This window comes from Sciurus carolinensis, unplaced genomic scaffold (assembly GCF_902686445.1).
Source record: "Sciurus carolinensis unplaced genomic scaffold, mSciCar1.2, whole genome shotgun sequence".
Lineage (NCBI taxonomy): Eukaryota > Metazoa > Chordata > Mammalia > Rodentia > Sciuridae > Sciurus > Sciurus carolinensis.
The window spans coordinates 881,421-1,025,599 of NW_025920136.1; the positions used below are offsets into that span (position 1 = coordinate 881,421).

General features: G+C 42.0%; 1 pseudogene; it reads right to left on the reverse strand.

The window, feature by feature from the left end:
- Positions 1-19,832: 19,832 nt before the first annotated feature.
- LOC124974175 (phosphatidylinositol 3,4,5-trisphosphate-dependent Rac exchanger 1 protein-like) lies at positions 19,833-108,228 on the reverse strand (annotated as a pseudogene).
- Positions 108,229-144,179: the final 35,951 nt, after the last annotated feature.

A 144,179-nucleotide genomic window follows, 5' to 3' on the forward strand; every position in this document is an offset into this window, starting at 1 on the left:
TGACTGTGGCAGAGTCCCAAGTCTTACAGAAGGTGGACCTCTACCAGATCCATAAGCTGCTACCTCCTGGAGACAAAAGAAGACTCCAGGTCCAGTGACAATAGCTTGCTGCTCTGCCAGAGATGAACCCACATGTCAATGTGGTCTCATCCCTGGTTCCTGGGATGAGCAGTCATGGGAGACTGTTGTGCCCAAAGGCTTGAGACTCCACAAAGACCACCAGAGACCACGATCAATGCAAGCAACAAAGAGTCATTTATTAGCAAGCTCGAGCCTGGTCCTCTTAACCGGTGACACTAAGAGAGGCCCTGAGCCCTCGTTAGCAGGGTTTTTATAATGAAAGGCAAGCAGTTTGACAGTGTTCTTTTAATTGGTTAACATTTGAACAGCTAAGCATTAGTCCTCCTCTGGTTGGGTCCGGCCAATCTATTTGATTCTCATTGGGTCCTGCCAGAACTGAACGGTCCTAGTGGAAGAAGGGAGGAGGGAAGGGGTGAACTATGCAGGAGATGAGTCGGGGCTAAGCCCCGCTCCCGTCCTTGACAGATAAGGTCTCCATGCAACCGCACATTCCTCAGACAAATATCTCTTAACAACCTTGGTAAGCACAGGGACCCAGCAGTCCTGTTTGTCCTTGAGACAGTTAGCAGCACAGATACCACCCTGCTCTCAACAAGACCTCAAAGGACCTAGAACTCTGGAACAGAAAAGAACAGGTTCCTTGGTGCCCAAGGAGTTTCATATACAGCATTCTCAGTTTCCTTCTTCACTTGAGAAGGCTCAGGGTGTGATTAAAGCAAGTCACTTACGTGTGGATCTAGATGGAAAGCATTTGACACTGACTCCCAAAAACAGGCCACAATGAGGACATCTTATGCTTCACCCAACAAGGTGAGAATGGTGAGTGTGGTGACCTTTTCTCTCTCAAGGCCATTGGTGGCTCCAGCAAACTTCCAGGCAACCAAGGCAACTTTTCTCCCAGCTCTGAGGTTCACCCATACCTGGGGTTCTAGAAATCATCTGTAACTGAGGTCATAATAGCTTTCTTGCCACCTCAAAAGACTGTTTTTTTTTAAAGACCTGGCCACCAAAAAGGATGAACCTACAATAGAAGAATTTCATACTGTTTTGCCCAAAGGCTTGAGACCCCACAAGGACCACCAGAGACCACGATCAATGCAAGCAGCAAAGAGTCATTTATTAGCGAGTTCGAACCGGGTCCTCTGCGTCCTTAATCAACGACGCAAGGAGAGAGGCCCCGAGCCCTCGTCAGCAGGGTTTTTATAAGGAAAAGCAAGCAGTTTTACAGTGTTCTTCTAATTGGCTAACATTCGAACAGCTAAACCTCCCCTGGTTGGGTCCGGTCAATCTATTTGATTTTCATTGGGTCCGGCCAGAACTGGACGGTCCTAGAGGAAGAAGGGAGGAGGGAAGGGGTGAACTATTCAGGAGCTGAGTCGGGGCTAGGCCCTGCTCTCGTCCTTGACGGATAAGGTCTCCAGGCAACTGCACATTCCTTGGACAAATATCTCTTAACAACCTTGGTAAGCACAGGGGCCCAGCAGTCCTGTTTGTCCTTGAGACAGTTAGCAGCACAGATACCACCCTGCTCTCAATATTCCCCCTTTCCAAGAACATTTAGAGAGCCAATCTTGGGTCTCTACTGTTCTAATTCTTGCTGCTTAATGGGCTGATATTGGGCCTTTAGCACCATTAGCTGTACTGTATTTATTTTATCTTTAACAAAAGCAATTAACTTATTGATGATACAAGGTCCTATAGTTAAAGCTAGTAACAACAATATTAGGGGTCCCACTGTAGTGGACACCAGAGTAGTTAACCAAGGGGAAAAATTGAACCAGGATTCAAACCAGTTCTGACTAGCTTCCCATTTTTTCTTTCTGTTTGTTAGTCCTTCTCTGACTTTTGCCATGGATTCCCTCACTACTCCAGAATGATTAGCGTAAAACCAACATTTTTCTCCCAGAGCTGCACATAGACCTCCTTGCTTACAGTCTTTAAAGTCAGGTAAATTTGGTAATTAATGAGCTCCGGAGATCCTTGACATTTTATTCTTCCAGGGGCAGTCTCCAACTTCCAAAGGCAGATGGCTTCATGGCTTCATTTTCTCAAATTGACCCGATTCCCTATTTCTACACTAACTACCTGTCCTTATTCTGACTTCATTTACCCCTCTAATACTAGGAACTCCTTCACTGCTGTAGGGAAAATGGGCGATGACCAATCTGACTTCTTCGAGCTGGAAGTGGGCAGCGTGGGGCAAGCAGTTTGGAGTTCCCTTTTTAAAATCGGGTCAACTGAGGGGTCCAAGGTAGAAGTCTGGTTGGGGAAGAGCAGGCTGTAAACTCATCTGGGGGTGGGTGCTTCTATGATAGAAGAACAAAAAGACATGAGTACTGAAATGAGATTAGTACAAAGTAAATGTTGCAGCATCTGAAACTTGCCACTGAGTATCATGAAAATGACAGAAGTCAATCTCTCACCAGGAGGTGGAAGAACTGAGAAATTGTTCCCATAACTAGGCCTAGCAAAGGCTGGAGAGGACAAGGCCTTTATTTGGGGACTTTAACATTGTACAAGTTATCAGGAATGTAAACACAATATTTAACTCTTAATGTCATTGAGGTCCCCAGAAAATATAGTTAAGCTACTTAATGTCATCTGATTTTTGTAAAATATCCCTTATTGGTATAACCTGTGTTTAGTAGAGATCTCTATACTTCTGTTACTTAGGGATAGATAATCATACGAGCAAACATAGATAAAGCCTACCTGTGACTGTAGGCCTTAAACTGACTAAAAACTTCTGACTCTGGCAGTTTCTCTTGATAGTTATCAGGCACATTTGCTGAAGAATCTTTCTTTCATTTGTAGCTTCCAGTTTTTATTCTAGTGGATTAACACAAGTGTACATCTTAAGTTACATTTAACTGTTATTTCTCTTAAATGCCCAAGAATGGTTATATTTTGGTTTTAACTGTTTTGCTGGGTGTCCAAGACCAAGCTGGTCAAATTGACCTGGTTCCTGTCTTATTAAAGAGTCAGCTGAGTTTCCACAGGGGCCACTCATAGAGAACTTAAGAGCAACTTCTTAGCTCCATTAGTGCCATTGGTTAGGCAGGGTCTTGTCGATGAGGTGGCTTTCCTTGAAAGCATTAGGGGTGTCTCCTTTTTTTCCATGACCCTCCTCTGCAGCAGATGCACTGAGCGATTTTCATCCTCTAGTCTCAACAATCTCCTTGATCAGGAGGTTGTGTGACACAGAGTTGCAAAGCTCCTTAGAGAAGTTCTCTTGTTCGTGGGTTCAGGCTGACTGAGGACAAAAGATCCAAATACTGGCCTATCTTGCCTTCTGTATTTAATTCCAATCTCTAAGTTTGATCTTAATCATCCAGCAAGCCACTTTCACCAGTCATAAAGTAAGAGTACTGGGCTTTAAATTCAATGTCCATAACTTTGCAGTTATTTACCCTTTTATCTAACTGGAGTCTGCATTAGTACTGGAAGTTACTACTATCTGTTCTGGTATTTGTTACCACTATCTGTTAGGGGATGGCTTATTATCACAAGTTACCTAGGTTGCGTGTTCTGGAAGCAGCTACTTCTGCAAAATAGTAACAGGCAACAGTTTTACAAAATGAAATTAGCAAGAGTAAAAACATATTTAGCTTGTATAATAGTTATCTTGAATTTTGGCTGAGTTCTACATTATATACCCTGTTTGAGATCACAGTAATCTTTACAACAAACATCAAATTTTTGAGCACAACTTTAAATGAGTTAAAGTCTGGCTTACTTTGGAATCATTCTAATATGTAGCAGGGTGAGGCAGAGCCTTATCTCAGATAAGGCAGGGCTCTTCACAAGCCTTAAGTAAAATGTTCTAATCCTAAAACTAATTTTTGCCCCTTTTGTCATGACCAGCATGACCAAATTTTCAAGTTCAGTGAGGGTCAAAGGAGTATTAGAAAATAAAGGTTTATAAACACAGATTTTGAAGATTAAGCTGAGATCAGATGGAGCTCTGTTCTCTGATGGAAATGCAGATCTAAAGAGTTATGTTAGCAACATTTATACATGTCTTATTATTAAGTTAAAGACTATGTAAGCATTATTCTTTGTTTTCAGGAGAGTTACAGAGACTAGACCATCTACATAACTTTTTACCACAACTGCAAAGTGCAATGTTAGGAACTCTGTGTAGCTCTCAAAGAAGTCCACTGTCCAAAGTTACTGTAAGGTGGGCAGGAACTAGAGAAGGGAACTGATGAAACACTGGTTATCTAACAAAACAATTTCTTTCTGCCCAAGAACTGTGTGCCTGATATCAATGTAAGAGCTGATAGGACTCCTGTACAGAGCCTCCCCAGGGAGGCTACTGCCACAGCAGTTAGGCATCTTGTGCTCCTACACAGGAACACTCCCAGGCACCAGGCATGCTACAGTCATGAAGTCAGGGACCCCAATCTCAGTCATTGTTGTCCCATTTTTGCTATTGTGCATTATACTCTTTCTTAAATGTCATTTTAAGAAGTTTACATATATTGATTTCTGAGTCCCTATGAATATTAGTTAACACAGTCTAACATTATATCCAGAACAGGAATCAATCAAAGAAAGGCTGAGAGAGCTTTTAACTTTTCTTTTGTGTAGCAAAGTGCTTTCACCTTCTACAATATGAAACTTTAAACAAATCAGGCTGTCACTAACTCTTAGATATACATTTACATTTAAATTTTTATCTCAGTGAAATAAGTAACCAATTTTACATATACCTTACTGATAATATGTCCCATAATAGAACATTAAATGATAGAAATAAATCCCCAATAAAATTTACTTTTTAAGTTTAATATTACCAGTACAGACAAGTTTATTCTGGAGAATAGCAGCTTGACAAATTTCCTGCTTTAAAAACTTGTATACCTGGAAAATATGAATACATTTAATATACAAGGAGTGACCATTTCACAGTTACCTTGACACTTTAATCTTACTAAATTTAGTTTTTAAAGAAAAATTTAGACTCTGTAACATAGTACAATACTTTTAACAGTTGTTTAACCATAATTGTATAAACTCCAATTTTTAAGACCAATTGTTTTAAAAAAATAAAACTTAATAGACACAAAGTTAAGAGTAAATTAGTGTTTTTAAGAAATCCTTGTTATTTTACCATATATTTTAAACTTTGGCTTATATCAGAACATTAGTATTTCACCTTAGGAAAAATCTTAAATAGCTTTAGCTGTCTCACATACACACAACCAACTTAGTTACACACAGACTTGTTGAAACTTGCCCTTTACTTACACACAGACTTTCTTAGCACTTACTTAGACCCTCATGTATTCCATCACATAGGCACTTTCTTACCCAGAAACATTTTTTTAATTAAATATCTTTCCAAACCCAGAACCTTTTATTCTTTCTTTCCTACCTGTTGACCCCTTTCTGTTCACATTCTGAAACAACTCTAACTGAAACACAGTGAAAGGGGAGATGGTAGCTCTAAATCCAAGTCTAAGAGCTCCTTGGAGCTTTGCAGAACTGGAGGGGGAGCAGGGGGAAGTGGTAAGGGAGCAGATGGAACACTCACTCTCCGAGTTGAGGTTTTATCTGTTAGAACATAACTCTTAATAACCTTGTTTTTAGTAATGACACAAAGCAATTTTAAACTCTTTTTAATTTACCAACCTATGAAAACACCAATAATGTTTAAGTATGATACCCCATGGAATTTGAGGAGTTAAGAGTACCTGATGTTATTTAACAATGAGCATTTTAATTTTGCAAATTAATCAAATGTCACCAACAAACACATTTGAGTAATCCCATACATGTTAACTCTAATTTACTTATTCTGTAAAAACCAAGAAAGCATTCAAGTGTCCTGAACAGTATTTGCTGTCTCTTTCCTGTTGAAGAAAAGTCCTAGAAACAAATGATATTAGACATTGTTTAACATCAACATTTCATTAGTTTGACCACCTGGAGACTTGCAAGTTATTTCTAAAGATATTTTACTTTTATTAGTTTACCCAATTTAAATTGAACCTTTTTAAATCACGTGAATAAAAGTATTTGGATCCATTTTTAAATTTTAATTTTAGGAGCGCTCAGTTTTGATGCAGATAAGACGTGACACCAGACAGTACGACATACAAATTACACAAAATCAAAGGCCTTGTAACTTTATAGGTGAATCTCCATTGCAATGTAACAGATGTTCAAAAACTTTAGTTGAATAAAAAATAGAACTGATCAAAAAGAAAAAAAAATCATTAACCTAGGTATGCAAGATCAAAATTATGAGCTCAAAAATACAGCATTAAAGAAAAACAAAACAAAACAAGAATCCTGGAAAATGAATTAGTTCTGTGTAGCAACCCAGAAGTTTAAAACAGACACCCTTTTGTTTTCTTTTTCTTATCTTCAGGTTACCCCCCTTTCCCGCTGAGACTGCTGCAGTCTACATTCCAATGCAGGCTTCAGCAAGGCCAGGCAGTGGTGAGGGAGGATCACCCAGGACTTTTTTAACCCTTTTTTTTTTTTCTGGTTGAGAAATCAGGTTAGGTTTGAATGCAGAAAATCACAAAACATTATTTCTTACTACTTTTGAGGAATGGAGCTGCTGAGCTCTATGCCTAGGGGGATTGGAGTAAATAAATCTCTCAGGAACAAGGAGAAGGACTGCAAAGTACCCTGCAATGAGTATCCCTAAGCCTAAGATTGGATTAACAATAGAAGGCAAGAGTAAAGACCATATAGTACAATACACAAACAGACAGACACATAGCATGCTAAATCAAAAACTGGCTAACTGGTATTTTGTAGTTTCCCAGGTGCCACACAAAGCCCAAATGGGACAAAGAGTTAACCAGATGTGGCCAGTCGTCCGAATGCAATACTGATGCTGCTCAGAAGCAGCGCAGACTCTGCTCAGAAGTGACAAATTCACCCAGAATGCAGCACAAACTGCTCAGAATGCAGCACAAGCTGCTCAGAAGTGACAAATTCACCCAGAATGCAGCACAAACTGCTCAGAATGCAGCACAAGCTGCTCAGAAGTGACAAATTCACCCAGAATGCAGCACAAACTGCTCAGAATGCAGCACAAGCTGCTCAGAGGTGACAAATTCACCCAGAATGCAGCACAAACTGCTCAGAATGCAGCACAAGCTGCTCAGAGGTGACAAATTCACCCAGAATGCAGCACAAACTGCTCAGAATGCAGCACAAGCTGCTCAGAGGTGACAAATTCACCCAGAATGCAGCACAAACTGCTCAGAATGCAGCACAAGCTGCTCAGAGGTGACAAATTCACCCAGATTGCAGCACAAACTGCTCAGAATGCAGCACAAGCTGCTCAGAGGTGACAAATTCACCCAGATTGCAGCACAAACTGCTCAGAATGCAGCACAAGCTGCTCAGAAGTGACAAATTCACCCAGATTGCAGCACAAACTGCTCAGAATGCAGCACAAGCTGCTCAGAAGTGACAAATTCACCCAGATTGCAGCACAAACTGCTCAGAATGCAGCACAAGCTGCTCAGATGTGACAAGAATGTCACCAGATGCGACGAATCGCCAGAATGCAGCACCAGCTGCTCAGATGTGACAAATGTCACCAGATGGGTCGAGGGGACATCTCCCGAGACCCTGCTGGGGTCCTATAGCGCGTCCGCCAGGACTGTGCCAGCCCAGAACCAGAGCCTGCAGGCAATTCAGACCAGAAAACACACAGCAATGCCTTACTCACCGGTGGAAGATGTCACTTATGACTCTATGATCAGGTGTCTGGGTGGGCTTGGGGATCCCGGACGAGCCCCCATATGTTGTGCCCAAAGGCTTGAGACCCCACAAGGACCACCAGAGACCACGATCAATGCAAGCAGCAAAGAGTCATTTATTAGCGAGTTCGAACCGGGTCCTCTGCGTCCTTAATCAACGACGCTAGGAGAGAGGCCCCGAGCCCTCGTCAGCAGGGTTTTTATAAGGAAAAGCAAGCAGTTTTACAGTGTTCTTCTAATTGGCTAACATTCAAACAGCTAAACCTCCCCTGGTTGGGTCCGGTCAATCTATTTGATTTTCATTGGGTCCGGCCAGAACTGGACGGTCCTAGAGGAAGAAGGGAGGAGGGAAGGGGTGAACTATTCAGGAGCTGAGTCGGGGCTAGGCCCTGCTCTCGTCCTTGACGGATAAGGTCTCCAGGCAACTGCACATTCCTCGGACAAATATCTCTTAACAACCTTGGTAAGCACAGGGGCCCAGCAGTCCTGTTTGTCCTTGAGACAGTTAGCAGCACAGATACCACCCTGCTCTCAACAATACCCTCTGGTCTCTGGATTCCCAGGAGGCTAGAGTTCTACCCAGGCTCCTCCTGCTGGATCTGCACCTGGCACAAATCCTTCAACTGCTTCCACATCCACATCTAGGGTATAATGGAAGTCCTGTTCCATCTTGGAGGATGAACCTTCTCCCTGCTCTATCTTCTGCATCCCCTCACCTGCATCTCCAGTCTCTGACATTACTCCAGGGTAGGATGTTGCAGTCAAGTTTAAAGTAAAGCTTTGGAGTACAGATAACCTGGGATCTATCATCAAGTCTTGGAGTCCCAGACAAGATGGAAAAGGAAATTTATAGAAGGATCAGGGATTACCTAGTCACTGGTGCATCCCATGGTGGAGCCAACACCCTGGAGATGACAGACCACAGAGACATCTCAAAGACCTGGGGCAACAGAGATAGTGTGCCTTGGCCCAGTGGGGAGATGGAAGCTTCCCCTGAAGCACAAGGCACAGGGTGATGAAACAGTTGCTGTTCTGGCTTTACCCTCTGTTGTGAGTCATCTGTGCCATTAACACAGAGGTACATGCTTGTGTCTTTTTGGGATGTCAGAAGTTGGTGTGTAACAATAAATTCACAAGCTACATCAATTCCCTTGGCTTTAATTTACTGAGTTCTCAGGGTTCACAAGGGGTCATGATGCAACAATCACATTTTTTTACTCTATTCCAATCTTAATTACTAATAACACACAAGGCACACACCACACATCACACAAAGATAGAGATACCATGAAATGGCTGAGGAAGTGTTAACAGTGGTCACAAGTTTAAAGAGTTCACAATTCACAGTGAGATCAAAGTTGGAGCAGTTACAAATGCAGGTTACTCAGGGGCACAGAGCAAAGGAGTCCATGACACAGGGTCAAGGCCAGGGTCCTGATGGCAGGCAGCTTCACAAGGATGGGTTAAGCAGAAAGTGTGAATTAGCTGAAGTTCCAGGGACCCTCAATGGTTCACCTGTTGACCTCCCAAGTTCCTGGTCTATTGACCCCTGATGCATCCATGGGGTGTATAAGATGGCAGGTCAGTATGCAACTCTCTACCACTATCTCAGTAGGCTCTCCTAGTGTTCAGGTGAGGGGGCTGCATGGTTAGGTGGTCTGCAGTGTCTGGTAAGCTCACAGTCCTGGTTTCCAGATGTGGGTCTGATACACCCATGTGTCCATGTGTATCTGATAACTTAATAAATTCACAGGTGGTGATTTTTATGATCATGATTAATTTATCCATGGATTTGTGTCTTAGGCTTGTGCTTCACAGCAGGGTTTATTCTTTTCTTTCTTATTTCTCAGTGTATGGTACTGGGGTTGAACCCCATAGCCGGCACCTTTCCACTGAGAGGCACCTCAGATCTATATTTTCCATTTTGAGACAGGACACACTAATTTGCTGGCCTAGAACCTGTGATTCTTCCACCTCAGCCTCCCATGCTTGGGATCAGAGGCAGGACTGCAAGCATCTTAGGTAGAGAACCAATGAGCAATACCTCAGCTCCTAATATTAACTATTAAAAGACTTTGTGCATTTGAATTAATGTTGTTTTATGCATCACTTGTAGTTTCCAGTATGTGTTTTAAGACTTTAATATTATGCCACTTCAAAAAATGTGTGTTTATTAGCAACAGTGTAATTGAAACAACTTACACTCTCAAGCACCAAACACAGAAGAAATGGAGATTACAAGGGCAGACTTGAAGAATTCATTCTTAAATCAGCTTTAGTATTAATTGTACATAATAAGATTATTTGCTTAATGCTCTAACATTTAAAATGTTAGAAAAAGTGGTTTGAGAGACATCTAGACTAACAGTGTAACAACAGTGTTCTTGTTTCTTTCCACTTTATGGAGCTTGTTGTTAGTTTAATTCTGGGAGTGAGTGAACTGTCACTGAACACAGAGACCCCTTTAACCCACTCAGCTCAAAACATACGTCATTCCTGAGGGTCTTGTCCTGCTGGGTGAAAGATGGTGGTCCTTCACTTAAGGTGTGTGGTTCAGAATTCTGTGGCCATGATTGTGGGGTTACCTTTGATGTGTACCCCAAAATAGGTACACACATGCCTATCTCCTTCACCTGTGCAGCTGAGAACCTTGCTCTGACAGGATGGTCAAAAGGTGTCCAGGTGGGTTATTGGGTCTGACCTTGGTGACTAAGGGGAAGAACTTGGTACAGCTTGAGGACTGCCTTCATGGCAGGTCCCTTCCTCAGAGCCCAGTGGGTACTGTAACTCACCTTGATTCAACAAACTGGATTTGCTGATGATTTGGTTCAACCCAAACCCCCTCCCTCCCCACAGTCATCACTGCCTTCCCCAAAGTTGGTTTTTGTGGGAGGCAGCCTGGGTTGGCGAGGACAGCCGGATCTCTGCATGTTCTGCTTCCCATGTTTCTGGGTGTGAGGAGGAAGCAAGGAGCTGGTGCAGCTGTGGAATGACCTCCACTACTGCATGGCTGCCAGGAGGCTGGGTGTGGCAACACTCATCATCAGCCTGTAGAACTTCTGCTGTAGGAAGAGGTAGTGCAGGCTTGTGTCTGTAGAGGTTCCACCAGGGTGCTGAGGGGTGGATATACCACCAGGGCCCCAGAGGGGCTGGCGGTAGGTACAGAAGTTCACAACCAGGACAGCATCAGTAATATGGCATCAGAGTTTCTTGATGACTCTGAGTCAGGCCCTGAACACACTTCCCCTGCCTCCTCAGTGCTGGGTGACTGAGGCAATGCCAACTGTGGACACCATGACCATCTCTTCCCATCTGCTTCCTGAGCCTGGCAGGATGACAGAATCCATGAATGGGGACAGTGGACATGAAGGAAATGGGGGCTGCTGGGCCTGTGTCCCATGTCTAGGCCCCAGGGGGCTTCTCAGGGCCATAGAAATAAACATGTTACAAGGACTAGAATGAGTAGTGTGTGATGGGGTTGGAAGGGCACCTTGCACAGGGCAGATGCCAAATAATTGCAAAGGCATCTTTTCGATGTGATCTTCAGTAAATGAAATTCTATTGTAATGAGCATTCCCTACCTTCATGACCATTCACTAATGAGACAGAGAATGGTGCAGTCAGCTGCTGTGGATTCATATGAGAGAAGTGCACAAGTTTCCAGCTACACTTACAGCTTGAAGCTTTTGTTCTGCATTCCAGGGTCAATGTTTCTTGGGGTTGTGCTGCATGTCTCACTCCAAGGTTGCTGAGTCCTAGGGCTTCAAGTTGCAGGAAGAACATATGGATGCTGTTTTGAATCACAGAGATTTTCTTGTGTGATTCCCACCAGCTAGTGGAAGCAGAAGACATGTCCTCAGAAGTCCACATTTCATGGACTCAGTTCTCAGATGCCAGTAGGTCCTCTTGATGCTCACTGCCTGCCAGGGTCTGGTTCAACAGTCAGAGAACTGGGCACCAGCGCCTCTGGACTTCTCTGTGTGTTTTGAGGTGTGATTTATCTTCTGCCTATGGCATTGGGAGTTCCTGGGTGTGGACAGCCCATCTTCCCTGGTCTGACCTTGGACCATGGGCAGTGGATGATAGACAGAATTTGCAAGAACAGTTTCAGGAGAGGATCAGGACAGAGTGGGTCTTTATTGTGGGATAAGGAGCTATTGAGAATGGTGTCTGGTGCAGACCTATCCAAGCCTTGGAAGTGTCCTGAAAAGGATGGAGTAGGTGACCACATGAGCAAGTGCCCAGACAGAAGGTCAAGGTTACAGACAATGGGTCAAGAGGTACTTGATGACCTGAAATTCATGGAAAAAATCTGGAGGACATGAGAGTGTAGCAACCCTGGACAAGGATAGAAACAGGCAGTGATTGGGTTCCCTTACCCTTCCATCAGGGTACCCCAAGAGGATGAATGACAGTTGGGGATATGGGTGGTGGACATGAGAACCTGGCCTCTGTCCTCATTGTGCTGCTGTCCCTGAGGGTGGTGTAGAAAGGATGCATGGCAGCAAGTTGTGTCCCAGGACCCCAGCTGGTTGGAGAGAAGTAATGTGATGGCCAAACATGGCAGTTTTGCAAATTGGTTGATGTGAGATAACAGGATACCATACTAAATGTGAACACCCAGGAGCATGCTGCTTTCCTCTCCAGGGTGCACAGGGCTGCATAGCAGTCAGAATCCTGCAAGGGTTATTGGAGTGTGTGAGCTGTGATCAGAGTGTGAATGTGGATTCTTCCACAGGCAGTTGGCTCTTCTGTGTGACATATTTCCTTTAAAATAAAATCAGTCACACCAGAGATAAAACCAACTGTCTAGATACCCCTTGTCCAGCCTTAGCAGTTCCAGTACTGTGCCCCTTGGTCATTTTGTGAGTTGTCATGAAACCCCTCAGGGTACATAGAGGAGAGACTGAGTGACCACCTCATCCCTCCTGGGTCAGAGGATAGAGCTCTGAGGCTTTGAGACCAAAGGCAGGGAGAGATGCAGTAAGATGTGAGGAGAAGGTTCCAGAAGCACACAGGGAAGAAGTAGGCTGGGAGGTGACTATGGTTTTGACCAGATGATGGGCATAGGTGAGCTGGTTTCAGCAGGGACCAATCTTGCTGCAAAGGAAACAAGTCACCCAAGGCAGCAGTGGGAGGGAAGGGAAGGTAAGACAGGTTGCAATGTTCACCTTCACCTTCTCACAGGTCTGACTCATGGAGACAGTGGGGAGTAGAGAGTGAGACTCAGGGAGGAAAGGTGTTGGGGACCAATGTGTCTCACAAGGCTATACATGAGGAGTCCTCCTGGGTTTGAGGTGTATGGTGGAACAGATGTGCCATCTCAGCAAAATGAAGAGCAGTCATCACAGGTGAGGTCCTTGATGGGAGGTGCTAGAGGGGCAGCAATGGGAGGTATGGGAGAGAGAGAGGGCTTCTGCTCAGGAGGCCCCTACCTGGACAAGAGTGCACAAGGCACAGCACAGAAAGTGTGTGTGGGGTGAGGATCAATCTCTGAGGAGGCCTGTGCTGAGCAGTGCAGGAGGGATGCCTTCAGAGGAGGTGAATAGGCTGAGATGCCCCACAGAGCTTGTTCCAGGGGGCTTCCTCAGCCAGACTCCTTGCAGTGCAGAGTGTTCATTCCTGTGGGAGAAGACTGTCCACAGGAGAGCTGTCTCCTAGGAGGAGACCGATGGATGGGGGTTCAGGGAGACAAGCATGGACTTCCTCAGAGGGCTGGGTCCTGAGAAGGGAGCATGTGGAAGGTCCTGTTCTGTATCCACCCTCCTCACTCTCCTCATCCATGCCTTCTCCAGCCCTTCTATCTTATGTCTATGTCCACTCCAAGCTGATGAAGCCATGATTATTTGTCTTTAGGAGAGAAGCAAATTCTGAGATATTCTCAGAAACATGTTACATGGAGAGACAGAAAAAATGGTAGGGTGAAGTATTGATAAGTTTCACCTCAGGAAGACCAAAGGCAAGTGGAGAAAATGGAATCCTAGTTGGCTGGTGGCTGGGGTTTGTACACCTGCTAAAAGGAGGCCTGCACATCTTCACAGAGCTGGAAGGGAGCACAGCAGAGTCTGACTCAGGATCTGGCCCTTGGTGGAGTGAGGTTAGATGGCAAAATTCAGATACAAGTCAGTACAGACTACTTCACTTGTTCTATGGAAGTTTGATGAGGCTGCTGGGATCAATGTTGGCACAAATCCTTTCAGAGTTGGAGGCAGAAGCCAGGGGTACTGAACCTGTTCAGGGGCCACAGAATGGTGACCTGGATGCTTGTCTGCCTCCACACTTTAGACTGTGTTATTCTACACAAGGACAGCAATCCTACTATCACCAGTGGGCTGTGGGTTTTCTTTATTTGCAGGATTGACCAACTCACCCAGCAGCAGTCACCAGCACATGTATCCAAATGAGGGTCCAGGCTCAAGTGTTGGGTCAGCAGAGGTGGACAGCTTCTTGATGACACAGCCCCTACCACAGGCTATTGATCTCTTCCTCCTGGAGAGGTAACCCTGATGCTACTGTCTTGTGTGCTCCTCTCTGTGCAGCCTGAGGTAGGGCAGTGCCTGCTTTATAGTATTGCCACCTCAGAATCTACAGATACAGACCACTATTTATGGGTTTCTGAAAACTTAACAGTCCCTCCAGCATGCATCTTCATAAACAGCAGTATTTTTGTTCTTTTGTGGTTTTCTTTTGGTACTGGGGTTTGAGTATTAATTCCCAGGAGTACTATAGGTCCAATCTACCTGCCCAACCCATTTTATTTGTGATTTTCTGTCAGTGTCAGTGAGACTGACATCAAACTTTCCATCCTCCTACCCAGCCTCTCATGCTACATGGATTACAGGTGGGTATTAGTGTATCTGGCCTAAAATCTGCAGCTTTCCACTCAAACAAAAGAACATTCCAAGAACCAGAGTAGATGTGGACATCCTGTTCTTTGATCCTGATTCTTGGTTCAGGGCTCACCCTTGCCTGTGATTAGGCCAGGGCCCAGAAGCCTCTTCCTGTCTTTTATTTCCCAGAGAGATGTGGTTGTGTTTTTGAGCAGCATCATATCCAAGCTGTGCATTTGTTTGTTGTAGTTTTGCTTTTATTTATTTCTGTTTTGTTTGTGGTACCAGGGATTGAACTCCAGGGCTCTCAACCACTGAGCCATATCCCCTGCCCTCTTTAAAATTTTCTTTAGGGACAGGGTCTCACTGATTTACTCAACACTTACTTTTTCTTAGACTGTCCTATAACTCTTGAGTCTCCTTCCTCAGCTTCCTGAGCCACAGTGATTACAGGCATGTGCCACCCCACTCAGCCACATTTTGCTTTTGAAGGGGCTGTAAGCATCCTGATGAGAGGGTGAGATGTTATGGTTGATGGCATCTATGCTGTGGATTGTCAGAGATGGAGAGAAGATGACCGAGGCCTCCAGGCTGGTGAACAAGCTGGGGGACTGCAGAGAGAGAGGGGGGTTGACAAATTGTGAGGGGGTGGTCTAGGGTTCACTGGAGGGGAAGGGCTCACCAGCACTCATCCTATTCCAGTGGACATCTGACTTACCCACAGCAGGGGAGATGAGGACCAGGTCCCTAATCTTGGAGCTGAATTTCAGGGGACACAAGGCAGGTGCTCAGTGAGGTCAGAAATGCATGGGACACATGAGAAACAGGGAGTACAACTTGCTTTACATGATCTGCTGGCAAAAACACCCAGAGTTTAAATCCTAGGTCATAGAAATGCAGTCAACATCTCTTCATGGTTTGCTCAGCCTCCATGGGGCAGTCTTGATCCTTGCTCCTCTGACTTCAGTGCCCTAGCTGCTACCCTAGCTGGGACCTGAGGACCTGGACTCTTTTAGTGCAGTGTGACTGGCACAATGACCTGCAGGTGTTTGAATGGAGTATCCAACAGTTTCTCAGGGTAGCTTCTGTGTCCTCCATGAAGCCACCACACTGATGAAGATCACAAATGTACCCTTTCCCATAACCCCCACCCCAGAACCGTGGATCAGCTTGTCACTAGCTGTTTATAGAATATGATGCACACCCAGTATAAACTCTGGTTTTATTTTCCATGTTTTCTCTGACTCCATTTACTCTGCATAAACACTGCACCAGGAGTTCATTGGTCTTGCTGAGCTGTGTTGTGTGGTGTGGGTGGGTGGCCTTCTGTGGAGGACACTTGGGTATTGTGGTTGGGCAGTTATGAAGAAGGCTGCTGGGAACTTGCCTGCATATGCATGCTCTGTAGCCTTGCCTCAGCTCCCCTGGTGCACAGGAGGATTGCAAATGGCCAGGTTATGTGATGTGTAGGTGGACCTGTTGTCCTCAGTGACTGTACATTCCCAGCATGTGGGTCCCTTCTACTTCCTGACTTGGTCATTATGACAGCCCATTTCCCTTCACACTTCAGATGAGTACTTAAGATATCTACTCTTTCACATTTGTGATCATTGTCTCCATCCTGATGCACATTACTCCTTCAACATGTGTGTAACACATACATTATTCATGAGTCTGAAATCTAACCGCTGTTTTACTTTCTTGGGTTTAGGTTGACCCCAGCGCAACCTAACTGTATTCTCTACCTGCTTGACAGTGCTGGTCTGGACAGCTTGGTGTTCTCTTTTCTGGGTAGTATAGACTGAGATTGCTCCCTACCAGTCTCAAAGATATCCTACCTGTGAATAAAAGCATGACCAGCCTCTTGCCCAGATGGGAGGACCTAGATGGCAGAGCTGAATATCAGGGAGGACAGAGTCAAGGTGCATGCTATGAGGGAGGAAGGGGGAAGGGTCTAAGGTCAAGACAGGCCTATTTCACACTGTGTATGCTTTCCTGCAAGGTGGAGACTGTCAGGCCCTGAGAACTATGGGCTGTCCAGAATACCCATTGCCAATATCTAATTACTTCTTTCTCTGTGAGATCTTGGAGAACTGGAGGGTGGGTGGCGACCTCCACTGGGCTGGACGTGGGCACAGGCCAGTGGCTGGCTGGGAAGACAGCTCCCTGTGGCTCTGGGTGCTGCAATTCACTCCTCCCTTTAGCACCACCCCATCCTTGGAGCTGTAGAGGAAGTCCAGGAGACCCTGGAACAACACTGACTACAAGCCTGGCCATCAAATATGGGGCAGCAGAGCAATGGGAAGCAGGGACAGAGGGGGCACCAGTCAGACATGAGGGGCTAATTTTCCTGCTATGGGTGGAACTGTGTTTTGGCTCTAATGCAACCATCCCTAGAAATGTCAGAGGACTCCCTTCTGCTATGTCAAGAGACCTGAACTGGCAGACACTAGTGTACTTCCATTTAACGGACCAGAGAAACAAACTCTGAAATAGAATACTTATTCTTGCTCCCAGCCAAGAAGAGTACCTGACTCCTGTTAGCATGACTTCAGCCTGGCATGGCATACTTGCCTTCCTGGGATCATCTGGGAGAAGACTCTGAGGTGACACCCTGTTTAGAATGCATGAGCCACATATGGCACCATCACCACTAAGCCTCACCCACAGTGGGAACCAGTGAGTGTGGATGCCACTTTCAGTCCCTCTGTTAAGGTAGGCAGAACTTTCTGGATAGCATTTGTAAGGTCTACAATTCCCTGCATTCTGCTGACCAATGTGATATATCACCAGGAAAACAACCCACTTGATTCTGTTCAGGACCTGAGAACAGTTTCCTTGCCCTCCTGACATGCTGAGAACAAGTGGATATTCAAGGCACCATGGGATGAGGGGCATCAATGGGGGATAGAGGGTTCAGTATCTGGACACATCTGCAGCATGCTGGTCAGGAACTCAGTGAGATATGAGAAGATTCCCTCATAAATTAAGAGGAAGAGCCTCAGATGAGGCCTGAACTAGGATGACCTTGCAAGCAGAAGAGGTGGACCAAGTCCAGCATGACACCTAGAATGCTGGAGGTGAGATGAGCTGAGAAGCACTGGTCCACACCCTGGGGTAAATCTAATCCCTGACCACAATTGTGTCTGATCTGGTCCCACTGCCACACACACATGGCTCCCTGTACTTGTCACTCCTTCCCTCTGCTCCACCCTGCACCATACTCAGCTTCCACCAGCCCTGTGGCAGTGTGCCTGCATCTGCTGTGTGGCCTCATCTGTCTCACAGTCCACCAGTAGGCCTTCTCTGCACTGCCTGCCCAACCTGCTCTGCTTTCCCTTGTCCCAGTCCTGCATCAGCTCCATCCACATGCTCCCTCCCATAGCCCATGATGCTGGTACTTTATGCTGCAGGTGGGTTGGGGCCCCAAAGGGCTGGGAAAGGAACAGCACCCCAGGGGCATAAAATAGGCAATTTCAAAGGTCTGGATCAACCTAGTTCTGGAGCCTTGCTCTGAGCTATGTGCCATGGCTGCTCCTACCTCCTGACTCTCCTCCTGCTGCCTTGTGTTCGTACACAGCCTTGAATTGAAAGGACTTGGTGGGTGTCAGCTGCTCCTGCTCTTCTGGGATCCAGTCCTTCATTATCTGACTTCCTCCTTAACTCTTATATTCATAGGTGGCCCTGCTCGTCCTAACAACTGGGTTGAAATGTTCATAGTGACCTGGTCTGCAGGTTCTTGCTTCCCATCCAGAGGGCCAACTGATCCTATTGTGGAACTGAATGCTGAGGAAAGAGTGTTGAGTCAGAGGGAATTTGGTGTGAATCCTGGACCAGAGCCCAGGACCAAGTTGGAATTATCCATGGTCCTGGGCACCACAGGAAACAAAAATAACACTTGGAGACAAATTGACTCTGCCAGTAGGGCAAGAAGTTTATTCTACATGCCAAATGGGGCACACAGCAATAAACACTGAAAGCAAGGACACCAAGAAGGCCATCTTCTTGTTTCTTTATCCCTGAAAAAAGTGGCACTTGATCTTGACCACACATCTTGGGCATGAACAGATACTGATGTAGTGAGGGCTGAGGAAGTGCAGAAGTAGAAGGGCAGCCAGTGTAGGGAAAGGGCAGTCAGGAAGTAAGAGGTTAACATGGAGATTCTCTGGTTTGACATAAAGGACTAATAGGCTTTTCCTTTCTCAATATTCAGGTCTGAAGGATGGTGTACTGAGTGGTGGTACAGGTCTGGCTTTGCTCACAGAAATCACAGCTATCTTGAGTGGCCAAGGAAGTTCCTGGGTGAGCCCTGATCTCCCTGGCAAGGGCTCAAGTCCCCAAAGTTAAAGCTGAGTGGGCAGGAGGTGTGTGGAGGGCAAAGACCAGGCACAGCTTCCTGCCCTTGGCAGGGCTGGGTACTGTCACATGGCTGCCCACTCTTTCATGGTGTGCTGCAGGGCCTGGGTCTTACCTTAGTACATCTCAATGTAATTGTCTTCCTCAGAAGCAGCAGATGACCTGGATGTCTGAGGAGATAGTGGCTGAGTCACCAGTTAGAGATGGGATGAGCAGGATGGTCCAGGATGAAGGGGAGAGGAGGTTCCCCTACCTGTGTCAGGAGCCCTCTTATACTGAGCATGGGCTTCAGTCTGACCTCAAAGCACACTGTCCCTATCTTTGAGGTGACAGGTCCTGTGAGTAACCTAAGGTCCTTCCTGAAGGTACTAGGTCCTTCCATGGTTTGGATAATACCATGCCACCTCTATCCACAAACTCTGGATGAGGTTTAGGGTGCAGGATCTGTCTGTGCTCCCTGGTTGTGGAAATGAGCCCAAGCCCATCCCTCCAGCACTCATCCTTGGAGAGAAAGCATGAGGTGTGGGCCACAGGGCCTTTTGTGTGTTTCCTGGAGATCCCTCAACTTTGAAAGAGAGAGCTCCATCCTCCTGTACTAACTGCCTGGTCCATTCTCTAGGTGCTGTGCCCCAAAACCTGCCCCACAGTGAGTGCTCCTCAGACAACAACTCAAGTAAGAAAGCAGGGGTCCTGAGTTTCAACTGTCACTGACTCCATAACCCTGAGATAGCTGGGGTTCTGTATGCATTTGAGAAGCAGTGAAGAAGGAAGGACCCTGTGCCTTGATGGAGAGACCAGCTAAGGTAGGATGAAGTGTGTATAAGGAGAGAGATCAAGGGCTGACTTCCCCGAAGCCCTGATCTCCCAGGGATCTTGTGGCTGCTACTTGGGTCACTTGGCTGGATGTCCAGAGCCTCTCAATAGACACTGACAAGGCTCTTCTCAGGGACTGGGCTACTGGGTCACAGGGAAAGGAGCTGCTGCCCCTGGGTTCTTCTATCCCAAGAAGGAAAAGGCAGTCAGTGAACACAGTGGTACAACACTGCCCTCCACAAGTCCCTCAGTGTGCCTTTGCAGCAGACACTGCTGCTGCTCATATTGGTCAGAATATGGAGAGTCTGGTTCAGAGAGGTCCAGTGACCTACCCATGGTGACACAGCTGTGTGATAATGGCCCCATGTCTGCTTCTCTCCTGCTATTTTAAAACAGGATGACAGCAGGTTGCTACTGTGTGAGCTTAGTAGAGTTTCTAAATCATTTTGTTGGACACTCCTACCTGTGGCCTACAGTGCTTGGTCATACTGCAGCAGTCTTGACTCATCCAAGAATCCCTGGACATATATCTAGTATTCTCCTGCAGATCCTTGCAATGACACAGGTGGAGCCTGTATTCTGTAACCAGGTGCTAGGTAGCTGTGCTCTGTAAGCCAGTATTTCAGGGAGGACCCCCATGCTATGCCCATGCTCACCACATACTGTGGACTGCATCCTGTGCCTCTCTGCTTCCAGCACCACCATGTGAAGGCAGTGGTTCTGCCACCTGCATGACATTCAGGAGTCTGAGACTTCTCCACAGCTAGTAATGGGACCCTGTGCTCAGGAAGGACTTTCAGTCAGACTGTACCCCAAGGACCTTAGGGAGCCTGGACAAAGGCAGGTGAGCAGAGTTACAAGGATCAGGGAATGGGCCTTGGGGAGCTCATGGCAAGGACAAGCATCCCCTCACTTGGTCCCAGGTTCAGGCTGTTGGTGCTCTGTGTGGGGGTGCACAGGTCCTGAGAGGAGCTGGAGACCTCAGTGTAGATGCTGTGGAAGGATGAGGAGGAGTCTCAGGTACATGCTCTGACCTCCAGCTGGCCTGAACTTTATGTCATCCCCAAAGTAATACCTGGCTGGAATACCACTGTCCCCATTCATGAACAAAGGTACCCAGTCTCAGGAGACTTATGAGTCAAAGGCAGTCATGGTTCATGTCCAGCCCTCCTGACCCTCAGGTCAAAAACAGTTCATTCATCTCACATTCTCCCCAACCTTTGAAACAGATGCTCACATGGGCCTGGGTGACTGGGAAGACAGCTGGCCAAGGACACTGTCACATGAATAAGGGGCTGCTGGCTTTGCTAGAACAGGATCAAGAACTCAGTGACCAGACAAAGCAAAAAAACACAAGTACAGATACACAGCATGTTCATGGAGGAAATTTATGGCCACTCCAGCTTCACACATGAAAACTGAGGCAGAGCTTCACATTGTTCTTCATGTGCCCAAATCTGTTTTTCCTACTTTATCTATGGTAATGGTATGTCCAGGATCAAAAGTGGTACAAATGGTCTAGCCATAAGTTTTTTTACCCAGGCTTATGATTTTATAATATACATCAAGAAACCGCATCTGACTTGGAGTTGGTCACTGGTACCACTCCCCAGTGATCCTATGCAGGCTGAGTAGGACACTGTAGACGGATATGGCTATACAGGCCCTACAGCTTGAGTTTAAACACTGGGACTGAGTCCCTGTTAGCCATCCCCTGTGAGCCTACTGGTGCTCTTGCTTCTGTTCCTCCCCTGCAGCCCTGTCACTAGGCCTTGGCCTACAGAACCAGGCAGTGTAGACCTGGGTCTTGGATCCCTTCCTCTTGGTCCATGAAGGGGCCAGAACTGACTATAGTGAACACCTGCAGTGCTTCAGTTTCTGCCCTGAGGCTCTCCTTCCACAACCAAAAGGGAGGCACTTCCTCCATTTAACAGAATTTAAACATTTAACATTTTAATCCAAAAAAGAGGATTGAGTTTCAATGATTTACCCAGTGACTTAACCCCAAGTCCAAGATCCATCTGATACATGATAAAGCAAACAGAGCCTAGATATTGTCTAGAGATGGGACAGGGAAAGAGTGTACTTACCTTTATGGCCTGGCTTGATGCTGCATTTGACAGCAGGAGACTGGATCTCACTTCCTCTGACAAGGTCTTCATGTGAAGGAAGGGTTGCAGGTGAGCAGCTAGGAGGGACAAAGTGAGGGTTCCCTAGGATCCTGGGGTTATGACTTTTCTGGACATTTCCACCTGCTCTCTCCATGTCCAGCAGGATGGAGAATAGTGTGCTTATGGACACATATTCATCTCCAGATGTTGGGGGCTATGCCATGCGAACTCGCTGAAGATGGCACCTGGCAGCCAGCCAGAAGCTGTTTTGATCACATTGGAGGTACGCGTGCACAGGTGTTCTCGAGTGCTCCTGCTTGCGCCTGCTCGTGATTGGACAGCTGGCTCCTCGCCTGATCTCAACTGACGTGGCTCCGTCCTCCGCCTCTTGGAGGGAATACAAGCGGACAGTAGGTAGACAGTAAGGAGCAGCAGCAGGCAGAGAAAAGTGGCAAGAAGTAAGGCGCGACAGTAAGAACAGCAGTTAGCAGAAAGAAGCAGAGAAGCCATTAGCAGAAAGGAAGAAGAAGTGGCAAGCAGATAGAAGCAGTGAGTAGGGGCAGCAGCGGAAGGCAGATCGCAGAGTGGAGAACTGAGAACACATCTTTAGGTTGCAGATCACAGATCGCAGTACGCGGGACACATCACTAAAGCACCTCAAATAGACGCACCCTTAGTTCACAGGATGCAGGACGCACCTTTAAGAAGAAGCAGCAAAACTAAAAAGATATGGAATCTCTGAAAGTGTAGTCTCTCTCTCTTAAGCAAAGTCTCTTTCTCTCTGATAAGCAAAGCCTCTCTCTCTCTCTCCTCTCAAAGCAAGCAAACCTCATTTCTTCTATCCTCTATAAACAAGCAAGCAAGTATGGAAGTAGCTCAGAGATAGAGGTAGCTCAGTTTCCAGTCCACCACCCATAAAGACCCATGCAAAGTGTTGCTGCAGGCAGTGACAAATACCTGTGGATTTGGCACCGCAGAGAGCCAGTGACATCCAGAACCAGCTTCATCCACAAGGATAGTATCTCTTCTGCCTAAAGAGAGGAGGATGAAGGAAACAGCCATCACTGACCAGAAGAAACAAGAAGGGTTTGAAAATCTATATTCATGTCAAGTTAGGTACCACTGTGTTGGACACATTGTTACTGTGGAGCCTGCAGAGACCAAGAAGAAAGGCAAAGTCTGAATGGAAAGAGGGATGTATGTGTGCCTCATCCAGGTTTCTTTGAATTCACCATCATCTGGGGAAAGTCTTATTTAAAACACTCCTGGTCTCTGGGTGGACACACTCCAGATGCCTGATGGGAAGGGACAACCCTGACTGCACACTGCATGGGCTGGTTGTGCCTCCAGCCTCACCATACCAGTTCACCCTATCAGAGCTGATCAGGGAAAGTATCATGTGGGCAGTCCTGGGCCTGGAATATGAGCCTAGTGCCATGGTGCATACTCAGAAGCTTTCAACTTGGGTCACAAGCTGCAGTGGAGGTAAACAGCTCAGCTGCCTGCTCAGCCCTGGGCCCACTGCCAGGCACACAGCTGAGAAATTTCTCAGCTGCATTTCACAGTCCTCAGAGCACCAATCTTATCACTGATAATTTGGTAGCCCTCAGAGCCTTCCACACACACCAGGCTCTTGCATTTGAGTGCCCATCCTTTTGTACATGACTCAGCACTTGCTTCACCATTCCTCTTCTAGGAGAGACTGTGGGTGAGGCTGCTGGAAGGAAGACAACCACCCAGCCTTTCCCACTCTGTCCATCAGCTAATTTAAGAAACTGTGCCCAAGGCCATCTCACCACATTTGTTTCTTCCATACTAGGGACACTGCAGTGACACAAGCCACTGAACTGATGTAATAGCCCAGGCTGAATGCTTCCAGGGAACTGCCATCACTGGGGATGTGCTAATAGCTCATGGGGTGGTGCTGTGCACCTGTCCAAATTGTCTAGAGAGCCACTTAAAATCCACTCACCTGGTGAAAGTTGTCTCCATTGGCCCTGGAGTCAGCAGAAGGTCCTGCACTCTTTGTGCCCCATAGGTAGTGCTTGCAGGCCTCAGGGAAGAAAGCTATGACAAAGGATATCAAACCCACATGGCCTAAACTGATCCTGCATGGACATTCTTCATGTCCTCCACAGTCACTCTGGGTCTTATTAGTGTTCCAGAGGACACAAACCCTGATCCTTCAGCACAGGGTTCCTTCTGACACATCCACCCCAGCACTGAGAGCTTAGAAATCCACCCTAGGCACAGGCATTGTCCTGGATGGTGTCATGGTTTCTACTATCTCTCATTCTCCTCTCCTTTCACCCTACCCTCCTGCTCACCCAGTCTGACCAGCACAGTGGACAATGCCATCTTCAACCCTGTGCAGCCCCAACAAGCCACAATAAAAATATGGGCAATGGTTTTTATATGTGTGTTTTATCTTCCCAACTGGAGGTGAGCTCTGGAGGGCAGGAGCATGTTTTCAAACAACTCTGCCTCAGTTCCAGGCCAGGTGGATGAGCACAGAGTTCCAATGCAGATGCCAGGACCCTGGGGCTGAGTCATCTCTGCCACTGAGAATTCTGAGTAAGTCTCCTAACATCAGGCATCACATGACAGGGAGATGAGATCTAAATTGTTTTACATTCCTCTTTAAAACATATTTAGTATTTTCTTTTTAATAATATCTATATTTTGGAGAATAATCACACTATCCCCATACACATGTATGACTATACCAAACTAAATTCCAAATTTATATATATCCATATTACACTAATTAAAAAATAATAATAGGGGAAAGGTAAATAAAGATCAAGGAAAGGAAAGGGGAGGGGTGGGAAAGGGGAAGTAATCTGGAGCAAATTATATTCTGTACTTGTATGATTGTGTAGAAATGAACCCCAATATTTCATCTATAATAAATGATAGAAAAGAAAAATAAGACCTAAATTTCAAACTTGTTTTCAAATTTAGGTTGTTGTGCAGGTATTTTAAGTTTTATTTTTTCATATCCTACTTTATTTTTTTCTTTTATTGGTGCATTATTGTTTCACCTAATAGTTGGGATCATTTTGACATGGTCATACATGCAGGAATTTTATTTACTCCACTTAAGTCCCTAGTGACCCCTTCTTTCTACCTCTTCCCTATTCCCCTTTTTCTACTCTACAGATCTCCATAACCCATTTTGTTAACACACCCAGTTTTTAATAAACCTCTTTGTCTTAGCATTTTAGATATTGTATGTATTACTGAATTTTTATGCAAATACCAAAGTAACATCTAGCAAAACTGAGATGCAGGATATTTCTGGCATTCTTACTCCCTATCCTAGTTAATATCTATCTTAAATTCATCTCTATTTTGACGTCTACCTCTGTGAAAAAGATTGACCTACTTTGACCCTACATAGATGGAGTATTCATATAGTACAAAATTTTGTTTGGCTTTTAAAAAATATCATAAGATTTGCCCATTTTTATATGTAGACAGTTTGCTTTGTTTTATCACTATGCAGTATTCCATTGTGTATATGTTGTTATTTATCCATTCTACTGCTGAAGAATGTTTTGGTGATTAGAAATTTTGGGCTACTGATAAGCTCACTATGAACACTCTTGTTCATGTTTTTTTGTAGGTGTGTGCAACTCATTTTTCTAGGGTATATATTTAGGAGTAGTACTGCTGGGTCATCAGGAAAATGTGTAAAATTTAGTAGATACCACAAGTTTCCAAGGTGACTTTCACTAATTTACAGTTTAACTATCAATGTGTGACTTTTATTCTATATCCTTACTACCGTATCTCCCTGGATTTTAATTTACATTTCTCTGTGATTAATGCTGCCAACCACGTGTTGGGCCCATATGTTTGAGGTTGTTGTCTTTTGTCTAATATCATTTAGTCACTCTTCAGTCTTCCCCAATTCTTCCTGTCTCCCGTCCTATGAATGTCGGTGCCCTCGATCTCAGTTCTCAGTCTACATCACTTCCTTGGTATCTAATTCAGACATATTTTTGAAGTTATAAATTTCTAATTTTTTATATTCTGCTCTCTCTCCTGAATTTCTAATATATTCTACTATTTATTCAGATCTTTTCCTTCTCCACCCTTGTAATTGCTCTGCCATTGTCTCAGAGACTTCCTTATCTTAGTAAGTGGCAATTTTATCCTTCTGGTTATTTAAACCAAAAAATTATCTTAGGCTATTGGTTTTTGTTTGTAAGTAAATCCTGTTGGTTCTTTAAAAGCCTGTGATGGGCACAGTTAATTCCACTGTTTGCATTTCTAACTCACTATAGCAGCCTCCTAGAGAGTCCCACAGCTTCCACACTGTATCCCTAGTGTGTTTTAAAGTAGCAGGAGAGGTGCTTTTAAAATATACATTAGATCTGTTCTCTATGCAAAATGTGCCAAAGGTTTTTAAGTTCACTTAATTTAAAGCTAAGAGGTTCAAATAATACAGGATCCTCATTTCTGAGTTAGTATTTGCTTTGGTAACTCACTGATTGTAGACCTTTGGGTTTCCTTGCAGTTTCTGTAGCATTTCAGCATTGTAGTGATATTTTTGCCTGTTTTTGTTCTTGCATAGATTTATCCAGATGTCTGCATGGTTTGCTCTGTAATCTTTTTGTCAATGGGCCTTTATTTCATTTTATTTATTTACTTACTTACTTATACGTGGTGCTGAGAATCAAACCCAGTGCCTCACATGTCAGGCAAGTACTCCACCACTGAGTTACAACCCCAGCCCATGCACTGTAATCTTTTGTTTCTCACAAAAGACCTGAAGTTTGTGAAGTCTTTCCTCACTGCTCTCTAATATAAGTTCTACATTAAGGGCAGAGATCACTGATTTCCTAAAATGGGGGGCACATGGGAAGTTCTCAGCATTTGAATGAATAAATGAATGCTGGAAAGAGCATGGGATTTGAATTTAAACCGTGAAAACTAAACAAACTCCCAGCTGGTATTTTTAGTGATGTGAATTTCAACAATTTACTTCAACAGTGTCTGTAAGATTCAATTTCTGTAAAATAGAATATATTCCTCATGATACCATCCTATGATGTAAATAAAAGTTTATGAAGGGCTTATCAAAGACATTCAGAAATTGATCTGTCCATCTATTCCCTTCCCAAGAAAAAACCCTGAGAGTTTTTTACTGTATGATCAGTTTACTTTTGAGCACTATGAGTTCCACATTTTTCAACAAAGTTACAGAAATACGAGTTTAAAGATCATCATGGATCTTTTCAAGATTTCTTTCCCTTCACATGATGGATACTTCTCAAGAAATTTTAAGTAACTGCATCAGCTTTAAGTATGCAAGATTTAAATACCATTTTGCCTGCTAAATTAGGACTCTTCTTTTATTCACTTCATTTTAAAAATCTGAATATCAATATTTTGATTATGATAAAATAAATTTTATTTTAGATGTGAGAAAATATATGTCAAATTCCACTTTCAGAATATTCCTCAGAATGTTATACCTATGTTCAGTCATATTTCAGAAATACTTTACATGGAAAATTCTAATGTACTTTGTGCTTTTCACACTATTCTGATTTTCTGCTTTTGTATTTTACATCTGGAATATTTTTCCTATGTACTTAATCCACAATTAAAAACTTTTACATCCTACCTTCATCCTTTGCATTTTCTGAAATGTTTTCAAAATCAATAATTTTCTAAAAATATAACTAAAAATGCAGCAAAAAGTCCTTATTTTGTAGTAGTAGAAGGGGTAAATAAGAACTAAAGTAAAACTATTGACTTATGAACTCTTTACAAAGTCTCTAAGATTATTTATGATGAACACACTTTAAAATAAAAGAATATTAGATGAAATTTTTATTTTGAATGTGATTTAATTGTATGTTCAAACTAAATGATTGGGTATAATTTACTGCTTGATCAAAATTAACAAAATATAATAAACCATATTTACAACTCAAATTGAAAAATCACTTTCTAAAGAAAAGCTCCCTTCTTTATATTAATCATAATTTTTCTATGCAGTATAGGCAAAGAATGAAGTGATATTGTAGCACAGATGGTTATTAAAAGCAATATAAGGATAATTTGAATAAGATGTACATACTTAATTTTAAAACAAATATTAGGGTTATTTTCTCTGAAATATTAGCTTGCAAATGAGAATAATCAACCCAAATTCACATATTTTAATAACTATCCTCTTCAAAATTCTACTCTTCCATGTAGATACTTCTTTCATTAATGGTATATGAGTTGGATCATTTTCCTGTTCATTTTGCAGCTAATATTTAGAATGGAAAAAAGGAAAGGGTTCATATACAAAAAAATAAATAAATAAAAATAAGACATCTTTCTAAGATCTGAGAAATAGATCCATATTAACTCACTTGATATAGAGGGAGGAAACTCAAGATTTTAATGAAGATTTAAAGTGAACACATCTTGAAAGACAGTTCTTCACCATCATCCCATTACTGTAAATTATTAGTTTTACATTAAAAATAAATGCTTTCAGGGGCTGGGGAGATAACTCAGTTGGTAGAGTGCTTGCCTTGTAAGCACAAGACCCTGGGTTTGATCTCCAGCACCCAAAAAAATAATAATAATAAATAAATGCTTTCATAGATTATCACATTTAAAATGGTGTTTTTAAGTCTTGAGATAAAGTTTCTTTAATTATAACTTAAATTTTGTATTTTACCTGTAAGGAGTAACAATTGATACTTATTTCCTTTCATATTAAGTATCAACTCATGTCTTAAAAAAGAGTGAACCATTCTTCTAACAAATCTACAATAGATAAAACTGAACAAAAACTGGAAGAAAAGATGCTTATGCTAGAAATGAAATACTTTATTTAAATATAATTTCAGAAACGTGTCAACAAAAACTGAAGTGGTTCTTTTACAAATAATGTGTGAAAGAAGCCTTATTCAGTGTGGGAGTGGGGAAATATGGAGATAGGGAGGGAGTCAGAGAGGAAGGAGGGCAGAAAGAGGAGAGAGAAAGGATAGGAGGAATGCTGCTGGGTGGATCAGCACAAAGAGAATAAGCAGAAGCCAAAAGATCCTGGAGAAAAAAAGAATCAGGTGAATTTATAGAGCAATATTTATTAGAAATATCCTGTGTGGGAGTATTGATATAAATACTTTCAAAACAGCAGAAGTAATAACTTCTAAATTCTATAGTAAAATATTTAACTTAAAAAACCTGCAAAATTAATTTTAAACTTATAGCAGAAAAACAGACTGCAATGCCAACCTCATTAAGACTGTCATCTTGGTTTAACTTCCAAACACCTTCACTCAGCAAGATTCCTTTTTGACACTAATGCTCCATTTACTGAATTCTGAGACAGTCATTTTTTTTAACCAATTACATAGAAAGACCCTTTCTGACAGGAACTGTCACTCTGCTGGTTTGAAAGAGGGTGATGTAGTGTTAAAGTCTAGCCTTGACCTCTCCCACCACTCTCTTTGTTACCTCCACAGATTTATCTGTGATAACTTATGTTTCCTTTTTAAAAATCTTCTTCAGTTATTATTGGTAAACACTGAAACATTACATATTTAACAAGCATAATAATATATTCCAAACCCAGAAGTCATAACAATTCCTAAGTTACTTCCCATTATGATATTTACTACTTGAAAACTAATCAAAAGAAAAAAATTTAATAGCTTGCTCAAAATTTTTTTCCTGCCTAAAGAACTGTATCTGATATTATTATAAAATAGTAAATGTGTTCTCAGGGCTAGTCCTGAGAACTGAAATCTGTAAATTCTAGATACACAAGGTCACTGAAAAAGAAGGCCTTCTATGCAGCTAAAGAAAGATGAAAATTATCTTGCCAGGTGCAGTGGTGCATGTAATTCCAGAAGCTTGGAGGCTGAGGCAGGAGGATTGAGAGTTCAAAGTCAGCCTCAGCATGGTGAAATTCTAAGCAACTCAGTGAGGCTCTGTCTCTAAATAAAATACAAAATAAGGTTGGGGATGTGGCTCAGTGCTCCAGTACCCCTGAGTTTGATCTCCAGTACCAAAAAAAAGATAATTTTCTTTACAGGTACACATTATCAAAATAAAATTTATGGTAACTGATTGCACTATCTATGCTTTAAAGTCAACAAGTCTCTAAAGCAATGCTTCTTAATTTTCTACATTTCAGAAAACTCTGGTTCTCTCTCCACAATTTTATCTCAAGGACTCCATATGCTCTCCCCACTTATCCACCCCATCTTTGTTAACTTTGAACTGGAGAAACCAAATTAATAACCAGCCTTGAGAAAAATATGTCTTAGGGAATTCCCTACATTAAAAGCTGATGCTTTTGGCAAAGGTGGTGGCTCAGTGGCAGAGTGCTCATTTGGCACACATGAGGCCCTGGGTTTGATCCTCAGCACCACATAGAAATAAATCAATAAAATAATGGTATTGTGTCCATCTACACTGAAAAAATATTTTTAAAAAACTGATGCTTTGTAGGAAATTTCTGTACACAAATCCTTTCAGATTTTCCTTGGATCCCCCTGAAAAATATCACATCAAGTTAAAATAAATTCTTCTAGATAAGTTAGAGGTAGTGAAAATGAATGGAGCTATATTTTTTTGTCCTCAGCCAGTTCAGGCTCTATCTAGCTTATCTGTTTATCAGAAGAGGGGCCTGACTTACAGCATGCAGTCTTATGTTAGGTGAATGAATAAAGTCAGAACACCACTTCCAAGATGCCTCTTTCACTGACAAGGAGTTACTTTCTCAGAGAATTACAAAATTTATTGCTCATTTCCCCATTTACAATATATTTTCCCCACTATTACTTTGTAGAATTTACTTCATGACTTTTTTTATTCTCACTTTAAGGACTCCTTCTGATTAAATATTATGTTACAGTCAGAATGACAAATTACCTGGGACATGCATAAGTTTATTTTGAGGAAAATACCTTTTTTGATAAAATATTAGTGAATACATTGAATTACAGGGTGAAGCTGTAAAATGTAATATGTAACCTAATTTTCACATAACATATATCACAAAATCTTTATAGAAATATTTTTTTTCATTAAATACACATGAAGAACTCAGAAGTGAGTTCCATAGATGCCTCTAAATGTTTTCCTCTACACTCTTCTCCTTCAACAAAGGTTTTGATTTCAGCAGTTTAGATCATGGTATAGCCAATTTTCTTTAAATCAACTGTCCATAAACCAAATATACACTTCTATGTGAATACAAAAGCAGAACCAGAAAGCACCACACTCTTTAAAAAACACAAGTTAAATTACAAATGAATATAGTCTGGTCAATAGAAGAAATATTTCATTCACAATTGTATTAACAGAGATATATTTCATTTTGGCCTTGTAGAACTACATAGTTACACATAAATAATATATAAATAGAAATTCCTATCTTTAACAATCTAATAATTTGACCTTCACTAATTTTTCAACTGACTGAACATCATTTTCTCTGTGTTTGGTGCAGAGGATTGAACCAAGAACCTTGTGCATGCACACGGGCTCTACAACCGTAAGCTACCTACCTGGTACCTGACTGTGCACATTACAACAAACAAGTATACCATGATTTATCAAATTATTGTCCCAGTATATGACACTTATGGTACAAACAATTTTGGAATAAGCTACTACTGAAGACAGAAATTTTTTTGTAGTCCTTGGCACATTTTGCTGCAATGATTCTGAAAGATTTGCCACCAGTTTCACTGAGAATATTAGCCTAGTGAACTCCAACTAGAAAGAATATCACTGGGGTAACACCTTCTCCCTTGCTAACCAAAAACATGAAAAGGGCGTGCTTCTGTAGTACGCATTTGTTTAATGACCAGCAAAGCTTGTTTGCTGTGTGAATTCCTTCCTTTGGAAACTGTCCTTTCCCACTTGTCTCCGTGTTCCACTTGCTGCTCTCATCAGAACTGCTCCACTGTCTAGCATGTTTTGTTGTGAAACATTTCCCATAATTACCCTCCCCCCTTTTAATGTGAAACATGTACCTTCTGAATTAAGTCTTTTAGTTTACAAACTTCTTCACTCAGTTCTTCAATATTACTAACAAGTTCTTCACAAACTAAAGTAAAATTCTGGGGAGAAGCCCATTCCAGTACTATCTGTTAATATTTTAAAAAGTCACATTGTAAATAACAGAAACAACTTTTTTCAGCTTTATATACACAATGGTTACACAAAATTTCTATACACTAAATTACATAATTGAGAAGGTTTTTTTTTTTTCCAGGATAAATCCTGACACCAAAATAAGTAATTACATATATATGTAGTAATTTTTCATAAATAATTCAGTAATTTTATATAAATAGTTGAATTACCTTGCTAAATGGATTTCCTAAATATGGGTACATATAACACTGAAATTAATATAATAATTGAATAAATGATTCCCATATTAACATTACATAAGATCATAGGAAAACAAATCCATTTAAAAATTTTTATTATGACAACAGCTAAAAAAATCATAAAAAATTAAACAATGTTTGTTTTTGCAGGTCACTTATTTTCTTACTAAAACTTCCTTCACTAAAACAATTTTATATTGATAAATGTTTCTTAATAACACTCAAAACACTTTTTGTTTCACTGTTCATTTGGGTCTCCTGTCACTTTACATTTTAAACAATTAAATTACTTTTGAGAACAAATGGGAAGTTCATTACAGGTATTGGTTTAATTTTTGCTTTATTCATTTTCCTTTACTTGTGGATGAGAACACAGTATTTTTCAATTAATTGGTATTCAAAGGAATAATATGAATTAATTTACTTAATATGATATTACATTGAACAACTGATATTTTACCAGATCAGTACTTTTTACTGAATTATAATGAACTCATTTGGAGTGATCTCCAGTGTTCAGACTTTTTTCACTTAATAATTTTGGTAGAATACCTTATGAGGATTTACAGGTAATTCAGTAATGATATTCTGTACAGCTGTTATTAAATAGCCACACTGTTTAATTTCAGAAGAAAGTTGAGGAACTCATCATCATATCAAATAAATAGAAATCACTTGAGAGCAATTTACTTCCTTCTACTAGTCTAGATACAAAATCTAGTTATAAAATTAATAGATCCTTTGAAAATGTTTAAAGATTAGGTAATATGTGTTAGGAACTGAATTAGTTCATGAATTATACCAATTAATAAAAGGGAAAATAAGTTTTGAATCTTAAGGATCTTATATTTCAAGATAAATGTGGACACACAACTATAACATTTTTACCTGAAGAGACTCGTGAAGAAAAAAGATAAAATAACCAATATTTGAATATCTCCTATATGAAGAGACTACTAGTTATTTTTATATATATTATTTCTTCCAATCTTCACCAACAACTACTAATGTTAATACTAGTTCATACATGAGATCTATAAGTGAGTTATTAAAGGAATTTAATCAAGAAAGTATAAAATCAGTCTTTTGTAGAAGAAAATTTATTGGGAGAGTGATGTGGCTTAGAGGAACACAAAAACAAAAGTAGAAACACGGGAAGACTAATAGATGCATCAGAGATAATGAAGAAAAGCTTAAACTAAGGACCTGACAGTCTCAATGGAATGAGAAGGTTGAGTGGTAGTTAAGAAACTTCTAGGATAATAAATTTAAAAATCTCATGATAGACTGCATGCAAAATAATAGTAAGAATCTGGAATGTTTCTCATTACTTGCTTTCCATAAAAGTTGATGCCAAGCAGAGAACTCAGTTTGAGGATGGGTGACAAGGAGAATAGTGGATGGAGAGAAATCACCATGGCATAATAATTAAGAGCACAGACTCTTGCATCAAGACTCAAGCTGAGTTTAGAATCAGCTTCCACACTTACTAGCTCTATGATCCTGCAAAAGCATAATATCCAGCCAAATGTTTCCATATTTCTAGAATAGTTACAACACAACTTTCAGAAGGACTGCAGGAGGCAACGTAAAGCATTTTGTCTTCCAAACAGCTGGCATTCAAGCAGACTTAATTATGGTAATGACTGCAATTAGGATGAGAGGTGGGTGGCAACCACTAGTAAGCAGTAGATAATGCAGGTCTTACAAGGGTATTTCTTCTGAGGTCTACAGACTTGTGAGGTTACATACAATTCAGAGGTTGAGTGATCTCCATGAGAAAAAAATTACATTTTTATTTTCACTAACCATTAACTGGAATTTCTTGTGAACATAACAAGAAATCACAAGAGTAATTAGAAATGTGTGTGATATGGTCAACATTAGAAATCAAAATTATGGTCACAAAAAAGATCACAGAGGAAAGGGACATGCTGTGAAGAGAGGGGAATTGATCCAGGCAGAACATAAAATATATTAAAGGAAATGGAACTTTGGAAGTAGAAGAGAATAAGGAGTTTAAAGTTGCTATGAATTACAATACTTGGGATACTTTCAAGAGGAAAAGGTTAAGCACATTTCATAAGGTATCTCTACTAATTTTGGCTAAGAGAAGATGCTTTTGACTAGATTAGTTTCAGTAACACAAACAAATTTACAGTGAAAAGTACCAAGAAGAACAACTCAATAAATTAGCAAAGGATGTGAACAGCTAATACAGAGATAAAGAAATGAAAATTGAAAAGATAATATGGAAATACAAAATGCTATATTTAAGCAAAATGACAAGAATTAAGTAGATCATTAACATCAAGTGTTGACAAGTTCATAAGCTTACCTTTGTGGAGAATGCTTTAATATTATCTACTAAAATAAAAATATACAAAAAATATATTACTAAAGAAACAAAGAATACTCTTAAATCCAAACATAAATTTTTAGATAAAGAATTATTTCATTATAAAGCATATAAAGTTTCTTTTACACCACTTCTAGGAGGAAAGTTTATCAAAAGCAAGCAAGGTCAGCCTTAAGTAAAATTAATAGGAGACTTCTTTAAGACCCCTTACAAGAATGTATATAACATTTTCATTTAAGAAAAGTCTTATCTCTTAGCTAGAAAAAATTAGGTTGGAAACATTGTTTTATGAAATATAAACTTTATGAACATAATATGTATATATATGTCACTGACAATGAAAAAGACCTCATGGTTGCTTTTGATAAGCAAATTGAAAATAAAAAAATTATACTACTTAGGAAAAGAAAGAATTATAAAAACATTTGCAAAATGCATATAATTTTTATTCCATTTTCTTTCTGATCTTTACTATAGAAAGGACAGATATTAAAGAATATAAGACATTATTTCTACCCAAGCAATAGCACTAATTACTTTTATTTTTGTTTCCATGTGATATTTATATAAACTTACAATTCAGATATTAGTGTTCTTTAAATATGCAAATTTTGTTTATTACCAATTAAAATAACTACTCAACAATTCATTAATATGAAATATATTTCATGAACTCAAGGAAATTATATCCATTCAGAATTGCTATTGGAAATATCAAATGATATCAGTTATGTAATTCTAGTAGATGATTCACAGATATACATGTAGAATATTAATTTATCAGCTCTTCTTCTAAAACCAGGAAGGAACTCAATTAGGAACTCAGTTCAAATAAATAATTTTATTAGCAAAATCACAGTTTTAATCAATATAAAGAAAATGTAAACCTATATTTTGACATTATTTTCAGAGTCACTGAGTATAGACAGCCAAATCATACAAAATGAACTCTTTAGAGTACCATTTTTATCATATACATGTGAATAGTGCCTCCCCATCAGACCCACACATTATATAACCTACACAACTTTGTATCATAGGCCTAAAAATTTTGCACCTATTTAAAGAATTTAAAATAAGCAAATATGACACAGGTATGGTTTATTTAATCAAATTAACTGTGTGTCTGTGTGTGTGTGTATGTGTGTTTGAACTAAGCTAATTATAACCAGGCCCATCCCTGTCAGGATTATACTTTAGGGCCCGGTAACATGAGGCCTGGTAATGTGACTTGCTTTGTCAAATAAAATATGATTGAAGTCACTGTGTGACTTTTGGACACAAGCTTAAAAAGTCACCAACTAGTCTACTGGTTATGCTGTTGAACTAGTTTCTTTTTTTTCCTTTGCCATAGAAAGAACTTATCACAGACTGGGACTGTTCCTGTAGCCTCTTCTCAGAATAACAATGTGGAGAGCTACCACAGCTGATCAATAATAACCAAGACATAAACTTCACTGTTAGAACTGACAGAGATTTAAAAGTTCTTTGTTATAACACTATACAAGCAGACTAATATAATACTCCATATTTAAAATTTGAAGTCAAGCATTATGATAAAATTTAAAATCTATAATAAAAGCATTATATTTAGGTACTGTGTATTCATTGTAGAATATCTAAAAATAATTCAAGCATTGATATTTTTACCACCCAAAGATAATAACTGGTATTAATAACTGATAATAACTGGAAAATATTCTACTGTAATATTTTATTATACCATACATTTTATTCTAGTATTTTTGTTAGAAATGTACACAAATGACATTATACTTCACATTATTTTACATTGTACTTTTTATGCTTATACTGAGTAAGTTTCCATGAGAACAAGGTTCAAAATAATCTTGATGAAAAAAAATTATAATGATGTAATCTAATTCAACCATTTTTCTGGATGTTACATATTTAGTTTTAATATTTTTATTTGTTCTAATTAGTATACATGACAGTAGAATGCATTTTGACAAATCATACATAAATGGAGTATAACTTCTCATTCTTCTGGTTGTATATGATGTAGAATTGCACTGGATGTGTAATCATGTATACAAATAGGGTCATAATATCTGATTCATTCTATCATCCTTCCTACCCCTGTACTACCTCCCTACCCTTCACTCCTTAGAATGTTAATAAACAATAGAGGTGAATAATAGGTTACATGTAACATTTTGTATCTATGTAGATTTTTCTTTTTTTGAGAAGGACTGTTTCCTCCATAACCATAATTGTGAGACACTTGACACATTCAAGTAGATTTCAGGTAGCTCAGAGCTAAGAGAAAATATCTGGGCAGAAAATGTTAAAAATTTCAGACATGAATCAAAATTCATTGTTTCTGTTCATAATATCTCAAAGTTGCTGTGGAATGGCAACATTTAAAAACTGACCTTTTTATTCTACAAGTCTACTAAAGCAGGAAAAAATGTAAATGAAGTAAGCATATACATTCTTGGAACAGAAATTACTGTAAAAATTTTTACACATACAAGGAAAGCATCTTAAAATAAATCAATAGCTAAATTGTTGAAGTTATAATACCAAGAGATTATAATTAATCCATTCAACTTTTCCTGCCCTTAGTTTTCTTATGACTTAATGACTAATTTTTCCTTTTAAAAATGACTTTGAACAAATGGGAAGTGCAACATTTTTTCATAACAGCATGTAAACCAAGTCTTTGATTTAATAATAAGGTCAAATTTCTAGAATATATGTCTGTCAGTTTTAGTTTTTTTAAAATTCAGCAGTTTTAGTAAGTGACCCATTCAGAATTCTGCATACTCTTTAAATCTATTAAATCCCACAAAGAAAATTCATACTGGCAACCCTGACAGTAAACAAATAATATCAAAAAATTTAATTTCCAAGTCAGTTTGTAGAACTTGGCATATTCCTTCACAGAAAAAATAATAAAAAAATAAAAAATGTAAACAAAATGAACAAATATATTCAAGGTTTACTGATTTTAAAGTCTTCTCAAATGATATTCTTCACAGTGTATTTAAGAGAAGGGGAAGTGCCTCTAAGGTAACTTCATAATAAAGCTTTAAAAAATCTAAACAAGATACATTATTTCCTGGAAGATTTCTCTAAATTTTAAAATGGAATGGAAACTGATTTGTTTATAATAGTTACAATGTTAGCTTTAGAAAAGCTGCCCTAGTGATGATACTATTACATTTTACAGAATACTGCAATTCATTGACTATTTATTCAATAAAATTTGTCTGTACAGTTATATCCCTGGCAATGAAGAACATGACTAACCTATACATCAAGTCCTTCTGGTCATTCTAATGTGACCAGGTATGGAATCACTACTGTAAATCATGGTTACTAATTTCCCACATGTTTTCAAAGACCATATGTAGAAACTGTAATGTATAAAGTTGCTCCCCCTCCCATCAGGTACAGCCATTTTGCCCGCCTCCCAACCACTTGTCAATCTGTGAACATCCTAGCTAGCTATTGGTTCATCAGTCAGCTTGCAAGTATCCTTCTCCAATATTGGTTCCCTGTTAGCCTGGCAGAATTCAACTGTTTCACTAGCTCCCCCGCCATCTTTTTCCCCTCTTCTGTCTGTCCTACACACTTTTCTCTATCCTCCTGGCTTTCCACTTTCTCTAGCATGTTCCCTTTTCTTTTCCTTTCTCTTTTTCTCTCATTTTCTCTCTTACCCTGCAGGGAGACACTGTTTGCTTAATAAATTCCCTTATGTGATTTCCCGTGTCCAGCATGGTTCCATGGAAATTCCTTACAGAAACCACATATCCACTCATATTTCTGGTACTTTAACCTTAAATATACAATCCTCATTTAAAACATTACTTCTGGGGAGAAAAGAAAAATGGAATATGTTGAAATAATAAAGAGTACTTGGCAGTGGAAAAAAATGTTACTATGTTAAAGACTCAAATGAAATTCTTCACAATGCATTTAAGAGAAAAGAAAATGTCATAATAATTATATTTCTAATTTTAATTTTTATTTGCTATAATTAGTTGTACATGACAGAAGAATGCATTTATGCATTTTGATACCTCATACATAAATGGAGTGTAATTTCTCATCTTTCTGATTATACATGTTGCAGGATCACATCAGCCATGCAGTCATATTTGTACATGAGGTAATAATGTCTGTTTCACTCTACTATCCTTTCTACTTCCATACTCCTTCCCCTCCCCCTCCCTTCAATACCCTCTACATAATATACAGTAAATCAATTCTTCCCTATCATCCCCCACATTGTGAATTTGCATCCGAATATCAGAGAAAACTTTTGGTCTTCAGTTTTTTGGGTTTGGTTTATTTTGTTAGCATGATATTGAAGCCAGAATTAAGGACAGGTAGTTAGTGTAGAAATAGGGGATCAGGTCAATTCGAGGAAATGAAGCCATGAAGCCATCTGCCTCTGGAAGTTGGAGACTGTTCCTGGAAGAATGGAATGTCAAGGATCTCCGGAGTCCATTGATTACCAAATTTACCTGCCTTTATCAAGGACTGCAAGCATGGAGCTTCTAATTAATGCCCCCTGGGCCCTTACCTGCCTGAATCACCTTGGCCCTCCCCCTGCCCATGGCTTCCCATTTAATGCAAAACCAGGCCTAGTCATGTAGGCAGGAAGGGAGAGATAAGGGGGAAGAGAACTGGAGAACAAAAGAGACTTTAACCTATAAAAGTTGTAGGGTGCGCTCACTTCTTGGGACTTTAGAACATCAGTCCTGGCCCCCTTCTTCCTCCTGAGAGAAGTCTGTAGTATTACCTTTAAATAAAACCTGCTTAATAGCTTGCCTTGGCGTTTTCAACCTTGGTGTGTTCTCTAGTGTTCAATCTTCAACATTAGAAGGAACAGAACTTGTCACCAGTAAACAGCGGTATCAGATTTGAAGGTTCCACCGAGATTTACGCAGAGGTAAGTAAGCTTCTCTCTCCATGCACCCAACATCTGTCTGAGGTGCATCTTTCTGTCTCTTTCTTTCTGGAGGGCAAAATGGGCACCCGTTGGCTACTTAAATGCAGTTAGTGCAGCCAGCAATCTTAAGACTCAGGTAAGAGGTTTCCCGGCCCAGGCAAGTTTCCAATCACCGGCTCTGTAGGCATGTTGGAATCTGCCAAAGTCATTTCCTACTTTTCTGTCCAGGCCCGGAGCGCAATTGGCGCCAGTACACAGTGTACTTAGTCCTGATCTGCCCAGGATGCGTGGAGGTGGAGGAGAGGTTGGATCAATTGCAGGGTTCCCTGGCCCAGGCTACTCTCAGGAAGACCCCAGGACTCTCCCTCCTGACCACCCTGAGGGGTATCCAGGGTGATCAGTAGATGAATGGCACTGAGGGAAAGCACCAATTACCTTTGCCTCTGTATGGGTGGCACAGTGCACAACACTCCTGCATATCCACTCCCTCCTGGATGCTCCCCTTCCCTTGCAGGTCAGACATTAGGAACTCAGACTGTAGGATTAAGGTCTGGGATGATTAGTATGAAAATGCCCAGGTTCCCTTTGTTTGCATAGTTAGCCCTCACTAGTCTAGATATCTAGAGTCTCCCCATTACTGTTCCTGTGCTTAAATATGCTCACTGTGTTCTCTTTAAGCTGCAAGAGGGAGGCATTTAAAAACCCCACCCATGAGACCCTCCAAGCAAAGGGCGTTATACCCTAACAACCAACAGATGTTCCCTTGCCCTCCAGAGATTCCTTTAGTCTACAGGGCAAAAAGATAGGCAAAAGGGACACTTTTTACTTTTGTCATCATTTTCATAATTAGGAGTTTATAATGGCAGGGAGGAAAGCAGTAATGCCCTTAAATATAAATCCTCCCAGGGTCTGTAGCACAGGGCAAACTAGGACCCTAGCACTTTACCAAAGAAAGCCAGAAATAACTTTGGCAAAGTCAGGTAGTGAAAGATGGGTTTTTCTGGACTGTAAGGAAGCTCAAAGTTAGGGAGACGTCCCTAATACTTCTAACTCAGAAGAGAGCTTCTCTCTCAACAGTATTGCCAGATTCACCACTAGCCTGCATAATGCTAAATTCCAAATGAAAAGTGTCTTTCATATGTTACCATGTTTGACATCAATAATCTCTACCATGAGAGGTGAAAGCCTTGAGGAATTGCCTACTAAGGGAGGAAGACCAAGGGGACCCTCCCAACTTAAGACAGACAAAAATAAATTTAGGGAGGTTTTTGGAAGATCCTAATCAATATTGAGATGTTTCAAACTTATGCCAGGTATTTGACTTCACCTGGAAAATTATTCTATTAACCATCTAGAGCATAGGCAGTTCCCAGAAGCCATCCTAACTGGGATTCAGAAACCATCCTAACTGGGATTCAAATAATGAGTAGGATGCCTAGAAAACTATTATGTGGCCTTCAGGAAAATCCTGCTATTTTCATTGAGAGACTTAAGAAAACTAAAAGAAACACAACACACTGAATCCTGACCATAAAGGGCCACCTACTTTTAAGGTACAAATTTATTATTTAGTCAGCCCCAAATATTTAGAGGAAATTACAAAAATTGGCACATGGCCCTGATCAATCCTTAGATGATCTTCTCCAGCTTGCACATTCCATTTTTAATAGAGATCAAAAGGAAAGAAAAGGGATCATAAAGACAAGAAAAAGGACTTAATAAAGATCATTCAAACTGATAGAAACTTTTAATGCCTTGCAATAGTCCATGCAATTCACCCATTTTAGGATTTAAAAAGCAAACTGCCTAGTCCAAAACCTTAGAATAATGTAGCAGTAATTTCTCCCACCCTGTAGTTCTTAATCCATACACTTTTATCTTGGATTCCAAATGCTGCTTGGTTTACTAAGTTAGATTTAAAAGATGACTTTTACTGTTTATGCTAGACTCTGAATAGCAATTTGTTTGCCTTTGAGGAACCAGATACTGTATCTCAACTAACCTAGACAGTGCAGCCTCAGGATTTAGATGGCCCTCACCTGTTCCAGACAAACCTTAGCTAAGGACTTAACAAAATTCAGAGATAAAACATCTGTGATTGTTCTCCAGTAAGTAAATGACATCCTTTATGTGCCTCCACACAGGAGGAATATCAAAAGGCCATTATGGAGCTCCTAAACTTCTTAGCTAATAGGAATTATAAGATCTCAAAAAAATAAAGCTTAATTATGTCATCAACAGGTTCAATACTACAGGAAGTAGCCACCATAGGACAATATTCTGCTCCAGAAATATCAAAAAGGGGCCTTATTTCAAGCTCCTGTCTTCAACTTACCTATGAAGCAAGATTTAACCTGTTTGTCACAAAGGGGAAAATAAATCCCGGATAGGCAGCTATAGGCAGCTCAATAACCAATGGCATATCTCAGTGAGGAGCTTAGTAGAGTAGCTTCATTCTCAAAAGTAATGGAAAATAAGGTCTCATAATTTTCTTTGACATTCAAGCCTGTCCTGATAGAGATGACTAAAATGCCCTAGGCACAAGGTTTCTGTTAAAACCTGTTAGATGCTTCCAGATCTCAGTCAAGGCTTACATTGAAATGTAAATAGAGGAAACCTGAAGGCTCAGTAGGAGACCTGTCTGAAACCCAAAGGAAAAAAATGCAAAAAGATTCTTACCTACACTCCAGCAAAAGTAAATTTTATGGTGCTTTAATAAAGTAATTAATGGCCGTATCATTTTTCCAGGACTCTTGTTTTTTTAAATTCTATATTTTTTTGCACTCATGATTTTTTTGATCAGTTCTCCTTTTTATTCAACTAAAGCTTTTGAACATCTGTTACATTGTAATGGAGATTCAACTATAAAGTTACAAGGCCTTTAATTTTGTGTTATTTGTATGTTGTGCTGTCTGATGTCATGTTTTGTCTGTATCAAAACTGAGCACTCCTAAAATTAAAATTTAAAAATGGATCTAGATACTTTTAATTCACATGATTTAAAAAGGTTCAATTCAAATTGGGTAAACTAATAAAAGTAAAATATGTTTGAAAAAAACTCACAAGTCTAGGTGGTCAAGCTAATAAAATATTGATGTTAATAAAATGTCTCATATCAATTGTTTCTAGGACTGTTCTTCAACAGGAAAGAGACAACAAATACTGTTCAGGACACTTGTCTGATATCTTGGTTTTTACAGAATAAGTGAATTAGAGTTAACATGTTTGGGACTACTCAAATGTGTTTGTAGAGACATCTGATTAATTTACAAAGTTAAAATGCTAATTGTTAAATAACATCAAGTACTCTTAACTCCTTAAATTCCATGGGGTATCATACTTAAACATTATTGGTGTTTTCATAGGTTGGTAAATAAAAGGGTTTAAACTTTCTTTGTGTCATCACTAAACTAAAAACAAGATTACTAAGAGCTATGTCCTAACAAGTGCAATCTTATACAAAGTGTCCCAAAAGTTTCAACTGTGTTTCAATTAGAGTACTATAAATTACAAAATATTTAATCTTATTAAAATGGAGTAATTTATCTAAATTCAGAAATTTCATAAGAGTTGTTTCAGAATGTGAACAAAAAAGGGTCAACAGATAGGAAACAGAAAATAAGAGATTCTAGGTATGGAAATAAATTTAGTAAAAGGGAAAAGGAAATGTTTCTGGGTAAGAAAGTGCTTCTGTGGTGAAATACATGAGGGACTAAGTAAGTGCTAAGAAAATCTGTGTAAGAAAAGGGCAAATTTCAACAAGTTTGCATGTAGCTAATTCGGTTGTGTGTATGTGAGACAGTTAAAGCTATTTAAAGTTTTTCCTAAGGTAAAATACTAATGTTCTGATATAAACCAAAGTTTAATCTATATGGTAAAATGACAAGGATTTCTTAGAAACACTAATTTACTCTTAACTTTGTGTCTATTAAGTTTTATTCTTTAGAACAATTAATGTTAAAAATTGGGGTTTATACAAATTATGGTTAAACACCTGTTAGAGTATTGTACTATGTTACAGAGTCTAAATTTTTCTTTAAAAACTAAATTTGGTAATATACAAGTGTCAAGGTAATTGTGAAATGGTCACTCTGTATATTAAAGGTGTTCATATTTTCCAGGTATACAAGTTTTTTAAGTGGGGTATTCATCAAGCTGCTATTTTCCAGATTAAACGTGTCTGTAATGGTAATTTTAAAGAGTAAATTTTAATTGGGGATTTATTTCTATCATTTAATGTTCTATTATAGGACCTGCTATCAATAGGGTATATGTAAAATTTGTTACTTTTTACACTGAGATAAAGAATTTCAAATATAAATGTATTTCTAAACGTTAGAGCCTAATTTGTTTAAAGGTTAATATTGTGAAACATAAAAGCATTTTGCCACATTGTCACACAAAAGAAAAAAGTTCTCTCAGCCTTTCTTTAATTCATGTTTTAGATATAATGTTAAATTGTGTTAACTAGTGTTCTTATGGACTCAGGAATCAATATATGTAAACTTCTTAAAATGACATTTAAGAAGCAAAGATCAACATCAGAATTAGAACACTTAAGATTTATAAAGAGCCACGCCTTACCTGAGTTAAGACTCTGCCTCCCATCTCACTGCATGTAGAACAGCTCCAAAATAAGTCAGACTTCAGTTTTTTTAAAGTTATAGTCAAAAGATAGGTTCTTGTTGTAAAAGCACTGTGATCTCAAGTAGGGGATATAATGTGGTTCTCAGCCAAAATTTAAGATAACTATTATACAAGCTGAATATATAGTTTTACTCTTGCTAATTTCATTTTGTAAAACTGTTACCTGTTAATGTTTTGCAGAAGTAGCTGCTTCAAGAACACACAGCCTAGGTAACTTGTGATAATAAGCCATCACCTATAGAACAGATAGTGGTAACTTCCAGTACTAATACAGACTCCAGTTAGATAAAAGGGTAAATAACTGTAAAGTTATGGACATTGAAATTAAAGCCCAGTACTCTTACTTTGACTGGTGAGACTGGCTTGCTGATTGATTAAGATCAAACTTAAGAGATTGGAATTAAATACAGAGGACAAGATAGACCAGTATTTGGATCTTTTGCCCTCAGTAAGCCTGAACCCAGGGAACAAGAGAACTTTTCTAAGGAACGTTGAAATGCTGGGTCACACAACCTCTGATAAAGGAGATTGTTGAGACCACTAGAGGATGAAAAATCACTCAGTGCATCTGCTGCAGAGGAGGGTCATGGAAAAGGGGGGACATCACTTGATGCTTCCAAAGGAAGCCACCTCATTGAGGGGACCCTGCCTAACAAATGGCACTAAGAAGCTGCTCTTAAGTTCTCAACGAGTGACCCCTGTGGGAACTCAGCTGACTCTTTAACAAGACAGGAACAGGTCATTTTGACCAGCTTGATCTTAGACACCCAGCAAAAAAATTAAAACCATAGCCATTCTTGGGCATTTAAAAGAAATAATAGTTAAATATAACTTAAGATGCACACTTGTGTTAGTCCACTAAAATAAAGACTAAAAGCTACAAAAGAAAGATTCTTAGGCAAATGTGCCTGATAACCATCAAGAGAAATTGCCAGAGTCAGAAGTTTTAGTTAAAGGCCTGCAGACATTCCTAAGCTACATAGGTAGACTTAATCTATGTTTGCTAATATGATTATCTAGCCCTAGTTTAATACCTATAAAAGGGATATTTTACAAAAATCATATGACATTAAGTAGCTTAACTATATTTTCTGGGGACATCAATGACATTAAGAGTTAAATGTTGTGTTTACATTCCTGATAACCCAAGAATGTTAAAGTCCCAAATAAAGTCCTTGTCCTCTCCAGCCTTTGTTAGGCCTTATTATGGTAACAATTTCTCAGTTCTTCCACCTCCTGGTGAGAAATTGACTTCTGTCATTTTCATGATACTCACTGGAATGTTTCAGATGCTGCAACATTTATTTTGTACTAATCTCATTTCAGTACTCATGTCTTTTTGTTCTATCATAGAAGCACCCACCCCCAGATGACTTTACAACCTGCTCTTCCCCAACCAGACTTCTACCTTGGACCCCTCAATTGACTCAATTTTTAAAAAAGGAACTCCTAACTGCTTGTCCCTCACTGTCCCCTTTCAGCTTCGAAGCAGCCAGAATGATCGGCGCCCCCTTTCTTTTCCTTACAGAAGTTAGGAGTCCCTAAAGTAAAAGGGGGCAATGAAGCCAGAATTAAGGACAGGTAGTTAGTGTAGAAATAGGGGATCTGGTCAATTTGAGAAAATGAAGCCATGAAGCCATCTGCCTCTGGAAGTTGGAGACTGTTCCTGGAAGAATGGAATGTCAAGGATCTCCAGAGTCCATTGATTACCAAATTTACCTGCCTTTATCAAGAACTGCAAGCATGGAGCTGCTAATTAATGCCCCCTGGGCCCTTACCTGCCTGAATCCCCCTACCCATGGCTTCTCACTTAATGCAAAACCAAGGCTAGTCATGTAGGCATGAAGGGAGAGATAAGGGGGAAGAGAACTGGAGAACAAAAGAGACTTCAACCTATAAAAGTTGTAGGGTGTGTATGGGACTTTAGAACATCAGCCATGGCCCCCTCCTTCCTCCTGAGAGAAGTCTGTAGTATTACCTTTTAAATAAACCCTGCTTAATATGCTTGCCTTGGCGTGTTCTCCAGTGTTCAATCTTCAACATTAGAAGGAGCACAACTTGTCACTGGTAAACAGCAGTATCAATATTCTCTAACTCCATCCATTGACCAGCAAATGACAGAATTTCATTCTTCTTTAAAGCCAAGTAATATATGTGTGTGTGTATGTATATATATATCACATTTTGTTTATTCATGCATCTGTTGAAGGGCATCAAGGTTGGTTCCACACTTTAGCTATGGTGAATTGAGCTGAATAAATATTGATATGACTATGTCACTGTAGTACATTGATTTTTCAGTCCTTTGGGTATAAACTGAGAAGTGGGATAACTGAGTCAAATGGTGGTCCCATTCCAAGTTTCTGAGGAATCTCTATACTGCTTTCCATAGCAGCTGCACAATTTTGCATTCCTATCTGCAATGTATGAGTGTACCTTTTCACTCACATCCTGGTCAATTATTCTTGATAAGTGCAATTCTGACTGAAGTGAAATGAAATCTTAAAGCAGTTTTTATTTTCATTTATCTAATTGTTAGAGATTTTCAACATTTTTCTTATGTCTGTTGATCAACTGTATATCTTCTTCTGTGATGTACCTGTTCAGTTCCTTAGCCCATTTACTGAATGAGTTATTTGGTTTTTTGGTGTTAAGTTTTTTAACATTCTTTGCATATCTTAGAGATTAATGCTTTATCTGTGGTGCATGCAGTAAAGATTTTTCTCCCAATCTGTAGGTTCTCTCTTCACATTTATTGTTTCTTTTTTTGAGAAGAATCTTTTTAGTTTGAGTCCATTCCACATATTGATTCTTGATTTAGCTTGTACTTTAGGAGTCTTGCTAAGGAAGTCAGATCCAGGCTACCATGGTGAAGATTTGGGCCTAATTTTTTCTTCTAGTAGGTACAGGTCTCTGTTCTAGAGCCTAAGTCTGTGATCCACTTTGAGTTGAGTTTAATGCATGGTGTGAGATAAGGGTGTGAAATAATATCATTTTGTTGCATGTGACTTTCCACTTTTCCCAGCACAATTTGTTGAATAGTGTCATGTCCCTCGCCCGCAAGAAAGCATGACACAGGAATCTTCCTTCAGCAGTTTAATCAGGACCTTAATATTATAAAACCATGGTTTTTCTTCTTCTACCTCTTGTGCTGAATTCATACACTTTTATACTCTTGCAATAGCCAATCTACTCCTGCCACTTGGCCTATGTTCATAGGTGCTCCCATTTGCAACAGTTATCTTAACCAAATATGGGCTTGTTTACCTAGAAAGCACTTCAGGAAACCAGCGCCATCTTATCATGGTGGTGAGGCGGCTCGCCACAGCTCCCCCTTCTTTATTTTATGAACACAGGTGAAGGTAGAGGCCCTATCCTACTGTGCAAAAGTGGCAAATAGTGAACGTCAGTCCCAGAGTGGCGCCTTCTCCGGGCCTAATATCACCTAAGCCGATGCCTTTTTTCGTAGGGTGGGACGTGGACATCAAACCCACATGCAATAGGGCATGCCTTCCTTGAGGTTCAAAAATAAAACTCTCAAGTGCAGTGCTTTGCCTCGCATCCTGTGTCCATGAAGACATAGCGGTATGGAAAACCATACTAGGGGGAGCTTATCCAGCTTACGCAACTGCAAAGGCCTGAGGTAGGAAAACACATCACCCTACTTGCCAATGCTGCACAATACAGGGGCACCATAATGAACACAAGGCATATAGTAACAGTTCTCTCCTCCAACATCATTGTTACAGCTCAAGATCAAAAGTGGAAGTTACAAGACAATTGAAGCCTTAATTAGTACAAGAAATCCCCAGGATGTAAATACACAGTCCTCAAAGAAAAGTACATAGTAATTACAGCAGTACCCTGCAGACACCTAGTGTAAATGATAATTCTAACTCTAACAGAGATATACTAAAAATGTCACTTATTCCCATGCCAGATTAGCCAACCACACAGAAGGTGACACCCCTTGTTCAATGGCTAACACAGCTTGAATTAACACCACCTTTTCATGTGCTTGACGCACTCTTAGCTTGCAAATAAACCAAAGGCAAAGGCAAATACCTGCAGAACAAATACATTCAAAGATCCCCACATTAACCCATTCTTTAAAATAACTAAAGGCAGAGGTGAGCCAGCTAGAGAACTGACTCAAAGTAACAGGCTCAACATGAGTGTCATTTAAAATCGCAATCTGCAATAATTATTGAGTCATCATCTTCTCAGCTTCTAGGGACCAATTGCCTGCAAGAAAGGCGGAAATCAAGTGGCTTTGATTCTTTGCTTCTTCATATCTTACTGGAATTATACACATGTGTTTATGATTCCCGATGCATCCAACTTGTGCAATGTTGAAAAGTTCATCCAACTGTACTTGTAGTAAATCTATCCTTTGATTCGCCGCCAAGATCCCTGATAGGATATGTCTGTTGACGCGGTCCTGGGATTCTAGCACCTGTGCAGTTTGCTGTATGACTTGATTAATGGTTTGTGCTGTTTGAACTTGATTGGTCATGGCTAGAGCAGCGGTAGTGGCTGCAGCAGCAGAGACAGCAATAGCAGTTATTATGGCTGCGGTAATGCCAAAGTCTCTCTTTTCTCTGAAGAGGTTCACCAACGGAAAATTATCTGGATTGACCTCCACTGGGACAGGTACAAAGGTGGGTACTTTTACAATCACAGCAACAGATTCACTACCGTTCCAACACTCTGAAAGCAGGCAGGTAATATTGTCATTAGAACAATTTAAAATCACTTCCAAACTGTTTGATAATAGAAATAGAAAAAGGGGGGGCAGGCGGCGAACAATGTCAAGCGCAGAATTATCATGTGCATCCAAATTAAAAAATTAATGGTAAAAAAGGCCAAAGACAAATGCTCTTTAGGAGTACAGCTTGCTCCTATTCCCCCTTTTTGTCTTTGTAAAAGTTCTTTAACCGTTCTATGAGTTTTCTCCACGATTCCCTGACCTAGGGAGTTGTAAGGTAAGCCATGAGTCAGTTGCACTTCCATAGTGGAGCAGAAAGAGGTGAATTGTTGACCAGTGTACGCTGGCCCATTATCTGTCTTCAAGGAGCATGGAAGGCCCCAGGCGGCCCAAGCCTCTAGGCAATGGGAGATGACATGATGGCCTTTTTCTCCTGCCAAAGCAGAGGCATGCATAACTCCAGAAAAAGTATCTATTGAGACATGAACATATTTTAGGAAACCAAACTCTGCAATATGAGTAACATCCATTTGCCAAATTGTAAGAGGTCGCGAGCCTCGGGGGTTAACATCAAAAGAAGGGAGATGATGAAATGGAACACAATGAGAACAATCTAAGACAATCTGTCTCGCTTTTGCTCGAGGAATAGAGAAGAGGGCTCCAAGAGGATTCACCACCACACATGTTTTATCACTTTTATATTATCATATGGAGAATCTATTAATATTAAAATCCACAGAAGAACTAAAATATCATATAAGTTTAAAACACAGATAATACATTAGTATTAATGGCACAGTGCAGTTATTTTATTAGTGTTAATGATATATGTGGCTATTATATTATTAAAAGATACAGGGAGCAATCATATTAGTAATAAATGATATTTTTTAACTTTATCATATTAGAATTAAGGGTCACAATTTATATACGATATTATTTTGTGATGCTTTGCTATGGATATAACATTAATACTAAAGATCACAGTTCATGTAAAATGAATTTTCATTTTGGTATCAAGGCAGGCACATTATCATGTATTAAAGCTACAATGTGGATACCGTCTCAGCACTGAAAATCACAAGGCAGCACCTTGCAGTCCCTGTGTTCTATCACTGCCAAAGACTTGGGGGAAGCTGCTCTATCACTTTCCATGCTCTAATATGCTGGTCATATCATACTAAAGGCTACAAGGCACCTGATACATGAATTCTTTATGGGTCCACGGGAATAGCCTACCAGTCCTAAAGGACACAGGGAAGCTATTTGATCAAGTTTTGATACTACAACATAGACAATATAGCAATATGAAATGCCCAAATATATCAATTTTCTCACTTTTTCATACTATAATTTGAAATTCTTTTCAGTTGTGAAGTCCAAAAGGCAACTATTTTATCAGTTATAAATGCTATGAAATGGGTATCTGGGTCAGTAATGCAGGCCACAATGCATCTCTGATATTAGTTTAAATGACATTAGGAGGATAATTTACCAATTTGGAAGGCCCCAGGGAGTTATAACATCAATTTCAGTTTTCAAATACAGATGTCCTAGTACCATTAATGCCACAAGGCAGTTAGTATATGAGAATTGGAGCTCTGCATGAAGATTAGATTATTACTAAAGGCCTACAGGGAATGATTAGTAACAAATGCCACCATATGGTTATCATATTAATATTAAAGGCCACAGTATATATGATGTTATATGATCTGCACAAATACAAGTGACATTAATAACTAATGACCACAGGGAATGTCACATGGATTTTCTTTTTCATGCAAAAGGCCAAAAGGTTGCCCCATTATCAGTTTTTAAAGCTATAATATGGATAACATGTCAGTATGGAGGGCCACAAGGGAGTTTCCTTATCAATTTTCAAAGCTGCAAGGTAGATTTCAAATGAGTACTGAAGTCCACAGGTCATCTATTTTATCATTTTTACATGCTACACTACGGAAAACATCTTATAATGCAAGGCCACCCAGGCAGAAATTTTATCAAGTTTTGATACTATAATATGGACATCATGTTCCCAATAAGGCCACAGGCATGTAAAATGCATTATCATTTTCTACCAATGCACAAGGCAGTCTTTACATTAGATTTGGACACTACAGTATGGATAGCATAATTATATAAAAGACCACAGGGAAGCAACGATACTAATTTTACATGCTACATTGTGATAGCAAAATAGTTTTATAACCAGAATAAGTTATATTAATTTTACTTGCTAAACTATGGATATTTTATTATGTTATTATTAAAGGGCATATGGCAGCTGTTATATTAGCATTAGGTGGTTACTATGGGTATCTTATTAGCATTAAAAGCCACAGGACATATATTATATTAGTTTCTTATGTTATAGTATGGATATGACATTAATAATTAAGCACAGTACACATGAAACATGGATTATCATTTTAGCATGAAAGACTTCTGGGTAGCTATTATGTTTTGGATGGTATGTCATGTATATTATATTAACATTAAAGGCTACAAGGAACCTAGCATATTAATTTTACATGCTATACTATGGATGTCTTTGTAATAGTAAAACCATAGGGCAGTTATTAGCTTTAAATGCTATGGTGGGATATAGCATCAATATTAACAGCCACAGGTTGGCTCTTATGTCTCTCTTAGATGCTACAGTATGGACAGTTTATTAATAATAGAGTTCCCAGGGCAGATATAGTATTACTTTTAAGAGTTTATGTGATGGATAATACATTAGATTTAAAGACAACAATGCAGTTACTATAGTACTTAAGATTATATACACTACATAAGTATTAAGAGTCAGCAGATTTCTATTTTATTAGTTGGAGATGCCATTGTTTGCATATCATTTAAGTATTATAGGTCATGAGGGAGCACTTATATTATTTTAGATTGGTTATCATATTAATATGGTCATAGGCAATCTATTATATCAGCTCTAATTGCTATAGTACAATATAATATAGTATTTAAAGATCATAGAGCAGCTACTTTCATGTTCAGGGGGCAAGTTTTGATATGTTATTAATATTAAAGGCCACAGAACAACTATAGTATTAGTTTTAGAGATCACATTGTGGATATAATATTAATAGTAAATGCCACAGGATAGCTATTATATTATAGGTTACCTTATGGATATTGCATTAGTCACAAAGGACACAGGACAGCTATTTTAGAAGTTTTAGATGTTACTGTATGGATATTATGTAGTACTAAAAGGCCACAAGGCAGCTATTTCTTCAGCTTTTAAGGTCACAATATGTATCCATATTAATATTAAATGTCACAGGGCATCTCTTACAATATGTTAAGATGCTATAGTACACATATTTCATTAGTATTATGGTCCTACATTCAGTTATTGTGTTTGTTTAAAATGCTACAATGTGGATATTATATGAGTGTTTATGTCCACAGGGGAGCTATTATATTAATATTCAATGATACACTATTGATATCATGCTAGTATAAGGCCCTGGGTATCTATTATATTAATTATAGATACTATGGTATGGATATAATATTACTATTAAAGACTGTAAGGCAGCTATCATATCACTATTAGATGGCATAGTTTGTATATTATATTAATATTAAAGGTCACAGTGTGGTTATGATATTAGTTTTAAAAGCATACAGCAGAGATGGATGCAGTGGCACAGGTCTGTAACCACAAGGTTCAGGAGGCTAAGGCAGGAGGATCACAAGTTGAAAGTCAACCTCGGCATCTTAGTTAAGTCCTAAGTAACTTAGCAAGACCCTGTCTCAAACAAAAATTTTAAAAAAGCAAACTGTGCTTCAGGGGTTCAATTTCTGGTATCAAAAACCAAAAATGAACAAAAGAAAACCATTCTTTATTATAGATGGTTATGTTAATATTAAATATCACAGGGCAGCCATGATGCTATAGTATGAATGTTACATTAATAAACCACATTAGTTTAACAAGTATATTACATACTATTTAAGGCCACAGAGCAGATAATAGATCACATGGCTATACATGAACTTTTTATTAATATTCAAGGGAAAAGGACAGCTAATATATTAGTATAAGATGCTGTAGTATACATATTATATTAATACTAAAGGCCAAAGTTCAACTACTATATGAGCTATGTTATTGCATCAATGTTACCTTAACGCAAAAGCCAGAAGTCAGTCATTATATTAATTTTCAATGTTATTCTCTGCATACAATATTAGTATAAAAAGACACATGGCAGGGCAGCTATTATATTAATTTTAGATAGCAAAGTATGGGTATTACATTGATGTTAAAGGTCAAAGGCAACTATTTCATCAGTTTGAGGTACTAATGCCTGGCTATCATATTACTATTAAAGGTCACAGGACAAATATTAATGTAAGATGCTACAGTATGTATATTATATCTATATTAAAAGCTGCAGGGCAGTTGTTGGGTTTATTTTAGATGTTATAGTATGGGAATTATAATAGTACTGATGGTCACAACACAGCTATTTTATTAGTGTTAGATATCACAATATGCATGCATTAATGTTAAAGGCCACAGAGCAGCTATCAGTTTTCCATGATGTAATATGGATATTATATCAAGAATAAGGACCACAGAGCAGTTGCTATATTAGCTTTAGAGGCCAGAGAATGGTTATTTGACTAACACGGAGCTCTAGCAGCAATTATATTAGTTCCAGATGCTACTGTATGAAGATTATATTAATATAAAAAGGCACAGAGAAGCTACTACTTTAGTTTCTAATATTCATATTAGCTATAATATGATTATTACATTAGTATTAAAGGACACAGGGAAGCTATTAGTTTTAGATGCCGAGGTTTGAATTTAAATTACTAATGAAAGCCACAGGATAGCTACTATGTTACTTTTACACTGTATAGTACACATGTTATATTAATATTAAAGTTCAAATGTCAGGTATTATATTAGCCTTGGATTCAATAATATGGATATTAGTATATGAGGTTACAGGATATATATTACATTAGGTTAAACTGTTTAAGTAGAGATATTACATTAAATATAGACTACATATCAAATTTTATGTTAGGTTTTGATTCTGTAGCATGGATAGTACATTAATATCAAAGACCCAAGTTATCCACTATACTAGTTTAAGATGCTGTAATACAGATACTACATTGCTATTAATAGCCACAGGGCAGCTATTCTATTTGCTTAAGATGTTAGAGTATGGATATTATTTTTCTACAAAAGGATACAGGTCAGTTATCACATTAGTTTGGGATTGTATAGCATGGATATTGTATGAATATTAATAGTCACAGGACAGCTACTATATTAATTTTAGATGCTATATTATTGATATTACATAAATATCTGAGGTCACAGGACAGGTATTGTATTCATTTTAAAGAATGCAGGGCTGGGGAGATAGCTCAGTTGGTAGAGTGCTTGACTTGCAAGCACAAGTTCTTGGGTTCGATCCCCAGCACCACACACAAAAAAAGGAATGCAATACATTTATCATATTAACATTAAAGGCCACAAGCCATCCCTTATACTAGTTTTAGATCCTATAGCATGGATATAAAATTAGTACTAAGGGCACAGGATACAGATGATATTAAGATGTCATATAATAGACATTCTATTAATGTTTAAGTCCACAGGGCACCTAATATATTGGGTAGACATGCTATCTTATAGATATTAAGTTAATATTAAAGAACACATGGCATTTATTATGCTAACTCGAAGCTCTAGGATACATAGCCTATTAGCTTAAAGGTCAAAAGCAGGTAATATATTAGTATGAGATTCTGTAGTCTGGCTATTACAGCAATATCAGGGGTCACTGGTCAGCTATTAGATCAGTTTAGTTATAGAGGCTATGTAATGGATATAACCTAAGAATCAAGGGCTGCAGGGTATTTATTATTTTCACATCAGACACTTCAGTATGGACATCGTATTAGTATTAGAGGCATACATTGGATATCAGTGCTATAAATGGACATTATATTATTAGTAAAGGACACAAACACATCTAATAGATTAGCTAACATGAGAAAGTTTGTATAGTACAATAGATTTAATGTCCATAGGACCTTACCTTCAAATGGTATATAATGTACATAATAATACTGTAAAGATAGCAAAGCAGCTACTCCGGAGCTCATGTTGGAGAGCCTACCCTAGCATGCACAAGGACCCGGGTTCAAATCCCCAGGTCCTACACTGACAGAGGGGGCTGCGGTGTTGAGTAGACTCATTTGAAGATTTCAACCTTCCTTCATCTCACGATTTTGACACTGCTCATCAAATCAATCGCCACAAGTGATAAAGCACCAAGTGGACACAAAAGCCTATTCCAATCAGATATTCAGCATGAAAATGCGGTGAAACTTAGGAATACTTCTGGGATCACCTGCCTTTCTTAACAGGGGGTGGGTGTTCCCTCATATGAATCCACTCTCAGGACCCCAGAAGTTAGATCCTTCTCACAAGTCTCCTCCCGGGACTGTATCCTCAGCAAGTTCTTGAAGAAGACGAGGCCACCAGGTTACAAAGGCAGGAATATCAAAATGACAACTGCATTAGTCTTCATAATGACCAGGCCTACAGGGCACACTCCAGACTCTGTGCAACTGAAGTGGACTTGCGCACCTCAGCACATTCAATGTCAACCTCACTCTCATCAGGAAAATCAAGACGTGAGGACCAAAGAGAGCCGCCTTTGGCCCTGCCTTTCCTCACTCGATTTTCCTCGGCATCGGGTTCCAAATGACTGCATGTCAGATTGTAGGATGTGGGGATGAACACATGTGAGCTCCTGCTGATAACATTCAGGAGCAACACAGGGATTTTGCAACCTAGCCTCCCAGTATCATTGGAGGTCCAGTGTCAAGAGGAATGAAGCCCTTTTAGAGAACGTCGTTCACATTAATGGAGGTTCTGAGGAGATGTGGTGTAGAATTGGGTGAAGGGTATGGTCTTCTCATGTGTACCATTGTTCTGGGAATGAGTGGACTGTGCTTTGCAGGGTCAGGAGAGACACAAGAATCCCTATTCGAAAGAAGACACACGGAAAGAAGAATGGCAGAGACACTAGGCACGAGGCGTGTTGGTGGAGGGTAGAAAGCAGCCCAAGAACTCAAAAGATGGTAAAATTTGAAAATGCTTGAGGACACACTCTCTCTGCTCAATAAGGACAATCACACTTTAGGATGTTCATTCACGTATCCTGTTTTGATATTTGCGTTTTTCCCTCATTGGTTCTTCACTCTTCACTTATGCTTTTGAGTAGGATGGTTTTCACTTCTGATGCTGAGGTGCTTTCTTGATTTCGAGAGCCATGCTTCAGTGCTACACATCTCAACAGGAGTTCGCGTTCGTTGAAGGTCAATGGAGTAGAGGGTGCGGTGTGAGGAAAGGCTTTCCTCAGAGGTCTTGTGCTGAAAAAAATTAAAAATCAGCACATATATCGTCAGCTGTCCCGTGCAAGCAACAGGAAAGAGCCAGGAATTGGCAAGGGCACTGAAGTCTTTGCCAGGGGGATTCGGGTCAGTCATGATGGTTGCTCACAGAATGATCTGGCACTGACTGCCTGCTCTGTCTGTACAGTATGCTGAAGCTGAAGAAATCTCCTGCAATTTGCACAGAAACTGTAAACACTGCCCATAATGTTAGTGTCCTTTCACAGAAGCGGATTTTTCAGCACCAACACCCATAGGCTTTGCTGGCCCCACAAATGTCCTTCCTCATCCTTTTGGAGGATTCAGCCTTGAAGTTTGTGCCAGCACGAGGCATGTCACCTTTGGTGTTCTGCCCTGTGAAAATGTGTTCGTCGTGCCAAGAGCAGGCTCTTGTTTCATCCACTGGCTTGTGCTCTGCATCTTTCAGGGGCTGGAAAAAGGATTCTTGGTCATTTCTCAGAGGGTCCTTTGCCACAGAGGCACAACTCCTGTCAAGGGAATGAACCCTTGGGTGAAGAGATATTGGCTAGATATTTCTGCACCTGAAGGTGTGCAGGACAAATTCTGAGTGCAGCCCAGTTGTAAGGAAGCAGCCAAGGTGGTTGGCCCGGGCAGGTGGAGTGAGCTCGGAACATCTCTCCTGGCCTGGCACTTCCCTCCTGTCTTCCTTCCAACAGGCTGAGTGAATGATTCCTTGGTCTCCTCAGGAGCCATCAGAGCTCCACCCACCTCCACTTGGAAGAAAAACCGTCCAGGATCCAGCTGCCTGTCTCCTCTTAGGGCTATCTCAGAAAGGAGGGGCGTGATGTTTCCCAATTCAAGGAGCACCTAAGCCAGGGAGCTGAGCTGCACGCTCCCCTGCCGCAAGCTGTCAGCAGCCATCACGCCATGTGGCTGCTAGGAGCCTAGGCGAGTTGCCAGACTCAGTCAAATCCTGCGTGTGCCTACACTTGGAGGAATGGTTTCGGAGGGTAATGCCGTTGGGACCGGTGCTGAGCTGGGTGTCCCACGTGCCCTCATGCAGCCCTCCGTCCCCGCCTGGTCCCCCAGACCTCGAGTGGGCTCACTCCCCACAACAGGATCTAGGCCACTGGGCTGTCATGATGCCCGTTGTGGCCAAACCAGCACAGGGCCACCTAGCAGGCCTGGAGTGTAGTGCGAGCTGTCACACTTCAGTGGGGTCTCCAGTCCTGCTGGGATCCACAACTATACACTGCCTGCTGCCCTATTCCCCAAACACCCCATAGCTCCATTTCAACTGGAAGAAGAGGTTAGGATCCCATTTCCTGAAAGATCAGGCCCCTGGCCCTCGCTCCCTTCCACTTTCCTCTTACCCTCACCGCTGAGCTGTCTCTTCAATCTCCATCTGAAGCAGCCAGAGCCAGAAGTGTCTCTGGTTGCCATGGGAACCGTGATGCCACAGTGCTCTCAGGACACCCCTCTGTGACATCAGGTGCTGTCTGAGGTCCAGGTACGAGGTCACAGAGGCCAGTCCTCAACATCCAGGTGGCCCAAGGTCAAAACCTCTGGGGAGAGAGAGAGAGTTCGTGCTCCCACCGGAGCCTGGCACCACCGCGACCTCACACCCACCATGCCCAGAGTCTTCCCCATCCACTGAATATAGAGTCACTCTCCCATCTTTGGCTCTCATGGCAAGGGAGCACTGGAAACCAAATTGAGGCCATGTCCAGAATGGAAAGTATTGCAGTTGAAGGATTGGGACAACCCCCGATGTGCCTTCAGCCACTTATTTAACTCTACTGAATCTTGAGGAAAAGAGTTGCAAACCTAACTAGTGGCAGGTGGACATTGGATGACTAATTTTTTTTTTTCCTGCCAGTGATTATCTCTCCAAGGACTGCAGATCTCCTCAGACACACCACTTCACTTTGCCTGTTTAGGTTTACTTACTGGGTCTGGCTGTGTTCCTCAGGCATTCCCTCATTTAGGGAAAAAGGCTTTGCCCAGGAGAAACACCTTCCTCTACCTCACACATAAATTACATGGTAGACCAGATCCAGCCACTCTGATGCATTGTGTATTTTGCCCAGATAAATCTGGTGAGAAATTGTCCTAGGGAAAGGCCAAGAGAAAAAGAGGAGAAGGGAAGGCATCAGCGGACTGTGGCTGCAATGGCTACGGATCCAGGTGTGAATGATCCCAGAATTCTCTCTTCATACTAATAACCTTAGCATATTGTGATAGTCCTGTAGGACTGCCTCTCCTCCTGCCCCCCAGCCTCCGTGCTCACTGATATCATTTTGAGCTCACTGATGAGCTACAAGACTTGTCCACCTTCAGTAGACCGGGATAAACCTTTCCACTCACGACCCATCACCAGATTGTGGGTCGTGACGTGCGCAGAAGATCCTTGCTGGACTGCTGTGAAAAGGGAGATGAAGAGTTTTGTAGAAATTTTTGGCTTTGTCTGGGCGTGGGTTTTCTGCAAAGATTCTGACAAAGGGAGACATTAGAGGATCTAGAGAGTGCCTAAAAGCAGGTACTCCGGAACCGATGAAATAGCTCCTGTTGGAAAGCACTTGCATAGCATGCACAAGGGCCCTGTTCAAATTCCCAGGACCGCCAGTTGACCGAGGGTGTAGGGGTGTCGAAAACACACTTCTGAAGATGCAAACTTTCCCTCTTCTCATGTTTTGCCTCTGCTGATCAACTGATTTGGCACAAGTGTGGACTCACAAGCCTTTTCCAATTAGTCTTTCAGCATGGGGCTGCGGTGAAAATTAGCACTGCTTCTGCGAGCACCCACCGTTGTGAAGAATCGTGGGTCTTTCTTCAGATGAGTCAACTCTCAGAAACCAATAGGTGAGATCCTTCTAATGAGTGAGCTCACGAGGTGCTATATTCTCAGCAAGTTCTTCAAGAAGACGTGGCCACCAGGTTACAAAGGCAGGAATTTCAACATGAAAAATTCACTAGTCTTCATCATGACCCAGCTTCCTGGGCACATTCCAGACTCTACACAATTGTAGTGGACTTGCGCACCTCCGTACTTTCCATGTCAACCTCACCCTCATCAGGAAAATCAAGACGTGAGGACCAAAGAGAGCCGTCTTTGGCCCTGCCTTTCCTCACTCACTTTTCCTTGGCATCGGGTTGAAAATGACTGCATGTCAGATTGTAGGATGTGGGGATGAACACGTGTGAGCTCCTGCTGATAACATTCAGGAGCAACACAGGGATTTTGCAACCTAGTCTCCCAGTATCATTGGAGGTCCAGTGTCAAGAGGAATGAAGCCCTTTTAGAGACCGTTGTTCACATTAACGGAGGTTCTGAGGAGATGTGGGGTAGAAATGGGTGAAGTGTATGGTCTTCTCATGTGTACCATGGTTCTGGGAATGAGTGGACTGTGCTTTGCAGGGTCAGCAAAGACACATGAATCCCAATTTGAAAGAAGACACATGGAAAGAATGATAGCAGAGACACCTGGCACGTGGCATGTTAGTGGAGGATATAAGGCAGTCCAATAACTCAAAAGATGGTAAAATTTAAAAATGCTTGAGGATACACTTTCCCTGCTCAGTAAGGACAATCACACTTTTGGATGTTCTTTCATGTATCCTCCTTTGATATTTGGGATTTCCCTTCTTGGTTCTTCACTTATGCTTTTGAACAGGATGGTTTTGACTAATGTCTGATATTGAGGTGCTTTCTTGATTTTGCGCGCCATGCTTCAGTGCTGCATATCCCAACAAGAGGTCGCGTACATTTAAGGTCAATGGAATAGAGGGTGTGGTGTAAGGACAGCCTTTCTCAGATGCCTTGGGCTGAAAAAATTTAAAAATCAGCACATATATCGTCAGCTGTCCCGTGCAAGCAACAGGAAAGAGCCAGGAATTGGCCAGAGTATTGAAGTCTTGCCAGGGAGATTCGGGTCAGTCGTAATGGTTGCTCACAGAAAGATCTAGAACTGACTGCCTGCTCTGTCTGTATAGTATACTGAAGCTGAAGAAATCTGGAATTTAAAAATACCCACAAAATATCTAAATTTATAGTTTCCTATTCTCTCCTTTTAATAACTCTTCGACATGCTCTGTTCATCTTTTTTCCTAATGACTGATACTTCTTACTCACTTGCCAATGAATACCTTCATATCAAATTTTTTTTTCACTATTCTTATGAGTTGATTTTCTCTTTTTTAAAAAGCAAAATATTTGTTCAGTCTTTCTGTACTATGGCTATCATTCCTGATGTAGTGATTTCCCCCTGTGGGGCTATCTTACTAACCCAGCACCTAATCCACTTAGGACCTAACAAATGGACTTGCAAAAATTCTCTCTACAAATCTAATCCATTTGCTCTCAGATTAGAGATGTTTTTTATGTCTCCTCAGTGTCAACAGTCCTAATTATTTGAACCAATACCTGAATAATTTTTTCGAAGAGGTCATTGAGAAAAAAGGTCCCTTTTCTAGCGGTTTTATGAAGAGAATTTTACGGAGTGAGATTATTAGCCAGAGGCAGGAAATGGTAAGAACATGGAAGGCTGTAGCACCAAACGGACCCATAATTGTATAACCATACAGGGATGTGTGAGGAGTAATGACAGAGAACAGCAGAGGCAGGAAAAGGGATAGAGACTGATGGCTACATAGGCAGTGTAGCTAGACCAATATCAATGCTGTGGGCTGTAGACATGAAGGGCCTTTGAGTGAATACAGATGAATAATGAGAAGGCAACAGTGCAGTGTGACCTTCATGCAGGCCTGAATGGAGGGAGTGTTTCCAGAAATACAGAGAATAGATAATTTTCACTGACCTGAATAAAATTAAGTTTAATTAAGTGAACAAAGTTTAAGAAGCAGGGTCAGCTGAAATGCTTCCTCTGTTTCCTTTGCATTTCTTTCCAGAGTTACCTAGCTCATTTTCCCTTCCTGTTAGCTATTCAAAAGCAATTTCTAGAGATTTGGTATTGATTCATCTTATTTTACAATCTTTGTTTCAATTATTCCTACTACAATTTCTTCCCTATTCAGTAGCTGTATCTTAAAATACATATATTTGGTACCAGATATATAACCCAGGAGACCTATATGACTCAGTCTCATCCACAGCATTCTTTACTTACTGATTTATTTATTTGTGAGATAGTTTCTTGCTAAGTTGCTTATAACTTCACTCTTTGCTGAGGCTGGCCTAGAACCTGCAATCCTCCTATACCAGTCTCTGTGTTCACTGTGATTTCAGGTGTGTCCTTTTACTTGGCTAGGAATATAATTTTTGTATCTTCCTTATTTTTGTCCTTTTCCTTTACACAGAGATATGCTCAGAAAGAAAAATATTTGTGCTTTCACTGGATCAGGTTATGACTGAACTAACATGCAATGACTCATCATTTAGACTTCCTCAAGGCAGTTCCCTCCCTTGCAAATCAGAATGTGGTCCACTGATCAGGAGCACTGGAAACATCTTTAAATATTTTAGAAATGTGGATGCAAAAACCTGTTGAATACAATGTGCATTTTGAACATTGTCCCCAGTATTTGATTCACAAACGTTTGAGCATTCTTGGGTATAGCTACTCTTCTACCAGTTTCTCTAACATAACTTGCCTATTTAAAATCATTATATTTTGTTCCCCAAATTGTAGGTGTATTAGTATTCATAATATTTCAGTGAACATTTTATCAGGTTATACTTTGCTGAGCCATAATTAATAGTCCTACCTTTTTTCCTTTCCAGATTATATTATTCTGGACCATATTTACTTTTCTAGGAAGTCAGAACCTTTCACATAGCAATAAATTATATACATCTATGGTGGATCGTATGTGTTTATATTTATTTATGGCAAACCAAATATAGCCCTGCATGATGTGGCATGCATTTCCAATGTTGATGAATAAAAGAACTCTTGGAAAATTGTACTCTATTTCTTGGACTAGGGTTGTCACTGGAAACTCATTTTTTCTAATGCTGTGCTCTTCCACTTTCTAATGTTTAACTTGAGTGTACCTCCCTACAAAATGTGCACCCAGTTCTTTTGCTTCATTTTGTTGTCTGTGATATTTAACTTTTTGTTCTTTGTTCTCTCTTCTGCTCTCCCCTTTCATATTTACCAACTTTCCTCTGATATAAGCTATGGGAAGCCATCCTTATTTAGCAGAATCAAAATAGGGTGAGCCATGGGATGCAGAGGCCTAATTTCCAGGAACTAACAGGCACAAAAATCTGTCCCAGATTACCAGGAAGCATGTGGTGCTGTATTCCAGTGGTTTCCTATGTCCTTCTGGGATATCTCCCCTAAGAGAATGGCTTCCCTGACTCTATCTTGTCAATCACAGAAGAAGCTCCTCCAGGTCTTAAACCCCTTTACCTGTGTATTAAAAATAAAAGAGAGCTGGGTGAGTAGTAGTTGTTAGAGGCTAGAGATGGTATGGCCAGAGCCGTCATGCACCCTTCTGTTTAAAAAGAGTATTGGTTCTTGTGTGTTTCTTGAGTACATAAGTTTTTGGAAAATAGACTGAAAAACAGCCAACATCTTCCTCCAGCAGTTAACCCTTTCCTCATCCATGTGGGACATGGCAGAGAGGACCTCCACACTAGGCAGATCCTGAAATGGAATTCAACTCCTTTACTGACATTCTGAATTTAATTTGTTACTGAAACTTAATAAGATATGTCACTTATTACCATTTCACTCTTTTTCCATTCTATATATTTATTATGTTTAATTCTTCAACTATTAGAATCTACTAATACCCATGTCTTAAGTAAACATTATAGCCAATGTTATTTTATAATATGTGGTTCTTACGTTCCACAGGTCCTGTAATGCCATGTGGTTCTCTTTGATATGCATCACCAGATAAATGACCAATGCATTTCTGAGGAAGACTCAAAGAGTTGCCCTGCAAAATTAATATCAATAACGAGGTGCATGAATAAAACCAAGAATCAGGAGTTGGGATGGCATCAAATTTAAAAGCTTCTACATACCAATGTAAAAAATTAATAACATAGAAAGTAAGCCTATAGAATAGGAAAAGATTTTTGCCACTTTATCCTCAAATATGGGATTAACATACAGAGTATGTAAAAATTTTACAACACTTATCTCAAAATAACAAATGACCCAAGAAATAAATGGACAAAAGAACTACAGAGATACTTCTTTAGAAAAGAAATGCAAATGGAAAAAGTATATGAAAAAAATGTTCAACATGTCTAGCAGTAAGGGAAATACAAATCAAAAGTACATTGAAACTTTATTCCAGTTTTAATGTCAAATATTAATAAATGTTAACAGGGATGGAAGGAAAAGGTTCACTCATCTATTGTTGATGGACCTGCAAATTAGCACCATTACCCTGGAAAGCATTATAGAGAAACTTCAAAACAATAGTAAGGGAACCACCGTATGATCCAGCTATCTCAGTTACTGATACATATTCAAAAGATCTAAAATAAGCATATTATATATTGGTAGAAACATAATGTATATAGCAGCACAATTCATCAAGCCAGGCAATGTAATCAGTAGAGGTACCAATCAGCAGATTGATAAACAAACAATATATATACACACACATATACATATATGTATATAAAGGAATATATGTGTATAAATGATTTTTTAAAAAATATTTTTATTTGTATATGAACACAGTATCTTTATTTTGGTTTTTTTAATGCAGTGCTGAGGATCAAACCCAGTTCCTCACATGTGACAGGCAAGTGCTCTATAACCAAGCTACCATCCCAGCACCTATAATGAAGTTTTACTAAGTCATAAATGAGAATGAAATCATGGCATTTGCTGGCAAATGAATAAAACAGGAAAATATATCATTCTAAGTAAAATAGACAAGAGACTTAGAAAGTAAAAGGTTTCCATCATTTGAAGAAAGTTTTCTGTCATTTGAAGAAGGTAACAAAAACAAAGGGTAAAAATGGGAAATTTCATGAAAATTAAAAGAACAAATGAGTAGAGGAAGTGAATTAAGCCTGGAAAGAGGAGGGAAAGCAAAGAGAGCAATGGTGGAATCAATCTGAACAAACTTTCCTGTGTAGACATCTGAGAATACCACTGTGACTTTGACCTTTATATATATATAAAGCACAAATTAAGACAACTATAAACAAACAGAAGAATGATCTGTGGAACAGAGGAAGGTAATATCAGTAGAGAGGAAGGGAATGGGAAAGTATTGGGTACTTAATTGGAAAAACTTTTATTCCATGCTTTATAATTATGTCAAAATTAACCCTGATCTTATGTACAATAATGAACTAAGAAAAATAATTAAAAAACAATAAAAATCTACAAAAACTGTATGAACACTTGCAGAATAAACAATACATTTCCATGTTCAATTGATCACTGATGAAGTTGGGGTAAATTTTTTAAAACTTCAGAGCAAAATGAGAATAGAGATACAGCATCCCAGAATCTATGGGATACAATAAAAACAGTTCTTTTTTTCCAGTGTTTTATTTTCTTTTATTGAAGCATATTTACACATAATAGTGGATTCTTTATGACATATACATAAATTTGCATAGTAGTCCCTTTCTTTTCCCTTCCCATCTCTCTCCCCTGATCTAGCAAAAGCAGTTGTAAGAAGGAACTTCATAAAAATGACTCTCTACATTTAAAAATCTGAGAGATTTCAAATGAAAAACCTAATGTTTCAACCCAAGGTATTAGAAAAACAATAATAAATCAATTTGAACAAGTAGAATAAAAGAAATACTACTTATCAGAGTTTAAACTATAAAATATAAAATAAAGGAAAACTATGAAGTAATAAAGGAACAGAGTTTACTTTTGAAAAGGGAATCAAAATTGATAAACCCCTAACCAAGGTAATGAAAGGAAAGAGAAAGAAGGAACAAATAAATAAACCTAGAAACCAAAAGAGAAATATTAAAACAGATATCACTGAAATCCAGAACACTACTGGGAATTATCTGGAAAACTTTTTGTTCAATAAACAGGAATATCTAGAAAAACATTATGAAGACTAACATGGTATAAAATGGAAAGCCTAGAATATATGTATGAAGCAGTACATATGAATCTAAACAATTCAAAATATAAATCCAAGGAATGCAAAATTCCAACCTAATAAAAGGCAATTACATTGAAGGAGTAATAAAAAGCCTCCAGGACCAGAGGTGAACACAGGGCTGAATTTTATCAGATATTCAAAGAAGAACTGATACCAATGCTCCACCATTATATGTAAGAGAGAAGGAAAGACACTTCCAAAGTAATTCTACAAAGTGAGTATTACCCTGATTGAAAAGGAAAGGAAGGACACAACAAGGAAAGAAAACTTCAGGCCAATATCCTTGAGGGTTGTAGTCTAAAAATCTTTATAAAATACTTGCAAAATATATTCAACATCACATTAAAAACAACAAACACTGCTGGACAAAGTGGTGTATTTTTGCATTCCCAGATTTCAGGAGGTTGTGTCAGGTAATTTGTAGTTTCAGTCAACCTGGGCAATTTAGACACCTGGGCTCAAAGTGAACAACAAAAGGAGCTGGAGGTGTGGCGAGTTGCAGAGTACACCTTGGTTAAGTCTCTGGGGTCACACACACACACACACACACACACACACACACACCATACACCATGAGGCAGCTGGTGTCATTCAAGGGATGCAAGAATGGTTTAATATATGAAAACTAATAAAACTAATACCCCACATAAAGAATCAAGGGCAAAATCGTAAGTTAATTTCAATAGCTGCAGGAAAAGTCTTTGACAATATTCAATGGCCTTTCATTACAAAGCCCTGAGGAATTAGAAAGAGGAGGAACTTACCATAACATAACACAGACCAAGTATAACTTTCCTTTCATAAATGAACTCTTTCAACTTATATTAATCAAGTTGTGCTTTTGGCTTGCATTCTGATTCTTTTGTTATATAATGACTTACCACAGAATTGACTACTCCCACCATATTCTACAAATGTTGATTCTATACATTGCTATCCTTGTTATTAGGACCCCGAGGCCTTAAATTTATTATATCTAGGTTGTTTGGCATCATTATGTGCACATGATAGATGATATATAAAAACAATTGAGAAGAAAATCTTTTTTTTTTTTTAGTTTTACCTTTGGGCCAACTAATGTGAAGAGAAAACCCTGGATTGTTCTTTATGCTGCGACGTTCTACAAGATTGGTTTCAACCACCTTCTTCTTTTTACAATCAGCATTACAGTTGTCAATTAACGTTCTGTTTTCTGGTTCCCCAGTGTCAGTATTTGATTCTATAATAATAAAAACAGAGTATATGAAAAAGCTCCATAATTTCAAAGCAATGAGCAGCTGAGCAATAGGTATTCTTTAAATAGCTTACCCTCTCTCCTGAATTCATTAGAAATTTTATGTGATTCTCCTTCTTCTTCTGGGACATTCTAAAAGGAAAAAATATTTAGTGTAAATGCACCAAATATGAAAAATTATCATAATAGTTTCCTTTACTGCAGGATACAAGAGAAAGAGAATACATTTCAGAGTCATGCCAACACAAAATCAAACTTCAATTCTTCACCTTACCACGCTATGTCTTCTCATTGGGGTGATAGTGATTAGAGATAAAAGAAAGATCTGAAATATTACTCCCCTTACCTCCAAGATAATTGCACAAATACTGACATTCATAAAACTATTTTATTAATACAAATTACCTAGGATAAATTATAGGCATCTGTAGTTTACAGTGCTTTTAAAAAAGTTAGAAAATTAAATGTGATCTTTTGAATGAGCTTTTGTGACTTTTATTGGCACAAATTATCTCATGAGGTGAAAGCATGAGACCTGAGGTTTAAGAGTGCCTTATAAATAAAATCAGTCTGAATCACAAAGAGTGTATGCTCTGTCCATCATGTGTGTCAAATAGCTAACAATAAATGTAAATATAGATGTTTATCCTTCCAAGAAAGAGAAGAAGAATGCCACAATCTTCTGGGGGCAGTGAATGGAAACCACACACAGTTACTAAATGAAGATTTACTAAACAACCAAAGAACGGTGACAGAGATGGCTCAAAGAACAGACATTGGAGAGATGTTTTCTGCAGGGGAATACTGAGTCTTGGAGTAAATCATTTTAAAAACATGAAAATTTTCATCTTAAGTCCAAATATATGCTTCATTATTAGAGGATTCTTGGAGGATATTATGGTTCCTACTTTCATATTTATGACATTTCTCTAACTTGATTGCCTCTTTTTATGGCACTAATTCAAGGTAACTCACCTGAATTTATATATCCCAGACATCAAAAGTGAATACAAACTTAAAGCATGATTTTTAGAATTCAGTAGAATTAACTGATAGTCATTTCATGCATGTTATTTAGAACAATTCATTATATAGCAACTTTTTTCTACAAATTTATTTTCAAAAAATTAAGAAGTTATTTATATTTGAAATCTTATTGTAGTTGCTCCAGAAAACATGCAAATATATTTATGAACTTTGAAAGTCTCATTAAAAATCAAAAGCTCTAAAGTGAATAGTTACATAACTAAGCAAGTAACGTTTAAAATTTGGGATCTCAGAATGTGACATAAGGGCTTGGATACCTTTAGACACTATGATACTAAAATTTATGAAAGTAACATCATCATATGGTTATGAGAGTCTCTGCTTCTAGAACTGGTTATTATTTTGCATGAGACATCTATCTTCAATTAAATGAAGAGTTTTAAATATACTTTTAGTGGAACGAGCCAGAAAGGATGGTGAAATCCCTTTTAAATGCAAATATTTTATAAATTGAGTATATTTTAATACCTTTATTTATATACATAGTTTTATGTGATGGTGAAGATTGAACCCAGTACCTCACACAGACTAGGCAAGTGCTGTACTATTGAGTTACAACTGTAGCCCCTAATCCATAAATTAATATTCATATTCTAAATTTCTATGTTTCCATAATTTCTAACATTATTTTAGTATTAAAATGGGGCCAAGAATAGAAATAATGAAAATGTTCTCCTAGAAACGTATGCTAGTAAATTATAAAGTGTTCAATAAAAAAAAAAACTGTGAGCAATGTGCTTTACTTATTTCAAATTAAAGGTATGTATGAGGGAAATTCCATGATTCTACAAAAAATAACTTGAGAATAAATGTTAAAAGTCATGTAAGTATGATATAAATTTCATAGTAATGCAAACCTAACAAAAAATCCTTGACCAAATTTTCTATTTCTTCTGAAATGAGAAATTCATTCCTAATACAGTTTTACTGTCATATGTATTTTCTAGCCCAGTTTCCTCCATCCCCCTATACTAAAATACTCAATGTAACACTGCCATTTATACATGTTAAAAAATATCAATGTAATTCTTTTAAAATGTTTTCTTTTCTGAGTGAATTTGCAACAAATATATCAGGGAAACCATTGCTAAGTTTCAAGTATTAACACCTCAAAACTCAATAGTAAGAGCAAGAAAATTAATTGTACAAAAGATCACTTTACCTTTAAATGAGATTGATAGGAGTGCTCATCCAATGTAAGACAGGAACCATCAGGATCAGTTTCAGAGGGATGACTTTAGAGCAAAAATGTAAAAAAAAGAGGGTAGGTAGGTTTTTCTCAATAAACTCTGGTAAAAATTTGGATTCACCTATATGAAATACTATTTCTTGATTGATTTGATTAAAATATAAGCTGTTTTATAAAACTCTGCTTCAACTTTTTCAAACTATGAAATAGTCAATGAATGTACCCATTTTGTTGGTGGACCTTTAATTTATTTATTTATCTATGTGTGGTGCTGAGAATCTACATCAGCGTCTCACATGTCAGGCAAGTGCTCTACACTGAGCCACAATCCAGCCCTTCAATGAACACACTCTTCATTCCATTTCAGGCTGACAGCCACTAAATTGGCAGAACTTGAGAACTGTTTATTCTCAGAAACTGCCTGTCTTGAAGGCTGAACTTGAGATCCAATTAATAGCTATCATAATATTTTCTTTTTACCTGAAGTGGAACAGACCTTTGATAACCCAAGACAAGGTAGCAAGATGCAGACTGCCCTCTCTCTTGGTTATCCATGGATCAAAGACTAAGTAAGCTAGCTTGAAAATTGTGGTACTGGCTCTTGAGAATGGGTATCACCTACAGAAAATATTCCATTTTGCAGGGTGTGGTGATGCCTGCCTGAAATCCCAGCAAATTGGTAGGTTGCGGCAGGAGCATTTTAAGTTCAAAGCAAGCCTCAGCATATTAGTGAGGACCTCTACAACTTGACAACATCCTGTCTCAAAACAGAACATAAAACAAAGGGCTTGGGATAAGTCTCAGTGGTTAAGCATCCCCGGATTTAGTCCCCAGTACAAAAGAAGAGAGGAAAAACAAAAACAAAACCAAAAATAACTCAGCACAAGCAAGGTCCTAAGCAACTCAGGGAGATCTTGTCTCTAAATAAAATATAAAATGAGACTGGGGATGTGGCTCAGTGGTTAAGTGCACCTGAGTTCAATCCCCAGGACCCATCAAAATAAATAAATAAATAAAACCTATTTCTTCCCTTTACCAAAAAACAGTATAATGAGTTTCATGAAACCTTAAAAAAATTTTTAAACACTGAAAGTTTAAGTATATGTTGTTATTGGGAATAGTCAGGCACACTGAAATATTGTAAATCATAAAATACCTTTTTACCTGTGTAGGTCTCACTTTATTCAGATCCACATAAACTAGCAAGTACTTACGTTTACAGGCAATCAGATACTCAAGAGGAAAGACTGCTATAAAAGCAGAATACTGGTAATTGTGCCTGTGTTTCCCTAAATATTATTGAAATATCATTCTTCTTCCAGGACCCAACTCCTCAGCCTCTCATTTGCAAGACTAAGTGGAACTCTCCATCTTTTAAATCTACATACTGTGAAGATGCAGATTCCTGACACAAGGTTACACGAAGGACCAAGACAGAGCTTTTTCTGTTTTTGTTTCTGATTCTGGAAAATAAGCTAAAAGGGGTCTCAATCACAGGCCTTACCATAAACACATTACCAAGTACGGAACTGAAGCTTTTGGATGACTTGCCCATGAGTTATCTCCATGATTTACCATGATCTACCACACAAAAACATGGGAAAGACATCAGTGAGTTGGGAAAAGAAGTGGAGGAGAATGGACACCTGCTGGAGGCTGTAGATCCATATATTCAACAGATTCTAGTCCCCAATGTTTTAATCTCTAAGCCACTCTCACATCTCTGTAAACTCTGGAAACTTCCTAGTGTCACAAATTATTTTAATATCTTTCAACAGAACCTTGAATTTTGTCACATATTCCAATTAAACAAACAAGAACACCCTTCAAATTCTATTTTAATATGCCTTTCTAGAGAGTATCCCATATTCTATGTCCTGAGTATCTGTTTTGTGTTAATATAAATGGTCATAAACCCCAAGGTTTTGGTCTATTTTATATAACCCTTATTCCTAACCAATGCAGTGATGTTCCTTCTCAGTCTTGCCCTTCCCTTGGTTAGTTTCACTCTGATACTCTACCGCTAGGCTCACTTAGTAATCCCATTATTACTTCAGTTGCTTTCCACAGTCACTCCTAAACTATTATATCTGTTGTAAGCACACTCACTACACATCGATAATCAAGAAAAGCACTGAATTTAGAATTGAGGATCCTCAGTTCAAATCTCATTGCTATCCCTTTCAATACTCGGGAAAGTCCCTTTAATATCTGTAAGTTCAAGTTCACCATCATGACAATCATTTGGCCAGCATGTCAAACACATATTGCAGGATGAGTGAGTACATTGATTAGCTGCTAAAATTTCTTAAAATTCTGAAATTTTCTGAGCTTTTGATTCAGTCAATAGAAAAAAAAGAATATTCGTTTGATAGAATAAAAAAAGAAACAGCAAGAGAGCACAACAGAAAGTAAAAATAAAAATTCAAGAAAAGATTTTAATCAGTGAAAAAAATAGTATAAAGAAAAAATTTCTTCATAAAACTAATTATGAATAGTAGACTGAAGGGACATGTAACTCTTGATTTATAAAACAGCTTTAAAAAATATAACTACATGGGGGTAGGGTATTGAAGGAAACCAAACTGGAAAATCACGAAGTAGAGATATCTCTAAACAGAGGATTAAAATATCAAATATAACATAGTCTACACAAAAGTATTTTTGACTTCAAGTAAAATAATTCCTCTACAGAACTAGCCTGATCTTGTTTATGAAGAAAACATGTGACCACAGCTCTGTGAGATTTTTCCTAGAACTTTTTAAGCAGGCTGCTTACATAAATAATGAATCAAAATTAACATAAAACTGATTTTGACTTCTGAATTGATGATATAGACCTGCATCTTGATTCTAGTTCTGCACTGGCATCAACCTATATAGTGGAGGAATACAATGGAGTTGTCAGCCAAGCAAACAGTCTAACTGCAGGCCTGGCAATTATTAATTATGGGAACATGGGACAAAAGTCAACTTCTATTAATGATAGCTGCTTAATTAGTAAATAACAGGTTATAATAGCACAGAAAGTAATGAAATGAAGTAATGAAGAACAATGAAGAACAATATGAAAATAACATATATATGTGTGTATATGTGTATATATATATTATACATACACACACAGTTTTTTAACTGCTCCTTTGCCATCAGAACATTCTTATTCCTATTTATTTATTTTCACATCAGGAATTGAACCTAGGGAAGCTGAACCACTGAAAGATATCCCAGTCCTTTTTTTTAATTTTTGAGGTAGTATCTTGCTGAGTTGCTTAGGGTCTCAATAAGTTGCTGAGGCTTTAAACTTGCAATTCTCCTGCCTCAGTCTCTTGAGCTACCAAGATTACATGACTGCTGACACTGCACTCATATACTCTTATTTTTTGATATTAGCCATGAACACCAAGAAAAATTCACTTTCAGAAATCTTACCTTGGGTTGATATTTTCAGAATTTTTAGGTTCTTCTTTTGTATATTGAAGAATTAATTCTCTATGACTATATATAAAAAATTAATAAAATTAGAATTTCAATATTAATATGAAAAACAAAAACCATATTCAATACATAAAAATGTTTTACACAACATAGATATAATATCAGACTTTATAATATGCAGTTCAAATTTGTAAGCCCAGACATTTTGTTAACTTGACAATTATTTGTAAATTGTTCTATTTTCTTTTGTTTTTGAATTGGGATTTCACAAACCCAGGCTGGTTTGGAATTCTCAGCTCAAGCAACTCTCATGCCTCATTCTCCCAAATAGCTGGGTGAACACACACATGCCACTGCCCCCATGAGCTTATATTAAGATAAAAGAAAGTAAGATGTAATGATCATGAATTGAAGACAATAAAGTAAGTATATTAAATGATAATAACTGGAACTAAGAAAATGTCATCTCCATGTCCCTATAAACAATAGTTCTTTCTTCTTCTACATTTAATTTCTCTTAAGATTAAGGGCTTCTTCCAAAAATAGGGGTTGAACCCTAACATAAAATCATATTGTAACTTCTAAGTCTAAGAGTGTATTACCATGAATACTCAGGGACTGGAATCAATAAGGGCATTTTGTAGTAAAAGGTAATCATCACCAGACTGCAGAGCAACACAGCAGCAACATACTTGACAGAAACAAAAGTATTTTAAAAGTCCTCTTCCCTCTCCATAGACTTTAAGAAAATCCTCATGTCCTCAAGAAATTAAAGGATGGTGGAAAAGCTAATTTTCAGGGGAGGGTATAAAGATTTTCTGCTCAACTGGGCATTGCAAGATCCAAATAGTTAATAAGGAAAATCAAAGTATGATTCAAAGTGTAATTCCTGACCATGGGGTATAAACTGTGTCATACTTTGATTATACCCCATGGTCAGGAATTACACTTGGAATGACAGAGATAACACTGGGAACCAGGATGATAAAATCTCTGAAACCCTAAGATACTGGCTAGTGATGCATTTCCGTGGTACAGCAATTCACTAGCATGTATAAGGAGAAGAGGGAAGAAAAGGAGAGGAGAGGGAAGAAAGGAACCTTGGAGAAAACTCACATTCATCACCACTTCTCATCTAGACTCTTGCAGGACTGCTGGCTGATGAACTTCTCTAACGCACTATTGTTTCATACATAGCTGTACCATGAAATTTCACCTCATGTGTAAAATGCAATAGCTGTTATTACTTTGAGCCTCCAATCAAGGTTGATTAGTATATAATGTAAACACTTACCCACTATGACCACTAGCAGCAGCAGAAGCTAATGCCATCTGTCCACAGTTATCTGCAGCAGAGACATCAGTACCATTCTGGAGAAGCAGCTCACCCATGTGTTTGATTCATGTTCCAGAGAAAACATGAGCGTTGTTTTACAATAAGAGAGATAACTTCAACCTTAAGTATTTTAATAAAGTTATTTGAACAGCTAATTTGTGATATTTTTCCAATTCAACATCTTACTTTACACAAACTAATAGACATAAACATCTTGGGAGAGCAAATGTTCAGTTTTACAAATCACCTCAAAGTCTAAAAGGAAAAAAAGAAACTTCTTTTCCCAATGAGGGAGAAGTTACAAACTTAAAATCCTTCAATGAACAGTAACTATGATGAAGTCATTTACCAGAAAGTGGTAAAGATTTCAATGAAGAAAGCTCCATTTCATTCCTAGTGTGATGTAATGTATTGTAACTCACAGGTAAAGATCAAACAAAACAGGTTATTTCCAGGCTGCTAATAATACTACTACTACTACTACTAACAGTGATCAGGAAATATATTTATATTTAGTCATAAGTATTATTTTCAAGGTGATGCACTACAAAAGCTAGGAAAGAAACTAGTTATGCATGAATCTAAGGCTTATTTTTTTCCTCTTTACTGTCTATATCTATTTTTATTAAAGGAAACATTTATCTCATTAAAAATATTTTCTTTTCCCTACCCCTTCCAAATAAAAACAAAAGCATCAAAATTTGTTAAAAAACTGACAGCTTCTGGCAATAGAAATTAATAATCACTTAGGAATAATGTAACTTCAATATTCTAAAAGGAAAGCAATTTAGAACAGTCAAACAACTACAAAAATAATTTTAAATGCTTTTTTATGCTCAATACATCATTTCAAAAAGAACTATATCAAAAGTAGAAGTTAAAAATACAACAGAAAATTTAAAATTTTTAATATTGAATCAAAATGTAAAGTAAATGTCCATACTTTACAAAACTAATAGAAAAACTCTTTAGCTGACAAAATATCATGTGACCACAAACCAAATAAGAAACATTTGCTACTACTTTTGAATCATATTTGCACTTATTTATATTGCTCAGGTTGAATAATTGATTTTATACCCTAACTCTGGTTTCTGTTTATATATATCACTCTATTCTAAATAATTGTATTACTATTGTTCTTCCTATTGAAATAATCATTTTTGCTTGAGTGATCATTACTATACCACTAAGGTTTTATAAAAGAATAAAGTACTGTACCTTCCCTTCAGGTCAACAACATGTACATTTGCTTTTCTCTGAATTAAAATCTCTACCATCAGCTCTTTTTTATACTTTATGGTAAGTAAGAGTGATGTATGGTCATTCTGGAAAACAACAAAAACAGTAAATTTGCAAAACCACAACTGAACTAAAACTCTTACAAAATGCTGTCTGAACATAAGTATATAAGTAAATTAAGGGTGATTTCTTCCTTCTCATCCCACTGCACTTCCATGCTCTTTGCAATGCTGCTCCTCCACCTAGAGTTGCCACATAAACTCTAGTCATTTCTTGAGAAAACAGACTGCATCTTTTTTCTCAATAGTCCTATACCCTAAAACATATTAGTACGGGATTTAAGTATTTTATATAATTAATAAGCCAAATTTCCAACTCTAAATCAGGATTTATCAATCTTCATTTCAAAGAATATCTACTTTCCCCAAAATACCAAGCCTTACCAGAAAGGTACCTTGGTTCACTGTTAGAGAAATTTTACAAAACTGTGCATCATGTATCCTGTATTACGGGCACATCTTTGCCACTGCTTAACAGTTATTTCACATTGATTTTTCATAGCAAACATTTAAATATGAAGAACTAAATTTGCAGGTATAGGCTTCTCAATAACATGGAAGTTTCTTCCACGTTACTCAAGTCTTCTTAATCTCTTCCATTTATGATGTCAGAATTCCAGATATCAGTATCAGACACTCGTGCTCCAAATGATTCACAAAGAAATTGGGCTCTGAATTTAAAAGATAAGACTAAGTAGACTCTTGCTTTTCCTTAAATTTTTTCTGTGTTTTCTGTTATCCTTATAAGTTAGAAAGCTGAATACAAAAATATATTCTCCCTGGAGAATGGGTGGAAGTCTTTTCTACCTACTCCACCGATAGGGTTAACTATCCAGCATACATAACTGAGAAAACTTCTTTCACCCCAAAAATAACCTAACAAATAAATGGGTAAAAATACTGAGAAGAAATTTTTTAAAAGATGAAACATGAATGGACAACAACCATACAAAAAATGTTCAACATCTCTAGCAATCAGGGAAATGATACAATAAGATTTAAGATCACTCCAGTTGGAATGGTAATGATCAAGAATACAATGATAAGTGCTGGCAAGACTGTGGAAAGAAAGGAAACTTGTGCATTGTTGGAAGCACTGTAGACTAGTACAATCACTCTGGAAAGCACTTTAAAGTTTCCTTAGAAAACTGGAGATGGAACCACAACATCCCACTCCTATTTATTTTTGTAAAATAACAAAAATCACCATAACACAGTGATACAGTTTCTTCAATATTTATAGTAGTCCAATTCACAAGAATTGCCTTATAAAATCAATCCAGATGTCCATCAATGGATGAAAGGATTAAGAACTTGTTGTATACATACACAATGTCATCCTACTTACGATATAGAAGAATTAAACTATGTTAACTGCTAGTGAATTGGTGGAAATGGAAAACACCATGTTAAGTAAAAAAGTCAAACTGAGAATCTCAAAGATCAAATGTATTCTCTCATAAGTGGAAGATAGAGTATAACAAGGGAGAAGAGGAGGAAAGGCTATAATTATGAGAAGATATAGGGAAGGTCATGGTGTAGAAAAATATTGAGGGACCAACTGGAAGGACTAGAAAGAAAAGACAATGGAGAATGAACTCTTAAAAAATGATGGTACGTGCATGCATAAATAAAGAACATACAATTTCACTGTTATGTGTAAGTAAAAAGAACCAATAAAAACTAAATAAATACACAAGGGAAAGGATGTCTATCAAAGAAGAGGAAAGAGAACAATGGAGGGGAGGAGGGACAGAGGGAAGAGGGCAGGAAAGGGATTGAATCATGACCTAAAATCAAATTCCATGCATGTGTAATTTTGTTGGGATAAACTTGACAACACTACTACGTAGAACAATTCCTATCTATACATTATGTATTCAACTCTTATGTGTAACAATTAAGATCAAATAAAAATAAGGCTATGAAATATGTTCTCAGTCTTAATGCAGTTCTAGGACTCTAATACACATCTATTTTCAAAATTCTTTTACTCTGATGCCGTTTTAGTTGCTACTTACTGTGACTTAGAAATTTAGGCAAACCATAATTCAGAAATTGTGCATATCAATGAGCTTAATACTGATCAATATTGATGAACTATTGTTTGCATAATTAAAGACACTAAATTATTTTCATTTTTAATGGACAAAGCTGAGGCGAAAGAGAAGGTGTTGCTTGCAATGGACATAATATTTCAATTTCTAAAAATGTGTAACCTAACAAGGCTTAAAATATTATAATGGGAATATGATATTTGTAGTAAACATGAGGAAAATGTTTTTTAAATGCTAATTTCTGAGACTTGGAAGGCAGCAGAGTAGAAGAAGCTGCATTCCAAGCTGTAAGACCAAAGCAGTGGGTGTGAAGCTTCTCAGCCTAGGTGGGTGAAGGAGAGATTTCACCAAAATTAAATACTGAACACTCAAAGAGCCTTGTAGACTCAGAAATTTGAGTATGAAAACCAGAAGAAAAAAAAAAAAACACCATAGCCCACCACCAGTGACTGCTGGAGTGAATTTGGCACAGCTTTGTCATTTATGGGTGTGAGCATGGGAGGCTAAATTACACCCTGCACCTTGGAGTGTCTTGCTACAGAGAAATCTGACATCAAAAACACTGCCTAAACTTACACAACTCAGAGATTGCACTATATACTGGTGCATTAAAACCATACTTTGGTGCTTAAAAATCAAGCTCTGTGTCTGAACTGGCCATGAAGAGCTGAGGTGGAGCCATTTGGGGATAAGTGTGTCACTATGGCATCTGTAATACCTGTGACATCAAGAAACACACATTATGCATGTGTGCATGCACATACATGTGCGCACACACACACACACACACACACACACACATATATAAAAGCACAGCCGCAATATCATAGAGGGTGACTATTAAGGGGTCTAGGCTGTGCCTGACAGAACACGAGAGAAATGAACAGAGTAGACTGTATATAGTGGATTCAAGTTGAAAGGGCAATGGAGGTCTCTACTCATTTCTCCTTTGTGTTTGGCAACTCAAAGACCATCTGAAAGGGGCCAACAGTATGAGCAGGTGAGGGTGAATTCACTCAAGGCTTAAATCCAGAGAGACTTGCCCATGGGCTGCAGTGATTGGAGAATCAGTCCCATGAACCATGACTGGATTTCTTGGGAGGCTCCTGAGTACCAGTTCCACAGCATTGACTGGCTGCTCTATAGCCCAGAGGCAGGTCAATTAACTCTCTCCAAAGAAGGCCCCATCCAGCAAACCCTGATTATACCTGAAGCCAACTAGATCTCAGTGCCAGCTGCTGGAACATCCCTTAAATAAAGCTGCAGAAGCGGTAGCCTGGGAGTGCATCAAACAGGTCCTGATGGACAATAAGCCAATGGATATTAAGCCGTTACACATTCCACCTCATGGAGGAGAGGAGAAAGTTTGTCTTAAATAAAATAGCTTCAATCTTAGAACATATGAAATGGTAACACAAAAACAGGAAGGGGTTAACACCTCCTTCCTTTGCTCTATCAGTGCATAACTCAAGAAAAACTGAAAAGAAATACTATTGGAAATAGACAAGGACCACCCATTCCAGTCAGATATTTGACCACCTCGGTGGAGAAGATTTCTTCCTTTGTCTCTTAAGATTTTGGATATTTTAACCTTTTTGTTCTGTCTTATTTTTTATTCTGTTCATGTGTGGGGGTGCATCTGAGATCCACCTGTGCTTATTGGTTGAGGAACATACATAAATACACATATTTGTCTCTTTTTCTCTCGTATATACATAATTTAACATAATTATTTGCTTTTAGCATTTCTTGTGAGGGATCAGCTTTTTGGATTGTATAGCATGGTTTATTTTGTATTATTTTTATTATTTTTCAACACTCATTCTTTTTAAAAATTTAGTTGTAGATGGACATAATATCTTTATTTAATTCATTCTTATTTGGTGCTGAGGAGCAAGCCCAGGGCCTCACATGTGCTAGACAAGTGCTCCACCACTGAGCATCATTCCCAGGCATCTCATTCTCTCTTATATTCTAGTAACAAACAAATTCTATTGTTCTCTTTTCTTCTTGCCCAAAACCTTGTTTCTTCTATATTTCCCACCTTTTTATGATCATTACCTACCACATATCTTCTGTGTTCTCTCTGTTCAAGTTCTTATAAATCTTAATAAACTTTGTAAGACACATTCTTTTCCCCTAATTAACTGTATTTTTACATTTTAACTCCTGCCCCCACCATTAATGCTACCATAATCCTACTGTTGTTGGTGATATGGCTGACACCTGCTATTGGCTTTAAAGCCACAGCTACTTCATGGTTATTGGTTTTACTTTTAACAATTACTAAATTCACTGTTCTACTTTACTGGTACCAACTAATGTTTAAGACATCAGTGTAGGATCTGGGAATTTATTTTAACTCTGTGGTATGTCTGCAACAGTAATCACTATTGTCTATTGCATCCATATTCCATGATGTGCTGGAAACCCAGAACGACACCAAGAGTTCACAGGTGGAGAGAATCTGCTGCTGAACTAAACATTCCCTGATATTACTTCAACTCAAAAAAGGGAGGAGACAAAACACACAAACCATTAAAAATAATCCAAGGAGGAAAAAAAGAGAGGAAATTGGGGCCAACTCCTTGGCATCTACACATATTAAAAACAGAGATGTCCCAGAGCAAACAAATAATAACACATAAAAGGATATGTGGAAAAAGATGAGGAATCCACCAAAATTGTTTCACAAGACCAAGATCTCTGAAAACATGACAAAACAAACAAATATTATCCCTCCAAATTCACAATCCCCCAACAAATATCCCACTGATGAGGTGGACTAAAACCCAGGGAAAGAGTGTTTTAATAAACCTTATTATCAAAATGATCAAAGAACTAGAAGAAAATATAAGGGAGGAATTAAGAGAGAAATTAGAGGAGATTAAAGACCACTTTAATAAAGAAATAAATACGAAAAGAAGCCAAACTGAACTCCTGGAAATGAAAGGCATGATCAATCAAGTTAAAAATTCACTTGAAAGCATCACTAACAGATTAGATTGCAAAGAAAATAGAAACTCAGTCCTTGAAGACAGGGCTTCAGGCATTGAAGATAGACTGTATGTCTTTGAGGACACAGAAGGTACTACAGGGAAAACCTGTAGAACATGATCATGACATGCAAGAATTCATGGACAAATTTAAGAGCCCAAACCTGAGAATCATTGAGATAAAGAGAATATGAAGATACCAACTAAAGGTCTAAATGACCTTTTCATTTTCAAAGAGGTAGTTGCAGAAAACTTTTCCCATAGGAGGAATGAGACAGATGGCCATAAAAGGAAGACTTACAGGACCCCAAAGAGGGGGCTTACAGTAAAAAGAGATGCTTGCTGAGAAATATCATAATCAAAATGCTTAGCATATACTAAAAGGAAAGAATACTGAAAGCCACAAGAGAGAAAGAATATTGAAAGCCACAAGAGAGAAACATCAGGTCGCAAATTATAGACAACTCAATAAGGCTCACTTCTGATTTATCGGTTAAGACCCTAAATATTAAGAAGTCCTGGCATGAGATATTCCAAGCCCTAAAAGAAAACAACTGTCAGTAAAGGTTACTATATACAGCAAAACACAGTTTAACATTTGAGGGGGAAATAAAAACATTCAATGACAAGAATTTATGTAGATTAAATACAAGTGAAATATTTTTCAGTAAAAAAGAGAAGAAACAAGAAGAATTCAAGGGACCAAGCCAGCATTACAAAGGATACTCAAAGATATACTACACACAGAGGAACTAAAAACCAATTCCCAATGACCACGAACAGAGGAAGTTAAAAAGAATAATCCACAAAATGAGAATCAAACCAGGATAAAATAAGGGCTGGGGAGATAGCTCAGCTGGTAGAGTGCTTGTCTTGCAAGCACAAGGCCCTGAGTTTGATCCCCAGTATCGCAAAAAAAAAAAAAAAAAAAAAAACCAGGATAAAATATAACAAAAATTATGACAGGAAACAAACACATATCCATACTAACAATAAATGTTAATGGTCTTAGTTTCTCCATTAAAAGACACAGATTAGTAGAATGTGTCAAAACCAGAATACAACTCTATGATGCTAAGAAAAGACTCATAGCATATAGGCAAAAACAACCCCAGATTGAAGGTAAAAGGATGGAAATATATATATTTTCCAGGCATATGGTCAAAGAAAACAGGCAGGAGTAGCTATTTCTCAATACTGGTAAAATAAATTTCAAGCAAAAATTAATCAGAAGAGAGAGACAAAGAAGGCCACTTTATCATGGTACCATGAACAATCCAACAAGAAGTTACAAGAATAGTAAACATTTATGACACAAATGTGCACACACACAATTACACAAAAGAAATAGTACACAATAACATAATACTAAATCTTAGGTTAAGTGAGTTAAATCCCAAACCCAAAACACTGAGTGATTTCAACACACCCCTGTCACCAATAGACAGGTCATCAAAATATCAAACATACTTTAAGCCTAGTCAACACTATAATAAAGTGGACCTAACTGATAACCAACCTAATATTCCAATCTCAAAGAGCTGTATTTACCCTCTTCTCAGCAACACTGGATGCATTTCCAAAATAGATCATATTCATGGCTAAAAAATCAAATATTAGCAAGTCAAAATCTGATGTAATCCCATGTATTCTATTAGAAAAGAAAAAAAATGTAAATGGCATAAATACAGGGAGGTATTTATGCAGAATTGATCAAAAAAGAAATGAGAATAGAAATTAAGAAATTCTTAGAAACTAATGAGACCAAAGACTGAGCATACCAATGTATCTGGGATTGTATAAAAGCAGTTCTAAGAGAAAAACTTACGGCACTGCTTGCCTACATTTAAAAACTTGACAGATTCCAAATAAATAAGCCTATATTCCACTTCAAGGCCTTGGAAAAAGAATAGACTAAACCCCCAAATCAGTAGAAGACAGGAAATAGTTAAGACCAAAGGAAAAATCAATGAAATTGAGAATAATTGAACAATACACAGGATCAATGTAATGAAGAGTTGGTTATTTGAAAAAGACAAAGTTGACAAACTAACTAAAAGGAGAGAAAAAATCAACAGTGTAGTAGGGATGGAAAGGAGATTGCACCCTAGATCCTTCTGAAATCAAGAGGTTTATCTGAATCTATGTTGAAAATTTTTACTTCAATAAATAGCAATATCTAGAAAACATTGACAAATTTCTAAACATATATGACCTGCCCAAAGTGAAATAGAAAAATGTATAAAATCTAAACAGAACAATACCAAGTATAAATTGAAATAGCAATTTAAATCTTCCACAGTAAGAAAGATCAGACCCTAATGGATTCTAAGTTGAGTTCTACCAAACATTTACAGAAGAACTAACAGCATTCTTTCTCAAATTATTCCATAAAATTGAAAGGGAGGAAACTTTCCTAAATATATTTAATGAAGCTGGTATAACCCTGATACCAAAACACACAAAGACATATCAAGGAAAGAAAATGATAGAGAAATAGCACTGATAAATATAGATGCAAACATCCTTAAAATATTAGCAAACCATATTCAAAAGGATGATGCACCAAGAACAAGTGGGTTTCATCCCATGTATGCAAGGTCAGTTCAACATACAGAAATCAATAAATCAAGATCAATCTGTGGCTCCCTACTACCCTCAAGTTGGTACTCAATGTTCGACATATATTTCAGGTCTCATCTACCAGCCTGCTCACTTCAACTGCCCAGTATGTCCCTGACTAACCACAAACAGGCCATGCCCTCCAAACCCTTAGGAGGAGGAGCCCTCCCCTGTCCCTGCTTCCCCAACCACGTGTGGAGGTAAAGGTGGTGGCTCTCCTTCCTGTGCCCTATGAGATCCTGCTGGCCACATTAGAGGCCCAAAGCACATGCCCACCACCTCTCTCACAGCAGCCAAAGCCCCAAAGCCAGCACACCAGCCCAGGGTGAGGCCTGCCTCGAACCTGGAAGGCTGGGCCATGATACACTGAGCAGCAGGAGCCAAGGCCAGCAGGGCCCATGGGGCAGTCATGCCCAGCACAAGCCAAGCATGGCCAGTGGGAAGAAGCCCCAAAGCAGATCTCATGTCTCTCCACTTCTCAAAAAAGCTAGAAGCCTCCCTTTCTATGAGATCTTTCAATTTCTAAGGACTAATAAAAAATGTGAAGGAGGAAACCAGAGCAGGGCCCAGCCATGCCTGGCATGGGGTCCACAGCTGCCTGCAGGGGCCCCAGCCCCAGAGAAACCCACGATGACCACGGAGCATAAGAGAGAAAGAGGCCATGGTGAGCATGAACCACCTTGGGGACTCCCGGGACCAGAAGGCACAGCCAGCAGGGTGTCTGGAGGACACCCTGCCAGCGGAGTCCTGACCCTGGGACCCTGCCCAGCCAAGACTCAGGCTGGGGACACACCTGATCGATCTTCATGGCAGTGGTGCTTGTGTCTGTGGGCAGGTTCGACGGCTCCAGGTAAAATGTCCTGAGGGAGAAAGACGGGCTGAAGGGGGCCCCACCCTCCAACCCCAGCTGGGCAGCCTGGCCTCCTGCTCTAGGTGGAATTATAGGCAGCCTGACAGCCCCACCTGGTTCTCCACCCAGCCTGCTTCTCCTCACCTCCTCGGAGCCCTGTCCCTACCTGGCACTGGACACTGTTCTGTGCTCACTGGCTTCAAGTCTGTCCCCCTCTACCACAAGGGTTGACAGACCATAAAGACCCAGGCTCTGGGAACCAGGTGGTCTCAGAGACACTGTTCAGCTGGGCTGTGGAACGCAGTACGGGCCACAGACAAGAGGACAGCAGCGAGCCACCCTCGTGCTGATACGTCTTTATTCACAGCACAGGTTGGCTACTCTTAGCAGTTCCTGCCCCAGAAGAGGACAGACTCCCACACACGGGGACGGTGTGTGTCCCGCATAAGGTCCCAATGAACCAATTCTGGGTGAACAAGTGAATGACCAGAGCCCGTATTTAAAACACTCCACAAACAGCACAGAAGAGACTCATGGCCTGGTCAATCCAGAAGGGCACCAAGATGTTCTTGTCCAGCAAATGGACAGAAGCATCCGTCTCCCATTTCCAAATGGCAAAAGCAGGCCAGGAGAAGATAAAATCCCTCTCAATCACCCTTTGTCACTTAGGCAGGACTCGGGAGGGGCAATGGGCAAGCTCCTAGACCTGTGCTTCTTCCTGACAAAATCTCCACTTCTCCCTGCGTGGGTTGTGAATGGGATGAGGCCCAGGGCACTACACCCCTTTCTCAAGGCCCAAGAAGACCAGGGCCCCATCTCAGCTCCTGCCCCCAAGCAGAGTGAACCGGCAGCTTGGCTCAGCAGAGAGGACCTGCTTTGAAGCCAGACTGTTGGCCATGTAACCTTGGGCATGCTGTGTATCCTCCTGAGCCTCAGCTTCCCCATCTGTAGAATGGATTAGCATGACCTACAGTGCACGCTGCCATCAGACTCTCATGCAGGCAAAGTGCTCCAGAAAGAGGGTCTGGTCTGCTCCTCATGCTGAGGGTATGTATGCCTGCCACCTGCTATGGCGGCTTTCTGAATCCTGCCCCGACATAGGCCCAAGTACATACCTGAGCTTGTGGTAATACTGCTGGACATTCTCCAGGGACTGGGCATTGATCTCCTGCTGAAAATCCTCTGCTTCCTGTCTGCCTGGAGGAGGAGGCCCTTCCACATTCTCCAGAGCTGTGGAGGAGAGGAGGGAGGGCAGGGCTGGGTCCCAAGGGCTCAGTGGCCTTGGCTTGGCTCTCGTGGTCACCCATAGCCTGCAGCTCACCTTTCATGAAAAGCATGACATGCATTCGGAGGCTGGCCCTCCTCTCCAGGCAGGACGGCAGCTTGTAGAAGTGGTAGCTGTCGAGGTAGAAGACCACCTTCAGCGCCTGCCGTCTGCCCTCTATGTGATAGAAGACATTGGTGTCTGCAGGGGCCTCAGAGCCCTACCCCCTCTGCCATAGCAGCTTTAGATCTCCCTTTCCCAGGTGCCAGAGTGGCACCCTAGTACCTCCCTGCCCTCCCCACTCTAGAGGGATAACCTCAGACTTCCCTGCCCTCTGACCCCACTCCAGAGGGATAGCCTCAGAACCCCTCTTCAAAGCCTCAGGATGGCACCCTGGGACTTCCATGTCCATGTCTGAGGAGCAGCCTCAGACTTCCCGTCCCACAGGTGTAGCCTCAGACAGCCCCACACTCCCTCTTGGACGACTTCAACAGGTGTTCTTTGCCGTGACTGCCCAGCAGGCAAGACAGTCCCCCCATGGTGCTCTAGTCACCCCTTGCCTAGTAGCTCAGGCCCATCTGGCAAAAGCTGCCCTCAAACAGCACCTGCGTCTTATTCACATGTGAGGAAGAGCTTAAGGCATGGAGGTCAAAATGAAGCTATCGGAGCCCCTGCTGCACCCTGCAGGCATCACTATCTGATTGGGGTTCTCCTGAGCCCAGCCCAGCCCCAGACAGGCAGGCACTGCAGTCAGCTCAAACTGGCCCCTAAAAGTCGAACCCCGTGCAGCAGTCTGCATTTCTGGCAGGGACACACTGCCCCAAGGAGGCGCAAGTCGGTCCTTGAGGAAGAGCAGACCTCACGAGCCAGACGCAGAGCACATGGACACACAGGCTACAGCAGTGCTTCAAATTCAAGGGCGTGTGGTAGCGAAGAAAAGGGGTCTCAGGGGTTTTTCATGGAGTGAAATGAAAGAAAGGGAAGCGCTGATCTAGAGTGTGGCCCTCAGCCTCATGAGCACTGCAGTCCTGGGGATGGCTTGTGACATGGACACCCCAGTTCCACTGCAGAGTTTCTGAGGTAGGAGATCTGGGGTGGGTTCTGAGAATCAGTCTTTCTGGCAAGTTCCCAGGACCCATGCACAGTAGCAGAGCTTTGGAAGCAAGCACAGGGCTCTCAGTGTTGGCTGGAGGTCACCTGGACAGCTCCCCAGGGACCCCAGGACACAGGGACCCCCTGCCCAGGCCCCATGCCACAGCAGCCAGCAACTGGGATCTGCATCTGGGATGCCCCCAGTTGACTCCAGGTGAGACCCATGAGGAGGGCAGGACCATGGCTATGCTGCCTCTACTGTGGCCCAGACCCTGTCCCCGAGTACTGAGTGCTCACTGCACTCAAATCATGTGTGTGTGGTGGGTGTTGGGTAGTGGGTGGTCAGATGGATGGGGGGGCAGGACAAAGGGAGAAAGGACTAAGGAACATCAGTCAATTATGTCATTAGTCCTTAACCTGAAATCTTCACTCCAAAGGACGACTTCAGGGTGGAATTTTAATGAGAAGTGCTGTGGACCTCTTTTAAGACCTGGTGAAGACAGCTGGGTTGATGGGAGAGAACTCCTGTTTTTCCACTTAATTTGGGGCATGAGGTTTGACATGCTGGGTTCAGGTTCACCTTGGGTAGCTGACCTATACACAGGAGACCAGGGCCCCAAGCAGACCCTTTGGCCTCAGCATCCCAACTCCTATAGTGGGAGTGGGAGGAATCACTCACTGGCCACACAGTTCTCACCCAGCTGCTTAAAGGAGAAGGTGACACTGTCCAGCTCTGACAGGGTCACCCAGATGTCTTCCGGCATCGTCCGTTTCCCCTTCTGCAAGGAGACATGGTGAAGGGACCTCAGGTGCCTCCCACACCAGGCTTTCACCTCACAGTGCTGGGATCTGAATCTAGGCATCGGGCTACACTGGGGCCTCCTGGGCACCAAGTTCAGGTGTGCTCTGAGGGCGAAATCATGGCTCACCCCACAGCCTGTCCTGTGGCCCCCATGGGTCAGAACTTGCCTCTGCTCTGATTTGCTGAGTGACCTGGTAAAGCCACCTCCTCCCTATCCGGACAACAGTTACTAACTTAAAAATTCCTGCCCACCTCCCGTGCTCCTCCAGGAGATCACAACACCTGATTTCTCTTTCCCCTCGCCCATACACAACCAGGGCCAAGCCCTGACAGGTGGATCATGCTCCACATACCCCCCAACTTCCCAGCCACCCCCCACAGGTGCACTGTCCACGTCCCAGAAGGATCTCACACATCCCCCTCATCATCCCCCAAACAACCCACCTCTCCCTGGGCTGTTACCTTTTGAAATCAAACCCAAATCACATTTCTCACCTGCCCCCAAGCCTGTAAGTCTCCTATGCCCCAAAATAAAGCCCCAGTCCTACAGAAGGGGCCTATGAACTCTCCTCCCAATAGCCTCACTGCTCCCAGGGCACACTCCCTCCACTGGGGACCCAAGCAATGCCGCTCCCTCTGCCCCACGCTGTTCCTCTGGCCATCCACCTAACTAGTTCAAATGTCACCTCTTCAACATGACCAGTTCTGACCCTGGGTCCCCAAGCCAACTCCACGCACAGTCTTCCACTTTTCCTGCCATCTCCCCTCCCTCCTCCATCCTTTCTTCTCAATTTCCCCAGTTGGAAGGTGAGCTGCAGACCCCAGCAGTCAGCACCCAGCACCTCCTGACATCAGAGACCAAGCGGATGGGGCAGTCTCTGGCTCTGAGAAGATACTGAGGACTGGTGTCCCTGCTACCTTTTGGGTTCAGGGAGAGCAGACCTCTTGCCAGCAGAGTGCCTGTGTGTGGCTTCGGCCAGGGGAGGGCGTTCCGAGGCAACAGTTCCCACAGGACAGCCAGTGGCTGGGCCTGGCCAGCACAGAGCCAACCTGCATGACAGGCATTTGTCCTGGGGACTGTGATAGGAACTAAACAGCATCTCTGGCCTCTGTATAGCAGGTGCCAGTAACACTACTCCTGGATCCCTCAGTTGCCATGACTAAAAATGTCTCCAGATGCAGCCAGTGTCCCCTGCCTAGCTTGAACACCACTGGTCTGTGGCTCGTGGTCTGTTTCTCTCATAAGATCCCCAACTACAGGGGCTGCCTTGATCACTGGTATACCCCAGTTCCCTAACAGCGGTACACAGTAGGTGCTCAATTAATAACTGTTGTGTGAACAGACTAGGTCATGGGTGCCAGCTGGGAGGGACACTGGCAGAGGGGCCTCCCACCCACCAGGCCCACTCACCACCGCAGCTGTCACGACCAGGGACTGGCAGTGCAGCAGGACCCCAGTGGCGGCCACCTACTCCAGCCACTTGCGGTTGGCATTGCAGCTGCTCTCCTCATACTCGCCATTGTTGTTGTAGTGGTAACTGAGAGCCAGTAGCAGCTGCTTGGAGAGGTGCACACAGTGGCCACCAGGGCCTGGCAGAAGACAGTGTCCCTGCACAGCTGCAGCTTGGTGTCTTTGGTGGAGACAGGCCGCTGGACAGTGCTAGCAGGAGGCTGACAGAGTCCAGCCCTGGCCCCCTGCAGAGTCCATAGGGCGAACAGGCCAAGTTCACTCGGGGTCAAAAGCCAGGTCCACAAAACTCCCCTCCACCAGCAAGCCAGGTGGCCCCAAACCCAGACCCAAGCATCTGGCAAGGGGCAGGCCTGTGGGTTCCCTGCAGCGCCCCTGGACCCCTCGTGCTCTCTGGAGCACAGCACTTCTTGGCCCAGTGGGCTGTATGCCCGTGCTGCTGCTCTGCCACTGAGCACCACCCATGAAGAACTGCCTGCCCACCCTCAGAACTGTGCCCTCCCCTTGCCACCCTGCCCTCGCTGGCCTGTCCCCACCAAGGACACCTGCCTCCTGTGCTGGCCCCGCCCCGCCTCTTTGCCCTGCCCACTTGAGGCATCCAGGTAACAGGGGCTCATCTGCTGGGAGGAATTACTCTCAACTTCTGGCCACTGCGTGCAGGGCTCTATTTTGACCTGGACCCTCACTTGACTGAAAATTTCTGGGAAGAAGGGAGGGACACCAGTCATCTCCCAGGCTCCCCCACCCCACCTGCAGCCCTGGCTCCACTGGATTCCTACTGACAAAAAGCCTCCCCACCCTTCGTCCTCTAACCTACATCCTTGTCAACAGTTACCCAGGTAGCTGGTGGCCCAAGACAGGACTTCCAGTTACAGGGTCCTGAGACTTGTCCCTTGGACATTAGGTTCAAGTTATTCCTGGAGGGGCAGGAGGCCAAAATATTGCTTTCCCCAGTCCAGGTCCTGATGGGCCCCAAGGACAAGTCACCGAGGCCACAGAAGAGGCCTCTGGGGCTGGCCTCATGGACACCACAGCCAGGAGGGCCTCGCTGGTACACCTGGGCACGTGCACTTACCTGTGCATTTCAGCAAGGCCAGGAGCAGCTGGTTCTTCCTATCTGGAAGGAGAGGGACAAGAGGGAGGGCACTAAGTGAGGCTGGCAGGGGACATCGGAGTTGGCCCAGCCCACGTGCCTGACCCTCACAGAAGAACAGTGCTAAGGCTGCACTCTGGTGGTTTTTACCGAAGGCTGGTGCAGGTCCCCATCCAGCAGGGAGTACAACCAGCGCTTCCATCTCTAGAGCCAGAAACCCTATAGACACTCACACACACATTTGTGATACACCCACTCACACCAGAAGACCTCAAGTGTACATGAGTGAGTGTCCTGGCCTGCACAACTGCCCTGGGGAGAAGGCCATCGCTCCTCTGGCCACCAACCAGCCAGGCGCCTCTCCTTCAAAGGTGCCCTGGGGCCAGAAAAGCCTTCAAAGGAAAGTCTGAATGGCCTCTATGTCACTTGAGGTACTGCCTTCCCTAGGCCAGTGGGAGACCTGGTCAGTTGTGGGATGCTGTACTGAGGGCGTGCCCCCATTAGGCAGGGCACTAAGTGCTGATGGTACAGACTGGTTTACCCTTATGACTACACGGGGCCAGAAGGAGCCCTGGGGCTGCACATGGGCAGACACAGATGCTGGAGAAGTCAAGGGTCTGCCAAGGTCACACGGCCAAAGGTGCGTGGCCTGGGATTCAAGTCCTGGCCCTCTGGTCAAAGAGCCCACACCCTTTACCAATCACAATTTTGTAAACAGGACAGCTCAGGGTCAACAGAGATTCCAGCTCAGAGGCAGCTACTCCCTGGGGGTTACCTCCAGCTCTCCTGGTCCAATGTCCCCTGGCCTGGGTACTTCCAACACAGGAGACCTAGACTCAAATGCCAACGAGGATCAAGGCAGTGATATCAGAGGTGTGGAACAGACACCAGGCTGTGGGAACTGGAAAGCTCCCAAGAGGGTAGCTGCCACTCATCTCCTGCCCCACATGAGCGCAGGACAGCTGGCCTCTGCCACCTCAAGCAGCCAGGAGAAACCCAACTCCTGGGGAAACCTGAGTGGGCACCGGTGCTCCCTGTTCTGATGCTGCAGCATCAGATTTGTTGGTGGCCCCACCTGCCAGCTGTGATCTCAAGGATAAACAAAAGGATGGAACCAAGCCCTGTTTGGAAGCTCTGAAGAACAGTTCAGCCTCTGCAGCCTCAACTCACGAGAAAGGCTCAGCATGACCAGTGACCAGCATCAGCAACACCCTGGCAAAGGGCACACAGTCCAGACCTGCCCGAGCAGGTCACTCAGCTGAGAAAGTGAAAATACTCTTCTTGCCCTTCCCTGAGCATGTAGAGGAAGCCACAAGGAGATGGACCCCGGCAGGACCTCGCTGCATTCAAGTCCCAGGCAAAGGCCACAACCCCCACCATGACCCTCCCTGCCTGCTGACCTTCCACATCTCTCTGGATGTTATCTACCAGGGTCTTGATGGAGCTGGGGAGGTGCCAGGGGTCCTCCTGGATGCTGATCTGGATCAAACTCCAGTCACAGACCATACACTCTTCTTTCTGTTTGAACTCTAGGGCAGGAAAGTAACATGTGGACCAGGGAATGGACAGAGGTGGCTTTGGGGAACAGTGACACAAAGGCCCATGCCCCATCACCAGTTTGCAAAGTTCATAACCCTAGATCCAGTGAGAAAGCAGGACTCTGGATATAATCCAGGCCTCGGAGGATAAGTATATGTTAAGTGTGCTATGATATCAATGTTCCATTCCCATCACAGACATCACTAATCAATCTCAGCACCATTCCTGCTGGTCTGAGGCCATGATCCACACCTACAGCCAATTCAGTGCAGAAGCACAAATCAATTTTGGTAGTCTTTGCTCCCAGATCTGGACATTGTAGCCACAGAAGACTTCTCAGGTACTAGGTACTTATGCCACAATCAACTGAGCTGGCATGTGAGTTGTGACCTAGTTTTAACCATTCCCTATATAGAGAAGGAAGCCCAACACAGTGAGTTCCCTAAAGTCACACAGGGTAGTAGGAGAACTGGAATTGAATGTGGTCTTAACAGGGCCAAAGATCAGGCAGACTCAGGCCCCTGTTCTCTTGGGCTCTTCCCAGGTTTTTGAGATATGTGGTTTGGGAAGTCAAGTGGAACTGTGGAGTGTTCCAGGCAGTGAGAACAGCAAGCGCAAAGGCCCTGGGGCAGGGACATATTCAGTTGGAGTGAATGGAGCAGAGGGCAAGCAGGAGAGTGCTGGGAGGGGAGGTTGGAGAGCCAGGCTGGAGCTGGCCAAGGTGGGGACTTTGTTCTCTACCCTGAGCAAGAAGGTATCATCTGGAGATCTGCTCTCCTGTTTGGGGGACCCCTAGGAGGCGGTGTGAGCAGACTACTGCAACCATTTTGGTTAAAAGCCATGGCAGTGCAGGGAAATGGTCAGATGCTGGGGGCAGAAGGAAGTGGGTGGACAAGGGTGTTGCTGGGATTGAAGTGGGAGGGCAGGAGAAAGAAAGGCATCCAAGAGGACTCTGGGTGGGGCCGAGAATCTGAAAGGATGGAGGGGCAGGTCCTAAAGGGAGGCTCCTATAAGCATCCGGTGGGGAGGCCAAGTGGACAGGTGGACAACCTGGGCTCAGGCTGAGGTAGCTGCAGAGGCACCGAAGCCTCCCCAAATCCCGTTAACACAGCGCAGAGCAAGTGGCCCCGAGAGGAGTAGAGGAGCCTGCACCAGGAGGACCTGACCTCCCACAGGTCCCCAGGGGGCCACAGGGGCCTCAGGTCATGACACGGGGACTTCACGGCAGTGGAGCTGCAATGCAAAGGGGTGCAGGGGCTTCGAGGAGCCCAGGCAGGTGAGGACAAAGACCCCTGAGCCCAGAAAGCACGCAGCCCTCAGCCACCTGGGCTAAGCCTGGAGACTCCCAGTCAGAGCGTACGATGGTGTCACCCTGAGCCTTGGGTTCTGTGGGTCTGGGGAGGCCCAGGGAATGGGTACAGAAATGCAGCTGTGGAGGCCCAGGCACAGAGGACACACCCCAGTCCCTCCCTGTCACCCCCACCTCCCTGCTACCCAAGTCAGTCTGGTCTTCCTCTGGGGCACCCTCACAATGGGGGTCCTCGCCGGGGGTCTCCTGGCTGGCTTGTGTCTCCTGGGCATCCCTGTGGGTGTGGTAGATCCAGTGGAAGAGGCCCTGGGGTGAGCCACTGTTAGAGGATGTCCAGGGAGGGGGGATGGGGACCAGCTGCCTGGGGACCAGCTGTCCTCAGGCCTGCCAGGGACACTGCCTTGAAGCATCTCCCAGATGCCACCTGAGTCGCCCAGGGCCTCCAGCATGGACAGTGACTGCCCATGCATCAGCCCGGGGAGGGGAGCCTTTGGAAAATGCCAGGCCTCCAATGTCCCCAGGGCTAAGTGACAGCCTTGAGCACAACAGGTGCCCCAGGAACAACCAGAGATCCAGGGGATGGTCAATGGAGAAGCTGCCCTCCCACAGCCCAGCCCCAACAAGTACACACAGGTGACACAAGGTCACCACCTCTCTGCCACCATGCCCAGGGGTGAGGAGGGAGGTCCAGTCCTGCCACCTGGGTTCTGGATACCAGGTTGCGGGGCTGGGGCCAGCCTCCTCCTGTGCCCAGTGGACAGGGCCCCCAGGGCTGCCCTTGAATCTGGGGGTCAGTCACTGCCCTGCCGCTCCCAGCAGGGCTCCCCTCGCCCAGTCGCAGGCCACTCACCAGTGCTTATTGGCCGCAACTCTGAAATGCCTGAAAGTGCTCCAGGATCCCCCAGGGCACCCTTGATGGCCATGCTACTGCCGGTGACCTTCAGGATGCACTGGCCAGCACAGTCCTGCAGCCACAGCCTCGAAGCCTGGGGACAGGAGTGAACAGGTGTGGCAGGTAAGGCAGGCTGCCAGGTGAACTGCACCCACCCCAACTTCCCAAACACCCAGAGTACCTCCCTCCCTGGAGCTGACGGGCCCCTCATTGGCAGCAAGGGAGCTGGCACCCCATTCTGCAGAAGAAGCGGCTCAGAGAGGGGACAGCTAGCCAAGGTCACATGGCAGGGGCATCCGGCTCTGCACCCAGGCTCAAGTCACTAGAGCTTTGTCTCCTTCAAGGTCCTGCATGACCTTTTGGTCCTGGACCAGGGTCAGCCCTGTGTGGCAAAGGAAGCAGGGGTTCAGGGAGGCACAGCAGACCCCGAGGTTCAGAAGCTGGGACTCCAGCCAGTGTTGCCAGTCGCCAGGAGCATGTCTGCCCTCCCATGGTTCCTAAGCGCCACCCCCTGCCCCCTGGGGTCTTGGGGTTGAGGTGACATGCAGTCTCTGCCTAGGCGGGCAAGGTGACAAGGGCAGCCTGGCTTCTTCGGTGCTGAGTCACACCCTGCTCTCCACCATCCTTCATCAGCACTACTCAATGTCCTGGGCTCCAGGTACTTGTCTCCCAGACGGGACATCCACACAACCACTCATGGGGTTCCTGAGGGATCCGGGGAGTTGGCACGGGAAAAGGTTCAGCAGCGAGTGGCTCTCGGCAAGGGCTCAGGAAACACCAGCGGACTTGCTATGCTTGGCTGGTCCACCCACTGCCAGGTTAGGACTTGGACTGTCCCCCTAAGGCCTGAACCCAGCTGGGTGCTTTCTCAGAGGGGGAGGAAACACAAAGAGGTGGCCACACCGTCAGCCCTTTCTATTTTGAGACAGGGTCTCACCAAGCTGCCGAGCTGGCCTTACCTTTGTGATCCTCCCGTCTCAGCCTCCTGAGGGTCTGAGATCAAAGGCATGCGCAGTGCCCAGCCAACCTTTACTCCTATGAGTCGATGGCTCTGAGTGTTTCGTCACAGCAGGTGCGAAGCTGACTAACACCCACTCGCACTATCGCAGCAGCCTCCACCTGCACTAGCGCCATTGGGGCTGGAGGGCCACCTGGGGCACTATGGGATGCCAGCAGCATTCTGGTCTGCCCCAGATCTAATGGCAATCCTCCCCAGTCCTGCCAGATGTCATGTGGAGGAGGCAAGTCACCACCAGTCAAGAACCGCTGCATTAAAGGTAAATGACACCTTCAAAACGTCATCGACTTTTCAGGAGCCTTCTGTCACAATTTGTACTTTCTTAGTGAACAGATTCTAGAAGCATAACTCTGACCTCAAAAATGACAATGTTGAAACTTTAGAAGGGGCCTGTGTGTACAATGCTGGCCCAGCACTGCGGACCTGCTCAGTTTCCTCTCCAAGGCAGAGAGCCCCTGAGACCACAGGAGAAGGCAGTGCAGGGGGAAGAGGCCTGGAGCTGGTGGCCCGGGCCTGCAGCATGCCTCTGTGGGACAAAGATTCACGTTCCTATCTCCTCTCAACAAGCCCAGTCTGGCAGGAGCAGGCCAAATTCCTGCCTGGGAATATGGAGCCTGAAGGGCATCAGCTTCTTCATGGAGGGACATGCACTCTCTGCTGAGCCATCCTCTCTGCTCCCTGCATCTCTCTGGGCTCACTCTGCCCAGGTGTGATCAGTGTCACAATCTCTGCTTCAGGAAGGACACAAATGCCATGGCTCACTAGGAAGCTGAGCCAGACCAGTGAGCCGGGCCACTCAGAACTCTTATGATGCTGACAGCCTGTCCCCAGGGCCGCTGCTGGTCAGTGGGGTTCTGACTCACCTCTCCCCAAGGTATAGACACAGGGCAGGGCAGCTCCCCGGATCTGGAAGCACAGGGCCTCAGGGCAGTCAGGGACTTTGATGGTCCTGCAGCAGGTACCAGGGACAGGTAAGGCATAAGGAAAGCAGCACGCTTCCCACAACCCAGGGCCACCTGGGGGCCCTGCCTCTGAGGCTTCTGGGAAACTCGGCCCAGGCTTGCCACTCCCACAGGAGGAGAAATGCAGTTAACCAGAGTCCACACCGCAAGTCCTGAGGCCAAGAGCCCCAAAATTCTACAGGCCGCCCGCACCACTCCCCATCCTAGGAGCCCCCAGTGGCCAGACCAGCACCCCACCAGCAGGTGCTGACTCACTATGGAAGAGGCAGAGTAAGAAGTGGTCCAGCTTAGCTCGGTGCTGTCCCCAGAGAAACAACCAGTGGGGCCACCAGTGAGGGGCTGGAGAGCCGGGTCACAGCCACACTGAGACCCGCTCCCCACCAAGGCAGAGAGGGCTGTACCTGCCAGGGTGGGCAGTGGGCGTCCTCTGTCCAGGATGCCCCCTGCCCAGGCTGTGTCCCAGTCCTGGCTTCGTCCCTCCCATTCCCACCTGCCCAATGAAGCCATCCCGTAAGCCTGTGCCCCAGCCCCAGGTGCTTTGGAACTTTGAAGAGAAGGTTGTGCCTGGTGCCCTCTGCCACTGGCACAGCCAACCACACAGGGAATTGACCTCCTGAACCAGCTCCCCTTCGACTGAAATAACCACATTCAAAACGCCCATGCTCCCACAGGGGAACACTGGCCTAGAGTAAAAGGGAAACTTGGACACCAGGTTCGCAATTAGAAAATAGAGGACTCGCCCTGAACCCCGACCTGCACCAACTGCAGCTGCTGGACCCCAGAACCTCCAATTGCTCTCCAGAGGGCTCAGGGCCCCACAGCTGGCCCCACTGCCCAGCTGGTTTCCTCATCCTGTCACTTGGTTGCACCTCTCAGCTTCCTTGCTGGTCCTTAAACATGCCAGGGACTGCCCCACTGCAGGCCTAGGCACCTCTGCCTGGAACTTCCTCCCCCAGAATACCAGAAAGGAGCTCCAGTTCCTGTCTGCCTCTCTGTGTCCATCCTATCTGCACAGCCCAGTCCATTCCCAGCTCTGTCTGTCCACAGGTCACTAGCTGCCCCAGCTTGGGATGTATCTCATGCCCCAACCTGTGTACTTTTGTCCCCAGCCCTGTCCCCCAACTTGACTGGAGATCCATAAAGGGTAGGAACTGTGTCCACACCAACAGGGCCACATGCCCAGGGCCTGAAGGCCCCTTGGCATAGCCAGAGCTCACGTCCCATGGTGGCTGCAGGGACGGGCCACCCACAGGGCCACCGGCTCCTGCCCCACCAGCACCCCAGCACAGCACCTCCTCACAATGCCAGCAGGGGCAGGGGACACTCACTCTTTGGCCTTGGGGTGGCAGGAGCAGAAGCACTGGTTTAGGAGGGACTCCACCACAGAGAAGGGCCGCAGCAACACCAGGTCCTTGTTGATGGAGTAGATCTTCCTGCACTCCTGCAGGCCAGCCATCTTTGGGACAACAGGGCAGATGGGTATGTTGTTATTAACCATGCTTTCTACAGTGAAGGACCCTCCCTGTGTTCATTATGACAGGGGCAGCCCTGCAGGCCGTGGCAGCTCCTCTGTGGGAAGCACTGAAAGCACAGGTTCTGAACAGCAGCTGCAGTGGATGGCCTGCCCAGCAGGGCCACGCTTGGCATCCAATGGGGTGGCCACCTGGTGACTGCCCCTCTCACGGGAGCTCCTGGCATGGCAGGTGCAGCACCACCTCCCACCCAGGAGAAGCTGTGTGCCTGGGGCTGAGTCCTGCCTCCCACCCAGTGCTCCTCCAGCCCTGCCCAGGGCACAGCACGGAACTCCTCCTGCTCCTGCCACCCGCTATTTGGGTTTTTTATCAACGAAGCTCTTTGGAAATCTGGCTCAGAATGTGAGCATTCCCGGAGCCTCTGCGCAGAGTCAGCAGAGGGCGCCGGTGTGCCACACAGGAGTGCACTGAATGGGGGGCGCACCCCTGCTCCCCAGTACCTGCAGGGGTCCTGGGTCCAGTTTCCTCAGGTGGTCGAAAGAGAAGCAGGACCAATGTCCCCAGACTTGCCAAGCTGCCCCCTCCCACCTGCACACAGCACCTGCCAGCAGCCAGGAGGCCTCACCTCAGCCAGCAAGCCCCTCTGGACTGATTTCACCATCATGGTCTTGTTCTCCTCGATGTCAAAACCATAGTCTTCCTCCTGGGGCAGGATCTGAGGGCCCAGAGCAGACCTGGTGAGGCAACCCACCCTGACCCCTGTGGCACTGTGCTCCTGCCATCTCATGTCCCGGGGTCACCAGGGAGGGGTGCAGATCAGATCAGGCCAACTGAGCACAGTAGGTGCTCAGTAGACACCTGAAGTGAGGACATCACCCCATTCCCATCAGAGCCTGGTATATTTGTCCAATCTGTCTGTCACCCCTTCCTCCTGCAAGCCTAGGGGACAATCACCTTCCTTCCATGTTACTTCTCCCCATCCACTGGCATACCACAGGTGCTCAATAAATGACTTAATGAATAAAACAGACCCAGAACAGGACCATGGATGTGGGAAAGCAGCTCAGGGAGCAGCAGCCCCTCTCCTGCTGGAAAAAGGTCCTGGGGCTCTTTGGGGACAGAGCCTCTGCCCCTCATACATGCCAGGTGCTGCACAGGACAGAAGACGGCTACTGCACAAGGTGGATTCAATGACCCTGCCCACTGTAGCTCTGTGGCTGATGGTCAGAGAGGGCCAAACCGAGTCACGGGGGCATGTGTAGCCCAAATTAAAGCAAAGCAGCTACAGGCCAGGGCAAGGCCCCAGTACATACTCACTTGGCCCACACCAGACCCTGGTGCTGGGCGAGGGCTTCATGGGCATGTCCTGCCTTTCTGGAGACGGCCACCAGCCGGTCCCTGCATGGCTCAGTGGGCCTTCATCCTGCCCACCACCTACAGGGCTGGGGCTCCAAGAGCCCAGGTGCTGGGGCTGGGCTGACACCCACCTGTCGCTCCACTGCTGGAGGCATCCAGGGCAGCTGGACACTGATCCTCCTCCTCACACTCACTCCCCGGGGCACCTAACCACCAGCAGCGCAGAACCAAAGGCCCTCGCCTTCCAGGAAGCCCACTCTGATCGCCCTGCCAGACACACCTTGTCCCACCTGGTCCCAGAGCTCTAGCAGTCCCACCAGCGCCCTCCTCTGGCCTCTGTGACAAGGCACATCCTCATCCCCTGCCTTCCAGGGGCACCTAGAATAAAATTAGGCCCCGGGCCCAGGCCCTGCTGATTCAGCTCCCCGGCTCCTGTAGCCTCACCTCCCACCCCACGGTCCCTCGACACCTCCTGCAGCAGTGACAGCCTCCTCCCTATCTCTCCACAGTTCAAGGCTTATTCACCCTCAGGACTCCCAGCTGGGCTCCAGCCACTGTCCCCCGGTCTAGTGCCTGTCACTCGACCTTATTGGAATAGCACCCCCAGAGGCCATGCTGCCCTGGATGAACCAGCCCCCCTACCTCCCTGCCTTGCAGTTCCCATGTCTTCAACTCCTGAAACCCACTCTTTACCTCCTCTGTCCTTTGATCTGCCATCTGGTTCCTCTCTAGACAGGTATCTCCCTAAGGGCAGGGATTCCTTGTGTCCCCCTCCCTGCTGGCCCAGAGTAGGGGCTCAGTGAACACGAGGGAGGAAGCAATGGATGGGTCTGACTGTCTGACTAAGCTGAGGTTGGTGGAAGGCACTTGCCTCTGGACTCCTCCATGATAACAGATTAATGTACAGACCACACTTACGTGTAGTTGCACAGATCACACGCGTCATCTCTCTCCTCTAGCAACCCTGTGAGGTACATTTTATCCTCTCTTTAATTGATCATTTATTGAAATGCAGAGAGGTTAAGAGGCTCAAACCCTAACATTTGAAAGTTGTAAAGATAAATCAGACACTCTGGATTCATGGATAAAAATGAATAACATGGCAAAGCTGTGAGATGAAGCAGAACATCCTGTGTCACCAGCCTGGGTTCAAATCCCAGCCCATGTGCTGTGCAACCCTGTACAGACTCCTCCCCTCTCTGTGCTTTCTCCTCACCCTTAAAGTGGGACAGCAGCAGTGACCCACCTCACAGTGTTCTGAGACTGAAAGAATGTCAGCGCTGTGCAGCAGAGAGACAGGGCTGGACAAACCCTCTCTGTGGCCTCCGATTCCTTCCACCCAAGGGGACCAGGGCTCCCAGAGGACTCAGGAGCTGCCACGACAGGTGAGGAGGGAGCTGCACAGGATGGAGTGTTTCTTAGGTCTCCTCCTTGGCCTCCTGGTCCCCAGGGCCAACCATCCTGGGATCCTGGCCCCCATTCACAGGGGCAGTGGAAGCTACCCCCTAATCCTTCCTGAGGAAATGGAAATGCCCCTGAAGCTCTCATCAGACAGGCTACCCACTCTGGCTGGGCAAGGGCTTAGCAAGAGGCAGAAAGGTTCTCTGACCAGAGGGCAGGAAGCAGCCCCGCCAGGAGAGGAGGCTCCTTTCAACCAGGATTAGGGATCAGATGATAAAGATCAGCCAGGACCCTCCCCCTGCCTTCCGGCCCTGAGCAGGCCCAGGACTCCTGGGACTACAGGGAGAGCTACTGAACCTGGAGGGCAATGGCAGCCCAGCCCAAGGCCCTGCCACCCCTCAAGGCCACCTGCTGTGTGTCCCCTACTGTCTGACCCCAGGCACAACCCTGGGCTCCTCCCACTCCAGGCTCAGGCCCCAAGGGACAAGGACGCTGGCCCTTCTCCCACTGTCCCACCTCCTCTTCACCTGGCTGCTGGGCTCCCTCCACCTCCTCCGTCCTCCTTTGCATGCAGTCAGCCAGGGTTCATTTTGTCTGTAGCTGCTCTAATGACCTCCCACCCACGGGGTTCCAATCTCTCCTTCCCAGGTCCAGACTTCATACCCAGCCACCAGCCAGCACCATCCTAAGAGCCCCGGCCACCTTCCACCTGCTGCTCTTCTAAGAGCTCCTCCCCACCCCAGGGCGCCAGCACAGCAAGCTCTGGCTTCAACCCAGCCCTCTGTGCACCTGCTGGCTCTGATGTGACAGACGGCACAGTGGCTGAAATCTCGCCCAGGACCCCAGCCCCCTTGAACTCCAAGGGTGGCTCCACAAGGACGGGGGTCCTTTGGTGGCTCTGCCCAGGAGGGGCAGGATTGGGAGGGACTGGGAGGGGCTTTGGAGGTCTGGGCATCAGTCACCGGTGGCACTCACTTGCCCAGGAAGCACTTCAGCACAGTGCTCAGCTTGCAGCACTGGTCCTTGATCAGGTTCACCTTCTTGCTCATCATCAGGTGGTGAAGCTTCTCCCCGTTCTCCATGATCATGACGTAGGCATCTCGCTCCATGCCCAGCTTCAGGCCTGCATGGGGACACCATCGGCACTGGAGAAGGCACCAGACCCACCGGGCTGAAGGGAGCTGCCCATGGCTCCTGAAAACCACCCCACTTGCCCCACCACAGCCACCCCAGTGCAGCTATGAGCACTTCCCATCTGTTATCCATGGCTCCAGACACCTGCCATGGACTCCTCAAAAGTACTGCTCTACATGGGAAGGTGGAGGCCCAGAGAGGTTGAGCCCTGCAGGAACGGGATCCAGCCTTCACCCCGAGCCCAGCTCCAGAGCCGTGCCCACCCAAGGGCACAGCTCTACCTGCACAGGTTAGCAGAGAGCCTGCCACCCTCTTCACTCCAGCCTGGCTAGAAGATGGCTCCTCCTCCAAACAGATGCATGGGACCCTGGCCTTCATCTCGGCCCACATTTTTTATGTGAACCCATTCAATCTAGACAACATGGCCAACGCCTTTACACTGCAATGACATGCCAAGCGGCCCTTGAGAGAACCTGCAGTAACACAATGTGGTCATCCCCTTGTCATAGCTGAGGCCCAGAGAAGTCAGGTTCTCAGTCCACATGGCCCAACTCAAAATGGTGAACCAGGAATTTGATCCAGGAAGTGAACTTAGATCTGGGCTCCTGACCACAGCACGCACCACCCTATGTGCCCAGTCCAAGGTCAGGGTTCAAACAACACCCAAATTTAACAACAAGGGCCCCTTGGACCACACCTGACCTGGGTTCACATACACCCAAGGCTGACCACAGCTCTGGATTCTAACCCCAAAGATACCAATCGGTCCCAACCAGCCAGGCCAGGAGGCTGAACCCCACTCCAGTCCTGACCACACACACATCCTGACCAGTTTCCGGGCTCACAACCTTGCCTACCAAGGGGCCAAGTTCAGTGGTTAATTGGGTCTTCTGTACTTTTCCATGCAACAGTTAACATCTGGAAGTACCTCCCAAAGACACAAGTGTCTGCTCCTCCAGAAGAGGCACCCTCAGTGGTGGCCAACCTGGACACAACACTCCTGAGAGGTGATGGTGATGGACATCTGGCTGGGGGGCGGGGAGCCTGGACTTGGCCCATGTGGAAGGGAGACCTGAGGGTTTTCCTTGCCCATCAGCTGAATCTGGTGCACAGGGATGCAGGGTCAGGAATGGGCCTGAAGTCAGACTGCACTCTGGGCCAGTGGAGGACCCATTGACTGCTCCCTGGGGGCTGAGGGAAGAGCAGTCGGGGCAGAAGACAGTTGGGTGATGAGTTCTGCATGGGACAGGAGTAAGCTATCTAACACACAGCCATGCTGCATTGACAGGAGGAGACCAAGGCCCTCCTTCCTGCTCGGCAAACCTGGCAGTGGGCAGTTTTCAGGACCCGGTGTCAGATTCCCAAGGTCCTCAAGTGCAAGCCCTGCCCAGGAACGTCTACGCCCTCCTCAGATGAGGGCACTAGGTCCTGGGAAGCTGAGGCCACTCGCCAGACACACAGGGCCCCTTCCCCAACCCTCAGTGCCCCCAGTTCAAAACCCAGCCCACCCACCTGTCAGAGTCAGCCCCAGGCTTCCTTCTGCAACCTTCCAGGGGTGTCTGTGCCCACAGGGTTCTGGACCAGGGTCCAGGGAAAGCAGGCATTCAGGGGCACGGCAAGCCCTCCTGCTGGCCCCGGCATCAAGGCACCCAGAGAGCACTTCTGGAAAATCCTGGCCTGCAGCGCCTTGCACAGCCCTGCACAGCCCAGGTGCCCAGAGGAGCGGGGCCACCAGGAGGGCCTGGCACTCACTGTCACACTGCTCCCACTTGCAGATGATGGTGTCCAGCCACTTGTGCTTCTCCTCCACCATCTTGGCCATGCACACAAACAACTTGTTCTTGGTCGTATTGTGGATCTTCCAGTCATTGGTCACAATGTAGCCATTGCTGTGGTAATCGGCTGGCAGGGATGGGAGTGGAGAGGGATAATGTGGACCCCAATACTCCCTCCCACCGGTGGCCCAGGTGGGGACCCGTCCTTCCATGCTAGCGTGGAGGGGCAGGGTCAGCAGCAGGGGCATGGCCCTTAGCTGAACATCCAACCCTTGGAATGTTCCCTTTCCTGGTTGCTCTCTAGGGGGCAAGGAAGACCTACACAGACCCCTCCCAGCTCCTAAATGATGTGGGGCTTCAAGACAGCTTGTGAGGGCACGAAGACAGTCACCTGTATGGAGCCCAGGAGGGTCTCCCAGCCTCTCCCTGGGCCGCTCAGGCATGAGGGTTACCAAGCCAATGGCAGGGCCCCCAAGGTGAACTGGCACACTCCTGCAGTGGACACCAGCCAAGGAATGCAGCACATGCCGAGAGTCAGGGCCGGGGTGGGCAGTGGCAGGACCCCCTGGACATCCATGAGTAGGAGCCACGCCCAACCACGTGCATCTAGAGCCACTTAAATATACATAACCACCCACATGAGTTTCAAAGTCACAGAAATTTTAATTAAAGTGTTCAGTAAAGAATAAATGGTGGATAACAGCAAGGAAGTGACCATCACAAAATTAAGACAGCGGTTCCTCCTGGGGAGGTGGGCAACATGCAGGGGAGGATGGGAGGTGCTGCCCTCTCTTGGGGACCATATGCCCTGGGTGCTCCCTTCAGTACCCACGCTCCAGACACCTTTCTGGAGGTAGGTCATGTGCTGCAGGAAAGGCAAATACTTAAGAGCCACAGGGAGCATGGCAGGGGCAGGACTGGCCTACCTGTGCCATTTCCCACAATCAATCTCCACCTCCATGACCTCAGTGTTGATTTGGCCCCAGAAGATGTACAGGGAGCCATCGATGGATTTGGTCCTCTTGGTGGTCTTCTTGCTCCCAGTGACCCTGAAAGACACTGGTAAGTCAGCATCCCCTGAGGGAGAAAGCAACAGAGGGACACCAGGGACAGGGGCAGCATCAGGCTAGGCCAGTGTGGATGGTGGGCTGGTGCACAGTCGGTCAGCCATCCACTTCTCTCCCAGTCACGGTGCTCTCATCTGAAAGGCAGGCTCAGATCCTGGCTTGCCTCCCAGAGCCACCAGCCAGCCACTAGGAGGTGTCAAGGGAGGCCAAAGAGAAGTAACAGAAACCCATTCCTGACTAGCAAGGGGGAAGCGGCCCACAGAGTTCCTAACAAGCACTTTCTGAAATAAGACCAGATAGAGAAGCTTAGAGTGGGCCATGGTCCACCCACCCACCCACCACCTACCCCACCCGCCCATCTTACCCACCCACCCAGCTTACCCACCCTTCCATCCACCAATCTGTCCACATGCCAGTCCATTTAAATCTACCTACCTACCAGTCCATCCATCTATCCCACCTACCCATCCACCCATCCACCCACCCATCTAACCCACCCACCATATACCCACCAATCCCTCCACCCACAAACCCAGTTTACCCACTCTTCCATATACCAGTCAATCTGTCCACAGGCCAGTCCATTTAAATCTACGCACAAGTCCACCCATCTACCCATCCACCCATCGATTCACCCACCCACCACTCATTTATTCACTCAGATGAATTCAGCTCACCAGTTTGATCAATGCTACGATCTGCTGGTGTCCTTCCAAATTCATTCGCTGAGCCCCAAGCCCTGAACCCTGATGCTATGGTATTAAGAAGGGGTCTTTGGGTGGTGTTTAGGATGGGGGCAGCACCCTCATGAACAGATCAGTGACAATGTAAATGAGGCCTCATCCCTTTGTAGGATAGCCGTCTTGTCCCTTCTGCCCTGTGAGGCACAAGTAGGCACTGCTTGGGTAGCAGACAGGAAGTCCTTGCCAGGCACAAACCTGGGGTTCCACAGGAGTCTCCTCCAGCCCTGGACTCCCTTCGCTGTCTCTCTGGGTATGTTCCCCATCCACTGACACTCACACACAAGCCCATCCTTGAGTCCTGATCAAACAAGGCTGGAGACAAGCAAACTCACACTGCCGTGAGGAGGGGTGAGTTAGGGCAGCGCTGGCCAGGGGGACCAGAGCCTGGCTAGGGCTCTTTCCTACTCAGACTCAGACACAAGAGCTCCTGCTGGGTCCCAAGCCAGCTGCTCTCAGGAAAATACACGGGCTCCCCTCCGTCCTCAGCGCACCAGCTGCAGGCCTGGGACCTGCCAGTCCAAGAGCTCAGAGCTCACCCTGGGACAACTTTTGGGGGTGCACACACAGCCATGGGAACACCCTTCCTCTCCCCCAGAGCACCTACTTCAGGTCCCTCTATGGGGTTGGGCAAGGCCTGAGGAGGGAAGGGGCAGGGCAGGAGCTGGATAAAGAGGAGCCTTCCTTGCATACTTGGTGTGTGAATGGTGTGTGCACCCACGAGAAGACAGTCACTAACACTCCCGCCACCCACAGCACAGGCCGGGCGCCATCTGGGCACACCTGCACCCCAGGCACATCCTGCTCACCAAACCTGAGAAAGGAGGACCAGTTGGAAAAACACATGAGCAGTAGCCATGCGTGGCTGAGGTTGGCGACTGGCCAGTAACAGCCTCCATGCTCTGGACAACGATGTGCTAAGGCCCAGCTGGAGTGAGTGCTACTCAGTTCTTCTGGGCCTCAGTTCCCCCTACACAACTTCAGGGTGAACTTGGGTTTTTTTGTTTTTGTTTTTGTTTGTTTGTTTTGGTACCAGGGATTGAACTCTGGGTGCTTGACCACTGAGCCACATCCCCAGTCATATTTTGTATTTTCTTTAGAGACAGGGTCTCACTGAGTTGCTCAGTGACTACCTGTAGCTAAGGCTGGCTTTAAACTCTTGATCCTACTGCTTCAGCTTCATGAACCCCTGGGATTACAGGCATGGGCCACCGTGCTGAGCTACAGGGTGGACTTTAAAAGTGCTCCTGTTCATTTATGACACCCAAGGAGCTCTGCTTCTGGATGAGATCAGAGCACTGTGTCAGAGACCTCCCCGACCCACATCCCAGACAGGGCGTTCCCTGCAACCCCAAGCAGGGACCAAAGTCAGCAGGCACTGGCTGCTTCAGTGGCCACTCCAGTGGGGCTGGGACTCCACTCACCATGACCCAGTCCCTAGGCCTCCAGACTCAGCTCTGGCTCTCATTCCAGAGGCAGGCACATGGCCTGCTGCCAGGCTCTCAGCAGACAGGTGTGCACTGTCCCTCCAACCAGTCCTGCTCCCCTCAGGACCAAGGCAGGGCCTGGCCTGAAAGGAGCTCCAGGCAGCCCAGGGAGCGCCTGGGCTCACACGGAAGACACTGCAACCAGCAGCCACACTCATAGTAAGAGGAGGATGGGCCACACCAGGGAGGCCAGAGGCTGAGTTCAGTCACAAGATGGGACGAGGTCCCAGAGACCCAAAGGGACAGTCCTAAACCCCAATGTTCTGGGAAAAGTATCTGCTTCCGACAGACCAGCGGGGGTGGCAGGAAGGGCTGGAGAAGGACAGCCTTGCTTGGAGAAGGGAAGACTTGTTGACCTGAAGAAAGCAGGAGGTGTCAGGGAGGGAGGAGGGAGCTGGCAGGGCAGAGGGGGGACGGGAGTACTAGAGACGGTAAGAGAAAGACCCTAAGGAGCAAGAGAAAGGCCCTAAGAAGCGGGCAGGAAGAACAGAGCAAATGAGGCAGGCAGACCTGGGGCAGTCCCTGGGAGACCATGGAGTGAAGAGACCGAGCGAGGCCTCCTGGCCCCAGAGCACCAAGGAAAGGGCGAGCGCCTGGGGTCATGGCTCAGCGCCTCCTCCATAAGGACTGCACTCACAGGGCCACTGAATAAGACCCCATAGAGGCTGCAGGGGTCGATGGTGACAGTGACAGTCCAAGCCCTGTGCACTTACCATGCACCAGGCTGGGCATGGTCATCTTCACAGTGACCCATGGGGCACATCTGATCATGCACCCTGCTTTACAGATGAGTAAGAAGACAGCAAGAGGCAAAGCCAGGGGCTAGAAACTCCCTGGATGAGGAAGGACCCAGCTCTAAACCAGCTGATGCCCCCTCCACAGAAGAGAAAACTGAGGCTCAGGAAGGCCCCCAGGGACAGTGGGAAGCACGCCCACAGCCAGGTCTCTCACCACAGCCTTAGGTGCCAGAAGAAACAGACAGTAAGTGACCAAGCCAGCAACACAGGACAAGCCAGAGGCAGGGATGAAGGGGATTAGGGTCTGCACTAGCCTGTACCCCAGCCTCTGTGAGCCAAGGAAGAAAGTCCCTGGAAAGTCACTTCCACCTCAAAGACAAAGTAGAGGGAAGAGAATCTTGAAAGCCTGCACTGGTCACTGAGACAACCACCTATGCTGAGCAGGAAACAGAAAGACAGGACATCTGCAGGGCCACCTGGGACCCCAGCGGCTCAGGAGGCTGAGGCAGGAGGACTGCAAATCTGAGTCTAGCTTTGGCCACTTAGTGAGATTCTGTCTCAACATAAAAAATAAAAAGGGTGGGCATGCAGCTCAGCAGTATAGTGCCCTGGGTTCAATCCATGGCACCAAAAAGAAGAGCACAGAAAGGCAGAAATCTCCATCCACCAACCCCACAGTGACTCAGCAGCCCATTTGCGCCCCTGTCCCTCCCACCCATCCTCTCTCTATTCATGGTCCATGTCCCACCCACCAACCTACCCTACCTTTCCAGAGTCCAGCTGCCTCACACACCACCAGCAACCACCCACCGGTCCGTCAGCACACTGTCACACAGCCATCTGTCCTCTGACCTCCAGACCTCCATCCATAGCTGCCAACTACCCACCCACTCACCTAGCAGCCACATGCCAGGTTGCCAGCCCCCAAGTCTAGAGGCACCTCTGCAGGCCCCCTCCACCTCTCCCGTCGCCTCCCTGCAGCCACCTCCCAGACTTCCAGTCACCCAGCCACACCCACACACCATTCACACCACCACTCACAAACACCACGGCCATGTCCCCTCACACCTGGGCTCTAGGAAGACCAGGGAGCTTCAGGGACAGGGCAAAGGTGATAAAGACCCTATTCTTTCCCTCCTGAAGCTCAGCAGGAAATAGCTTCCCTCCCCTGGGACCCTCGACCTTTGAGCTTAGAATCACAGAATGCTGGTTTCACCTCCAGCTTCATGACCATCTAGAGACATGTTGCCTGAAAGGCCATTCATTCGAGCCATGTGGAGCTACTGAGCACTCCCCACGCGGCTACACACACTAGCGGTGCCGAGGGAGACCTGCGCCCAGGTTTCCAAACTGACTATTGTTACACACACACACACACACACACACACACACACATACACAGAGTTTCAACTAAATATAACAATTGTAGCTGCATTAGGTTAAATAAAATACACTATTTAAATTCATTTTGCCTGTTTCTACGTTTCTTACATCTGGCTCCTGGAGAATTTCTAATAGCATATGTGGCTCTCACTACATATGGATTTGGAACAAACACCTCAAGTCATGGAAGAAAAGGGAGGCCCAGAGAGGGAAGCAACAAGCCCAAGACACCCCCGGGGGGAAGCAGTGGGTCAGCCCTGCCCTGCCTCCTGGCCCACAGAGGCAACCGAGGCACCAGCCTCCCCAGCAAGTCACCTGGATTTCCACTTGCAATAGAACAGGAGGTTGTTGAACAGGAAGAAGGCCCTCTCCTGGATGTTGACTGCAGAGATTTTCAACAAAGTCCCTTGCAGGAGGAGCTGGGTGCAGATGTCTTTGAGGTTGGAGCCCTGGGAGAGGAGGGAGGGGGCCGAGGATGAGTGGGCCAATCTGGAGGAGCAGCCAGCAGAACCCTCCCCTTCCCATGTCCCTCAGCACCCCAAAAGAGCCTGATGCACCCCACAGGCAACTCTCAGCAGACAACCAGCACCCTCGGGTGGCTGGCTTCCAGCTGTGGTAAGCACAAGCCAGAGGGGGCTGGGAGACCGAGCAGGGAGACCAGGCCAGAAGCTGAGGCCTCACCAGCTCCCGGTGGATGTGGGAGGCTAGCTGCAGGGTACCACTTTCACACCTTCCTTCTGCCATCTTGAGGATGGGGTTTTAGCTGCACTTGGGTATTGGCTGCAGCCTCCCTCCCCCAGGCCCGGCACCTGACAGAGGTAAGACCATCATGTCCGCTGGCCCCACTGCCTGAAGATGCCTGCCTCTCTCACTGCCTCCTTTACAAGGTGGGCAGGCAGACCTTGTGGTAAAGGAGCACTGTGGCAGGTGGGGACTGGAAGACACATCCAACTGGAGGACAGCAGCGCCCCTGAAATCTAGACCCAGCAGATTCCTCAAGGGGAAGAACAAAGGGCATCCTGCTGTCCCTGCCTGGAAATGAACTTGGAAAAGGGGCCAGGGTTATTCACAAGATCTCCCTCCACAAACAATCAACAAGGAACCAAGGAGGATCTCATATCCCAGGGAGACCTGCTGACAGGGCCAGAAATCCAGTTAGGGGACTGGATTTACCAACACTGGCCATGGGATCCCACCGTGGCTGGGGCTGCTCCGTCTCCCTTTGCCCCTGGCCCAGTCAATGGGGGCAAACCCGTTCACCAGTGCAGTCAGAAGCCCACTGGGTCTTAGGAACAACTGGCTCATGGCTCAGGCTGTGTGATCCAGATGGGGACCTGCAGGCTCCTGGCCCAGGGGCCACACAGGACTGGATGCACACACATGCAGCCAGATGTGTTTTCCTGAGTTTTGGTTTTATTTTTGATTTTTATCTATTTGCATTTCTGGGGATTGAACCCAGGAGCACTTTACCCCTGATTTATATCCCAGCCCTTTTAATGTTTTATTTCAAGACAAGGTCTCACTAAGTTGCCCAGGTTGGCCTTGAACTTGCCATCCTCCTGCCTCAGCCTCCAGGTCACAGGGATCACAGGCATGCCTCACTGCACCCAGCTTGCAAGCTGATTTCTGACGGCCACTGGCAAGGCAGGGAGCCTGCCATGTCCCACTCAGAGCTGCCGTAGAGGGTGCTGGGACCCCTGTCCTCACAAACAGTGGCTCTCTGGGTGTCAAGGCTCTGTTAACCAGCTCCGGGCAGACAGCAGCCTCCTCCTTTTCCAGCCCTGCCTCATTCACACCTGCTGAGTCCTTCCCAGGCTCCAGAGGACCTGGTATCTGACCCAATGACAGAGCCCCAGGGTCATGCAGCCCTGGATCTGACCCTCTAGCCATGGCAATCCAGGGGGCCTGGGAGAGAAGAACACTCAGCTCAGGAAACCGTTCCTCGGTGTGGCCCAGCACATCAGCAAAGTGCATCCAAAATGCTGAGACACTCCTGGGGCAGGGGAGCCCCTCCATGCCAGCCCTGCAGTCTCCCTGGAGAGCTGCAGGCCACAGGTGGTCCTAAGGGTCAGATGGACAGGCGGAGGCCAAGCACCAAGATGTCCAACAGCCAGGGCAGCATTCATCAGGAGGCATCCACCCAGAAACAAGACCCCAGTCATGCTGCAGTGGTCATGCTTAAAGGTGATCGAGCCAACATTAAAGGCCAATGTGGAGGCCAAGGAGGCTCAGTGTAGAGGAAAGCGAACATGAGCAGTTGTCCTCATGCCCTTCCCGGACCATGTCCCATGAGAACAGGTCAGCCGACTGCCCCCTGCCCAGGGCCAGCAAGGCAGGTGCCCGCTTCCCTCTTACTGAGAACACACATGTCCCTTTCATGACCATGACCCTACTGTAAAGGTCCCTCCAGGGCTTGCATCTGGAGGCCCCTCTGCAGAGGTGGACTAAGGTGGGGGTGGGTAGCAGCTCCAGGCAAAGCTGCAGGAGGCTGCTCATCTACGAAGAGGGAGCCCAGTGCACCAGCCACCTATGAGGGAGGCTCGCCATTGTCCAGGCCTTTCCTGTGCAGGGGGCCTGCTGCCCCTCCGAGGTGGCCTAATGTGCTTTGCTCCCACATCCGTTAGCTGGATGGATCTGTGGACTGAAGCATCTGGTCTTAACTAAGCCAGTCTCTCAACAATACATGGCAGCAGCCTAGGCAGGGAGGGGGACAAAGCAACAGGGATGGAGACCTGACCAACAGCGGCCACCAGCCCACACACTGAAGGAAGGTGACCAAGAGAGGAACCCACGCTCCTGCCGGCCAGATTCCAAGAGAGCCCACCTGCACTTAATCAGAGCAGCAAGAGGCAGACTAAGTCTGATTTGCATAGGACAGCCTAAATCATCATATAATAAAGTACTAGCAAGAAAGCTATTTTAGTATTTCTACAACCATATCCTAATAGATATCTTTAGAATATACCTTTAAAAAGAAACTTACACAAATTTAAAATGTGGATTTTAAAATAATATGCATTTTAAAATCCTACAAATCATTTGCCTATGGCAATAGACTGTGGCTGAGATTCATTCCTCTGAATTCAGACAGACAGGTATTTTCTGAGAATATGTTTTTCTTCAGAACCTCATTTGTTCAAAAACTGTTTTTGAGTGCTTTTTGGTCACCATCTCTTCCTTGGGTTTATTTGGTTCAGCTCTGTCCAGAGACTAACTCTGTTTCTTCTGTCAAATGCCCTCTGGCACTGCCCTACCTGCTCTCCTGAAGGCCTCGCACAATGCAGATGAGCAGCTGACTGCTCCAGAGACACCTGTTCTTACAGCGGAAAAAGGGCACACAGGCTTTTATTGCCTGGGTCTCAGGGTTCCAGTTTAATCTGGTGAATCTTCCACTGACAGCAAAGGTAAAAGTTGTTAACAAACAAGCCTAGGCACTTTATTTCAGCTGGTTTCAGTCATCTAGGTGGGAAATAATTTCTCTTAATTGAAGCACTCTGTGTCAATAGGAGTTCCTGGCCTCAGTGGGAGGAAGAGGCTTGAGCCCTTACAACCTCCTCTTGTGGATCCCTGGCAAGTGCAAAAGGAGTCACTCACTGGCAACAGGCCAGGCATGCATGCTCTGTGCATGCATTAGTCAGGTCACCATGAGCATCATATAAATGTTCTTCTCACCTGCGGAAAGGAGAGGCTGCAGGAAATGTGATTGATTTCATGAGCTTCAGAAATGCAAAGTCTTCACAAAGATCACAATATTTGGTTTTGGATCAGAGCACTACAAGTTCTGAAACCTCCCTGCTGATTTAAAGTATCTGGGATTTCCTGTGGGTCCTGAGAATGCTCCAGCAACTGAAACTATCTTAGGGTACATGACAGTAACACGTGCAATAATAAAATATCCTGGGTCAGCTTTGCAAGTGTTTTATCAGTCACCATTTAATCAAACATGTCTTATAATCTTTGATTTGCAAGCAGTAAAAGATTCCACTGTTGAGATTTATTTTAATAGCAATCCTCTTTTCTTGTTCTGCCAAGTCCCCTTGATAAAAATGGCTTTGAAATCTGTAAATTCTCCCCCTCCCCCAGTCTCTATAACTCACTTCTCCCCAAATGGTGGTAGACCACTTTCAAGAGGAGCCACCAACCAAGGGAGGCACAATTTCCTTCTCTGGACTCATTATTAATGTTCCTCTTTCTGAGTCAAGGAAGGAATGGCTTCAGGGTTGGGGAAGCTGAGGGGTAGCAGATGTGGTGAGGAACATGAAAGGCAGTTTATTCCCACTGTTCTGTCTCTGGTCTCCCCCTGGGCCCTTGGATTGGCCTACCTTGACATGCAGACTCGTGGTCTGTTGGGGAGGATGGCTGTGTCTTCCCTCCAGTGGGTGAAAAGGCTCAGGACAGCAGCAGCTGTCTCTGTCTGGGAGTCATCACTACACTGACCACTGACCATGGCTGTAAGAGCTGGCAGGGCACCTGCTCTGTGTGTTGGCGCCTGCTCTAGGCAGTCGATTCAAAAATGTGACTGGATTTGAAAAATGCTTTGCTGTTGAAGAGAGATTTGATTAGCAATTGCATGTGCATGGTATTACTCATTAAATAGATTTGTTTTTTAAAGTTGTGACTTCTTGCATTAAATTATGTGAAGAACAAATTAACCCACGGACCATTATCCATTGGTGTGTTAAATGAAGGTTAATCAGATGGATTTTCATGGAGGTTCACAGATTAAATGATATGGTTGCTAGGAGAGAATGTGTATTCTCTTAGTACTTTTCCTATTGACACTTATGATAAAAATTCCACAACTAATTTTATGGGGCAGGAGCACTGGCAACATTTGCAGCAAAAAATGTAGCTCAAAACCCTACAAGCAAACCCATTGGGAACTGCAGAGAGTTTAAGCCTGTATATATAAAAATTATGCATGTATAGGGCCCATAATTCCAGTACTGAAAAATGTATCTTTTCAATGCTTGTTTTCACAAAGCAATTTATACTTAGATACCTAACTGCATTTTTACTTTTTGACACAAAATGTTTGTCCTATACTTGAACAAGTAGAAAGTGTTCTTCATCCAAACAGAAGAAACTCAATAGACGGTGAAGTCTTAAAAGGGCTGGCATTTTGCATATTCAGGGAGAGGGAGCTAAGCCAAGGAGAGGGAGGAGATGTTCTCAGGATGAACAGGAAGGTGATTTAGTCATCAAGACTGAATTCTATTTTATGTTTCTGTTGTGAGTAGCCAGGCATTACTGAGAGACAGAATGGCACAGATTTCTCATCACTGTGGGGTTTTTCTAACTATCACTCAAGGCTATGGGAGAAAAACCCAAGATTTAATGGGAGCTGATATAAAAGTGTCTTACCTATTTATTTTTCATTAAGTATTTCTTTTTTTTTAATTTATTTATTTTGATTCATTGTTTCTTAATTTAAATATTCAATTATTTTTCATAATAAAAATTTAAAATATCACCAGATGTTATTTCTGGTTATAAGAATGTGAAAATGTCTTTGAATGCTTTGTCATTTTTAAAATCAATATCCATATTATGTGAGTATATAAAACGTTCTTAATTCACATAGTTCTGACTATGTGAATTAAATGAGTTTGTATATACATCATATGCATAAATAAGAAAATTATATATCTATAAAACTGTATAGAAAGATATGAAACGCGGTGGACAACATTTTCTTCCCTGAATCTAACAAGTTGTCACCGGTTATTTAATTTGACTTGGACATATTTCTTTTGGCAAGAATAGGTAAAATACTTTGGAGTAAAATATACTTCTCACTTATAGGTACAGTGCTTCAAGTCTGTTTATCTACTGCTAGTTTAAACCTAATCATGGTACTGGGGTCATACAAAGGGCTTTGAACATGCTAGGCAAGTACTCTGCCTCTGAACTAACTTCCAGACCCACTGTTGGTTTCAGGCAACCTGTTCTCTAAAAGTATGAACCAATCTGACATGGTGAAGCAGATACTCAGCACTTAGTCTTGGTGTGAGAACTAAGGGATTTCATGGGTATGTATCACTGTAAAAAATTCATGGTCTCTGAAGGACTCCAGGGTAATTATTTAGTTTCTTCCTTAATGGAAGTTAAGCTATTCTAATGCAGAAAACATTTTCTGTGTTTGTTCCCAACATTTATTTTCTGACGTTTTTATTAGAATATTTAGGAACTCTAAACAACCTGAAAAAATAGGTAAGTAGTAACACCAAGTTCTACATGTTATGTCTTCCAGAAGGACATGGCAGAACTAAGGAGTATTAAAATTCATTTAAATTGTTTTATATTAATTCTTATATTTATGTCAGATAGCAACACATACTTTTTTCCTCTAAATAAATCTTTATTCCTGAATTGAATCTCTTCTTATATTTTTCACCCACCCCACCCCCATCTTCTCCTGAATGCTTTTGCTGACCTAAGTAATATTTTGAATGACATTTCAATATTTTATCTGTTAGATTTCCATCATTTCAACATTAATAAAAATAATGTATTCAAATAACATTGCATTTTGCAATATACTACACCTAATCCTAGATAAATGTGAATTAAATGTTGATTTAGAATGACTATATTTGGATGCAATAATGGCTGAGTAACTGTGGAATAATTCATTCATTAACTATGCACCACACAGTGTAACTACAGCATAAAATCTGTAACACTGATCAATTTATTTTATTTTGCTGCACAATATATATATTTTCCTGTCATGTTTAAGTAGTATAGTATATATTTGAGCAGCCCCCTCAACACACAAACACACACACACACATACATATACACACACACACACACACACACACACAGGATGCATTTGGGGGAAGTGTGTTAGAATTTAAATTTGAAACTTACATTCAGGAAATGGTGGAGTTTTTCTTCCTTGGTCTGTTTGTTCGAAGGGACATTTACTGAAGACATGAGGATCAAAACAAGCATAATAAAATGGCACTTTTCCAATCTTCTTCTGTTTTTTCAATACTGTGACTCTGGGAGAAGTGATGTATAGTGATCGGAACTTGATCAACTTGCTTCACCAAGCTTGTCCTGGAGAGAGGAGGGGAAGTAATTCAAAATCCAATGAAATCATCGTGAGTGTGAGTGTCAGAATTTCCGAAACACAGGGTCACTGCCTGAAGGTACCCACAGAGACAGTGCACATTAACAAGAAGGGTCACAGTCCAAGGCGGCAGAGTATTCTGAACATGGAGTGAGACATGGAAGGATGTTTGAACTCTGCCTGGTTATGATTTCTACTGCATATTCCATGTCCCAGTGTTCCATTTGCAAAGTTAAGAATATGCAATCTTCATTTACCCCATGAAGATGTCATGAGCAGTATGTCGTCAGCACTTTAAGTTCTACACAGGAAAGTGACATGTCACTGTGTACCTGAAGTGTGGGTTAAGATGCTGAGAAATTATGCATATTTTGCTTATAAAATTGTTAATTTTTAGCAGTGAAATGCCATGATTATGCCCCATGTCTCCTGGGACAGTGCAGACAGCAGACAACTTGGTTCTCAAATTGTGAGTTCCACATTGTGAGGCTTTTCTTACCTTTGGTCTGAATGATTTTCTGATTTATGCAATACTTTAAAATAGTATCTCAAAATTTCATCAATTAAACTAATGTCATTTCAATATTAATCAAAATTACTCTAATACCTATCCAATTTTTCAATATAATTATTCTATTCCAAGCTAAATGTGAATTAATTATTTCTATAAAATTACTGGATCTGGATTAGATAAAGGCATCATATTTGTGAGGCACAATTCTAGTCAAAGAAAATATAAATGAAAGAACACAGGGAAGCTATGTGTTCAAGATTTGATACTACAACATGGACAACATAGCAATATTAAATGCCCAAATGTATCAATTTTATCACTTTTTCATGCTATAATTTGGATCTCTTTTCAGCTGTAAAGTCCAAAAGGCAGTTATTTTATCAGTTATAGATGTTATGAAATGGGTATCTGGTCAGTACTGAAGGCCACATTGCATCTGTGATATTAGTTTAAATGCCATTAGGAGGATAATTTACTAATTTGGAAAGTCCCAGGGAGGTGTAGTATCAATTTCAGTTTTCAAATACAGATGTCCAAGCAGCATTAATGCCACAGAGCAGTTAGTATATGAGAACTGAAGCCCTATGTGAATATTAGATTATTACTAAAGGCCTGCAGGGAATGATCAGTAGTAACAAATGCCACTATATGGTTAACATATTAACATTAAAGGCCACACTATATATGATGTTATATGATCTGCACAAATAGAAGTGACATTAATAACTAATGACCACAGGGAATTCCACATGGATTTTCTTTTTTCATGCAAAAGGTCAAAAGGTTGCCCCATTATCAGTATTTAAAGCTATAATATGGATACCATGCCAGTATTGAGGGTGACATGGCAGTTTCCTTATTACTTTTCAATGCTACAAAGTGGATTTTAAATGAGTACTGAAGTCCACAGGTCATCTATTTTATAATTTTTCACATGCTACAATATGGAAAACATCTTAATATACAAGGCCACCAGGCAGCAATTTTATCAAATTTTGATGCTATAATATGAACAACATGCTCCCAATAAGGCCACAGGCATGTAAAATGGATTATCATTAAAAGCAAAAGTTTTCTAATGGATTGCTGAAACATGGTGTAAATGTTTTAATCTGTGGGAGGCTGCATATGAGGCCCTCTGTGCTTCTCCCCTGAACTCTGTCCATGTTTTTACCTATTTATCCTACTGTGGTTCTAGGTTTCCTAATATTTTTTAAAGAGCTGTGCATATAGAGGTAGGAAGTTAATAATTTATATCTTATTTCCCTTTTAATTTTTTGTCTTTTAATTTGACTCATGATGTATTTTTTACCCTAAGGAAGTTTCAAATATTTTCCAAATCTATTATATTGCTTTTAATGGTTAGAAAAAAATGTTTACCTCTTTGATCAAATACATTTTCTTCTAGCTTTTTAATTGTTTACCTTTGAAAAATACTCAGTAATCCATTTGCACATATGATACAAGGTCAGTATCCTCCACTTCCCAACAGCTGACTGTGTTACTGAGGACTGTTAGAAGAATCTCTTGATTTGATATGCTTCTCAACAACCTTAAAATTTTTATGCAGTCTGAGTTTATTCTCTTGTTTTGTTTATGATGTACTCATTTTATTAACCCTGGTGTCAACAATTTCTTTATTTTTCATTAAATCTTTTAGCTACCTACTCTCATTTTTATTTTTCCAGGTAATATTCAGAACACATTATTCAAATCTCAGACAACATGACATTGTAGTTTAATTTGCTTTAAACTACAAATTAAGGTAGGAAAGAAAATACCCTAAAATGTTTTCACAATATTAAGCCTTCCCCTTAAGGAACATATACTGCCTGTTTATTTGAATTTTCATTCTCTCTCAGTAAAGCTTTACTGTCTTTATATACTACTCAGTACAGTTTAGATTATTTTCAAGAAATTTATTTTATTCTGTTGCTAGTAGGACTGGGACTTTCCCCTCCCTTATACTTTTTAATGAGATATTGCCAGATTAAGGGAATCTAACAATTCAAAAAACAGATTCTCCATGGGCTTCTAGGTAAACAGTTTCCTGTGAACAGACACAGTGCTCATCCAAGATACGGGCACAGGTGATGGAGAAGGTTAGTGTGCTTTTGGTGGGACTGTGAATTAATACAGGCTATCTGGAAATCATTTGACAAAACATATCAAGAGCTTTTTGCCTACCAATTTCATTTCAAGAACATACCTCAGGAATGTTATCTAAATCAATCATATCATCTGCAAGTCATGATAATCTTGGCTGACTTCCAGCATCTGAAATTCTGAGCACACTACTCAGGGCTTCTGGAACAACTTTAAGTAATGGCATTCCCAGAATTCTTATTTTCTTTCAAATTTTCTAAGAGGAAATTGTACTGTGGCTTTTTACTACTTTGGCAGAATAGTCACCTTAGAATTTAATGAAAAGCAAGTTCTTCCATCCCAAATGCAGAATGTGTTTAAAAATAATCACAAGGTTTACAGACCATACAAAGTTAACTATGTATGTTATAAACCTAACTTCTAACATTTCATCATTAAAAGTGTTTAGGGATTTTTTCCCCCATTTTAATCATTTTAAGGAAATATGTATCAGTTCCTATTTAAGGATTTCTGGATTCCCCCTGCCTCTAGAATGTTAAAGCTTTGTCTCAAATGCCTTTTAAATATCCATTAAATAATCTATCTGGTTCACTGTTTTAAATTTCACAGATCATTCTTTTTAAAACTTTAGCTCTGAAAACAATTTCAAATTTATAGAGAAGTCTGAAAAATATCAAAGAAAAAAATAAAGCAACTGTATAACCATCACCCGGACTAATCCATCGTGACACTGTGCTCCCTTTATCATCGGCACCTCCCTCCCCACCATGCACTGACACAGGATTGCTTCACCTACAAGCAGATGGAGAGACAGCAGGCATCCTCATATGTACATATTGTTTTTCTGAAATATTGTGTCATGGTCCTTTACCCTTAAGTACTTACATATGTACTTCCCAAGCAAGACAGCTTCATATAATTGTTAGCAATGCCAGTGAATTAGACACTGATATGATACTTTCACCTGCCCTTCTTATTTCAGTTTTGTCTGCTGTTCTCAATACTGTCATTTATAATAATCTCCCCCTGTCCAGTACAGGATCATGTCTACTAACAGGTATTATATACAGCAGTCATGTCTTTTAAGTACATTTAATCTGGAACATTTCTACAATTTTCTTGTTTTTTTTTTCCCCCACAAATATTTTGGGAGAATAAGACTTTATTCTCCTTACTCTTTTAAATATAGAGTGCTCGTCACTGTGGGTTTCCCTAATGTTCCTGCAGAAGGGCCCAGGTTTGCATTGTCAGCTGGCCTTGCCTAATGCTATGGCCTTGTCAGGGAATCACATCTAGAGGTATCTGGTATCTCTTGTCTTCACTGCTAATGGCAATTTTCATCCCCCAGCAAAGATGGGGGATCAATTATGTAATTACAAATACAAATTACTCAATTTTTCCACTGTGCAATCACTGCCTTCTAGTGTATTTCAGACTAATAGGAAGTTTGTTGGGAGACACTTGGAAGACCATGCAAATATCCTAATTCTCATAAAAATTTCCCTTTATATTTAGCCTTCACTGAGGATTCTTGCTTGACTCACACTAGGATGCTTGCCAACTGCTGTTTCTCCAACTCTAGCTCTCACTCTACACGAACCAGCCTTCTAATTCACTAACTCATCTATTTATTATTGGCAAGGACACATGTCAGTATTGTTTTTGAGTGGTTTAAAATTCACTAGTGTATCTCATTACATTTGCCCTAGGTATCTGTAGGTTCTGAATTCACAGATAGAAATTAAAAAAAAAAAAAACTGCCTATACTGAACATGTACAGACTTTCCTTTCTTGTCATGATTTCTTGAGTAGTCCAGCATACTATCTACTTTCATAGCATTAAGCTGCATTTGATTTAAAGTATACAGGAGGACTGTGCAAGTTATAAACAAACACTACACCAAGAGAACTGAGCGCCCATAGGTTTTAGTACCCTTGAGGATCCTGAACAAGATATGACAAGGGATGATTGTGTTTTGTGCTCGCACCAAGAGTTGTGTGGTAGAAGCCTCTTCAAGTTGGCTCCTGTGTTTGCCCCACAAGCGTTCTTTAGTTTCTGCTATAATCAGATGCTTCAGGCTGGGAGTTGGCCATTTCTTCAAGAAGCCCCACTTCTTTGTGAAACAGCACTGGAGGTTACAGTCGGGGGTCAGAGATGCACTGTTGCTACTTTATGTCTGTTTCTTGGCCCTTCCAACCACATACATCAGAAACCATATGTGTGTAGACACATATCCACAGATTTCCATATGAATGAGAACATAAACACATGTGTACATTTCTAAGTATGTATTATTAAGGTTATGATACATACTGATGCCACCACCTAGTTCATGGGTCATCTCTCGCCTCCTCCTTATATGTGTGTCCCTCATTCCACAGTGAAAACCAGGCCCCCCCCAATAGCTGCACACTCAGTTATTCACTTAATCTTACCTGGTCCACCCACACCCCACACAGACTCTGCACCCATCTACCAATGCATTCAGAAGCTGGTAGAGCCGCCTTGAATTATCCCCAAAGCACAAGCCGCCATCTAGGTAGGGAAGCTCCCATCCTGAGACACCTGCTGGAGACTGCAAGCTCACTGTCAGGTGAGGTATTGGAAACTTGCAGGGTCACTATAAGCCTATAGCAGGGAAACTGCAATACCTAAGATCTGAACTACTAGAGGGAAGGGACATGAACAACATGAAGAAACAAAGGAGAAAGTGCCTCAAACAAACCAAGATGCTATATGAATTGAATCCAATGATAGCATGGTAGAAGAAATGTCAGAAAAAGGCATTCAGAATGTACATAATTAAAATAATCTGTAAAGCAAAGTTTGAGATATGAGAGCAAATGCAAGCTCCAATAAACAGTTAAAAAAGCAAATGCAGGAAGCAAAAGATCATTTCAACAGAGAGATTCTGAAAAATTCCTTGAAAGAAGGAAACAATAAACCAAATTAAAAACTCAATAGAAAAACATCACCAACAGACTTAGATCACTTGGAAGAAAGAACCTCAGACAATGAAGACAAAATATTTAATCTTGAAAATAAAGTTGACCAAACAGAGACAATGGTAAGATAATCATGAACAGAACTTCCATGAATTATGGAATATCATGAAAAGTCCAAATTTAAAAAATTTTGGAATTGAGGAAGGCATAGAGATATGAACCAAAGGAATGAATAACCTATTTAATGAAATCATATCAGAAAATTTACCAAACCTGAAGAATGAAATGAAAAATCATACACAAGAGGCTTACAGAACACCAAATGTACAAAATTACAGCAGATCCACACCAAGATACATTACAATGAAAATGCCTAACATCCAAAATAAAGATAGAATTTTAAAGGCTGCAAGAGAAATGCAACAGTCTACATAGAGGGGGAAACAAATACAGATATCAGCAGATTGTTCAGCTCAGACCCTAAAAGCAGAAGGGCCTGGAAAAAAACATATTTCAAGTTCTGAAAGAACATGGATGTCAACCAAGAATCTTTCACCCAGAAAAACTAAACTTCAGATTTAATGACAAAATAAAATCCTTGCATGAAAAACAAAAGTTAAAAGAATTTATACATAGAAAGCCTGCACTCAGAACATTCTCAGCAAAATATTCCATGAGGTGGAAATGAAGAACAACAATGTAAGTCAGCAAAGGGAGGAACTACCCTAAAGGAAATGCTAATCAAAGGAGAAACCAAGTTAAGTTCAAAACCAAAAATAAGCCAAAATTATCTGGAATATAAATCATATCTCAATAATAACCCTGAATATTTATGGCCTAAACTCAATAATCAAAAGACACAGACTGGCAGACTGGATTAAAAAAAGACCCGGCAATATGCCACCCTCAAGAGACTCATCACATAGAAAAAGACAACTGCAGGCAAAAGATGAAAAAGGATGGGGAAAAATATACCATGCACATGGAATCAGTAAAAAAGCAGAGGTGTCTATCCTTGTATCAGATAAGATAGACTTCAAGCCAAAGTCAATCAGAGTGATAAAGAAGGACATTTCTTACTGCTTAAGGGAACTGTAACCAGTAAGACATAACAATCATATTACGCCCCAAACAACAGAGTATCAATGTAAGTCAATCAAATCCTTCTCAATTCCAGGAACCAAATAGACCACAACACAATGATACTAGGTGACTTTAACACATCACTCTCAACACTGTATATACCTTCCAAACAAAGATTGGACAAAGAAAGCATAGAACACAATAACACAATTAATAATTTAGACTTAGCAGACATATAAAGAATGTTCCATCCAACAACAAGCGAAAACACCTTCTTCTCAGCAGCACATGGATCCTTCTCTAAAATAGTCCATATATTATGCTACAAAGCAGCCCTTAGTAAATGCAAAAAAACCAGAGATACTACCTTGTATTCTATCAGATCATAATGGAAAGTAATTAGAAATCAATGACATAATGAAAAAAAGAAACTACTCCAATAACTAGAGACTAAATACGCTACTAAATGAAGCATGGATAACAAACGACATCAGGAGGAGATAAAAAATTCTTAAGAGGTAAACAAGAACAACAATACAACATATCAAAATCTCTGGTACACTAGGAAACCAGTAGTAAATGGAAAAATCTTTGCATGGAGCACATTCAATAAAAGAATAAAAAGTCAACAAATAAATGATCTAACATTACATCTCAAAGCCCTAGAAAAAGAAAACAAAAACACCAAAAGTAGTACAAGACCAGAAATAAAGTCAGAGCTGAAATCAATGAAACTGAAACAAAGAAACAATTCAAAAACTGACAAAACCAAAAGTAGGTTTTGAAAAAGTAAACAAAATTGATATAAACCCTTAGCCACACTAATGAGAAGAGAAAACTCAAATTACTAAAATTCAAGATGAAAAAGGAAATATCATGATAGCACTGAAATGCATCACAGAATTAGAAGCTATTTTGAAAATCTGTACTCCAACAACATGGAAAATCTCAAAGACATCAACAAATTTCTAGCGACACATGAACCTCCCAAACTCAATCAGGAGGACATACACAATTTTAGTGGATCAATTTCAAGCAATGCAATAGAAGAAGTCACCAAAAGCCTATGAACCAAGAAAAGTATGGGGCCAGATGGATTCTCAGCTGAATTTTACAAGAACTTCAAAGAAATAATATCAATATTTCTCAAAATATTCCATGGAATAGAAAAGCAGTGAACCCTTCCAAATTCTTTCTATGAAGCTAGTATAACCCTGACACCAAAACCAAAGACCCATCAAGGAAAGAAAACTTCAGAACAATATCCCTGATGAACAAGATGCAAAAACCCTTAACAAAATCTTGGCAAATTGCATTCAAAAACATATTAAGAAGATAGTGTACGACGACCAAGTAGGGTTCATCTGGGGATGCAAGGTTGGATCAACACCCAGAAATCAATAAATGTAATTCATTACATCAACAGACTTAAAATTAAGAATTATATGATTATTTCATTAGGTACAGAAAAAGTCTCTGTAGTAAAATACAGCACCCCTTATCCTCAAAAATCTAGAAAAAATAAGGACAGTAGGAACATACCTCAATGTTGTAAAGGCTGTCTATGCTTAGCCCACAGCCAACATCATTATAAATGGAGAAAAACTGAAAGCATTCCCGCTAAAAACTGGAACAAATCAGGGATGCCCTCTTTCATCATTTCTATTCAACACTGCCTTTCAAACACTAGCGAGTCAGACAGACCAAAGAAATTAAAAGGATATGAATAGGAAAAGAAGAACTCAAGTTACCACTATTTGCTGATGACATGATTCTATATTTAGAGGATCTAAAACACCCACCAGAAAACTTCTAGAACTAATGAATCCAGCAAAGTAGCAGGATATAAACTCAACATGCATAAATCTAATGCATGCATAAATCTATTCAAAAGTGATGAATCCTCTGAAAGAGAAATTAGAGAAACTACTCCATTCAGCCTTAGATTAAATGAAATAATTTGGAATCAATCTAACAAAAGAGGTGAGAGACCTCTGTAATAAAAATTACAGAACTCTAAAGAAAGAAATTAAATAAAACCTTGAAAGATGGAAAGATCTCCCATGTTCCTGGATAGGCAGAATTAACATTGTCAAAATGGCCATACTACCAAAGGTGCTATACAGATTAAATTTAATTCCAATTAAAATGCCAATGACATACCTCATAGAAATAGAGAAAGCAATCATGAAATTCATCTGGAAAATAAGAGACCTGGAATAACCAAAGCAATCCTCAGCAGGAAGAGTGATGCAGGAGGTATCACAATACACAAATTGTAATATAGAGCAATAGTAACAAAAACAGCATGGTAATGGCACTGAAACAGACAGGCAGACCAATGGTACAGAATAGAAGACACAGAGAGAAACCCACATAAATACAATTATCTCATACTAGACAAAGGTGCCAAAAAATTACAATGAAGAAAAGATAGACTCTTCAACAAATGGTACGAAAATTCCTATGCAGTAAAATGAAATTAAACCCCTCTCTCTCTCACCCTGCACAAAACTCAACTCAAAATGGATCAAGGACCTAGGTATTAGACTGGAGACCTTTCACCAAATAGAAGAAACAGTAGACCTGAATCTTCTTCATGTTGGCTTAGGAACAGACTTCCTTAACAAGACTCCCAGAGCACAAGAAATGAAAGCAAGAATCGCTAAATGGGATAGATTCAAATAAAAAGGTTTTCTCAGCAAAGGAAACAATTAATAATGTGAATAGAGGAAATCTTTTTCCACACACACTTCAGACAGAACACTAATCTCCAAAATTTATAAAGAACTTAAAAAGCATTATACCAAAAATACAACCCAATCAGTAAATGGGCTAAGGAACTGGGCAGACACTTCACAGAAGAAGATATATAAGTGATCAACAAATATATAAAAAAGTGTCCAACCTCTCTAGCAATTAGATAAATGCAAATCAAAAACACCCTAATCTCATCATCTCATTTCAATTAGAATGACTATTACCATGAACATAAGCAATGATTGGTATTGGCGTGGATGTGGGGAAAAAGGCACACTCATCCATGCTGATGGAGTTGCAAATTGGTGCAGCTACTCTAGAAAGCAGTATGCAGATTCCTCAGAAAACCTGGAATGGACCCAGCATTTGACCCAGTTATCCCACCCCTAGGTTAATACCCAAAGTACTTAAAATCAGCATACTAGAGTAATGCAGCCACATCAACATTTACAGCAGCTCAATTCACAATAGCTAGATTATGGAACCAATATAGATGCCCTTCAATGGATGTATGCATAAAGAAACTGTGGTATATATACACAATGGAATATTACTCAGCCATAAGGAAGAATAAAATTGTGGTATTTGCAGGTAAATGGATGGAGGTGGAGAATATCATGCAAAGTGAAATAAACCAATCCCAAAAATCCAAAGGCCAAATATTTTCTCTGATAAGTGGATGATGATATATAATAGGGCTTGGGGTAGGATGTGGGGTAAAAGAAGAATAGAAAAACTTTGGATTGTGTAGAGGAAAATGAAAGTAGGGGAGGGATGAGAGAAGGAAAGATAGTAGAATGAGAACGACAGTATTACCCTATGTATATGTATGATTACCTGAATGGTGTGTATTTACATTGTGTACAACCAGAGAAATTAAAATTTGTACTCCATTTGTGTACAATTAGTCAAAATATAGTCTGTAAAAATTTTTTAAAAATTAAAAAATAAAATAAGACAATAAAGATAGTCATCTGTCCATGGGAGACTAGTGCCAGGACTCTCCTCAGATTCTATAATCTGTGGATGTTCAATTCCTTTATATAAAGTGGTGTAGGATTTGCATATAACTTACATAGATCCTCCTCCACACTTAAAATAACCTCTGAATCTCTTATAAGTCCTAATACAATGCAAATGCTACACAGATAGTTGTTATAATCTACTGTTTAGAGAATAATGGGAAGAAAATTAACTATATGTGTTCAGTAGGGATGTATTTTTTTCTGAATATTTTCAATCCCCAGCTGGTTCTATATATGAATGCAGAATCCTCAGGTATGGAAGGTCAGCTGGATATTCTTTACCTTCAAAAAGGAACACACGTGTAAAAACTAGGAATATCTTATAATAGTAACAAATGATGTCACACCCTAATTCCTTCATATCCTCCACTAGAGATGATGATAAGTGCTGTTCTCATAGACAAACTGGTAAGTCCCAACTGCCACCGTGATGAACTTCCTTTGTGCACATCAATGGCAAGCAATAGCATATTATTTCCTAATTTTCTCCTCTTGTGATATATTTCATAGATAAATTTGTCTACAGAAATGTATAGAACAAAATGAGACAAAAAATAAATACAGAAATGCAACATTTACTAAAAATTAGTAGTACTGTACTGCAGTGACAATTTTCACAGCCTGTTTCCAACAGAGCTGATTAAAGAGTTCTAAGCTGTTAAAATGTATGAAACAGTCATGGGCTGCTATGGTTTGGATTGGGAATGTACCCCAAAGGCCACGTGTTAAAGGATATTCCCCAGAGTGGCATTATTGGCAGGTGGTGGGACCTTTAAAAGGTGAGCCTACTGAAGGTCTTCCAGTCCTTGAGGGCATGCCCTTGAGGGGCAGAGTGGAACCCCAGCTTCCACACTGGAGAGCAGCTTCAATCTGCCACGCATGCCTCACCATGATGCGCTGCCTTGCCACAGGCCCAAAGACAAGGAATCCAACTGATCATGAACTGAAACTCCTTAAACTGTGGCCCAAACAGACCTTCTCTCCTTACAAGTTGATTATCTCAGGTGTTTGCTACAGTGAGAGGCTAGTGGACTAACACACAGGCTTACATTGTCTTTCTCTCACACAAACACACGCACACAAGTTGCCTCGATACTTTGGAATTACAACCAAAGAGAAAAATTCCGTTGTTTCAAAGACTATGAATCTGCTGCTTGGCACATAAAGCAATCAACACAGAAAGACACACTCACCAGGGCTTTCTATGCACTTACAGTTGTAGGGATTGATGCAGACTTCCTTCTCCATGAAGCAAAAGGAAACATGGAACACTCCAGGGGCTTCAGCTCATGGTGGTACTGAAGATCTGGCCAGCACCACACATGGCAATAAATGACGTGAAGCAGTGCCTTCCAGTTGGGAGACTTGCAGCCTGCAGTCCAGTGGGTGGGGGATGATGACACAGTGACTGGGCTGCCCAGGGCAGCTCAGGGCCTTCTCCAGCTCCTCCATGGCTCCCTTCTTCTTCTTCAGTTTTTTCACCAATGCAGCAACAGCCTTCTCTGACCATTTTTCTTCTTCGTCACACTGTTTCCATCTGAGAAGTCTCTTCATGCTGGACTTGTGAAGGAAAACAAACTCGTCACACTCATAATGACGGTGCTGGATATACACTCCTGGATGTGGTGAAATACAGGGGTCTCCCCATGTAAAGGGGCAGCAAAGGAGATCACACTTTATTTACATAGGATTCTCTGTAGCTTCTTAGTTAGCAGTCCTGACGGGTTGAAATCACTATTGCTGCTGTTCTAAAACGTAATCCAAAGTCAGCACCTAGAAAAGAAAAAAAGGGGGAAATGTTTAGAATCACATAACCATAATTAATTTAATTACTATGTGACAGGTGACTATTTTAAGTATTTTTATGTACAGAAGGTCATGTACAGTGATTCAACTTTAAAACTTTTCTGGTATGCGATGGTTTTAGTGGGATGGAGCCCCATTCTATGTCAGGGGACATCTGTCCCAGTTTGCCAAGGACTGAATGGCATTCCCCTGAAATTCACATACTAAAACCCCAGCCCCTGGTGGGACTCTGGATGTGGGCCTCTAAGGAAGTATTTAGGGGCAAATAAAGTCATAAGGGTGGCACTGTACTCCAACAGGATTGATGGTCTTATAAGTGGAAGAAGGAGATCCCCAACACCTGTGCCCAAGAACTGCGGAAGGGCTTTGTTAACAAAGAGCAAGAAGGCAGCCATCTGCAAGCCAGGTAGACAGCCCTCACCAGAAGACTGTCCACACCCTCCATCCTGGACTTTCCAGCCTCCAGAAGAGAAAATAAATTTCTGTTTAAACCACCCAGTTTAAGATATAGAGACCAATGCAGAACTCTACACAATATTTAATCCTTTTAACAATCCTTTGAGATAGGTGATGGAACTGCTTCCATTTTACAGATGAGTAAACTAAGGCAGTTTAAAAGTAGTGTGTCAATTTATTTATGTAAGCATTGGGATAGAAACAAATAACACCTTAGTATAATAAGTCCAAATTCTCAACTGATACTGTGATGTCTCTATTGAGATTCATTTGTAACCCCTAAAAATATACATACCTCAATCAGTAAAAACTGAATTCAATAGAAAGCAGTAAAAATACATCAATCTTAACACCTCTGATTTATTTCTTAACCTAAAAAAGAAGGTAATTATATTTCTGCTATGTAAATTTAGCCCGTTAGGCTGTTTTCAGTAAACAAGCCTCTGTCTACAGGCAATAGGGCAAGTGACGTAGGAAATTAATCCTTGCCTTCACACTGACATGAAAAAGAATGAAGTACAGGCTGACATGCTATGCCAGTCTTCAGTCAAATTGTCTCACTGAACTTTCCATCTAAGCTGCTCCAGATGAAGACAGAAGAGTTGAGGTAGGTTAAGAGACTCACTTTGGCTAAGATGGGGTAGCAGCTAGTACCAGACACACCATTTCCCAAAACACCTCCAAACCAGAAAACAAAATGTCCAGCTTTTTAAAGGCACCACAGAGTAACTAAGAAAAATTTTAAAAGTTAAGAATTTTTTTAAAAATTTAAAGAGCTAAGATCCTAGAGAGAAGGAATAAGCAAATAAGTGAGTTGAATACCTTCTCTACTTTTCCTCTTCAGGCATTTGCCAAAGCTTGTTAGAGAGCTAACATGGAAGCAGAGAGCATCTACGAAGAAGCTAAAAAACTAAGCAGGGCCCCCAACAGCCCAGTAATGCTGAGAAGATTAAAAAACCTGTGGGTGAGTGTCCACCAGAAAAGAGGAGTCCTGGTGAATACTCTGGCTTCCAATGGAGTCTCCTGCAGGTGAAGGCTCAGTGCAAAGCCAAAACTGAACAGGAGCAGTCTGCACAGCACCAGAAGCCCAGAATGATCCTCATCCCTGACTGGGTCAAGGTGATGAACCTCACCCTCTAACAGCTGGACAAAGAAATGCAATACACCCTCCTGAGGGAGAGGACATCATCTTAGCCTCTACAACATTTTATTCACAGTGTACAGCATCAACCAAAAGCTACCCCAGCATCCAGGAGGCAGGAACAAATGATCAAAACAAAACAGAAAAGAAACTGACCTGCGAGGCCAACAAATTTCAGACAGCGGAACTGCCAAATACAGACTATAAAATATCAACAATTATTGCCAAGGAAATAGAAGACAAGAGTGAGGATTTTAGCAGAGAACTCCAATTCATAAAAAATGAAGCACTTAAAAATTCTAGAACAGAAAAATAACCAGTGAAGACTTTAAACAGGAAGACTTAAGGCTAGTTGCCAAAGAAAAAAGGGTTAGTGAGCTGAGAGATCAATTTAAAAAAACAGTCTTGAGTTTAAGAGGAAAAATAAGAAAATAAAGATACATAATGAATGAATTTAAAAGGTCTAGCACTCCAAGGGTTTTCCAAAATTGATAGTAGACTCTAGTCATAGATGCATGAAACAAAAATACGTCTATATATTTCAATGTGTCATCTCACAGTAAAATACCTAAAAATCTAAGATAAAATGCTTTAAAAAGACATTATATTTCAAATAAGGTTGACAGCTATCCTTTCAACAGTAACAATGGAAACAAGAAGACAATGAAATGACATTGCTAGCATGGCAAATGTAAATAAATAGTAGGTGACTTAAAAGTGGCTTCCAGCAGACTAGATCTAAAAGAAACACAGAAGTTCTTGGGGCAGAAGGAAAAAGAATTCAGAAAGAAGTAAGGAAATACTGAAAAGAATGAGGAGCTCCAGAAGGGTAAATAAAGGTGAAGTCTAATGAATACTAATTTCACATAACAATAATATAAATATTTTGCTATTTATAAAATATATGTAGAATTAAAATGCAAAAAAAGCAAAACAATCAAGAAAGCAAAATGAGTTAAGTAAAGTCAGTGCTCTAAGCTTCTTGTATTATGTAGACCATGGTAAAGCAATATTTATTACTGCTACTAAAAGTTATAAATTCATGTCATAATACAGCAACAACTAAAAAAATAAGCTAAAACACAAGGTAACAGTAGAAACAAAAACAGAATTTTAGAAAATGCTGTGATTGCTGGATATGCTGGCACAAACCTATAATTCCAGCATTCATGAGGCTGAGGGAGAACCACAGATTAGAGGCCAGTCTCAGCAACTTAACATGGCCCTAAGCAACTTAGACCCTGCCTCAAAATAAAAAATAAAAAATAAGAAGGGCCAGGATACTACAGTGATGCAGCCATATCCATTTTTATGGCATCTCAATTCACAATAGATAAGCTATGGAGACAACCCATGTGCCCTCCCATAGATAAATGCATAAACAAAATGTGATATATATATCTGTTACACACACACACACACACACACACACACACACACACAATGGAGTATTACTCAGCCATTAAGAAGAATGACTTTATGATATTTGTCAGATAATGGATCTGGAAGCTACTATGGGCCCCTTCTGGAAGGAGGCCTATGTGGCATTCTTTCAGGAGACAGACATTCCATACAGGTCACTTGGGGACTAGGGTTCTGCCCTGCCCCTGGAAGGAGGCCAACATGGCATGCACCTTTCAGACCACTCAGGGTCTTGGTTCCCATCGCCCTTTTCCTGTGTTCTGTGCCCTGCAAGACAGCTCTTCTGTGGTCTGAGAAACTGTCACCTTCTGCGTTCACATGGCTGTGTTTTACCTTCTGTTACAAATATATAATCTGCCAAAAAACAGACTAGTAACTGCTTACGCAAGGCTTAGTCTTTAAGGTGTGTGGCTCACTTAACTGCAAGCTTATAAAAGACAGTGTTATATGCAGTAAAGACAAGAAGCAGCTTCCTAAGTGACAAGTTTCCATCTCTCCTGAAAAAAGTTCTTCTCCTCAGATCTTGGCATGTGAGTCACTGACTGAGTCCCCCATAGTTGCTAGCGTCAGCTGTGGGTCCCCTCCATAGTCATAGACCCGATGCAACAGACTGTCATGCTAAGTCAAATAAGCCAGTCCCAAAAACCAAAGGCCCAATGTTTTTGCTGATTTCAGAAGCTAATGTAAAATGAGGGGAGAGAACAGAACAGTTTAAGCAGAGGAGAATGAAGGAATGGGAGGGAGGTTAGGGAAGGAAAGACAGTGGACTGCATCTGACCTAACTTTACTATGTACATATGAGTATACCAGTGGATCTCACCACAGTGTACATCCAAAAGAATGGGGTCCTAATTAGAATAAGACATATTCCATGCTTGTATAATTACATCAAAATGGATTCCACTGTCATGTGTAACTAAAAAAGACAATTAAAAGAAGGGAGGGCTGGAGTTGTGGATCAATGGTAGAGCACTTGCCTATGTGGAAGGCACTAGGTTCAATTCTCAGTGCTGCATATAAATAAATGAATAAAATAAAGGTCCATCAACAACTAGGAAAAAATTTTTAAAAATATAAAAATGAGGGAGCTAGGGATGCGGTTCAGTGGCAAAGTGTCTCCAGGTTCAATCCCGAGTACCCTAAATAATAATAATAATAATAATAATAATAATAATCCAAGCATATAAGAGAAAAAGAGAACAAATAATAGATGACAAATAGAAAATAATATGATTTAGGTCCAATACCCAAAATATCAATAATTACTTAAATACAAACAGACTACTACAGCAACTAAAAGGTGGAGCTGTGTGGGGAACACCACTTCACGATGCTGTGCTTAAAAGAGGCACAGATTAAACATAAGGACATAGGAAGATTAAAAGTCAAAGAATGGAAAAAGCTACACAATGTATATTCTAACCAAAAAGCTGGCACAGCCAGTTATCCATTCAGAGAAAATAAAACTTTAAGGCGTCTCACCCAAGATTGAAAGGGGAGGCTACGACATTTCATATGTTAAGGGTTGACCCACCAAGTAGTCATCTCAACCTCCAGTTTATATGCAAGTGATAATGGCCTCCATAAACATAAAGTAAAACCTGAAAGCTTCAAAATGACTAACAAGCCCACAATCCAGGAGGGAGATTAAAATATTAACTGATAAAATAAGCAAACAAAAATTGATACATATAGAAGAGAGATATGATTGAAAACTTGATCAACTTCATGTACACAGATCACTGTTAGGGTTTAGATATCAGATGTCCCCCATAAAACCTGATGTGTGAGACAATGCAAGAAAGTTTAGAGGTAAAATGTCTGGGTAATGAGAGCTTTGACCAATTAGTGCATTAATCTGCTGATAGGGATTAATATCACCAAATTAATTAACTCTTGGCAGGCAGGTTGTGGCTGGAGGAGGTGGATCCCTGGGGGTGCACCTCTGAGGTATATTCTGTCCTGGTGAGCAAGCTTCGTCCCTCTCTGCCTCCTAGTTGTCATGTTCTGAGCTGCTTTCCTTCTCCACACCTTTCCACCATGATGCTCTGCATCACCTTGGGCCAAAAGCAATAGAATTAGCCATCTATTAATTGAGGTTTCTGAAACCATGAGTCCCAAATAAGCTTTTTCTCTTCTTAAATTGTTTTTGTCCGGTCTTCTGGTCACGGTGATAATAAAGTTGACTAAAACAATCACTGTACCCCACAATGGGAGAATATAAAATATTTTCAAATACACATGGAATACATACCCAAGCTGACCACATAAATCAAGCAAATCTCAAAATGCATCAAAGAAGTAAAATCATTTAATTACTAAGATTCTTTAATTTTTTCTTTTGTATCAGGAATTGAACCCAGGGACACTTAACCATTGAGGCACATCCCCATCCTTTTTTATATTTCATTTAGAGACAGAGTCTTACCAAGTTGCTTAGGGGCTCCCTAAGTTGCTGAGGCTTGTTTTGGACTCACAATCCTCCTGCCTCAGGCTCCCAAGTTACTGGGATTACAGGTGTGCACCACCAGCACCCAGACTCATTAATCTTAATTTACAAAATCAACAAAAACATTATCATTCAAAACAACTACACTTATTAACCTATGAATCAAGGAACAAATTAAACTGGAGACAAAATATTTTTAACTGAATGAGTATAAAAATGACACATCTAAAATTGTAGGATGTAAATTGAGCTATTATTAGAGGAAAATTACAACTTAAATGCATACATTAGGGGTAAAAAAATGTTTCAGTGTTCTATGTATCTACCACAAGGGGGAAAGTGGAATACTAAATCAAACCTAAAGAAAGTACAAGTAAATGAGAACAAAAAATTTTCTTTTAGACTATAAAAAAACCCTGTTAATATCAAAATTGGTTTTTTGAAAACACTAATAAAATTGGAAAAATCCTTAGCAAGACTAATCAATAAAAGAGAAGGCACAGATTACCAATAACAGGAAAAAAATGGCAGAAATCATTATTGAGTCCCAAATTTAACAAGATGATTATGAACAACTTTAAACTGCATAATTGTATAGGCTTGCAACCCTCTGTCTGTTACAGGGTGACATTCTACACATCCCTTCCTCACTGAAGAAGGTGACTGAGTGACTCTTCCAATTTCCCTTTCTTTCGAGTCTGGAAGTGTATCTGTCACAAAGCAGATTCTCAATAAATGTCTGATGAACTATTTTAGCTCTCTAAAGAACTAAGAAAGCAAAATGTGAAGGCTCAACTTATTCAGTAGGTTATAGGAGACAAGTTTTCTATTTTAAAGAAAAGAGCTTTATCAAATTTATGAATTATTCTGAGGCTGGTACTGTTGCTTTTGACAGGAAAGAGAAAAAAACCAGGCTACTATCAAAAGTCACACTTGGTCAGAGTGTACCTACTGGTATGGTAATTTACCTTTCCTTATAGACTGGTTTTGCACAAGAACCAGAAAGACAAATTCTCTTCAGCCACCAGTAATAATTCATAGAGGAACTATATTTCTTCCTGTACTGTACCTCGTCTTTTACTCCCCAGTTTTTTAAGCAATGATAGAGGTCAAATAGAGGGGATAAATTATCAAAATCACTTAGGGCAATGTTCAATTCTGATGGGAGTTTGTTATTATATGAGGGGAGTCTGTTGGGGGTGATATATTAAGAACCATTATTTCAGTCCCTTGTTTTAAATATTCTAATTGAGAATCACAAAGCTGTGTTAAGTACCTGCCAGACACAAGAGACAAAGAGCTCCGATATCCTAAAGAGCTAACTAAGGATTCAGTGGAAGAGCCAGTGTGTGAACAGCGGACTCCCACAAAGCAAACTGCTAACTTGCCTGCTGACTCCAAGGCACTGTACTGAAATGTTTTATCAGGCCATTTCCAGGACCTTGGCCAGAAGACCTTGTTAGTACCAAGGTTAACCGTGCACACAGAATCAGAAAAAAAAGGTCCATGTACTGTAAATTTGTATGCTGCTCACCATGATACAGGTGATAAACACTGTAAATCAAGTACAATGATGAGGTCTGCATGTTTGTGCCCCCATCCCCACCATGTCTATGCTGAAATTCTAACTCCAGAGGTGATAGTCTTGGAGGTGAAATCTCTGGGAGGGCTTAGGTTATGAAAGAAGAGTCCTCTCAGAGGGGATGACTGCCCTTACAAAAGACCCCAGAGAGATGTCTCCGCTCTTCCACTTGGTGAGATTGCAACAGAAAGAGGCCATCTGCCTAGAAGGAAGGAACGGTGCCTCACCAGACATCCACTCTGCCAGAGCCTTGATACTGGACTTCCACCACAAGAACTGCAAGAAATAAAATTCTGTTGTTTGTGAGCCACCCAGTCTGCAGTATTTCATTACAGCAGCCCACGTAGAGTAAGGCAAATCTAATATGGTGCACAAAAGAAAAGAACAATTGGGCTGGGGAGGTAGCTCAGCTGGTAGATCCCCAGTACCGCAAAAAAAAAAAAAAAAAAAAAAAAAAAATTAATTCTAGGAAGCTTTTCCAAAGGGGGAAATATCAGGTAGGCCTTCAGGGATGAGCAAAATTGTGCAAAAACAACAGAACTCACAGTGTAAGCACCCATTCCACGACGGACACGGTTTCATACCTCACATCTACTGACTACTTTGGCCTCATCAATAAACTCTGAAGCAAAGGCTGCTGTTGTCCCCATTTTATAAAGAAAGTAAACTATCAAAGTTACATACAGAGTTGTAAGTGGCAGAGCCAATTTCTGAATCCATTTTGCCTGACTCTAGAACCTGGGGTTTTAAACCACCTTTCTAATGCACTACCTTCCAGCAAACAGGTGATAACAGTGACAGGCTTTATTTGGGTGGAGATGATACAAAGCCAATATGAAGGACAGGGGCATGACTGTAAAAAGGTCTGATGCATCTCTCCTGTGGACAAGTAGAGGTCTTAAATGTGATTCAATCTATGTTTCAGGAAGACAGGTAAGGTTATTCTTCAATACAGGGAGACTTCAATACAGGGAGGAAAATTTTTAAAAATTAAAATTTTCACCTCACAAAACTGGAGGAGTCAGCTGGACTTTAAATAGCTAAATGCCATTTGCAAAATTTAAAGTGAAAAGAACATAAACCTGCACATATATCTGTATATAAACATGCACAAACAAAAGAAAATATAGACTGGTGACTGATTTTTACCTACTTGATTTAAGCATGGTTTATAAATAAATGAAACCCGTATCCTACCTTGCATAAGGGACTCAAATGAGTCCATGATACTATGGCATTGGCAAGATAGCTAATACTTTCTGTCCCTTTTTATACTTCCTGCCTTAGTTTATATCAAGAGTGAAATGACCTTATCAGTCTAAAGTGCCAAATAAATACATGATTCAGCAACCAGATTTTCTTCTCTCTTGTCCAAATACAAACACTTCACATGGATGGAAAAGAAAGCACCCATCCAGCAAAGAACTACTACCTCCCCAACCCCACAGCCTTAAAAAATATAAGGAACTTTGTTTCAGAATATTATAAAGTGAAAAGGGAAGAAAGTTTCACACAATGATTTTTATGAGAGGATGATTTACAACAGAAGAAAAGAGAAATTCTAATAGCTGTCAACTATGTGAATCCACTCAATGGAATACTATGGAGCCCTTAAAATTATGTTCACAAAACTACATAATAATTTTGAAAAGGGTTTGGGGTGTAGCTCAGTGATGAAGTGCTTGCCTGGCATGTAAGAGACCCTGGCTTCCATCCCCAGCACCAAACACACACAAACAAAAAAACGTCCTTTGTAGCCAAGCTTGGGAGTGCACATCTGTAATCTCCACAACACAGGAGGCTGAGGCGGAAGAATCACAAGTTTGAAGCCAGCCTCGCCAATCAAGTGACACCTTCTCCTCCCTCTCATAATAAACAAAAATAAAAGGTCTAGGGGTATAGCTCGATGGTAAAGCACCCATGGATTTCAATCTCCAGTACCAAAAAATTAAAATAAACAACTTGGAAAAAACTATAAGCAAAATATAAAATGGCATATATGACACGAACAAATATGTAAATATACTAAAATAACAGTGGCTGAGTCTGGAAGATCAATTCTATTTTTCTAAACTTTTCCAAGTTTTTTTTTAGTGAAAAATTATAATTCTTTTTTTTAAGTCCTTCTATGCCAACATTTGCTAATTATAAAACACACACACAAAGGAATTCATGAGATAAAGCCACATATACACTCTACTCAGAAGTCAGGTTGACTTCCCCTGTGCTCCAGTTCTGGAAGTAATAATGATGCAGCTTAAGGCTGGGTTCTAATTCAGAGGCCTTTCCCATGAAGTCTCACCCAAGAGGAGGATTTCTATTAGGTCTGCTAGAAGACATCCTTATAATACCTAGAAGATGTCCTTCTAATGCTCCTCCTTAGATATACTATTTCTTATTGTTAAAGAGAAAAAAATTTTTTTCTTCCTATTTTTTATTGCTTATTGTTTAAAAGAAAAAAAAAATCAAGGAATTTTTAAATACTTCTAAGAGCTGTGTAACCAGTTTCACATTTGAAGAACACCTAATGAGCCATGGCATTCTCTCCACCATGGCCTCATCAAATAAAGAAGCATGTAATTATCCAATTGTGTGAGTGACAATGATACACTCTCCGTCACTCCACACCTTACAGATCCCAGTTTCCCATAGGAAGTTCTAAAGGACAATTTATTTTAGCTTGTGTCTGAAGGTACAGTTGGCCCTCAATGCCCACAACTTCTGTACTTGTGGATTCAACCAATGATAGAAAATTAAAAAAAAAAAAACTGTACATGCGTCCCACATGTATGTGCTCCCTAAACAATACAACTATTTGCACAGCATTTACATTGAACGAGGTATTACAGAGATGATTTAAAGCATAGGGAATGAGATGCATGGTTACATACAAATTATAGGCCATTTTATATACGGGACTCAGACATGCATATTTTGGTATCCTTGGGGATCCTGGACCCAACCACCTACAGATGCCAGGGGACGACTGAAACTTTAAGATAAAGATGGGAGAGGAAGGCAAAAAATGGCCAATACTCTATCAGCTTCAGTGAGAAGCTGTTTTACAATTCTTTCACTGGCATGGAAACCAGGCAACTAGACAGTATAAATGAGTCCATTAAATACTGAGGACACAATTATTCAGTAAGATAAAATATGGATCCATAATATGACTAGGGAACAAAAATCAGACTCCTACCTTATAAAAAAGGCAACTGACTGAAGGTAAGTGGCCTACAGTCACTGAGGCAAGGGGCTCACCTTTCCCCTCACTTGTTCTTTGGTTCACTACAAATGTTATCAATTAACTTTGCTTTGAAACTGTGTAACAGCTAGATAAGTTATTCAAGAAAAAAAGACAAGTTCATACTAACTCAATAAACCAATTGTACACATATGCCCAGGCTTATGCCAGGGAGCTACCTTCTTAAACAGATAGACTGAAAAAGCAAGACCTAAGCTCTTACAGCATATGCACAAGGGGGCTTCACAGTGCTAATGAGTCAACTATTGAATTTTGTAATTCTGTGTTTTAATGACATAAAACCATTCTGCTGTATGCTCACTAGATGCCATGGAGATGTAAAACACCTCAGGGTAGGAGGTAAGTTGCACAAAGTGATCAGTGCTGATATTAATTAGCACTGTGGAAAGGTATATGTGATCTAGCCTAGCATCCAATTTTAGACAGGGTTCAAAGACTGATGAAGTTAATTCCTGCCTTCTAAGATACCTGAATTAAAACATCAAAAAGGGTCAAAGGGAAACATACCAAGGGACCTGTAATGCAACTTCCATTACTGCTTGATTTCACTTAGGTACTAAAGTCAGCTGTGCAATTCTAACGAAAGCAGAATTGTCAAAACAGATAATTATTCCCAAGGAGGTTTTTTCCAGAGACATCCTAAAATTCCTGACACAGAAACCACACATTAACAGAAGCCAAGATAAGAATGGGGATTCTCACAGAACTGCATCCTGTACCCAGCAGTGGAACATGTGACCCAATTCTGGGTGCATGGGATAATGGATGGGAGTGTACTCTTTCATTAAGAAGTTCAGCCACATGATCAAAAACTTCATTTAATGAAAGAGAAATATATACCCTTTCTGCTAAAAATTCAAAGGTCCGTTGAAATCCTTAATGTATGAATTTCTAAGAAAAAAACATTCTGTATTATTCAAATATCTCCAAGAGTAATTTGATCATGATTTTTTTCTAGTATACAGATTGGCACTTGGAAAAATAAAATGTATAGAAATCAACATTTATATAACCACTAGAAGAAGGAGACATTAAGATCAGTCAGATATCACCCTATGTGACAATCAATGACACTCAGTTTTCAACCCGACAAAAATTGGAGTGGACAAACAATTGTTCACTTGACCACCTCCAAAGCACCCTCTTCCTGAGTAGTAAGAGCTCTCTTAAGCTAAAAGCTAAAAGAAGAAAGTTCTCCCCTGCTTTTAGAGAACTAACCCTTCAGATCTAGGTAAGTACTGTCCACACAACCAGGTGGACCTGTAACATAAATCTAGGCCTTTGGTACCTTCGATGACAAGTTCAGCCCACTCCTATCCTATAACTTCCCTATAGTGACAGACTTACCAATCAGAACTGAAAAACCAATGCACTGCTCTGCAAAGGCCTGAGAACTCAAGTTCTCCTCTTGTACGGGTTCGACATCTAAGACACCAACTATAACTGAAAATATTATCTAAGAACTTACTACCATCAAAAAGATGTACAGAATGAAGAGGAGAATGATACCATTCCTACCACCACCATGCTCACAGAAATAATGTGTGCATGAGAGGCATAGGGAAACATCTAATAGGATGCCCTGTGGTAAGATCACAGCAGTATATTGGACTGCTCATCGATGGAGGAACACATGTTCAGGCACAATGACCAACAGTCTGTGCCATTTCCTTTCCTACCACTGCAAGTCCCATGCACCCCCAGCTTCATGTTGCTCACCTTGCAATGGAAATCTAAATGAGTTCAATTAACTACCAACCAGTCACACCATGGGATATGAAAAATGGAATGGATATTCCCAAGCAACCTCAGCAAAAATCAATTTCTGCTTTGGAATGCATTGAGATTTAACCAAGAAATCTTCTAACTACTTCTATTTGTCTTACAATGATAAAGCTATTATGTGGACTGAGAAGATAGTAAATCTGACAGAACTGCCTATTGGAGATTCAAAACTTGTGGAAAATATGTAAGTGGATGACAGTTAACCCTCATAGTTTTCTCATATTATGAAAACCTTTAACACATGATTCACTTTATCCTTCTCTTGGAATTCACAGTATCAACAAGAAACAGAACTTTTTAGAAGGTATCTGAAACATCCCTGGCTTGAGAAAACACTTTTGTCACTCTTGCCACTAATTTCGAAGGGAAAGAGTGCTGTGCAGATGGCTCTATGGGAAACATCACCAGGGCCAGTGCCAGTCCCTGTCAACCTTGAACACAGCTCAAGTATTCAAAAAGAATGAAAATCTCCACATTCTCCCCACCATCACCACCATGCAGGCACTTGACCTGTGCCACCTCTCCCCATCATGATGAGGTTCCTGTGAATGATGACAAAAGTGAGGGTCAGATATGCTAAGGACTGTGCCTAGGCCCATGCACCACCCCTTCTCCCTAGCAATCTCCTCCTTTACTGATGATAAAGCTGAAGGATCCACAAGTGAAGATTTGCTTCTAGTTTTGTTTTCATCCCTCTAATGCTTCCCTTCCCAACTCATTTTTGAGTTTTGTAATTTTCCTTCACGATACCGTCCCACTTTCCTAGAACATGTAAAAACCAACCATGTTACCAGGGCAGAAATGACAAAATGAAATTAATTTTCATCTAAAGAGCTTAGAATAAACTGAAGTTATAATTTGACAAGAGGAAATTGGACCTTGGCTTCACATCAACAGCTCATGCCTGTGCTAAACTCTTAATATCCTTTCCTTATGATGAGTCTGTGGAATGTTAAAATTAAACTCTTTTTAAGAAATTCAATTTCTTTACATTCTCATGGATATTTATAAGGTTCTTTAAGGGAAACAAACAAAATAATACAAAAAATTAGTGGCTCATTTTTCCCTTCGGGTAATACTTATCAAATATCCCATTTCAATAAAGTAAAACACTGCAGTATCCACTGCAATGCCTGGTGTAGAGCTGTAAGTCACAGTGCTCCTGGGACTCTGGAGGACTGGGGTTGAGGGGTAAGGAGCGCAGGGAGAGAAAGTGAACATGTAAGCTATGGCAACCATATGGTCAGCTATCCACCTGCCTCCAGACCCCTTCTCCATCCTCCACCCCAGCTGTGTCAGTTTCAGCATCATGAGGAGACCAGCTAGCCTCACAGGTCCCTACCTACCAGATGCCAGCAGTGAGGCCCCTCTTCCTACCCACTCACCCCCAGTATGACAGAACTTTCCTCAGCCCTGCTGGGCAAACACAGCTCTATTCCACTCTCTCCCTCTCCTCTCTCTGTAACCTCAGCAGCTTTGTGTAGTTGCACTTCTAGACTCAGAATCAAAGAAGTGCTGGATGCTTCCAGGGAAAAGGGGAATATGTCAAAGACACAGAACTGTTCTCTCTTCTCAAAGGAAAAGAGGGAGCAAAAGTCAGCCTGGCTGTTAAACAGCATGGCTGTGCACCTAGGACAGGCTCCTCTGTCTCTCAAGTGCTCCTGTGAGAAGAAGACCTGAATGACTCATACCCACAGCACTCACAGGCACCAGAACACATTTCCGGGCATGTTTTTAAAAACATCAAAATGGAAACATGCAAGCCATGAGCAACTAGTGTAGTGTAGTCCCACGAAGACTTTTTAAAAGCATCCCAATATAACCCTGGAAGAGGGACCCCTCAAGGGCGGGGGACTGTTCATGGGACTCTGACATCCAGACGTGGGCAGCACTGTGCTTCACATGGTACCAACACCAGGATCAGAAGACTTTGCCCATACCTTCAGGGGACTCGGTCCAGAGTTAGTGCAATAGCTGGAATCGAGATTTCCCAACAGAAGCCAGACTGAACAAGCAGGTTTGTACTGTTCCTCAGAGTTACAAGATCCTACATTTACACTCTGTATCTCAACTTTATCAAGCTGTATATGCAATACGCTATGAATACAAATATAAACATACAGACACTCAAAAACTTGCTGAGAATGAACTAAGTAAGAAAAGCAGGCAGGAAGAGAAAGTTCCACCAATTACATCAAACTTCTTTCCCAATCCCTTGATCGGGAGACCCTATCCCACCTGAAGTGAAATACCTTCAATCTAAGACCAAGTAACATCACAACAAAGGCTTGTCATTTACCTTTTTTATATCACTGCTTCTGTAAAGTAGAGATTAGTATTGCACTGTCTTCTCCTCTACACGCGTGACCCCATGATGGATGCATGGTACTAACATGTGAAGTACTTGCTGAATTGTTTATTGCTAGCTTCAAAAGAAAACCCTACACTCAGGACGTGCTCTTTTAAAATACTTTCCTAGAACACAGCAATATCTGGGCCACACCATTTGACTACTTTCCACTATTTAAATGCAAATAAATGCTATACCATTTTTTGTGCCAATCATTTAAATGATAATTGATTCTGCTCAGTTAACAGAAAAAAAAATTAAAATCAATCAAATGTTCCTTCCTGCTTGAACTAATGTCCTGAGTACATAAACTTTAATTCAGGGGAAATAAAGAGGTTGTTATTAATTATGCCAGACTGCAAAGCCAGTAATGGGCAAAAATCAAAACAGTAAGTTATAACCTAGGACATGGTGAGCTATATACCATCGGCTGTCCTGAGTTTCAAAGCGGCTAAATGTACAATTCCTATAGCAACATTCATTGCACTGTTACTCCCTTTCACACAAAGCTACTGTCTATAATAAAATTAAGAACCTGGCATTTACCCTCCCTCTCCAATTTAAGTTTGAGTGACAGGTTGGACCAGTGCGCACCAGCTCAGGGCCTACACTCCCAGTGACTCATCATTCAAAACACACTTATGGTTGAGTGGCTGGCCAATGATTAGCCTGTAGGGGAGATTTTTCAAGCTCCCTATCCTCCACCCCCCACAACTTTGAAATATTTGCAGGTAATTAAAAGAAAGGTGATGTGATGAGGCTGAAGATGCAGAAAAATTCTGACACTGTCTAGTAGTGAGCTAAGAGTCCACTTAATGCTGAGGTAAGACAATATGACTCAGTAAAGAAGGATCCTACTAAGTCACCAGCAGACATCTTCCTTATGGGCAGCACATGAAAAGACTTTTAGACCCATGACCACTAACTGTTACCCAAGAGGGAAAAATCTGGAAAATCAAATGCTGATGCGAAACTTACTTTATAAGAGATTTCACTACATGGGGAAATTTTTCTCTTTACTTTAATACTTCATAAACCAGTCCATCTCAATAATCAAAACCATATTCAAAGACACCACTGTGCCTCATGTGAATCAGTAAATGCCACCATAAAATCTCACACTGCAACATACGTAGATGGAAGAGAGGCCTGTTTCAAAATGCTCTAGGGAGGACTGGTGTTTTTAAGGCTCATCAATCATGCCAGTTGATTGAGAAATATGCATATAACTGACAGCCCAGAAAGGGTTAAAAATACCTCATATTCTAATAAGGACATTCCAAGCCCAAAATCATGTCATGAGGGAAGCAGGGTAATATCACAGAAACGGGATGGAAAAGGCCTGCTTTACAGAAGTTATGTAAGTCCAATATGTATACATGCACACAACTACATACACAATGTGCATGTGTGTGAGTGTGTGTGTGTACGCATACATATGGATAATACACATCGTTAGATATGTATAATAGATACATCCTGTCCCTCCTTGTAATTCCAGAGTCTCTTAAGATTCGCCTTTTCTTCAGTGAGGGAAGTCAAGTGTTCCCAGATTGACACTTTTTGGTCCATACAGAAAAACAAAATAAAAGATAAGGTATCATTCCCATGCCAGTGAGTAGTCTTATACAGAACCCAACAGAACATTTTATGTTTATTAATTTGTATTTTATTTATTCTTGAATTACTTGTTCATATCCCTTTCCTATATTTTTCTATTAGGGTAGTATTTCCTATTATTTTTTAAAGTTTCTTACAAAGAAAAATAACTGCTTTCAATCTGCTATCTTTCAGGCTGTGTTTGTGTGATTGGTCATATCAATGCTGTCAAATCTATAAAAATTTTCCTTTATGCTTTCTGCCCTTGGAGCACAGGGAGAAGTACTCTGTAGTTGGCTACTAATAATGCCCCCAAACTGATGGAAATCAATCTCTCCCTTTCCATCTCCCACTAGGGTAAGAATTCAAGCCAGAATTTTCCTTCACTAAGCATGGATTGCTATAATGAAGAAATAATTAACACTAATGAATGCAGTTAAGAAAAGCAATAAAAAATTAAAATAGTTATTTTAAAAGCTATTATTTTAAGATAATTTCTGTAAATCATGAAAGGGATTCTTCCCTTAGCTCAATTGCTATACTTTTCTTTAAGACCTTTACCTAGAACTATTCGGAAAACACTATCTACAAATTCCCAAACTTGATATCTCACAATTTCATTACCAGGACACCCACTTCATAACTCCTCGAAATTCATTTAATCCATTAGGCTATCTTATCTAGATGGACGCAATATTGCCCTCATTAACATTTCAATTCTAGACTCTAAAAAACAGTGATTTTTATAAATAGTTAACATAATATATCAATGTTTATTATGTGCCAAGACCTATGCTAAGTCTTTCACATATTCTGCATTTCACTGACTGTGAGATGCATCTCTAACGTTTTAACATCACTGAAGCCATGAAAGTTTACAATTTGTTGTACATTTGTGTTTACTGACAGTTTTTCCACTCAATGGTACAGAAAATAATGTGTCACAATTAGCAACACCTCAAATTAGATGAAATATGGAAGAATAATTTCATCTCTGTAGCAATTCTGAGACAAATATTATTACCTTTCTTCTTTCTGATAAGAGAGAAGCAAAAGCTAATTGTAGCTTTGCAAATGCAAGTGCTGGGCCTGGATTTAAGCCCTGGCAACCTGACTGTAGGTCCCACCTCTGACCCTGTTTGCTATCCCCAGGTCCACCATGCCAGAGTGACTCTAGAAGGCAGTGCCTCTGCTCACCCCAGACTTTTCATCCACTATTTAGAACTTGAATCCTCTCTCAACTCTCTGAAATACTATCTACAACAATTCTTCCAAAACTTCTCCAGAGTCTTAAACTCCCCTGTCATTTGCTGATTCCCTTACCT